The sequence below is a fragment of the Trichosurus vulpecula genome, chromosome 7, assembly GCF_011100635.1.
Source record: "Trichosurus vulpecula isolate mTriVul1 chromosome 7, mTriVul1.pri, whole genome shotgun sequence".
NCBI classification, from domain to species: Eukaryota; Metazoa; Chordata; class Mammalia; order Diprotodontia; family Phalangeridae; genus Trichosurus; species Trichosurus vulpecula.
In genome coordinates this window covers 79,165,606-79,309,784 of record NC_050579.1, presented here as the reverse complement: position 1 = coordinate 79,309,784, position 144,179 = coordinate 79,165,606, and the positions used below count along the sequence as shown (strand labels likewise).

General features: G+C 39.8%; 1 protein-coding gene across 1 annotated transcript; it reads right to left on the bottom strand.

Moving 5' to 3' along the window:
- Positions 1-33,238: 33,238 nt before the first annotated feature.
- LOC118856332 (rho GTPase-activating protein 29-like) lies at positions 33,239-105,399 on the bottom strand. Its single transcript, XM_036766592.1, has 22 exons — positions 105,213-105,399; positions 100,284-100,612; positions 78,283-78,426; positions 74,446-74,542; positions 73,788-73,860; positions 66,721-66,781; positions 66,175-66,312; positions 62,800-62,864; positions 62,223-62,333; positions 62,029-62,109; positions 61,636-61,824; positions 60,262-60,399; positions 57,904-58,094; positions 56,685-56,809; positions 49,562-49,660; positions 46,692-46,852; positions 42,262-42,450; positions 41,852-41,989; positions 39,909-40,120; positions 39,240-39,507; positions 39,001-39,109; positions 33,239-35,445 (listed from the first exon to the last, which is right to left on the bottom strand). Exons 2-22 carry the CDS (start codon positions 100,543-100,545, stop codon positions 34,595-34,597), a joined length of 3,702 nt encoding a protein of 1,233 aa, XP_036622487.1. The 5' UTR covers positions 100,546-100,612; positions 105,213-105,399; the 3' UTR covers positions 33,239-34,594.
- Positions 105,400-144,179: the final 38,780 nt, after the last annotated feature.

Sequence of the window (144,179 nt, the reverse complement as noted above, 5' to 3'; positions counted from 1 at the left end):
ACAACCTCAGGAGGGACATCAGGGGGAGTCAGAGCTTTTGAGGGACAGCGGTGCTGGGGGCCCCTGTTGAGGCTGAACGGTGCAGAGAGGGATACCTGAAGTAAAGTCCCCTGATAGAACTCGGATAACAACAGCAGGAAAACCTGAAGCATGAGACTTTATTACCTCACACCTTAGCAATCACACCTGCCTCTAATCCAAACTTAACAACCAAAAAATAAGCCACTTTAAAAAAAAAAGAGTGAGCAAAAGAGAAGGAACCTGACCATAGATAGCCAATATCAGCGTTCAAACTCAAAATGAGACAGTGAAGTTACAATAGCTACTTCTACTTTAAAGAAAATCGAAAAATGGTCACAAGCCCAAAAAGAGTTCTTGAAAGAGCTTTAAAAGAACGTTAAAAATCACAGAGATTGAGGAAAAATTAGTGGAAGAGTAATGCAAAAAAAAAAAATTATGAAAAGATAGTCAACCAATTGAAAAAAAGAGGTCCAAAAACTTACAGAAGAAATAACTTCTTAAAAATTAAAATTGGCCAAGAGGAAGCTAATGACTTCGTAAGATACCAAGAAATAATAAAACAAAATCAAAAGAATGAAAAAATAGGAGAAAATGTGAAACATCTCATTAGAAAAACAACTGACCTGAAGAACACATCAAGGTGGGATAATATGAGTTGTTGGATGTTAGGGGTCCCTGACCAGCAAGGACCCCAAACTCAGTACACAATGATGAGGTGGGAGTCAGGGAAGATGCAACTCCGATTTATTGGGAGACATTATCCAGTTTTATAGGGTTTTGCACTACATGAGCAGAAGCAGGTATTCAAGGGGTAAGGGGATGACAGCATGGGAAGATCAATATCGGGTGGGAACAATCTGGATTGTTGTAAACTATGATTCCTACAAGCGTATGGGAAAAACTAGGGCTGTAGTAAGGTAGTTTCCAAAGGAGTATGGGAACAAAGGGGGGTGCTGTCCTACAGTATCTACGGAGGCATGGGAAGGCTCAGGCATGTAGCCCCTGATATCAGAGCTGTATGAGCTATGTGAGGCATGGGGCAGGATGCCCTTGTAAAGTATCAAAGATGTTCCAGTAAGTAAAGTATCAAAGCATTGTGTTAGGCACTGGTTCAAGAGCATTAGGTAGTGGCCAGCTGGGTTCCTCCTTCTGAGCTTGTGAGTCCCTGGTGAATGGACTCTGCCTGCATGAGAAAGGATGGCTACGAGAGCGGGAGGGGGGCTGTTAGGGACGGAAGTCCTTCCTCCGGACGCCTACCATTCCAACTCCTACTAAAGCCTGTCTGGTTTTACCCAGGAAACAGGCCAAGCGCTAGGGTCCGAGCAGCCCCAGGGTTGGCACCAACTCTCTACAGTTGGACTCTCTGAAAGTTGTGGTTTTAAAAAAAAATGAAATTTAGACACTATACTTCAAGAAATTATTAAGGAAAATTGCCCGTAAGTTTTAGTACTAGAAAGCAAAATAGAAAAAGAAAAAAATCCACTGATCACTACCTGAAAGAAATCCTGATGTAAATTCACAGGAACATTATAGCGAAGTTTCAAAACTCCCAGGTCAAGGAGAAAAAATTAAATACTGTGGAACCACAGACAGGATAACACAGGATTTAGCAGTATCTACATTAAAAGATCAAAGGGCATGAAACATTATATACCTAAGAGCAAAGGAACTGGATACGCAACCAAGAATAACTTACTCAGCAAAGTTGAGTGTAATAATGCATGGGGAAAAACCTAATATTTAATGAATTAAAGGTCTTTCAGGTATTTGTGAGGAAAAGACCAGAATTGAAAATTCTACAAGAATCTGAAGAAACACAAGAAGGCAAACATAACAGACCAACTATAAGGGATTTAATAAGGTCAAAGTGTTTACTTCTTATATGGGAAAATGCTATCTGCAACTCCTAAGAATGATATCATTACTTGGGTAGTTTCAAAGAACATACATAGGTAGAAGGCTTGGGGTTGAATTAAGTATCATGGGATGATCCTAAAAAATAAAATTGGGTAGGGAGAGGTAAAATGGAGCAATTGTCTCATACAAATGAGGTTGAATGGAAGAGCTGTCACAGTGGAAAGCAGGAGAGGTTGGAGGGCTGGTAGTGGTAGAATCTTATTTTCATCAGAACTGGGTGAATAACATGTACATCTAGATATATAGATGGCTATAAAAGTCTTCATAACTTACAAAGAAATAGGAGGGGAGGGGACAGCATAAAGGGGTGAGTCTTAGAAGGGATGTAGGTTAGGGAGGCAGTGATTAGAATATAAACTAAATGTTTGAGGAGGGAATAGGGTAAAAAGAGAGGAAGAGAAGGATAAACAGTGAGAAAACATAGGATGGAAGGAAATGTACAACTAGTAATTATAACTTTGAATGTGAAAGGATTGAACTCACCCATAAAAAGGTAAAGAGAAGATAAGAGGGACATGATGGCTTTCTTCAAGTACTATAAAGGCTGTCATGTGGAAGAAGAGTTAGACTTTAGTCCAGGAGGGTGTTGGTAAATATTTAACAGCCGGTTCTCCAAAGGGGAAAAATATACACATAATACATTTTAAAGTTTAGTCTGCATTATTAACATTTTCTTCATTATTCTCTTAAATCTAGAGAAAATCAACAAAATAGAAAATAAAGGGTTTCTTATGAACATTTGACAATGGGCTTTCAAAAACTGGTAAGAGCTGGCTCCAACATACCTTTGCTTCACTCAGTCAACAAGCATTAAGTGCCTCCTACGTGGCAGGCATTGTGCTAGTCCTGGTGGCTACTAGACCAAAGAACAAAATAATCTCTACTCAAAATGAGTTTTTGGTCCCATGGAGCAGAAGGTGGGAATCATAGGTAGAAGTTGTTAAGAGACAAATTTATAAAGAAAACCTCTGACTCTTAAAGCCATCCAGAAGTTGGGTGGGCTATCTCTGGAGGTTGTAGGTTCCCTCTCTCTGGAGGTCTTCAAACAGAGGCTGAATGACTCCTTATCAGGTATGTTGCTTTTTTCTGTAAAATGGAGGGGGAAGAGATGTAGACTAGCCGACTTTTAACCTTCTTGCTGTATATCTGTGATCCTGTGTCGTTGAGGGGGCCCTTGCTTGTTCATAGGTTGGACTAGTTAACCTCTGAGATCCATTTCAACTCTCTGAAAGGATTCTGAGAATCAGAAGACCTGGATTCAAAAAAGGTCCCTGTGCTGCTAGAATTTCCTTAGCTGTGTTTCAGGTTTTTTTCTTTATTTGTAGTATTTACCAATTTCTTAACTCGCACTGAAAATTTAACAACCAGCTCTTGCAGGCCAATTTCAGCTGACTCCAGAAAACCCCTGTTGAAGACCCAGTTCTGACACTGTGTCATCCTGGAAGAATAAATCACCTCTCTGTGCCTCTGTTCCATCAACTGTAAGACAGGGATAATAATTACTCATCCACAGGTGTGACCACTCACTCATCTGCTAAAAAAGATCCACTGGCTTCCTATTGTTTCTAGAATAAAATGCAAAACTCCTCTCTCCGACAGCTAGAAGAGCTCTTCATGATGTAGCCAGCCAGCCTTTTCAGACTTATTTCACATTATCTCTGTCTTAGTCTACCTTCCAGCCCAACTCACCTGTTTATTGTTGGAAGTCAACATCCTGTCTCTCACCCCCAGGGCTTCATCCAGGCTCCCTGGAATTCACTCCCTCCTTGCCTCTTCATCATAGGGCAAAGTATTTAGCTTCCTTCAAAGCTCAGCACTGCACAGGTACCACTTCCTCAGAGGTGTGTAGGTAAAAATTTAATAACTGTGTGGGGGATGTATAAAGTACACATTTTTAAAGTTTAATTTGCATTATTAACACTTTCTTAACAAACACTTTCCGGACAATCAACAAAACAAGAAATCAAGCCCTGATTTGTAGCCCTTAAGGGATTTCCAAAGTATCGATTTAACAATCAACTCTGCAAAATTTGTTTGAGCTGGCTCTAGTCCATTGCTTCACCTCCACAGAAGGTCTTTCCCTCTCCACCTCCCCTCCACCCCCCAGTTGTCGGTGCCTTTCCAAATGATTTTTGTGCTTATTTCATATTTGCCTATGTGTGTAAGGTATTTCCTCTAGGAATGTAAGCTCTTTGGGGGCAGGGATGATTTGGTTTTGGCTCTCTATTCCCAGGACCTAGCACAGGGATCAGAACATAGTAAGTGCTTAGTAAAGGAATAAATGGGGCAGAGAGGTGGCTCTGTGAATAGAGTGCTGGGCCTGAAGACAGGAAGACTCATCTTCCTGAATTCAAGTCCACCCTCAGACTCTTACTAGCTGTATGGTCCTGGGCAAGTCATTTACCCTTGTTTGCCTCAGTTTCCTTATCAGGAAAATGAGCTGGAGAAGGAAATGGCAAACCACTTTAGTATCTTTACCAAGAAAACCCCAAAATGGGGTCATGAAGAATCAGACACAACTGAACAACAACAAAGGCATAGGTAGGTAGATTTTTGCGTTAAAAAAGATAAACCAACTTCACAAGGCTTTTGTGAGGAAGGAAGGTTCTTTGTAAGACTGAGAGTGCTGCAAAAAAAAAAAAATGGCAGTTTGGGAGAAATCAATCAATTTATCTAGCTCTTAACTAGGTGCCAGATACTGTGTGAAGTGCTGGGAATACACTGAAAAAGCAAAAAACAGTACCTGCCCACTAGAAGTTTACATTCTAAAGAGGGAGAAAAAACATGTAAAATAGAGCTTAGAAACTGAATCCAGAACAGAGGAAAGATGACCTTGGAGAGGATGGCACAGGAGCTGGAAAAAACACAAATAAGCTGAGTCTTGAAGGAACCCAGGACAATCCATGATTTCCAAATTGCTTTCAGGGATTCTTTCATAAAAACATGGCAGCCCAAGGGTTGGCCTTACTGATAATCCTCTAGTTATCACACCGCTCTTGCTCTGCTGCTGGCTCTGCCTTGGGGAATTGTTTCCAAATAAGGGATAGAGGAGACACCTTTTTATTGGAAGGTGAAATTGGAGGCCTTCTTAGGGGAAAGCCCTGACTCAGAAAACAAAACAAACCCTTCTTTGAGATGGTTATCAGGAATACAGGCTGTCAGACTTCACAGAAGAGGTCAAGCTATGGAATAGTAGACACCAAAGGCCCCAGGCTAAGGAGTTAATCCTGAAAGGCTTGGAATATTAGGGGTTTTAAGACACCAGGGTAAATCCTCCTTCCTCTCTCAGCCTTTGGGGGCCCAAGAGGCATAAAAACTGATTTTAATCTGAGATACTAGGTCAGTTTAGAGCAACTTCCTGTAGATAGGGACAGGCTCAGGCCCTGGGGCCCAAACTTATTCTCTGGTCAAAAGGTGCTCAGAGACACAGAGCCCTCTTGAATTGGAGGGGAGGAGGGGGACAAGAGAGAAGAGGAGGTCACATCACATACTCAAAGGCATATATTAATAAGCTAACACCAGCCTACCAGTTCCAAGTGCTTCCCATTTATCTGAAGGAGAAAATCACTATACTGTTTGGAAAGTTTCTTTTAATTTTTATTGATATCTGTTGCTTTTATATCATCTTATTTTCCAATGTATCCCTACTCTCTCTACAACCTAGGACTCAACCCTTCTAACAAAACAAAAAGAAAGAAAGATGGGGGAGGAGGGGAATGCAATTCAGCAAAATTAACCATTGCATCTAGTCTGACAGTATTTTGTACTGTTTCATGCCCTTAATCTCTCATCTCTGCCAGATGGCACTGGATTTGGAGTAAAGAAGACCAGGGTTTGAATATTACCCCAGATACTTACTAACTTTTTTTTTTTGTGAACCTGGAAAAGTGCTTCCATTTCCACATCTATAAAAGGAGGAGATTGGACTTTATGGTTTCTATGGTCCTTTCTGTAATTCTAGATCAATTATCCTAGGTGCAATTTTCCTTCTCTTCTTTGGGAGTAAGCCCATCATTATAATTACACAGTATTCATTTTCATTTTCTTTTTTGTCCTTTCCATTTACATTACTGTAAAGGTATACAATGGTGTGCCTGCCAGTTCTGCTTACTTTCCTTTCCATCAGTTTACATCTTCCCATGCTTTTTCTCAATTCTTCATATTCATTGTTGCTTACAGTATAGTCATATTCCCTTCTATTCTTGTGTGACAATTTGTTTAGCTATTCCCCAGTCAATGAGCATTTACTGTGTTTCCATTTCCTTACTACCAAAAAGAGCACTGCTATGGGTATTTTGGAACATACTCAATCTGGTTTTTTTACTTCTTGGGGTATATTCCTAACAGTGAGGTCAAAGGATGTGTATATTTTATTTATTTATTTATTTTTTAACAATTCAGACACTTCTTTCCAGAATGCTTGGACCAATCCAGAGCTCTGCCGTCTGTGTATTAGTGCTCCTGTCTTTCCAAAGCCCTTCTTTCATTATCTTTGCAAATTTAAAACGTGGCAGAGTTGTTTTGATTTGTGTTTCTCTTATAGTGTATTATTAGCGATGTGGATTGTTCTCTACACATGGATAAAAGTTTGCAATTCTTTTGAGAACTGTTTGCTCATAACCTTTTGATTATTTATCTAATGGGGGATGCTTCTTTGTCTTACATGTTTGTTTCAGATCCGTATATAACTTGGATTTTAGAGATACTCGATGCCAATATTTTTTTCCCAGTTGGCAGCTTCCCTTTTTATACTTGCTACATTGGAAATTATCTATTTTTTTTTTCCTGTGGTCATCTCTATCTTTTGTTTAGTTAAGAGGGGATAGAGCTACCACCTTCTTTCTTTGCTCTGATTCACCTGCTGCTGAGTGGAACTGGAAGAAGCCACATCATCACTATAAATTTGTTATCTAATCTCAACGGAAGGGAAGCTAGGTGGCACAATGCATAGAATGCAGGACCCGAAGTAAGGAACACTCATTTTCCTGAGTTCAATTCTGGCTTCAGATACCTACTTGCTATGTGCCCCTGTTTGCCTCAGTTTCCTCATCTGTAACATTTCCTTCTCCTTGGAGAAGGAAGTGGCAAACCACTCCAGTATCTTTTTTTTTTGTTTGTTTGTTTTGTTTTTTGGCAGGGCGGTTGGGGTTAAGTGACTTGCCCAGGGTCTCACAGCTAGTACATGTATCAAGTGTCTGAGGCTGGATTTGAACTCAGGTCCTCCTGACTCCAGGGCTAGTGCCCTACTCACTGCGCCACCTAGCTGCCCCCACTCCAGTATCTTTGCCAATAAAATCCCAAATAGGGTCACAAAGAGTCAGACATGACTGAAAAGAACTGAACAATAACAACAAATCTCAACCGAACCCTCAGCAGCAAAGCCGTCCTTCTACCCCTCCCTCAGTGATTCAGTATCCTACTCACCACAGATGCTATTCCAAACTTTCTCTTTTCTCTACAGGGTTTCTCTCAGCCTCCTCCCCATCTCTCTGAGGACCTCAGCTGATAACTTTACTGAGAAAATCAAGGCTATTCACCTCAAATTCTCTCTTCTCCCTTTTTCCTTATCTTACAATGCCGTATCACATCTCCCCTTCCCCTCTGCCGCCATCTTTCTTTATTTCAATATCTGGTGAAAAGATAGCACTTCTCATCTTCTTTTGTCCTTGATCCCATTACCTTCTGTCTTCTCCAGTAGACTGTCCCCACTGCTAACCTGTCCCTTTTGAAATTTTCAATCTCTCCCCATCTACTGGTTGTTTTGTGGCCTGCAGAGTCAAGTCACATCCATCCTTAATAAACCTTCACTAGATCTTCCCTCTCTTTACCAGCTATCAGTCTATATTTCTTTTCCCCTTCTCTGAAAAAGCTATCTATATTTGGTGTCTTCATTTTCTCTCCTTTCACTCACTTCTAAACCCTTTGCAATCTGGATTTCAATTTTATCATTAATTTATTTGGAACTGCTCTCTCCAAAGTTACCAATGATTTCTTTTTATTTATTTATTAATTTTTAGTTTTCAACATTCACTTCTGTAAGATTTGAGTTCCAAATTTTCTCCCCATCTCCTCTCCCCACCCCAAGACAGCATGTAATTTGATATAGGCTCTACATATACATTCATGTTGAACCTATTTTCAAATTAGTCATGTTGTAGAGAAGAATTAAAACCAATGGGAGAAACCATGAGAAAGAAGAAACAAACAAAAAAAGAGAAAAAAGAGAGAGAGCAAATAATATGTTTCAATCTGCATTCAGACTCTATAGTTCTTTTTCTGGATGTGGACAGCATCTTCCATCATGAGTCCTTTGGAGTTATCTTGGATCCTTACATTGCTATGAAGAGATAAGTCTGTCAAAGTTAGTCGCACATTGTGGCTGTTACTGTGTGCAGTGTTCTCCTGGTTCTGCTCACTTCACTTAGCATCAGTTCATTCAAGTCTTTCCAGGTTTTTCTGAAGTCTGCCTGCTCATTACTTCGTATAGCACAATAATATTCCATTACATTCATATACCGCAACTCGTTCAGCCATTCCCCAACTGATGGGCTTCCCCTCAATTTCCAATGATTTCTTAACTGCCAAATATAACAACCTTTTCTCAATCCTCATCTTCCTTAACTACTTGGCAACATTTGACTTTGTTGAATACCCCATCCTCCTGTCCTCTGTGGATTTTCAAGATGCCTCTCTTTTTTGGTTTTCACCTGTCTAACCATCCCTTAGTCTCCTTCACTCTATCTTTATCCTTTCTAGGCTTGTTAACTGTAAATGTACCCCATGAATTTGTCCTGGGCCCTCTTTTATCTCTGTGTTCTCTCACTTCGTGATCACTTTACCAGCATTCAGGGGTTCAATGATCATTCTAGCAGATGACTCCCAAATCCATATATCCAGCCCCAGTCCCTTTTCTAAGATTCAGTCTAATATCACTAACTCTTTAATGGACAGTTTGAACTAGACATCCTGTAGGCATCTCAAATTCAACAGGTCTAAAACAGACGTCACTGTTTTTTTTCCCCTCAAAATCCATCCCTCCTTTGAATTTCCCTATTACTAATTAGGAATTATACACAAAAAGTTACCAAACAGTACAGGTCCTTATTTCTAGCTATTCCATCAATAGGCCTTTATATGAAAACAATCAGAGAAATAGGAAAAGATCCTACATGTACAAATATATAGCTCTTTCTGTGGTGGCCAAAAAGTTGGAAATAAAAGGGATGTTCTTCAGTTGGTGAATGACTGAATAAATTTTGGTATATGTAGGTGATGGACTAGCATTGTATTATAAGAAGTGAAGAAGAGATGATTTCAATGAGATATAGAAAGACGTATGGAATCAGAACAGCATACTACATAGGAGTTACTAATATATTGATATACATTATATAAGTATCAAAAAATGAATAATTTTGGAGACATAACCTGATAAGGGAAGTAAACAAAAACAGGGAACATTTTATACTGTAACAACATTTTAAAGACAAAATTTTGAAAGCTCTAAGAACTCTGATCAACATAATGACCATCCATGATTCCAGAAAATCAGTGATGCACCAGTACTATCCACCTTCTGACAGAAAAGTGATAGATTTAGGCTGCAGAAGAAGACATGTATATTTTCATATAGAGTCTTTGAGGGGATTGTAACCAGAATGGCCTTTGTTTTCTTTGAGTGACTCAGCTTACCTCATTGAGCCTCACTGGGTCATACCTGGGAACAGAGAACTTCCTGTGTGACCTCTTCCGGGGCAGGAAGTCCAGAGACTCATGGCCTTCGAGCAGAGAACTTCCTGTGTGATGAGTCATGGGGCTGGCTGGGGGGAGGTGTTAACTCCAGAGCCACGCCCTGTTGGGTGTTAACCTAGCCTGCGCTAGGGGGAGGGGCCAGCTCAAGAACCAATTGCCTCTGGTCATTCAGGCGGCGCTTGATGATGTCAAAAACCCTATAAGAGGGGAGAGGACAGCTTGAAGACTCTTTCCTTTTCCGGTTGGTGTGGGAGCAGCGGCAAGCAAGTGTGACTCTGGACCAGCCCTTGCTCTCGGGCTGAGCCCAGGTGTTGGTAACTATGAATTGTATTGGGTCTGTCTGTTGATATTTGTAATTTGTTTGTATTTTGGTTTTGAGATTCGGGGTACTGGTTTGTTTCCCCCAAAATAAATGAAGTTCTGAACCTCAGGGTGCTGGTTTTTTCCCCTGAAGTGTGTCTCGATGCTTGCCTTTTTGCTCCCCTGAACTAACTGAATGCTGGCATTTTTTCCCCTGAACTAAATGAATGTTGTCTGTATGCTAACTGAATGCTGGATTAAAGTAAGTTGGTCAACCCCTTCACTGTGCTTTCCTTGTTTAAGCAGATAAAAAGAACCTGTGCTTTCCTGGTGTCCTGGCAGCCTCCTAAGTGCTGGCTGTGGGGGGATCTTATGCCCCCACAGAAGCTGCTGGCTGGGTTCTTAAAACAGGGATTTGCTTTGCTTGACTATGCTTGAATATTTGATAGAATGATTTTGTTTATCATTTCTCTTTTTTAAATGGAATGAGAAGAAAATAAATTATTGAGAGAAAATAAATTACTTCATGAAAGAAACTAATTAAAATAGAATTGAAGGGATATGCTGAAGATGTGGAATGTTGTAGGCACTTTCGAGTGAGGTCACTGTGATGTCAGTTTTAATTAATTGCATTGTTAACTGTATTGTTAGTTTTACTTGTTTATTTTGTTATAAGACACTTCTTACAGAGCAAGGTGATCTGCAAATGTTTATAATATAAAAACAAAACACATCAATAAAACTAAAAAAAAAACCCAAACCTTCCCTATTGCTATTGTGGACTCTGCCATCATCCCAGTCACCCAGATTCACAACCTTGATATCATCCTTATTATATCAACCTTATTATCATCCTTATTCTCATTCCCACTCATCTTACACATCCAACCAGTTGTCCAATCTTGTTATCTCTCTATCTCTTATTATATAGCCCTTTCAAGATTCCCAATATGATGTCTAATTGGGGATTTTAAAATTTGTTCTCTTTCTAGTTTTTTTTTTTTAGTTGCATGCCCAATTGATTGATCTGTTATTTCTCTATTTTGTTGCTATAGGCATTTAGAGATATAAAATTTCCCCTAAGTACTGCTTTGGCTGCATTCCATAAATTTTGGTATGTTATCTCATTGTTGCCTTTGTCTTTAATGAAATTATTTATTGTCTCTATGATTTGCTTTTTGACCTCATTCTTTAGGATTAGATTAGTTTCTATTTTCAATCTATGCTTCCATGGCCCTTTATTGAATGTAATTTTCATTGCATTATGATCTAAAAAGGATACATTTAATATTTCTGCTTTTCTGCATTTGGTTGGAAGGTTTTGGTGCCCTAATAAATGGTCAGTTTTTGTGTGGGTACCTTCTACCACTGAGAACAATGCATATTCCTTTCTATTCCTACTCAGTTTTTTCTAGAGGACTACCATATCTAACTTTTCTAAGATTCTATTCACTTCCTTAACTTCTTTCTTATTTACTTTTTTGTTAGATTTATCTAGTTCTGAGAGGGAAAAGTTGAGGTACTGCACTACTATAGTTTTATTGTCTGTTTCCTCCTGTAACTCATTCAATTTTTCCTTTAAGAATTTGGATGCTATTCCATTTGAAGCATATATGTTTAGTATTGATATTACTTCCTTGGCTATGGTACCTTTTAACAAGAAATAGTTTTCTTGCTTATCTCTTTTAATTAGATCTATTTTTGCTTTTGCTTTGTCTGAGGCCATGATTGCTATCCCTCCTGTTTTTACATCAGCTAAAGAATAATATATTCTGCTTCAGCCTCTTACCTTTACTCTGTGTGTATCTCTCTCTGCTTCGTGTGTTTTTTGTAAACAACATGCTATAGGATTCTGGTTGTTAATCTATTTCGCTCTCTACTTCCATTTTATGGGTGAGTTCATCCCATTTACAATTATAATTACTGTGTATTTCCCTCCATCCTATTTTTCTCTTCTCTCTCTCTCTTTCTCTCTCTCTCTCTCTCTTTCTCTCTCTCTCTGTTTGTGTGTCTCTCCTTTTACCTTGTCCGTCTTCAAAACTTTTATTTCTGATCATTGCCTCCCCCAATATGTCCTTATATTAGGAAGGCAGAATTTATGATTTCAAGGAGAATCTCATATGTGCCTGAAAGGTTCGGAACCGCAGGATACAAGGAATTCTCTAGGCAGAAGGCAGGAGAACTAAAGCATGTATTTACACTCCACAGTAACAAGCCCACAAACCAGCATCCCCATTTTGATATTTTCATCAAAAGCTTCCAGGCCCAATAAGTCCGCCTCACAAGGGTAACCGGAGGCCACAGAGAAGTGAGATAGTATAAGGCAAAATCGTATACATGCTTCCCCTCTACGGTAAGATTACCCACTGGAGTGGTCAGCACTCCAGTCAGCTCTGCTACCGGCAGCTCAGCTTCGGCTGTAGGCGTCTCTGGCTCCAACCGGAAAAGGAAGAGAGGATCTTCAAGCTGTCCTCTCCCCTCTTATAGAGTTTTTGACATCATCAAGCGCAGCCTGAACGACCAGGGCTGATTGGTTCTTGACTTGGCTCCTCCCCCTAGCGTAGACCAGGTTAACACACCTCCCCTCAGCCAGCCCCATGACTCATTACACAGGAAGCTCCCTGATCCCCAGCAAGGCTGCTGGGCCTCCTGCCCCGGAAGAGCAAGCCCCAGTGTCCAGGGAAGCTCAACGAGGTAAGCTGAGTCATTCAAAGAAAACAAAGTCCATTCTGGTTACACTCCACCCCTTACAATGTTCTAGGATGCACAATCCAATCATAATTTAAATTAAATTATATATCCTAGAACATTGTGATCCAATTATGCAGGAAACTAAAACATATCATTCACAATAAAGCAAAACATATCATTCAGTGACATTCCCAAATATTGGTTTACGATTCAAATGTGATCAACCCCTAGATCCCAGCCAGATAATCTCTTCAATCAATCATCCCAAAATAATTATTAATAATTCAAATGTCCACCCCTAGATCTTTGTATCCATTACATAGGATCAATAATGTCATAACAATAAAACAATATAGCAAGGATAACACAAAATAAGTACACAGAACACTGCCATCATTCCCCCCCTCAAACAATTGGGGCCCAAAATCTTGGGGTAAGGGGCGAAGGTCTCATTTTCCATAGCTTCTTCTTGCTGAAATTGGATGTAGAGGGGTCCCTGCCCCAAAGAGTCCCATTCCAGAGTTCAGTTCTTTAGCGAGCTGGCAGGAATTCCAAGAAGGCTACGTGCTTAGGCAGTCACCGGAAACTGCAGGGTGCTTAAACCTGCAGGAGACAGAACTAGCAACAAGGTTAACTAAAACAGAACAAAAAGAGTAGGCAAGTATGGGCTATTATCCTTCAAATAAAATCATCTCCAGTTTAGTTGAAATTTCAGTTATGCAGAGATCCAATATCAGAGCCAAAATCGGATGGGAAATGTTTCTTTTTAAATGGAACACAATGAGGAAACTAAGCCAAGAAGATCCCACCCTAGATGGAGACCAGGATTGTCCTCCTAGCCTTTCCCCAGATGTACAAGGGAAACCAGGAGGATCCCATCCTAGATAGACTAGGATTGTCCTCCCAGCCTTTCCCCAGATGTACGAGGGAAACCAGGAGGATCCCATCCTAGATAGACTAGGATTGTCCTCCCAGCCTTTCCCCAGATGTACAAGCTTTCATCCGTTAATCACACAAAGTCACCTTCCCTCTGAGTGGCTTGTGTCAATTACCAGCATCAGCCATACCTGTGGAGTCCGTGAATCGAATAGCCCTATTCACGGTAAAATATATGGTTCAGGGGTACAATTTGGTAATTATCTTCCCCTGAATAGACAACTGTTACAGTGTTGTTCTTCCCATGGGCTATGACTTCTGCAGCCTTTGGAATATCATCTGGCTTCTGTTTTACCCATACCTTAGCTCCCAACTTTATTCTATCAATGGAGCAAGCCCCTTTTGCCCCTCTAGTAGTTATTTTGGGAGGAGGGTCAGTTTTCACAAAGGGTATTTTTTCACAGGGGATGATAATCACTTGAACTATCCTATCATTCCTACCAAATTGTACAGGTTTTTCACCCAAATTCTGGAGTGTCACAACAATTTCTTTTTGATAATTCGAATCTATCACTCCAGCCAATACATGTACTCCTTGAGCTGCTAATCCTGGTTTAGGTAATATCCGTCCAAAATGATTCTTGGGGATTCTCATACATACTCCAGTAGGGGTTTTTATCTCTTTCCTATTCAACCTAAAATTCTCTATACAATGTAAATCATATCCTGCCGAACCAGGTGTTCCTGGACATGGTAGGGGGACATCTTCCCTCACAGTCCAAAATTCAATATTTTGGATCTCACGTGTTTGCTGTTCTCTAATCTGCAAATTGGGGGTCATCATTCTGGCTAGAGGTGTACTCCCCCCTAAGGGCCTATTATTCAAATTATGTAAGGCAATAGACAAATTATCCTTCCAATGTAGATATGAATTATTAGAGCTTAATTTTCTCAGCTGTTGTTTCAACAATCCATTCATTCTTTCAATCAGCCCAGATGCTTGCGGGTAACATGGAATATGATATATCCATTCTATATTATTCAACACACAATATCTTTTCACTTCTTTGCCCTTGAAATGTGACCCACTGTCACTTTGAATCTGCATTGGGGTTCCATAGTATAAACTTACAATATCTAGGGTTTTACAGGTGTTTTTCTGAGTTGCGTCCTTATGAGGACAAGCCACTAGCACACCTGAATAGGTGTCAACACACGTACATACATATTTACATCCTTTGTCCTGGGGTAGTGGGCCAATATAATTTATCTGCCAAATTTGGGCTGGAACTTTTCCCCTCGCTATTTCTCCAGTTACTATCCTAGGAAGAGTTCGTTCTTTTTCTAATTGACATATACAACACCCCTCTGTTATTTGTTTTAACAACGCATGAGAGATACTGATACCTCGATCCTGTGCCCATCGGTGGGTGGCCTGGACCCCTAAATGGCCGGCGGTCTGGTGGACCCATCTTGCTAAGGCTGAGTCATCATTTGGAGTTGGAGTAGGGACAATACATTCAGTGGCAATCTTTGCTAGTCGATCCGCGTGTGCATTTTACTCACGCTCTGGTGTGGTCAGGGTCGCGTGAGCATCAGCATGAAAAACTGACAAATCCGTAACCAAAGACATGTCCCATATATTTTCCCATAACTCTTTACCCCAAACTTGTTTGCCATGAATCTCCCAATTCTGATTCCTCCATATAGGCATCCAAGTAGCTAATCCATTAGCTACCACCCATGAATCAGTGAATATATGACACTGTCCTCCCTTCTCCATTGTGATGGCCTGATGTACTGCCATCAGTTCAGCATATTGGCTACTTCCCCCTATCCCAGAACTTTCCAGAGTTCGCCTAGTACAGGGGTTATAGGCTACTGCTTTCCAATGTCTCTTCTGTCCTAAATATTTTGCTGTCCCGTCAGTAAACCAAGCGTGTTTCTTCTGTTCTACACTTAGTCCATCATACCCATTATTCCATTTCACTAAGGATGGCACCATCTGTTGCTTAGATTCAAGGGGTTTTTCATTTCTCTCAGTGCCAGTGTTCGCCACCGATTCATGTAAAGCAGAAACTCCACTTTTGCCTGCTCTGGACCTATTCTGAATATACCACTTCCATTTGATTATGCTTGCCTCTTGTGCATGTCCAATTCTGTGAGAAGCTGGGGTACCCATTACCCAAGTCATAATTGGAATTCCAGGCCTTAATATCACTTCGTGACCCAGGGTTAGTTGCTCAGTTTCTACTAAAGCCCAATATGCAGGTAACAGCTGCTTCTCAAAAGGTGTATACTGCACTCCAGATGAGGGCAGTTTCCTTGACCAAAAGCCTAAAGGTACACTTCAGCTCTGTTGTTTTTGCCACAGACTCCAATTTGCATAGTTATCTTGTACAGTCACTTGTAACTCCACTGGCCCATTTTGCATAGGCCATAAGTCCAGAGCTAATTGTATAGCAGCCTTTGCTTCCTCAAAAGCTCTACTTTGTTCAAGGCCCCAATGGAATTCATATTTCTTTCTGGTGACTTTATACAAGGGTTTTAAAATTTGTCCCAAATGTGGGATGTGGTGTCTCCAATAACCAAATAGCCCTATGAACCTTTGGGCCTCTTTCTTATTAGTAGGGGTGGGAAAATCCTGAATTTTTTGTTGAGCTTGTGGGAGAATTTCTCACAGTCCTCTATTCCACTGTATCCCCAAGAATTTTACAGTTTGAGCTGGCCCTTGAACCTTTGCGGGGTTGATTTCCCATCCCTTGCTTTTCATATGGTCAATTAATAATGCTAAACTCTCCTCCACTTCTTTTATATTCTTTCCCTGTATCATGATGTCATCTATGTAATGTGTAAGCTGTACACCAGGTAGCTTTAATTCATCCAAATGCTCAGCTACAATCCTGTGGCAAATAGTTGGGCTATGAATATATCCTTGTGGCAGGCGTGTAAATGTATACTGTCGGCCTTGCCAAGTAAAAGCAAACTGGTTCCATTGCTTGGGGTCTATTGGGATCATAAAGAAGGCATTGGCCAAATCAATAACTGCATACCAAGTCCCTTCATGTTTTTGTATTCTCTCTATTAAAGTAACCATGTCTGGAACAGCAGCATACAAGGGAGGAGTCACTTTGTTCAGCTGTCTATAATCTACTGGCATCCTCCATGTCCCATCTGACTTTCAGACTGGCCAGACAGGGTTGTTCCATTGAGTAGTTGTAGGGACTAACGCTCCTGCCTCAACACATTCTCTTATAGTGTTGGCAATTTCATCTTGCCCACCTGGCACACGATATTGCCTCAAAGTAATTACTTCAGAAGGTTCAAGCAAAGTGATTGGATCCATCTTGATTTTCCCCACTAAGACTGCATTAATGCCTATTTTCCTCACAGCAAATTGGTATTTCCCTTCAGGTAAATTTAAGGTCATACCCTTCAAAATGTCTATTCCAATGATGTATTCAGGAATAGGCACAATAACCACACTATATTCTTTCTTGGGCAACTGTCCAATTTTCATCATCAATTTAACTTGTCTGGCTGATATTTCAGTCCCTCCTAGTCCTGTGATGGTAATAGGAGTTCCATGGCTGAATTTGTCTGGATTCTCATAGATAAGGGTGGCCTCAGCCCCAGTGTCTATTAATGCCCTAGTTACTGTACTTGACCCATTTTTCCAATATATGGTCAAGTTAATGTGAGGTCTGCAATCCAGCTTACGTATTTCCTTAATTTGGGCTGGGGCCTGGCCTGTTTCCTAGTATTCTCTAGCATGTGATTCACTTGGGTATGAAGGTTCAACGTCTGTAGCATTTGCAGGAGCAGTTCTTATTTCCCTATCTCTCCTGTTATCGAGTCCTTTATCTCGGTACATCCTGAACAATTCATTGGTTGGAATGCCATCTATCATTTCAAAACCTACCCCTGCTCTCAATAGAGCAGTGAACATTTCTTTTCTTGTCACTCCATTTTGGTGCCAAGTTTGCTGGCTATTCACCCTTCTCTCTCTTGAGGAGATCTATCCCTTCCCCAGTCTCCTAAGTCATGTAACTGTAAAATCTTATTTATCACCTCTGTAAGATGGCTCCCTACTTCCCCAAGTAACAGATTCAGAATTAGTTGTTTATAAGCAGGGGGAGCTGTCCTAATTATTAAATTCCTATGAGGGATTCCTATGGGATTATTGTAATATTTGTCTGCAGTTCCTGTCATAATAGCAGTCTTCATTACCTCCTCCTTTAGTCTCATAATACAATCTTTAAGTGAATACCAGGGTCTGTGCTCAGTGGGCCACATAGAATCATTAGTATATCTCTTATTGCATCCCGCAGCAGCTAATGCCAACAGAGTAGTCCTGCTAGCATCATCTCCTCGCTGATGATGTTCCCTAAAAGCTTGCTGAACTAGAGGATCGTGGCTGATACCTATGAATCTCATACAGTCCCTCTTATCTACTAATATTCCACCGGCCCCTTGATCACTGAGCCTTACCATCCAAGATATTAATGGTTCTCCTACTCTTTGGCTGAATCTACTCAAAATATCTGTGACCTCTTGTGGTGAGAAATCTTCCTGAAATTCCCTCGTAACTAAATTGCCACCTCGGGTTTTTGTCCTCCGCCTCTCTACGGGATGAACGCTTGTCTGAGTATTTAACCATCTCCCATTCTCTGTGCGAGGGATGTCCTGAACCCTAGTAGCATTTTCTGTCTCAGCCCCTAACATTGTCTCAATTTCCCCCCACTCGCTTCCCCTGCCACCATGGCAAGGACAAAGCAGGCAGTCAGGCTTGGTCTGGGCTGAGTTGGGATGCACTCTTGGCTTATTTGGCCTCTTGTTGCTCCTAGCCACATTAATAGAAAAGTTCTCATCTGAGTCAGTGGGTTCTTGAGCAGCAATTTGTTCTCCTGCTATCTGAGATTCCCCTTCTTGCTGTGGGGTAGGAGTGCCCCCATCTCTTTCACTTAATCTCAATCTTTCATATACTAGCCGGTAGGCTGACAACACTATCCAGCTTTGCCTAGATAGTGATGCCCCTGACTGAATCCCAACCTCTTGTAAACACCTTTCCAAATCCTTAGGATCTCCTCTCTGTAGCCTTGGTTCCCAGTTTTCACAGGGTCCGGCTTTTTTAGCCAATTCCTTTGCTAAGGAGGAATAAAATGGATCCTCCCACCCTGGGATATTCATCTCTTCCTCTGAAGTTCTTCTGATTCTGAATAGAGATCTTATACCTAGCGATCCCATCCACCTCGTCGCCAAATGTATTAGGAAGGCAGAATTTATGACTTCAAAGAGGATCATAAACATGTCTGAAAGGTTCGGAACCGCAGGATATAAGGAATTCTCTAGGCAGAAGGCAGGAGAACTAAAGCATGTATTTACACTCCACAGTAACAAGCCCACAAACGAGCGTCCCCATTTTGATATTTTCATCAAAAGCTTCTAGGCCCAATAAGTCCGCCTCACAAGGGTAACCAGGAGGCCACAGAGAGGTGAGATAGTATAAGGCAAAATTGTATACATGCTTCCCCTCTACGGTAAGAAGATTACCCACTGGCCTCCAGTCCTGGCTCAGCACTCTCCTCACTCCACGTGGGTCAGCTCTGCTACTGGCAGCTCAGCTCCGGCTGTAGGCATCTCTGGCTCCAACCAGAAAAGGAAAAGGGATCTTCAAGCTATCCTCTCCCCTCTTATAGAGTTTTTGACATCATCAAGCGCAGCCTGAATGACCAGGGCTGATTGGTTCTTGACTTGGCCCCTTCCCCCTAGCGTAGATCAGGTTAACACACCTCCCCTCAGCCAGCCCCATGACTCATTACACAGGAAGCTCCCTGATCCCCGGCAAGGCTGCTGGGCCTCCTGCCCCGGAAGAGCAAGCCCCAGTGTCCAGGGAAGCTCAACGAGGTAAGCTGAGTCATTCAAAGAAAACAAAGCCCATTCTGGTTACAGTCCTCCCTTTTATCAGCTCTCCCCCTTCTATTATTTCCCTCCCTTCATACTTCCCTATAGGATAAGATAGATTTCTATATTTAACTGAGTGTTTATATTGCTCCCTCTTCCAGCCAATTATGATGAGAATAAGTTTCAAGCATTGCCTGCCACCCCCAGCTTCCCATCCATTGTAAAAGCTCCTTCACATTTCCTTTATATGAGATAATTTACCTCCTTCTACCTCTCCCTTCCTCCTTCTCCCTGTGTATCCTTATTTCTCACCCCTTAATTTTTTTTTTGGATATTATCCCATCACAGTCAACTCACATCTGGGCCCTCCACATATACTCCTTCTAACTGTCCTAATAATGATAAAATTCTTAGGAGCTACATATACCATCTTGCAATATAGGAATGTAAACAGTTTAACTCCACTGAGTCCCTTATATTTACTCTTTTATGTTTGCCTTTTTATGCTTTTCTTGAGTCTTGTATTTGAAAATTCAATTTTCTATTCAGCTCTGGTCTTTTTATCAGAAATGCGTGAAAGTCTTCTATTTCATTAAATATCTATTTTTTTCCCCTGAAGGATTATATTTACTTTTCTTGGTTGTAATCCTAACTCCTTTGCCCTCTGGAATATCATATCCTAAGCACTCCAATCCTTTAAGGTGGAAGTTGCTAAATCTCGTGTTATCCTTACTGTTGCTCCGTTACATTTGAATTGTTCCTTTCTGGCTGCTTGCAGTATTTTCTCCTTGACCTGGGAGCTCTGGAATTTGGCTCTAATATCACTCGGAGTTTTCATTTGGGGATCTCTTTCAGGAGATGATTGGTAGATTCCTTCAATTTCTATTTTACCCTTTGATTTTAGGATATAAGGACAATTTTCCTTGACAATTTCTTGAAATCTGATGTCTTAGCTTTTGTTTTGATCATGGCTTTCAAGTAGTACAATAATTCTTTTTTCTCTCTATTTTTAAAAATTTTATTTTATTCTGAACTTAAGAAATAAAACAAGAAATTCCATTAAATAGTAGAAGAAAAAAACAATAATTGCACATGAAATTGCAAATCTATTATGCACAATTTGCTATTCCTTTTAAATATATAATAAAGTTATCATGTAACTTTTTTTTTTATTCCTCCTTCCCCCCAAACCATGCCCTAGAGATGGCTACTCTCAGACACAAATATGTATATATATGTAAAATCATTCTATTTACACTTCTATTCACCAGTTCTTTCTCCGGATGCAGATGGCATCTTCCTTCATAGGTTCTTTGAATTTAATTTGGGTATTTGCAATAGTCAAAATAAATTATAAGCTGTTCTTCAAATAATATAGCTGTTACTGTATACAACATTCTCTTGGTTCTGCCCATTTTGCTTTTCATTATTTTATGCAAGTCTTTCCATGTCTTCCTAAGATCATCCATTTCATCATTTCTTGTAGCGCAGCAGTATTTCATCGTGATCATATACCACTTGTTCAGCTATTCCCCAATTGATAGGCATCCCCTCAATTTCCACTTCTTTGCCACCACAAAGAGAGGTGCTACAAATACTTTAGAATGTATAGGTTCTTTTCCTTTTTTTCCTAGTCATCTTGGGAAATAGACCTAATAGTGGTATTGCTGAGTCAAAGGGTATAGGCAGTTTATGGGCATAATTCCTGATTGCTCTCCAAAGTGATTGATCAGTTTACAATTCTACAGTCAGTGTCCCAAATATTTCCAACATTTGTCACTTTCCTCTTCAATCATTTTAACCAATCTGATAGGTGTAAAATGATATCTCAAGGTTGTTTTAATTCTCATTTTTCTAATCAATAATGATTTAAAGTGTTTTTTCATATGACTATAAATTGTTTTAATTTCTTCATCAAAAAACTGCCTGTTGAAATCATTTGACCATTTATCATTTGGGGAATGACTCATATTCTTATAGATTTGACAAAGTTGTTTATATATTTGAAATATTAGACCTTTATCTGAGAAACTACCTATAAAATTTCCCCCAATTTTCTCCTTTCCTTCTGCTCTTGGCTTCATTTGTTTTATTTGTACCAAACATTTATAATTTAATATAATCAAAATTATCTATTTTACACCTCACACTGCTCTCAATCTCTTGTTTATTCATAAATTGTTCACTTATCCATAAGTCTGATAGGTAATATGTTCCATGTTCTTCAAATTTTCTTGAAATATCTGTCTTTAGAGGTCACATATCCATTTTAACCTTATCTTGATAAATGGTGTAAGATATTGGTCCATGCCCAATTTCTGTGAGACTGCCTTCCAGTTTTCCCAGCAATTTTTTTTACCAAATAATAATTTTTATCCCCCAAACTTAAGCCTTTACAATTGTCAGACACAAGTTTACTAAAGTCATTTGCTGCTGTAAATTATACTTCTACTCTGTTCCACTGATCTATCTTTCTATTTCTTAGCCAGTACCAGATAGCTTTGACAATGACTGTCTTATAATATAGTTTAAGATCTGGTACTGCTAAACTTCCTTTACATTTTTTTATTAATTCCTTTGATATTCTTGACCTTTTCTTCTTTGAAATGAATTTTGTTATTTTTTCTAACTCAGTAAAGTAAAATACTTTTTTTTGGTAACTTACTTGGGATGGCATTAAATATATAAATTAATTTAGGTAAAATTGACAGGTAATCCAATAATTCTTAATTTCTCTCTCCTGGATCTATTTTCTAGTTCAGTTATTTTTCCAGTGAAATATTTCACACTTTCTTCTATTTTTTCATTCTTTTGACTTTGTTTTATTGTTTCTTAATGCCTAATAGTCATTAGCTTCCATGTGACCATTCTAATTTTGAAGGAATTTTCTTCAGTGTGCTTTTTAACTTCCCTTTCCATTTGGCCAATTCTGTTTATTAAGGAGTTATTTTCATCAGTGAATTTTTGTATCTCTTTTTCCATTAACCAGTTCTACTTTTAAGGAGTTGTTTTCTTCAGTTAATTTTTGTGCATCTTTTCTCGTGTTTTGTGCTTCCTTTACCAAGCTGACTCTTTTTTTCCTACGATTTTCTTGCATCATTCTCATTTCTTTTCACAATTTTTCTTCTGCTTCTCTTATTTGATTCTTAAAATCCTTTTTGAGCTCTTCTAGGAGTTCTTTTCATGCCTGTCACCAATTCACATTTTTCTTTGAGGCTTCAGATGTAGGCATTTTGACATTGTTATCCTCTTCTGGGTTGTGTTTTGATCTTCCCTGTCACCATAGTATCAGGTTTGTAATTGTTTTTTGCTCATTTTTGCAGTCTATTTCTTGACCTCCAACTTTATGTTAAAGTTGGGCTTTTCTCCTGGGCTGGAGGGATTGCTGTCTAAAGCTTCAGTTTTTTGGTTCTGTTGTTTTCAGAGCTAGTTCTGGGGGTATGAAAATTTTCAGTTCTTCTGAGGTAATATGACCTAAGGAGAGGTGTGGTCACTGTACTCTGGTCTAAGAGCAACCACAAGCACTATTTTCTGCCCTGGAATTGTGACCAGAATGCCTGTGCCCCTTGGCTGGGAGCTCTGGTGTACTAATATTCCTTCTCAAGCTGGGCATCCAACCAGGATTCCTGTACTGGCAATGGAACAGAATTCTTCACCCAGTTCCAATTAAGCATCGTCTGTAATCCCCTTCTGATAAGTTGTCTGAGCCCCTTACTGTCTGTCATCTGAGAGCTGTGGAAGTCCCTGCTACAAATTATTTGCCCCCAAAGCTTGCTGTTGGCTTTCATCGGGCATGGGCTTCTGCTGGATGCCTTGCAAAGGGTCTGGGGGCCTCACCACTGGTTTACTCTAGGCCATGAGGCTTCAATCTGGCGTGGGCTGGACCATGTTCTCCTCTTACCTAGTCAAACAGATCCTTCCTGCTGACCTTCCAAGTTGTTTTTGGCTGGAACATTGTTTCACCCTATCCTTTTCTTGGTTTTGCCACTTCTGAGGCATTATTTTAAAGGTGTTCGGAGGGGAATTTGGGAGAGGTCCCTGATAAGTCCCCTCAAGAAATTAACCTCATGGGATAAAAATGCCATTCTTCATCTATCCTTCATCATTGCTAAGAGGGAGGGGCTAACAAATTGTTGGATTTGCTACCTTAGCCCCTATGATCTCCAACCTAAGCCCACAGCAGTCCTCAACTCAATATCTTGTCCTGGCTCAACTAACCTCTCTTGGTATCTTGGCTTATACCTGCCTCTCCTTTATTGTCCAGAATGAGAGGGATTCTTTTACACTGTGAAAAGGGGGAAATGTCAGGATCCCCATGCCAAGACCACCCTTTTCTTGTTACCATTAGGAGACATTGTTTTCCAGAGCTAAGGTCCAGCAAGCAAGCTCTGCCCTAAGCTTGGCATAACAATCCCTTGTGCTCATCCTCTGGATGAACTTGGCAGCAGGTAAATCACAGAATTGTTTTTGCACCAGCCCCAGGTGGTCCCTGAGCTCAGACAAACGCCTGCAGGAACCATGTTATAGTCATGAAACCCTGCCATGATATCAGGCTTATTTCACTGTTGCTGCTACCCCTCATTGTCACAGCTATAGTTGACTGTGTAGCCACTGCTACACAGGTTTAGCCTCCCTAAAGTGGGTCATTCTCCCAGAAGAGGCCCCGGCATGTATGTCTAGTTTCCCTCCTTCAACTGAATAAAAAAAGCTTTTTGCCAATGACCACAGTAAATTGTTTTTATTTTATTTTATTTTTCAGAGATAACTGTGGTTGTGATAACCTGTGTGACCCCTTCAGTATTTCAGGGTTAACAGCAGTTATTTATTTTGTTTGTCAGAGCTAGCAGTTGGGGCATTACTTCTGTGAGCTCTCTGGTATTTTATTTTTCAGAGTTAGCGGAGGTTGCATAACTTCTGTGACTCTGGTTATTTGTTTTCAGAGTTGACAATATATGTGTTAGAAAGTAAGCTCCTTGAGGGACTGATTTTGCTATTTCTTTGTATATTCTCTCTGTCTCTTTTGTTGAATGAATTTTGAAGCCCTCCTTTCTCTGCCCTTCTCCCACTGTTAAGTTCCTTTGGGAGCAGAGTCCATGTTTTAGCCATCTTTGGTTATTTTCTCTTGCCCTCATCCCGCTTTACATAGCATATAGTATGCACTAAAATTAAACAGGCAAGGCAAAGGAGAGGAAATGGGAAGGAAATAAAGGGGGAAGGAAAAAAGCAGAAGAGAGTGGAAGAACAGAAATAGGCACACGGTTGGTTGTAGGAGAGTTAGATTACCTATGACTCAAGCAGTATAGTTGGGGTCCCAGTTGGAGATACCAAACATCTCATTTGAACACGTTGAAAACTTTACTCCCAGAATGTTTTGCTTTTGTTCCTCTCCTTAGTACACAATTTCACAGGTTCAGTTAAAAACTTGGAAGATCTTTTTGATAGCTCCTTTTGGAGTACCACCTGTAAACTTGGACCAAGCATGATGGTGCCAGATTGCACAGCAGTAATCTCTTTGATTAGATTATGAATTATACTGGAAGTCAAGTGAATTTGTTTTATTCAAGCACTTCTTTTAGCTGAGTCTGTGACCTACTTTCATTCAGATTAGAGGGTGGGATTTGTGAAAACATTCCCAATGAGCTTTGATAAGGCATTTTAATTCATTTGGGGATTGGCAGAATAACTGGTTTTAAAACCAAGAATGCCGGTTTACAATAACCTTTTGAAGAGACTATATAACTTAGTTAAAAGTAAGATTACAAAGACATTTTATTTTATTTTTTTAAATAAATACTCATCCTAAGCACATCCTAAGCCTGAAGGAAGGAAATCCCAGATGATGAAAGTCAGTATGCCTTGGGCAATGATTTCCCCCTTCATTTTCAGGAAGCTAAAGGAGAAAAGGTCAAGGAGGTCAGAGGCTAGATGAGCCACCACTCCTGACCTAAAGAACCCAGGACTTTGCCAAAGGAGCTGAGCTCTGGCTAGACTGTTAAGCCAAGAGTTCTCTGGCTGGAGAGGTGGGAGGGCAAACATCTGAGATCTACTTTCAGATCCTTCATTTAAGGAGGGCGCCAAGGGCAGCCAACTCATCCTTTACCACTGGACTGCTCTCCTGACCTTCGTTACTGTGTCCAGAAACTTGTCTTCTGGCAAGATCACATCAACCCCCAAACTCACTTCTCCTTATTACTCTCTGCCCCAGGGATTCATTCCTCCCTCTCTCAGATTGGAGAGGTTGGAAGGGCAGACACTGGAGAGCGCCTGCCATCTCCTCCATTTAAGGAGGGTGCCCAGGGCAGTATCTCATCATTCCCCGCCCAGTTGCTGGACCTCATCTTGACACTTTGCTAGGTACCCCCTTTCTTCCCTTTTCATCTTTCAGCTTCTTTTTTGTTTGTTCCTTAAGGGCTTGGTTGTTTAGTTGTGTCTGACTCTTTGTGATCCCATTTGGGATTTTCTTGGCAAAAATACCAGAGGGATTTGCCATTTCCTTCTCCAGCTCTTTTGATAGATGAGAAACTGGAGGCAAACAGGATTAAGTTGATGCGGATCCAATCCTGTCCCTGCTTTATCCTTCTATAGCAAATTTCCATAATCAGAGCAAGTGGTTGGTAAAAGATATAAGCACCATGCAAGTGTGAGATCTCACGGTTTTGACCAGAACGTGTAGTCTTTACATACCCCAAACAACTGAATTTAAATCAGAAACATCTTCAGTTTGGTTTGGAGAGGAGATTTCTGTGCAATCAATTTCCTTAGAGGGAGGTAACCTATTTGGCCTAATCATTACTTGAGTATCCTCCCAAGTCTTTTGTTATAACTGGAGTAAAAGTCAATCTCTGGCAAATTCACTTGTGTAACTATCAAACCCAGGGGTGGAAAACTTCTACCTGCAAAAATATTACTTAAACTTTAGTGAAAGTAACAAGGTCAGATAATCCTGCAGGTCAAATGTAAATGATTTTAACAGGGCTCTTGCACTTTTACTTCTCCCTATCTATATATTTGGGACCTGCAGACTTGCTTGTCAGATTTGTGTCTTCCAGACTACATGCCATTCAGCTACAGTTGGTAGGTAGTGAACAGTGGGTGCCAGCCATTGTCCCCCCATTGTCCCCTGGATGCAGCCTGTGCTCTGTTCCCGTCAACCTTCTCTTTGGGGCCCCCTCAAGGCAGGGACAGCTCTATACTCTTTGCCAGCAGGAAGCAGTTTCAGAAGCTGAGACCTTTGACCTTACCCCAAAAGAATGAGGAGGGATGATGTGGATGTGACCCGAACCCCCAAAAGGAAAAGCCCATGTCTTTTGGGTCTAGACCCCAAAATGGAAACCCCTGGGTTTTCCCACTTGGCCCAGGTCCTGGGAGTTCCCCTGGGGCAATAGGCCCTCCCCAGTTTATTAACTGCCCTTTCCTGGTCAGCATCTGGCCCTATCCTAGCCCACCACTCCCTTAATTCCATTTAGACCCCTTCCTGGTTTCCAGGGTCTTTCCATGTTTAAAATCCATCTTGCCTCCATTAAGGTGCTCAGATTCAATCTGGCCCCATTGTCAATATAAGCGTGTATTTGTGTTACGCTCAGATTCCTTAAGAGTCTGGCCAATATGGCTTATTTTTAGAATCACACCCACCCCCTATCAGTGCTTTAATAAACCTTGTCTTTGGCTGAAAGAAGGCTTGGGTTAAATTCATTTGGGCAGGACCCATGTGTTTCTATTTTGGGGTCCCAGCTCCCCTAGACCTCAACAAAGTGGCTTGCTCAGGGTCATGCAGCTGGGAAGCATCTGAGGCTGGATTTGAACTCCGGAAGATGTCTTTCTGATTCAAAGATTGACATTCTATCCGCTACACCACCTAGCTGCCCAATAGAGAGAAGGCAGGCTGATTAAGGGACTTAGAAAAGGTTTCTTGTGGAAGATAGGATTTTAGGTGGGACTGTTGAGGTTTGGGGGGTGGGGTTCAGGGACCTCCCAAAGACCGGAGTACAGAAGGGGGTCGTCTGGAATGCATTCACGGACTTCGAGTGTGAGAGATTGGTAAAAGTTAGGGAACGTTAGGTTTCCACAGAGGAGTTAATTAAGTTCCACAGAATAATTAATGAAGTGTCAGCTTGAACAAAGAAGGGAATAAAAATTAGCTAAGGTAGATGGACCCAGCTAATGAGAGAATAGCTAGTGGCTTTCTAAAAACCACAAACTCTGGATATAGGCAAAACTGGCCTAAACTGGCCAAATAACAGTCAGGGTTGAAGAGAAAACTGGGTCAAATGGCCACCACACATGCTTAATTGGCTAATTGAATATTACCTTACATACCCACAGGGAGAAGTTTTCTGCCATTTTTGAACATGGGATATATGTTGGAGGGGGAGGACATATCAAGGAGTTACACGTGAGGGGCATATAGGAAAGATTGTAACCCAGAAGGGAGCAGACCAATCTGAGCTGAGGGTGCATCAATCTGTGTCAGTCTAACAGAAGAAAGCTGATCTCACGCCTGTATTCTCCACTCCCCCTTCGTAAGGAATGCTGGAGTCAGCTCCTGGCCAGGAATGTTTACCAATTCCTTTGGATTCCTCAGTAATAATAAATTGCCCTTGATACCTGAATTTCAGTGTCAGGCTTATTTCTAACACAAGCATTCTTCAAGTCAAGGTGGCAAAGGTTTATTGTAATGCCAATATAGCAGACTGAGATCCTTCAGGAATTTCCTTAAGGAACTGCAACTAACTTAACAGGAATGATACTAAAGCTTATATAGAAAAAGTAGTGGATTATCTAGCAGATATGCTAATTAGGTGATAACCTACAACCTTGGTCACAGGCTTCATTTACAACTGGAAAGGGGTGAGGAGTTTCTCAGGGGTGTATTTTTGGTCTGTTATTGACGGGGTTTAGACCCCCTTGAACTCCGCCCTGAATCTTCCCACTTGATCTGGCTTTTCATGCCCAAATAGCCTAGCCTAGCCTTCCATTGTCTGGTTACCTTCTGATTGCCTTCTGACTGTTTCCCACCCTTGATAGTATCAAAACATCTATACCCAAGTCTGTTAGCCTAGCCCTCCTAATCTGTTCAGTTACTTCCCACCCTGGAGTCTGACCTCACCCCAGTCACCCCAGTCTGTCCTAAACCCCTCCTCCCATCACCCTGGACTACTCCACCACCCTAGATCCCTCCCACAATCTTTCTGTATGTATGAGGTTCCATCTTGCCTCCATGAAGGCACTCAGATTCAATCTAGCTCAGCTCAGATTGATCTGGCCCGCTGGCATTAGTGTCACAAATGCTCAGGCTCCCTAAGGGTCTACCCAATATGGCGAATCTTTAATAAACTCTGTTTTTCTTTGGCTAAGAAGTCTTGAGTTGAATTCATTTGGTAGAACCCGGCATGTCGGTATTTTGGGGTCTCGAGCACCCTTCAATCCCAAGATGGTATGTATAGCTCAACCTCTGGATTGAATATGATAACTTTGGAAATCAATACATGGTAATTCTGTGATTACAAGATAGTCTTGTTTTTGCAAGAGAATTTCTTCAGCAGTCAACTTATTCTTGTGATGGGGAAAGATTTCTCACTGGGGGCCACCCATGAGTTAGTGCTAGGCATGGTGACCTTGGTCTGGCAAGAAAACTGTCAGGGATAATGTTTTGAAGCTAGGGAGAAATGTGATTTTAAAACTGGGGTCCAAGCACCCCATCAGGACTTCAGGGAAATGTATTTGAGAAAGAAGAGTGTGTCAGTCATGGGAGACAGCAAGTGAAAATGCCTGGAATCAAGATGGGAGTGTCTTCTGCAAGGAACAGCAAAGAGGCCAGCATCACTGGATTGTAGAGTACTTTGGGAGTGAGATAAAAGGCGGAGAAGGTAGGAGGGGCCCAGGCTTTGAATTCCAAACAGAGGATTTTGTATTTGATCCTAGAGGTGATCCTGGAGGTGGTTAAGCAGCCAAGTTGAAATCCAGCCTCAGATACTTTAAGAGCTATGTGACCCTGGGCCAATCACTTAACCCTGTTTGCCTCAGTTCTTCATCTGTATGATTAGCTGGAGAAGAAAATGGCAAACCACTCCAGCATCTCTGCTGAGAAAACCTCAAATGAAGTTACAAAGAGTTGGACGTGACTGAAATGACTGAACAAAAATAACAAAAACCTGGAGGTGATAGGGAGCCACTGGAATTTATTGAATGGATGAGGTGATGCGGTCAGCTCTGTGCTTTAGGAAGATCCATTTGACATCTGAGTGGAGGATGGATTGGAGTGGGAAAAACAGTTGTGGATGCTAAGATACTGCTGGTGGGGAATACTCCATCAAGTATTTTTTGGTCAATTAAGGATTCCTTCAAGTTTTCAAAATAAAGGTTAGTTTGTAAAAAACTGAATATATGTAAAAATGAGTGTTTGTTTTCAAAGAAAGTACCTCAGTTCTCTCCTGATCCTACCTGGTTTTGATATGATTACTATTATAGTAAACATATAAAAAGAGAGTTATATAACATACAATTCCATTGGAACTTCTTAACTTTTCCTAGAGAACTTTTTTTTGAGAGGGGCACCAAGACAAAGGATACATGAGCATCCTAGCTAATTGTTTGAATTTGTAATACTTATATTATCATTAAACACCCTGTGCCTCTCTCAAACTTAAGAAGGTAAGATTAAAAGGGTTCTGGTACGATCCTTATACCAGAAATCTGTTTTCTCTCCCGGTTTGCCGTGGGGAACATTGATTTAGGGAGGCTTTGAGGTCTGTGACAGCTAGGTCTTGGTTGTACTATAGAAGTACAAACAACTAGCCAGGGGAGGGGAATCTGCTCGCTGGAGGCTACATGTGGCTTTCTAGGTCCTTGGGTTTGGCCCTTTGACCGAGTCCAAGTTTTACAGAACAAATCTTTTTACTAAGGGCATTGGTCTATGAAGTTACTAGACTCTGACAAAGGGCAACAATATCACCTCGTAAAAGTGAGACTATAGCATACCATGTACACATATACATATATACATTCATACACATACAGGCACCTCTCGTGTAAAAAGAAAACAAATCCTGCAGCCTTTTTGACTAATGAGAAGGTTTCTGAAGAACTGCTGAGACAACAGTGTCTCTAGGGCAGCTGGTTAAAGTATCCAGCTCAATTCTAAATAGATTTATTTAATCGCCAAGCTTTTACTGTGTCAGCTCTCTGATTAAGCGCTGCCACATAAGTATGTGACAGACATAGACATATGCTAATAGAGATAATGAGGACACTGGCTTTTCCTTCAATTGTTTCTCAAGTCTTTTAATAACAAATTAGAAAGCACATCAGACAATACCACCAACACCACTGGCAGTAATTCCAATGAGACTCAATTTAACAATATACAAAAAACTCCTTGGGCCTTGACTAGTAGGCTCCCTGATGACAGCACTTAATTATTGTCATTTCTTGGCAGTAGGTAGATGCAATGGAGAATCAGGATCCCCTTCTGTCTGTGTTAGCACCTTAAAAGGTGGATACTTCTAGGCAAGGCAAGGCAAGGCAAATATGTTCTTAAACAGCATGTAGAAGTAGGAGCAAAAAGCCTACATTATGTTTTCTACCAAGGCTGTTGATCTTGCCATTCACAATATTTTCTTCTCAAAAGAGACAGAACTCATGGGCTGAACAATGGCAGACTACAGAATGACAACTGGATCCTAGTGCTTTATTTAGGTAGGCAATAACTGTCAGAGCAAAGTCAAAATCCATACTAAATTATAAGAATTAAAGTGAAGAGATAGATATGAGCACTCAGTTGAGACTTAGTATCTACTTGACCACAGGTGACAAGAAGAAATGGGAAACTGAGTAGTAGAGGAAGGTGATACACTGGAAGACAAGTATTCAGCAAACTCAGAATCAAGAGTATGAATCAGACTCTAAGTCATCGCTTGCATTTTTTTTGACTGTGTAGGAATAGTGTTCTTTGTTACTGATGCTTCGATATCTGTATCTTCCTAAAGACGAAAGGGAGCTTGCAGATAAATGGCAGGATAGCTCATAGGTTCTTCTTGAAGGGGCAAACAAATAAAAAGTTGGGCAAGTTTGTTTTATTGTGTGGGACTGTTTCATGAGACACTTGGTCACTAGTAAAACTGGAGGATGAGTAACACTTAACAACCTCTAATGTACATTCCAGCTCGAAATCAACGATCCTCAGTTACTGCTATGATCGTTTTGCACTACGAGGCCATTGGTGAGCATGAGCAAATGATCACCATGAAGATAACAGCAACGTCTACACTTTCATCTCTACTTCAAATGAGGAAGCAGAGACATTCTGCAAAGAATTACCTAGATTTATTCAGCCATAGATACTTTCAACATCTAGAGACCCCAATGCAAAGGCAGACGTAGGGGAGGATGGCGAATTTCTGTAGCAAACTTTTTTCTCCAAGACTGTCAATTCACCACCACATTTGGGTTCTGTCCTCAAAGTATCTCTACCCAGAAGAGTTTAGCGTCAGGAGCCGATTCTGAAGATGCCAAGAGATTGATTCTCAAGATGTCCTGCAATTTGTTATCTATTCTGCATGATGAAGCAATTTCAAATACCTGAAGATTCATTCACCTTAATTTTCTCAACAAAGTAAGAACAGTTACTTAGCTAAGACCCACCCTAGTGTAGTATTTATTAACTATACATACATTTCCCATGAGGCTTTCTGCTGGCTTTTGATCTCTTTATGAGACTTCATCGCTACTACATTTTACTAAATGCTACACGTGGTCCTAGCCTATTAGTAGTAAATCAATTCCCAGGCTAATTGCCTTCATAATGTGTTATGGTGCCAAGTTGTCCAACCTTGTGTACTCTATCGTATACAGGATAAATAGCAACATACCCTCACAGAATGCCTCTTTGTGCCTCGGGAGGCAAAAAAGTGTTCATAGAAAGCAGAGGGCTAGCTAACCCCAACCACAATACCAATAACAAACCCTTAGCAGAGACTATTCCGCTGGAGCAGTTTGCATGTGAAAACAGAATTATTAGGATGAAGATACTAAAGCAACAGCACCAAGGAAAGAAATTCGTCTCACAAAATGCAACTTCTTGTCTACAACAACTTCTGGTGGCTGCTGAACTATGGTTTTCCCAAATGCTGGCTCCCTACACTTTACCTGATTTTCATACCAGTTTCAAAAAATGTTCATTGATTTAACTAAATACATTTTTAAATTATAGAGGTAGTTCTAGGGGCAGATGTCTTTATTTTCCAGGGCCCAGATATGGTACTTTCTATTTTTCCATCTCATAGGGAACATTAGGCTCCATAGCATACAAAAACACTCAGACTTCATTTAGCATAGTTTTTAAAGGCCATGTAATAATAATAATAAAATACCTTTTAATATAAAATCAGAAGTTAGTGTAGCCTAAAAGATAAAGGGACCAATATCTTACAGCAATGATGACCTGGAGCTCAGTTCTTTTCTGACACATACTAGAGTAGCACAAACATGGGGAAGGTCATCTAGCTTCTTAGTGTAAACTACAATTAAGTTGCTGATCTATATCCTTGGTAGGAGTTTCTATCTGGAACCTCCAACTTGGATGAAATATCAGATCCAAGTTAACAAAAAGTTTTATAAACAAAATTTCCCCCATCCCTCCCCAAGGTTATACTCCAGAAAGACATGAATCCAAATATTTAACACAAAACATGTGGTGAAAACTTAATGAGACCCCAGATCTCTAAGTTAAAAGGTGACAAATCCTTGAGATAGGTTAATAAAAAGGCATGAGTCCTTTAAATATGTTAAAAAGTTAATGTTTATTGTGTTTAGCAATTGTAACATGACTGCATAAAAACATCTAATATAAGGCATATAGCAAATGCATACCCCAAATGAGGATATTCTGTTTATTTTGACCCACAGTGTGTACTCAAATTTAGACAAATGAAGAAAAACACAGCAAATATAAACAGAAGAGTCAATGACATGCAAAACTGGGAATTCTAGTACCATTCCCAATCCCAACAGGTCAACACTGGTGCTCCAACATCTGAAGAGACTAGAGAAGAACATGCCAGGGAGGAGGTATTGCACTTAGCTTCAGTTCCTGGAGACCATGCTTCTTCACCTTGGTGACCTTTCCTCGCTCTGCCAGCCTACCCTCAAAAAGATCCTCCTAAAACCATGCCTGGGAGAAGCTGTACCTCTCTATAGAGGGCCATGCTTCTCCATTGTGGTAAATTTTTGCCCTCCACCACACACATACTTTCACCCCTTCTACCTTTGCAGCTTACTAAGTGCATCTTCTTGGTACAATTAAAGTGACAACACGTAAAAATTGGCAACAAATGAAAATATAAGCATAAAAATACATATGATACAGTGATAAGCCAATTTGGCCATCAGATAATCTATTAAGGGGAAAAACATGGAATTGCACAGATTGAAAAACTGAAGCTTTTATGTAAAAAAGCACAAGAATTTAAATTGTTAGACTTTTAAAACCACATCATTTATACTAAGAAGTTTTAAGCTTTGCACAAGGAAATAACTATTTTTTTCATATGAATAAGCACTTAAAATTCACTTCAGAAACTGAAGCTTTTGCAATTGCACCTATTAGCTCAAGCATGTTATTTGGAGATACATTTAAATAGACTCTCATATTTAAAAAAAAACTTATTAAACAAAAAAATGAGTCAGCTTCATTTTAGTTCGTAACACTCTTCCAGCCTAACTTTCACAATGATGCCTATAAAAATTATTCATATATGGCACAAAAGTGGTCCCAACGAAGACATCCAACCTTTCCTTATTACCCGACCATGGACAGACTCCTACAACATTCCTATTATCCTTTCTCTCAAGCAAAAATAAAAATAAAATGCAATCTCTGGCAACCCTATACAAACTGTGCTTCTCTTTGCTCTAAGAAACAAAACTTACTAAAATAAAAAAAAATTTCATTTTAGTTCATAATAACCTTCCAGCCTAACTTTTAAAATGATGCCTATAAAAATAATTCAAATATGGCACAAAAGTGGTCCCAATGAAGATACTCAACCCTTCCTTAACACTTTACTATGGACAGATGGCCTAAAACATTCCTATTATCTCAACCAAAAATAAAAATAAAACACAAGATTTGGCAATCCTATACAAATTGTGCTTCTCTTTGCTCCAGGTGTTGAAACCGTTTTGTTCTTAGTCTCTGGCACACTACAGGTTTCACATCAGATGACTGAAGTTCCTCAGGGCTAGCTTTGGGTTGATTTACCCGCTGTGCAGGTGAATCTGAGTTCACAACAAAATTCACAGTATTTTCTTGATTGACACTAACAGGCGCTGCTGTATAAGTTTCTGGAAAACTTTCTCCATTTCCCTTTACCTTATTGTTGGGAGGTGGCATATAAAATGTTCCTGGTGGGGGCTGCAGAGTTCTCCGGGCCTTGAAAGCAGCAAGAGGATTAGAATCCAAAGAGCAGCCTTCTGTTGTTACTCTTGCCACTTTCACCGGTACCATGTCTGGCTGGCTGAGCTGCATGGCATCGGATGAAGGGGTATTGGAGTTGAGAGATAAAACACAAGTAGCACCACTCTCTGGTTCTCTGTTTTCCTGGCATGCACCGGGCATAATCACCGTAGTCCTCGTACTTATATCATATTGTCTAATCTGTTTGTCCCAAGTTTTGGGGTCATAACAACAAAGTCTAGAGGACGAGTTAGGAAAAGATTTTGGTCCAGACATTTCTTCATTGGTTGAACTCCTGCCAGATTTGTCTGAATTTAAAGTTCCCATAGTTTTGGAATTGTTCTCATTTAAAAAGTCCAGAAGAAGGAATCGATCTACTGGCAGACTCACAGGTCTAACTGACGTCTTTATCCTTGGTGATCTCAAGGTTATCGGGTTACACTTTACATGTGAACGACTGTCAGCTTTCAAACGATCTTCATTCTTGAAGAGGTAGGATTCAGTCTCATCAAAAACTGAAGACACAGCGTTTTCTGAAAGAAGCAGTAACTGGACGTTAATTTCCATTTTCACACACTCTAAATGTGAACACATTAACTTAAAGGGACATCTGTTTATGCTCACAGAGAGAAGACAGGTTCACAAAGACCTCACAAGCTTATCCCAGCACAGAAAGTATATACAAAGAATGCACTTACTACTCACTTTACAAAATTTACTGTTTCTGGAAAAAGGAACATTCGTAAGGAAAAAAATAACGCAGGCTTCCTTATTACCATCCTGCTCCAGTGAAAAACTTGATGCACAATATAATTTAGTGACACACTACAAGTCCTGACCCCAGACTGTGACCTGCTTAAATTAACCTGCTTGTCAGCTGTACTGAATTCTAATTTAGCTCCCCTGCCTTTTCTTTTGCTTGAAATAGATTGCTGTTGTTGCTGTTGTGTTTGTCCTTCGTTCTCAAAGAGGACCCTGACATCAGGGAAATGATGATAAAACTCGCAGTTGACTTGGATCTGAGTGAGGCAGGGCCGTGCAAGGTCACCAGCCTCACTTTCTCCTCCAGAGCCATCTGGGTCCAGTGGCCCGATATTCATCAGGATGACTGGAGATGGCTCAGGCTGCACCAGGAGCCTCTGGTGCTTTCAGGCTAGGGTCTTTTCAGGTTCTCACTCTGAGGTAACACCCATTCAGTGAATAGGCCTCTTTAAGAAGTTAATAAAGGGATGGTGTTTAAGGGGAGGGAAGGGGAAGGGAGGGGAGGAGAGGACTCTCCTCACCTGAGGGGCTTAAAATAGAAATGATTAGATCGATAACCAATTTCTGGCCAGAAGTAAAGATTTCCAATCACAAATATGTACTAATAGGAGAAAACAACCAGGCACAGCAACAGTGAAAATGCTCAAGGCCTCCAGTACCTAGCAACAATGTGGGGTTTTTTTTAGAAATGACAAGAGAGAACCGTGAAGACGGTGGTCCACTATATCACTTATTAATGAAGCAGCCAAATTCTTTCAGTGCCTGGCCATTTAAACCTCTAAGAGAATTTCTGCAAGTAGGGGTCATAGCATCTAGGAGATAGCAAGGAAGAGATAGGAAAGGAAGGTCAAAATCTCTATAATAGGTACTAGAATGCAAGAGATAAAGGGCAGAGACGCTGGCGACAACAACCACATTAAGAACAACCAACTCTCTCCCAAAGTAATGTTCCCCATTCACTCCTAAAAATGGAATTTAATCCACTGTGCTTAAGAAGAAGCCCTTAAGAAGTACTGCTACTACTGTCGCTAACTACTACTAGCACCAACAACCAACTACTACCACTACTGATGATAATGCTGATGAGTACTATTATTAATTACTACTACCAACTATTACCACCCCCACCCTCCACCAACCGCTGCTACTTTTGCTAGCCTGGTCTTAGAAAATTTCTCAGCTGGACATATGTTTCTCAATAAGAGGCAAACTGTAAAAGCTGGTTTAGTGCTCACCTCGCTCATCATCACCATCTTCCTACTAGCCTCGCTTCTTCCCTCCAGCTCTCTATCCCGCATCTGTCCCTTTCCTTCATGCCTCAGCCACAAATAGTAATTGTCCACTTCTCTGATCAGACCCTCTGGCTCTCCCTACATGACCATAATCTATTACTATTCCACTTTCCCTATGCTCATAAATGCCTACTGGACATTTTAAGCTGGATGATCTGGCGAACAAATCTAAAACGAAGCTCATTTCTTTTGCACTAACATCCCTAATTCTGTCCAAGACCCCACCATCCTCCCCGCATCTTGCACCTGTCATCTCCGCATTATCTGGACTCCTCTCCTTCCCATATATGGTGAGTTGCCAAATCTGGGCTTCTGCTTCAAACATCTCTTCAATCTGACTCCTTCTCGCTATCTGTAGCTACCACCTTAGTTCAGGCCCTTAACCCCTTTCACCTGGACTACTGCAATAGATTTCTCATTAATCTCCCTGCTTCTTCCCACTGCAATCTATGTCCTGAACTGTAGCCAAAGTGATTTTCCTTAATTAATGATAGATCTGACCACATGATTTCCCCACCCAATCAAGTTCAGGGTTCCCCTTGGGGGGGGGGGCGATAAATACAGACTCCAGGATTTACCTATTAAACCCCTTTAGAACCTGGTCTCAACTCAGCTTCCCGGCCTCACTGGACATGCCTCTCCCTCTCATGCTCAGCGGGCAGCTGGTAGCACAGGTTTTTGACCTGGGCAAGTCCCTTCCACCTCTGTTGTAGTTTCCTTGTCTGTAAAATGGGGATAATAAAAGCACCTACCAGGGCTGTGGTGAGGATCAAATAATTAGGAAGCATGCAGCAAAGCACCTGGCACATAGTAGGTGCTACACAGATGCCATTCTTACTCGTTATTCCTCTGCTTCAGCCAAACTAGCCTAGCTCTGGGCCTTCCCCAGGGGCTGTCCCTCACAACTAGAAGGCCTCCAAACACCTTCTCTTCTAAGATCTGGCTCAGGTGACATCTTCTACTAGAAACATTTCCTGACCCCAACCCTTAGAGCTCTTGCTCTAACTCCCAACTTCCTGGTACTTAAGTCCTTTGTCTACATCTGTATGTTATGTTGTATTTATGCTGCACCTCTCTGTACAGGTACTTGCTGTCTATCCCCATCAGAATGTAAACTCCACACAAGCGAGGATCTGTTTATTCTTTATATTTACATCTTCAGTGTCTAGCACAAAGTAAGTGCTTAATAAATACTTGCTGATTGATAAGTGACAGTTTTGTAAGACACAAACAGAACCATAACAATATAGTTATCATTTATGTAGTGCTTTCAGGTTTGCAAAGCACTTTACAAATATCTCACTTGGGCCTTACAGTGACCCTGAGAGGTAGGTGCTAGGCTTACCCCACTTTCCCAAAGAGGTAACTGAAGCACAGAGAACTGAAGTTACTTGCCCAGGAGTCACACAGTTTGTGAACTCAGGACTTCCGGACTCCAAGTCCAGCACACTATGGTGGAGGGCAGAGAAAGGCTGATCTAGCCTGCTCTGGTCATCCCCTGGCTGGCCCAGTATAGGAAGGACTCAGACAGACTCAAAGTGCTCCTTGAGTAGAGGGACCAAAGTAGCAAAGTGCCTGGAGCCTGTTCTATGAAGGATCAGTAGAACTGCCTGGAGATGCTGAGCAGAGAGAAGACAAGACCCTGATCTGCCACTCACTCTTCAAAACCTTCCTGTTCCTGCAGCCACATCTCTCCCATACAGGCAGCCTCTTCCTCTGTCACAGACAGCTAGCCCCCTCGGCTCTGTCAGTCATCATCCCTTCCCTAGATGACTTCAGCAGCCTCTCTGCTCCACCTCAGCTCTGCCCACTCCACTGTATCTTACCCAGGACAACATGATTCTCCACAGGACAGTCTGACCATGTCTGCTCCCTACTAGCTACCCCTTATTACTTCTAAGGAACAGATCTAGAATCCCTTCTCTGGCAGAAAGAGCTCTTTATAACTTTCTAACTTTGCAGTCTTCTTCTACATTACTCCCCACCATGAACACCACCATCCAGCCAGAGTGAGCTTTCCAAATAGCTACTCACCGATCACAGATGCATCAGCTCCTTCTAGTGCATTTTTATGGTCATGTGATCCTTCAAATGATGTAGCCCTTTCTGAAATTATACTCTCATTATGAGGAAGTGGGATGCCCTATTGATGGAACAGGATAAAAAAAATTAAAAAAGCAAACACACTGTACATGAAATGGGTCAGAGAGAGGACATTCATTCATGCAAACTCCACAAGGCTCAGGGAGAATTCAACATTTGGCACCACTCACTTCCTTTGAAGCAAGACATGACCCAGGCTTTTGGGGCTCGATGGTGGGGCTTTCCCTGGCAGGAGATGAGAGGGGTTGCAGGGACATGTCAAAAATCTTCTCATAATAAGCTATAAGAAGCTCCACAAATCGAGCCTGATGAGTGCAGTCCACCAGTGAGGAAAGGGAAACCTTGGCATCCGTCTGCCGAGGCCTGATCAATGTTGGTCCAAATATTATCCCCAGATTACTGGCTGGCATCTTGTTTACTTCAGCCCTTTGGACCACCCTGGAAAGGAAAACAGGGGAGGGGTGCTGTGAAGTCTGCTGGGCTTTTTTGGGGGCTTAGGAAGTTGGGAAAGATTTGCAATGATGAAGCTGGATTCAGATAACCTTCTTTATCACCTTCCCACATGTCAGCAGGATTCCACACTATCAACCACATGCCAGCACAAGGCATACATAGTAGGAATTCTGGTGAAGAAGGGGAAGTAATAGTTTTTTTCAAGTTATTAGATAAAAAAGGTGACCCTAAATCCACACCCATCAAGATTACTCCTACTCTCCAGGTTACTTTTCTGGAGGAACTGAAAGCAATTTCACTAGGAAACAAAACAAAACAAACCACCACACCCACTTCCACATTTGGCCATTAGTACTCACGAGGAAGGAAATATTTAAAGCTCTTACCTATTAAGATGGCCAATAAGGTACTTAATAGTATTATAGTTTGGTCCAGGAAGTTTTTTAAGAAGAACCTTGATTTTCTTCAGGATTTTATTTAGTTCAGCACCCACCGCTTCAGGGCTTGTCTGTTTTGAGTCTTCATTTACATTCTGGCTCTCTTTGGCAAGGCCAATAAGCTCATCATAAAGATGAAACAAAAATAAGGGTTCTGGTAACTAAAAGAAATAAAAACATTTTAAGAATGCTAGCCCAACATTACACTGTCTACTTTTTCCCTGATCATCACATCCTGTTTAGGCTAGGATTTTTTCTTTACAGAGATTAAAGCCTTAGAACCAGCTTCTGCTTTAACATAAATTCATTCAGCATTTAATGACATAAATTCATTCAGCATTTAATCAACACCTAAGTAACTGGCAAAGCACTGGGCTAGATGCTGTGGGGACAAAAAATAAGGCTCTGATCTCTCAATACTTCTCTGCTCAGGAGATTCAGGGAGGAGCAAGAGAATGACTAACATGGCTTCACAAAAGACTATAATATATGGGAGAACATGCTAAGTGCCTTCTGAAAAGGGCAAAGGGCTATGAGAGTTAGGCTGACAGTGGCAAACTGAAGCTGGAAGAATCTCAGGTGTCACCCAAGTCGTGCCTTGAAGGACGGGTAGCATCTGGATAAATCCACTGCAGCCTCACTGACTCATTTTGTTTATGACTTTATCTTACTGGTGTATGAGGAGTGGAAAAGACTGCAGAGCCTTGAGCCTTACTGTGTATAAGCTGAAGAATGAGGGTGAGAGAACAGTCTTTCCAAAGGGAATACTAATGGAATACACCAGGAGGCAAGGGATCAGGGTACACCTCCTGGCTCTGTAACTTACTAGCCCTTATTTAGCTCACTGAGAAACAAAACTCCAACTCCATAGGAGCCAGTCAAAAGAAAAAGCTCCCCTCTAAACATCATTATTTATCTCGTGCATGAAATTTTCTGCCACCCACTGACCCACAGGCATTTTGAGCACTGTGGATTCTCTGGCTCAAGAATAAGAATTACAGTGAAATTCCGGTTCTCTGATGCACCAAGTATTGCAGAGGATGTAGTACTTCTTCCTCTTTCAAATACTCAGTATAGCTCCCTCACTGAATAGCTAGCCACTCCTAGGGAACTGCCGGGGCTATTCATAGAGATCAAAGGATGTGGGAGAGGGAATGAGGCAATAAGCATTTACAGAGTACCTACTATGCATCAGGCACTTCACTAACCTTTTTGATAAATATGAGCTCACTTGAGCCTCACAACAACTCTGGGCAGGAGGTGCCATCATTATCATTCCCATCTTACAGCTGAGGAAACTGAGGCAGGAAGCGATTAAGTGGTATGCCCATGGTCATATGACTGAGTGTCTGAGGCCAGATTCAAATTAGACCTTCCTGACAGCAGCCCCAGGCCCTCTAACCACTGCACTCCTAGCTGTATCAAAGCATCAGGAAACTTATGAATTATTTAGTCCAAGCCCCTCAGTTTGCCAAGGAGCAATCTGAAGCTGATAAAGAGAAAATTATTTGGCCACCATGGTTCCAGCCAGAGAAAGAAGGAGAGGCAGAATCTGATTCCAGGTCCTCTCCTTACAATTCAACGACCATGCGATTCCAGGGTGGGGGGACTTTTAAGTTTGCAAGGGAATCGGGAATTGTTTATTCCTAGTTGCTGGAAGTTGTCATAATTCCCTGTTTAACTCATTTAACTGGAGTTGATGAGCTGAGCTGGTGACTTTTAAGTGCTGAAAGGTACTTTGTATAGTACAGACAATATACTGTACCAGCAAAGAGTGATTCCAGGGCTAAATAGTTATTGTAAGGATGATTAAAGAATGGTTTCCCTCATGACAAAGACAGTCAGAGATTCTTGCTTCAATTTAAACCAAATTTCAAGTGGAGAGTATTTACCTTACGAAGATATAACTTAAGCACGTTGCTGATATCATGTTCACAGAGTTCTGACAACTCTACTAAATCTTTTCCATTTTCAAAGGACTGGCAGAGTTTTTCAACTCGTAATTTAACGCCATTCATCCGATAGATGCCCTTAAAAGAGAGGGAAAGAGTAAGCAAAAAAAAATTTCCTTTGGTTCAAGAACTTCGATATGATGATTTCACCAGGAAATCAATATTTCAAATTGAAATTTCAGAAAATATTAAGTGATTTCAACCTATATAAGATAATATTTCTTAGAAAACTGAATACTGGTTACATAATATTTGAAAGACAGTTTTCTCTTAACAAAATCTTTTCAATGCTTCTTAAAACAAAAGCTGTAATCGTTTAAAATTTTAAGTAACCAAAGTTAAAAATATACCTTCACGTGCAACGCTCTCTTTTCAATTTCTGATATACATTTTTTAATGATGAAGGGGATGCCATCAGGGGCATTTTTAGCAGCCAGAGCAAATTCTCCACCAAACAGATGTAATTTGCCATGAAGTCTCTGGTGCCCACATTGGATGGTTAACGTTTCCAAACAAGCTTTATGGCACACAAGGGAGCACTACAAGAAAAGAGATTTTGTAGAGGGATTGACTGGAGTCATATAAAATATTAACAAATGCAGAAACAAAAGCTAAGTGGTCTACACACAGCGAATTACCTGTGAGGTCTTTGTTCAATGACCAAAAGGCAGACATGGTGCAGGTACTTAATCATATAAATTTGACATTCTTACTGTAGGTATCAGAAATGGACTAAGGAGGAAACCAAGCCGGCCAGCCCCTTCTCACAAAGAGCTTCTTCCAAACACTTACTGAGAGGTAAGTAACATACTCAGGGTCACAGAGACACCATCAGTAACGCACAGGTTGGGGGTGAAGATGGAGGTGAGGGAGTGTCCCAAGGCAAGATGAAGCCATCTGGGAAGAATTCATCTTTTCTTGGATTTTTAAACAGTGTCACAGGCAATGTAAGAACCCAAGTGATGACTGGCAGGGCTCCAGGTCATAGCTCTCGATGCCATGCCATAAGACAAAAGGCAGCTGCTGCTAAATGGAAAGATAGCTGCAAAAGGCTCCCTGAAGGAAGCCAGAAATGGCAGGTTTTGGGGAGAGGAGAGCACAGAGGAATAGGCCAGCTCTATCTTCCAGCCCAGCCAGCCTAGAAGACCAGGCCAAGCCACCAAATCCCTGCACCCCTCAATCTTGTCTAGCAGTAACACACTTCCAAACCTGTGAGAGTGTACGTCATCTGCCACCCAACATGACTCCCATAGCTAGCCAGTTCCCACCACGTTATTCTTCCTATCCCTGGTATTAGATATTCGAGATGCCCAGCCTCCTCTGACCTACCCTGTCCATGTCCCAATCTCCTTCTGCTTCCTTCCTGCAGGCTTTCTGTTCCATAGAGAATAAACTTCCTTTCATTTTCATCCCTCTTCTCACACTCCTTCCATCCACTGGCTCTGATATCTAGCTCCCTCCAGGAGATACTGGCCACCCTCTCCAGCACTGGCTGTTACCTTCCTGACCCATTGGTCCTTGAGAGGGCCCTGGAATACTCCATGTTCCCCACTGATGCTTTTAGACTTTCAAATCACAATGGCTAGTTGGTACTTCTTCTCAAGGAGTTCAGTGCCTGACTCGTCTGCTCCCCCATTCCTGCCTTTGAGCTGACGCACTTCAATGTCCATTTGGATGCTCTCTCAAACTTCCTAACCTCTCAATGCCTAAATTCCCTGAAAAGCTACTCACTGACTCCATTCTAGCGACACCTAATAAGGATGGTTACACACCAGATCTTACCATTACCCATCAGGGTGCTAATTCCTTATCCCAAAATTCAGACATTCCTCGATCTGACCAAAGCCTCCTATCATTCCATCTCTCCCTGGGCCTTATCACTCCTAAGCTTATTCATACTCATGAAGAGCTCCAAATCCCTCTACTTCTGAGTATTTTCTTATACAATTAATTACTCGTCACAATAAATTCCACACTACATCATCATCTGTTCTTGAATCTCTCACCACTTTGGTCCCACTGCTGCTGCTCCACTGCTAAATACCAATCCTAGATTCCTCTGGCCATCCATCTCTACCAATACTCCCAAGGTATTGACAAACTGAAGGGAGACACGCTGATCAAGTACACTCTAAATTCATATTACCCAACTTCAACTTGGGCTTTACTTCAGGCAAGGCAAATTCTTTTAACCTGCCTAACTGGTTCCTTATCTCACTTCCCAAAGAAGCTATTCCAAACATTCTCTTCAACTCTCCTACACACCACTTTGTTCTCTCAGCTTAAAGACCTTGCCTCTTGCTTTACTGAGAAAACTAAGGTTACAGGCCACTAACGTCCCTTTCTCTTCATCTCAAAGCTCTTTTACACCATCTCCCAGTCTCTGCTGAGGAGGCTTTTCTCCTTGACAATGCTGAACCCTCTACGTGTGCCCTTGATCCCGTTCATCCTGTACACTTGGCCCTGCTATCCCTTCAAGTTATCATTCAATCCCTTCTTGGCCAAACTCCCTGAAAAAATGTTACCTACCATTCATTGCTTTCTTTTCCTCATCCTCTCATTTATGGAATCCTTTGCAATCTAGCTTCTGAACTCATCACTTGACTGAAAATTCTCTCCAGAGTTAGCATGGATGTCAACTGCCAAGTCTGGGGGTCTTTTCTCAATTCTAATCTGATTGTCTTGACCTCTCTGCTACATTTGACACTATTAACCTTCTTCTCATTCCTGGGTAGTCTCTGCTCTCTGTGACATTATTCTCTCCTGGTTCTCCCACCACCTATCTGACCATTCCTTCTCAATTTCCTTTGATGGATCACTGCTCACATTACATCCCATAACTGTGAGTGCCCACAATTGGGACAGCTCTCAAGGCTACATTCGGGATCCTCTTCTCTTCCTCGTATACTTTCTTGGTAACCTTATTGTCTCCCATGGGTTTAACTATCTATGAAGATGACTTCCAAATCTATGTATCCAGTCTGAATATCTCCCCTGAACTTTAATCTCACACCACCAAATACTGGTTGGCTGTTTTAAACTGGATGTGTGGGAGACACAATCTCAAATTGGATGGCCTGTAAAAACGTTAAACATGTCTGAAACTGGAATGATTCTCCTTCTCCGGATCCTCCCCATTTTCCTAACTTTCCTATTAACTTCCTAGTCCTCCAGGCTCACAACTTAGGCATTCGCCTCACATCTTCAGCCTGTATATCCAATTAGTCATCACGTCTTGTCATTTCTACCTCCATAACATCTGTCCTATGTGTCTCCTTTTCTGTGCTGACACTTTGGCCACCTTGGTGCAGATCCTCATCACCTAATGCTTGGACTAGTACAACAGCCTTCTGGTTGGCTCTCCTGACTCATCTCTCCCATCCTCCACTCAGCTACCAAAATGACCTTAAAGCCCACGTCTGACGTGTCATCTCCCTATTACCTCCAGCATTAAATAGAACATCCTTGGTCCTTTTTAAAGGACTTCATAACCTGCTCCCCTCTTATCTTTCCAGTCTTCTTTCCCCTTACTCCCTTCACCTACTCTGCCATGCTGTGACTCTGGCCTCGTTCATGTTCCTCACACAGGACATTCCATCGACCAACTCTCTCCCTCCTAGTCTCTGCCTCCTGGTCCTCTGGCTTCCTTCAAATCTCAGCTAAAGATGCACCTTCTGCAGAGAAGTTTTTCCCAGTCCTCCTCAAGCTCAGCATCTTCCCTTTGAGACAATCCTCCTTTGTCCTTGTATCGTTTGCATGTTGACTCCCCCTACCCCCACCATGAGACTGCAAGATCCTTGAGCTTTTTTTTTCTTTCTTTGTATCTCTAACATTTAAAGGCTTGCTGACTGAATGACTAAACAGGTAACCTAATGAGAAGAATGTTGGAAACCTGAGTTTGCTTCCTCTTCACCCTACTGAGGTCCCCTGACTTCTGTGGCACAGTGGATAGAGGGCCAGGCCTGAGTTCAAATCTAGCCTCAGACACTTACTAGCTGTGTGACCTGGGCAACTCACTTAACTCTGTTTGCCTCAGTTTCCTCATTTGTAAAATTCAGCTAGAAAAAGCTATGACAAACTATTCCAGTATCTTTGCCAAAACCCAAATGGGGTCATGAAGAGTCAGACATAACTGAGACGAACGAACAACAACAAACACGAATGTAAGGAAGTGAGCAGTTTGGAATGATCTGGGAAACAATGCGTTACTGTCAAAGATTCCAAACATCTCCCTAAAACAAAGGCTCATTTTCCTAACAGCAGTTTTTCCAATAATACCACAGAGTTATCAACATAAAGAATAACAACCCACTCTCTGAGAGATCATGCAAAAGGCAACGGAGAGATGCACAGCTGGCCATCAAGGGGTGCGCATGTCATTTCAATGAACTATGTGCATTTAGTGAGTAAAGGACCTCATCAAGGACAGGTATTACCCGAAAAGGAGGTGAGTCAGCAGGAGAGGAGAGAAGAGACAGAAAGCCCCGGGAGGGAGGGATACACATGAGAAGAGAGACAATAATCACACAGAATGAGAAGAGGGAAAAGATTATAATCCAAACCAGTGGAGAGAGAACGCACATCAATGAGATCATGGACTCAGCCCACTGAAATATCAAAGTGTTTTTTATATTACTCAGTAATTTTTCAGTCTACATATTTAGCCTTTCAGTTATTAATGGAGTACTGAATGTGAAGAACAGTGAGCAGTTATTTTAGCATACCTTTAAAAACATTTAAAAAACAATGAGAATTTGTATTGTTTTCTGATATTTCTTACCTCCATACACTCTGCCCCCGGGAATATAACTAAGGTGTCACACTCCTTACATTTGGATGGAGTCCTTAGTTTCCTAAACCTATGGCTCAGAGCAGCTTTTGACTTGATGACATTTCTAAATGGTCCAGGGGAGCTCATTTCAGCCAGATGTTCACTTGAGGCTTGAAAGAAAAATTAAATGAGTCGTCAGTATTTCTAGGGAGATATTATTTATTTTGCTTTAAAATATGCTCATTGGCCAAAATTTATCTTTAAAAAGTGATGGTAACATTACAACATGCCATTAACTTAGACTGGCAATACAAGACCATAAAGCAAGCATCAAAATTAGGCTCTTTCCTTACAAGAACATTTGCAAAGGTATTTCTAATTTTTTATAATGTGAGGCCAGTTTCATATGCTATTTTTCAAAAGAATTCATTGAACTACAATTATGTTGATCTTAAAGCAATATTTATTAAAATACTAGTCAGAAAGCGTTATGATAGATTTTTTTTTGAGGGGGGAGGCAGGGCAATTGGGGTTAAGTGACTTGCCCAAGGTCACACAGCTAGTGGGTATGTCTAGTGTCTGAGCCTGGATTTGAACTAGGTCCTCCTGACTCCAGGGCCGGTGCTCTACTCACTGCACCACTGTTTCAACAATCCGGCTAGCAGCTTCTGCGGGGTATAAGATCCACCCACAGCCAGCACCCAGAAAGCTGCCAACAGCACAGGTTCTTTTGATCTGCTTAACTAAGGAAAGCAAGGTGAAGGGGTTGACAAGCTTACTTTAATTCAGCATACAAATATCATTCAGTTAGTTCAGAGGAAAAATCCAGCACCCTGAACTTCAGAACAAAATACAAACAAATCACAAACATCAACATCAGACCTTGTCTGATTCAAATCCCAATTCACAGTTGCCAGAGTTCAACACAGTCTCAGCATCCGGGTTTATAAGCTGGAGGGCTCCGTAGCTACAGCTGCCCAGAGTCTCCTTATCAACACCATCTCAAGAGCCCTGCACAAATGGCTCTGTCCTCCCTTTTTACAGGGCTTCAGACATCATCAAACATAGTCTGAATGACCAGGACTTAGGCTACTACGATCGCTCTTTGAGTTAGCCCCTCCCCTAGGGACCCTGGGAGGTTCACATCCACATGGGTTAGGTTAACACCTAATAGGGCTCTGGAGTTAGCACCTCCCCTTAGCCAGCCCCACCTTGGGCCCCACCCCAGTCACCAATCCACACACACATAAGTTCCACACCTAATAGGGGTTTGGGCCTGGGGCTTAGCACCTAGTAATTACTCAAAGGAGACAAAGGCCAACTATTCAAGGGCACTTGGTTGAACTAAGTGCTAAAGAGCCCATTTTGCTTACCAACACAACCACCTAGCTCCCCCATATGATAGATCTTAAGGAACTTTATGATGATCTTAATCTCTTGGCAATTTTCAATACTTCTGACAAAGTAGCACTATCAGAAGCATGTTTATAACATCATCGGATGGATTTGCACCAAGAAGAAAATTTTTTCTTATCACCTCACCAAGCTAAGTATTTTAAGGTAAGATCAACTAAAAGACTATAAAGAGTTTTATCAGGAACTTAGTCCTACTGATTCACCTTATGCTCTTCAGATCAATATATGCATCAATTTCCTCATTTGCACATTGAGTCCTACTCTTATTAACATAGGCCTTCCAAGAAGACACCAATCACCACTTCTCAGTTTAATTATAAGACGGTAGCACATCTTTTCCTTCACTGTTTCACAGTTCAAGGCATGTATTTGTTCTTATTTTTAGAAAAGGCAAGCTGAGCTCCTTCAAGCAAAGATCATGGTGTCGTCATAATCATCATTATCATACTTAAGATCTAACATAGGCCCAATTAGGCAAGCTTATTAACTTATTTTTGGGGCAGGATTTCCTAATGATACGAAATATAGGAATCTGGACATAGAAATTATTTTGCAGTTAAGAGTACCTAAGATCAAATCTTACCTCTGTTAATACTGTGTCATCCTGTGTAAGACTATTTCCCCCTCTTAGTTTCCTTAGCGTTCAATTAGATACTGTCTAAGATTCTTTCTATCTCTAACTCCTAATTCTCTAGAAATATCTAAAATCTTCTTCTTAAACTGATGTCAAAGCAAGTTTGGACCTCAGGCTTATAATATAACATTTTTAATCAAATCAAATGAACAGATATAAAATAGACTTGTTCATCAAGTCCTTCAATGTTCTTTAATTTTCATATCTGTACTAGTTTCTCTACCAAGAATCAGACTTCACTGATGCAGAGCTCTGAATTGCTGCCACTAAATAGGACTGCTTCAACTGTTAAGTGCTATGCATTCGTAGTTTGATGAAAACAGAATTTCTGGTCTATCGTTATGTCTCTATCCCATACATCATGCAACAATTATTTCTGAAAAGGGTTTATTTGGCTAACATATTTGTCAAATCACATCTGAGGTCTAATTACTGCATTATTTTAAAATCATCATACCTGGTGAAGGGCAGCATGTGAGGGGCAATGAAAAGCCCCTTCGGGACCTGGGATAAGTAAGCCTAGCTCTACCACTTACCAGTTGTATGACCTTGGGCAAGTCGGTTTCACTGAGCCTTATGTTTCCTCACCTCTAAAATACGGACAACGTTCTATGTACTATCTACCCCTAACAGGGATGCTCTGAGAAAAACCTTCTGTAAAGTGTAAAATACCTTTGCAAATGTAAGCTACTGAAATTATTACTATTTGGCATAAATGGCCAAAGAAATACCATTTTCATATTAAGATTTCAAGTCTTTGTGGTCTAATGTGGTTTTAAATTCATCTGACTAACTAAAACTGGGTCAAATAAAGTACAATGTACAATACCAATCTCAGGAGAAGAAGGTGGTTCTCTGTCATTCAGCTCATCAGCAGACGACATAGTCCCCATTGATGGTGTCCGAGGAAGGTGGCGTTCAAATGTCCCTAAGTGAAGACAGACCCAGTAAAACTTCTTTGTTTTTGTATGCAATTGTAGAGATTTGAACAGTAAGGACTTCATTTTTACAAAGGACAATTTTTGTTGAGTTTTAGAGATGTGTGTGGATATATGTGTGTGTGTGACCTAATGACCAGAGTGCTGTACTGGGAACTAGGAAGAATTGGGTTGAGTTTTGCCAGCAGTCATGGGCAAAGTAACCTCTCTGAGTCTATTTCCTAATCTGTAAATTGGGACACCACCATCTACCTCCAAGAGCTTTTGTGAAGACCAAATGATATTATATGTACAAGGCATTTTGCAGACTTCAAAATGGGCTATTTAAATACCAGTAATATTTTTTTTTGTGAGTGCATGTCAGAGAGAAAGAGAGAGAGAGAGAGAGAGAGAGAGAGAGAGAGAGAGAGAGAGAGAGAGAGAAGAAGAAGAAGAAGAAGAAGAAGAAGAAGAAGAAAATAGACTAATTGAGTTTAGCATGGAGGAGAGAAGATAGGGCAAGAGAGAGGGTGAAGAGAGAGATGAGAAACAGTGACTATTTTCAAATAATTGAGGAACAGTGTCACATACGTGTGTGTGTGTGTGCACGCGCGCGTGTGTGTGTTCCACTAAAGTAGGCCTACTCTGGGACATCATCATGTTAAGGTTCTTGTGGGCCAAGCCAGTGTTTCAAATCAGGAAGGCCTGGGGATAGATTTATGTCAGCTGCCCAGAGACCAGAGGCTGAATCACTAGGTTAGTTGCAGAGTGATGATTTTTTTAGCCAAAGAACCTCTAGAAACACCATCACTAAGTTAGAAAAGTTATAATTTACATCTACATCAGTGGAGAGAGTAGTACACTGATCAAACAACACATTCTCAAAGTATACATAAACACACATGAGCACGACACACACACAAAACCTCACAGGACACAATATTCTACTAGCTTCAACGTAAAAGATTTGCTTCCACACCCAGATAAAAGTCCATCAATTGGAAAGTGGCTAAAATAAACTATGGCATATGAATGTAATGGATTATCACTATATCAGAAGAATAGACTACTATGAAAACCCCAGAGAAACTCAGCAAGCTCTGTATAAACTGAAGTAGGGCAAAGTCAGCAGAACAAAGAGAATATGTCACACACTCACACACACGGCAATGAAAAGGGAAACTACTAAAAGACAGAAATTCTTGACAGTGTATTATTCCAAAGGAAAGATGATGAGACACAGCTCCCTATTTCAAGGTGAGGGGTACGCACTGCAGGTGCATTGTTCAATAAGCCTGTTTGCCTTTAACTGTCCTTCTTTGTTATGAGGAAGTCAGGAAGACCTGAGTTCCAATACTGCCTCATTACCAGCTGGGACCTTAAATCATCTATAAAATGTGGGTAACAATCGCATCCACCCACATCCCACAGTTCGTTGTGAGGATCGACTGAGATAAAAGGTATAAAGTACTTCTGCAAAACCTAAAGTATTACATAAATGATAGTTATAATTAAATGAGGTTTAAAAAAACATTTCAATTACAAAATTGATTCTGAAAAGGAGTTAGGAGTGGGTGGAATATGGAAGAAACTTGCAGAATAAGGAAGAATCTGTAACTAGATAATTAAATACTTAGTCACTAGCTTCACCACAACCCTTCCACCATCCCCTTAATGAGATCTGGTCTCCTTCCTTGACAAAACTGGAGACTTGGATCTGGCCCCAAGAAGTCTGGCTTGACTAAAGCATCAACAATTTGGTCGAGAATGGAGCCAAATTCCTGGGACTAAGCTGGAATCAACTTGGTTTCCCTAAGGTCTACTGACAGCAAAGGTGCAGTTAATACTCCCCTGGTATCTCTAAGGTATTCTAGGCCTAGACTAACCTCTCTGAAAGGAGAAAATAATTACTCATACTGTTACCTATTTTTTATGCTTCATTAATATTTTTTGATAAACAAGATCCATTTTATTTTTTCCACATTTCAATTATTTATTTTAGTTTTCAGTATTCACTTCCACAAGATTCTGAGTTCCAAATTTTCTCCCCTCCTCTCACCCTATGAGTGCACCCTGTGCATTCTGCCTACCCATCCCCCCAATCTGCCCTCCCTTCTATCACCAACCCCTCCCCCTCTCTTATCCCCTTGAAGCATTAAATTCCCCTACATCATTGAATGTCAATTCATACTGTTGTCTAATCTTTTTCAATGCACAATTTTGAGACTCATAAAAATTGGTACTATGGACATAAAAGATTTTTCACACCATCAATTAAAAGGCTTTAAACACCTAAATAATCCTTCTCTAGTGTGGCAATTTCATTTTTAAAAATATCTTTTAGTTTATTATTTTTAACATTCTTTTCTTTTTCAAACCTGAAATTCAAATTCTCTCCTTCCCATTCCAGTCCCTATCCACTGAAGAGGTAAGCAATATATTAATTATACATGTGAAATCATACAAAAATATTTCTATATTAAATATATACATTTTAAAAGAAGAAAAATAAAGTGAGTAAATGGTAATTCAATGTACACTCAGTTCATCAGTGGTCTCTGTGGAGGTAGACAGCATTTTTTTCATCTTGAATCCTCTGGAATTGTCTTGGATCACCGTATTGATCAGAGCAGCTAAGAATTTCACAGTTGATAATAATTACAACATTGCTGTTACTGTGCCCAGTGATCTCTGGGTTCTTCTCACTGTACTTTGCATCAGTTCACAGAGGTCTTTCCATGATTTTCTGAATCATGGAATTTTCTGAAATCAACCCCCTTGTCATTTCCCTCAGTACAAAAGTACTCATCACAATCATATACCACAACTTGTCCAGCCATTCCCCAAGAGCCTCCCCTAGATTTTCAATTCTTTGCCACCAAAAAATGAATTGATATAAATATTTTTGTACATATAGGTCCATTTCCTTTTTCTTTGATCTTTTCAAGGCATAGAACTAGCAGTGGTATTTCTGGGTCAAAGGGTACAGTTTTATAGCCCTTTGGGCCTAGCTCCAACTTATTCTCCAAAATTGTTGGACCAATTCAGTATTCTACCAACAGTTCATTAGCATATATATTTTTCCCTCATCCCCTACAGCATCTGTCATTTCTGACAGGTATGATGCGGTACCTCATAGATGTTTTAATTTGCCTTTCTCTAATCAATAGTGATTTAGAGCATTTTTTCATATGACTATAGATACCTTTGATTTCTTCTGAAAACTGCCTCCATATCCTTTGGTGTTAATCAATTGGGGCATGGCTCTTTTTAAAAATAAATTTGACTCAGTTCTACACTGTCTATATTTGATAAATGAGGCCTTTATCAGTACTATGATACCTTTTAGCATAATGTTGTTTCCCTGACTATCCCTTTTAATTGGGTCTATTTTTACTTTTGCTTTGTCTGAGATTATAATCGCTACCCCCACCTTTTTCTTTTTTTGCAAATTTCAGCTAAAGTATATCATATTGTACTTCAGCAGCTTAACTCTGCATGTGCCTTTCTGTTTTGAGTACGTCCTTATAAACAACATATCATTGGATTCTAGTTTCTAATCCATTCTGCTATCTGCTTCCCTTTTTAGGCAAATTAATTTTAATGCTGTTATCATTTGATTATTAATGTTCATTGTAATAGTCTTTTCTCTGTTCAAAAGGCTATCTCATACTAGTTTACAGAAAAAACCCAGTTGGCCCATTCTAGCTGAGGAATCTCATCACATTGCTGCCTCTTCCAACAAGATCTGGCATAGGCTTTCTGTTTGCTCTGTAAACAGGAACCAAACTGAGCTAGTTAACCTCACCAAGAGCTATTCTAGTGTCCTTATTCCCTCCAGCAGTTTGGGAACAACCTGGCCTTAAAAGAGAAGCCCTAGCCACAGAGATGGTTTTCCTTGCCCAAGATAGCTAGAGGCAGCTCAAATCTCATAACTGGGCCTTGCTCTCAGCTTTTACTCCTTCCCCCACCAACCCAACAGGAGGAGTTGAGAACTGTTAGGTTTACCTCCTCGTTAAATGTTGTATTGGCAATCAAAATGGGCTCTTAGCACTTGGTTCTAACAGATGCCCTTGAAGAGTTCGGTCTTTATTTCCTTGATTAAATTAGGAGTCCTTGATGACCTCCTTGCCTCAGTAAAAGGCCTAGTTTATATGGGTTTGAGTGACATGTTTGTGACACCAGAGGCTTTTAGACCACGTGGGTTTAAGTTGCCTCTTTGTGACGATTTTAGGTCACGTGGGTGAGTCCCATGTGTGACTCACCCTTGACCCTGAAAAGGATATAAAACCAGGGGTTGGCTTTCTCTTTTTTGGAGCTCTGACCCACAGCCGTGATGGTGCACGTGGCTCTGGGCCAGCCCTTGTTATGAGCTCCCAGGCTGAACTCCGATGTTGGTAACTATGAATTGTATTTGGCCTGTCTGTCGATGTTTGTAATTTGTTTGTATTTGCTCTGAAGTTCAGGGGGCTAGCTTTTTCCCCTGAACTAAGTGAATGGTATTTGTATGCTGAATTAAAGTATGCTTGTTAACCCCTTAACGTTGCTTTCCTTAGTAAAGCAGATCAAAAGAACCTGGGCTTTGGAGGCATTCTGTGAGCAGGTTGTTGTTGATTTTACACCACCCCCAGCAGCTACTAGCCAGATTGTTGAAACAAATGTACACCACTGGGGGTTGCTTTCTGCTTTTTGGGGGAGGTCCATCAGAAGGAAAACACCAGATTTAAGGTGGCTCAGAAACTCCTTTTTGGTTTTTGGTCACTTGAGAGACCTCTGGGTCAGTTTATTATTTTCTAGCCTAGTTAATAAATTGATTTTTCATACCCAGATCCTTGTCTCTCAAAATTTTATTTTTAAGTTTTATGGCTGAGCTCATCATATTCATAATTTTGCTTATTGTGTATTTCCTTCCATCCCATTTTATTTCTTTTTTCTCTCTTTTTATCTTGTCCCTCCTCAAAAGTCTCTTTGGCTTCTAACCACTGCCCTCCTTATACTGTCCTCATTTTTATCATCCCCTCCCTTCTCTTATTCATAAATTTGATAGATAATATGTTCCATGCTTCAGTAGCCCAATAATTCTTAAATTATCTCTCCATCTATTTGCAGGTCAGTTATTTTTCTAGTTTATTTCACATTTTCTTCTATTTTTCACTCTTTTGATTTTGTTTTATTGTTTCTTGATGTCTCATAGAGTCATTTGCTTCCACTTGCCCAATACTAATCTTTAAGGAATTATTTTCTTCCATGAGATTTTGAGCCTCTTTTACCATTAGGCCAATTTTAGTTTAAGGTGTTCTCTTCAGTGGATTTTTGTGCCTCTTTTACCAAGCTGTTAATTCTCTTTTCATAGTTTTTTGCATCACTCTCATTTTTCCTCTACCACTCTTATTTCTTTAACTCTTCCAGAAGTTCTTGGTAGAGTAGGGTCCAATGAGCATTCTTCAAAGTTTTGTTTGTAGCTCTTTTTACATAGTTGTTTTCTTCCGAGTTTATGTCTTGCTCTTCCCTGTCATCTTAGTAGGGTTTTATGGCCAAATTCGTTTTTGGTTCTTAGCTCATTTTTTTCAAGCCCATTTCTTGACTTGGGCTCTGCTCACCTGTGGGTGGGGAGGCACCATCCAGAGCTTCAGGCTTTTTTGTGCTGCTGTTTTCAGAGCTAGTTCTGGGGATGTGCAAGTTTTGTGTGCTTCTAAGGAGGTGTGATCTTGGGAGAAGTATGACCACTACACTCTCTTTTTTTTTGAGGGGGGAAGGCAGGGTAATTGGGGTTGACTTGCCCAAGGTCACACAGCTAGTGTGTCCAGTGTCTGAGGCTGGATTTGAACTCAGGTCCTCCTGACTCCAGGGCCGGTGCTCTACTCACTGTGCCACCTAGCTGCCCCTGATCACTACTCTCTTGCTGTGAACTCTGTTCTTTCCCCAGGAAGGGCTCCAGTCCCCTGCAAGACTTGAAACTGATTCCCCCCTTGCTCCTCTCCACTCTGGAACTTTGACCCAGAACTGTAAATGGGCAACAGAATCACAAATTAGCACCAGCTGCACCCAATGCCAGTAAATCTTGTAATTCCCTTGTAATCTCTTTCTGACCAGTTGTCTGACCCCTTTACTTTCTCTGGGCTGAGATCTCCTGAAGCACTGCTATAGCCAGACACTATTACTGCCACCATTCCGCTGCTTCATAATTTGATTTGAGGCATTATTTTAAAGTTGTTTGGAGGGAAATGCTGAGACGGATCAGCTGGGCTGCCTCTACTCCACTATCTTGGTAGAACCCCTTCTCAACATGACCATTTTAAATGGAGCACTAGGTTTGGTGGGTGTTAAACTTACATTCCAACCCCTATGTCCTGGTCCCTATGCCATCAGAATGGAATATAGGCAAGGAAATACACACTTAATGGGGGCTTTTGGATTGTCACATTGAATACATCATGGAAATGTGAAAAGCACTAAGGTCCCTTACTAAAAGGGGCTGAAGCAGCTTTGCCAGAAACATGTGGAAGCTCTTAATTCCTAGAAATTATTCATGTGTATCTTATGAAGCTCAATTATAAAAGTTCTGCACAGATAACTTAAGCTTTGCTTCCAATACTTTCTGACCAGAAGAGGATGACAGTACCATTCCTCCAGAGCTCAGAGTGCTAAAAAGGAAAGGGAAGGCCCCAATGATACTAAGAGGCAAACACAAAAACCAACCTAAAAAGACAGGGATGACTCAGAATGGAAGGAAGGTTAGGGAAAGGTGGAAGAACACCAGTGCGGATCAGATGTCACCTGAGTCTCATGGGTACATATTTCTATCTGGGAGTACCTTAGAAAAATCCTACATATACGAATTGTGACATCAAAGAAAAAAGTTAGAAAGGACATCTTAGGAACAGTTCAGGCAAAGGAATAAGAGAACTGGACAAAAATTATGGTTTGGGATCAAAACACCAACAATAATCAATAAAATTAATTGTTAAATCTTTTAAATTTTATCACTGTTTGTAACTCTCCAACAGTACCAGAGTTTTAAAAGAATTTATATACCTGGACTGCCAGAAGGAGAATCCATGGACCTTGATTCACTGCTTCCTCCAGCACTCTCTGTATCACTGTACATTCCACCACCTTGGTTATTAACAAGTGACCATGATCTGTAAGTGGGTGGCCCTCTGGAAAAAAAAAATACAACAAACACAACCTGTCAGTGGAGGGAAAAATCTATTATTTATTTTATATTCAATATTCCAAAAGCACATTAATTTCATAATGCAGTATGTATATGGTTGAATTTTTAAAAATAACTTTAAACAAAAACTCACTTTATGAGTATAATATAGCTTAAGTGCTACAGAAATTCAAAAATATTCCAACACCAACACAATCTGATACCACTACATCTTTTAATTTTTCTCATATGACTTCTTTCCCTCTACATTGTCTATGCTCCAGTCAATCTAAACCACTCTCTGTCCTCTTCCCTTTGTCCCCTAAGCAGTCCTCTGACCTCTCCTGGAATGTCCTTCCTCCTCCTCTTCCCTTACTGAACAGTACTACCTCCATCCTTAAGAGTTCACTTTCAATCCTACTTTCTTGATGAAAATTCCCTAATCTCTTCTTAGACCTGACATACAGGTTGCTTTGCAATTCTCTAACGCACTTTCTATGTAACAGTGTGCACTAGAGTCCTATGTCTCACTATCTTATTCATCCCATGAGCATGTCTCATATCTCAACTGTGAAGATCCCAAAGTATCTATGTAGCATAGTGCTCTGCATAAAGCAGAAAGTGCTCAGTATTTACTGAATTAAAAGAATTACTGAAAGTATTTACTGAATTAAGAGAAGACCACATAAAAATTTTAAAGAAAATACAATTATGATGGGTTAAACATATAAGGACTAATTTAATAGTTTACAAGTACAATGAGCTACACTATATCCAAATTTTTCTACTAACTTTCCAGAAGCTCAAATGTGATTAGGTCTAAGGGTCTTAGTTTCTGCTTCTTGGAAATGTTTTTGAATTTTAAAAAATCATCTCAAAATTAATGGCAGTCTTTATTTTTACCTGAACTGAAGACAAATAAATCCCCTTCAGCACCCAATCTATTACTTTGAACACATGTATTACTTCAATAAGGAGAGGCAAAAATGACCATATTATGAAGCTCTTGTCAAAGGGAATAAATCTACTCAAACTTGACTTCAATCTGGCATAAAATGAGCCCCCTTTAATAAATTTCGGTAACAAGTTAATTCTTACCCATCAATTTTTAAATTGTCAAAAGAAATAGATTTATGGTGAACATCTTCCTTAGGTGAAGTTTTTGCCTTTACAAAGTCTGCAAAGTTTCTCCCGGGATTATATGACTTGGCATTCTCACAGAGAGACTGGTAGTTAACTGGAAGAGACAGAAGCTGCTCATGTTGCATCTGGAAGAGGTTTATTATGACCTATTTGTAAAGTAAAGATAAAGCATAAGAATAATCAGAAACCTTTAACAAAAAGATCTTTAAATGTATTTAATTAAAAGTAACATCACACAATATTATTTACAACACCTAAACTCTCACCTCTGAAGACTCACTAAAGTGTGTTAGGATTTATTCATATAGATATCTCTGACATACAGACTTGATGACCCCCTGCAAAATTTACTTTAAAAGGGGGGGGGGAAGAGGAGAGGCTTTTTCCTACTTTAAAAGGAGCCTGTCAGAAGAAAGCCTATTCTCCCCAAATGACTCAATGTGACATGGAGGAATGTCCTCCAGCATTCTACTCATTCAGTTTGACACTTTCTGCCTAAAGTCTAGAGTTAATGACATAAATTCCCTGCTTCAACAATTTTATAAGATTGGAAATTTCATATACTACTCCTAGCAAGATGGCTAGCACAGTACACCTCAGCTAACTACTGCTGTCCTTTCTGATTTGCATTTTAGTTTTTAAAAGATGGAAGTAGCAGGGGAAGGAATTTTACCAAAGGAGAAGGCCAGAGAGAGAGAGAGAGAGAGAGAGATGTAAAATGACTTTAAAGTATGTGTGTGTGTGTATGTGCTGAAGGGGAGTTGAAAGGGGGAATGGGAAGGAGGACAGGGCAAGGATATGTTAATGAAGGTTTTGAGCACTCAACAAGATGATTTGTATTTATTCCTGGAGGTAACAGGGAGCCCACTGGAGTTTACTGAGTATGGGGACGATATGGTCAGTTCAGTGATTCAGGACAGTAGTTAGAATGCAATGAAAACAACTTGAATTAGAATCTTTAAAAAAACTACAATTCTTAAAGTTAAGTTACCTAGTCAGATAAACACTACTCTATTCCACCTCAGTGTTCAAATATTTGGCCACAGTAGGTCAGAAAGGTGGTCAATGAGCAGGGAGCATGGTAATTCCACTAAAACCTTAGATGCCAACTCTGCCTAAACCGGGCCTTTTATGCCTCAGATGACAAGAGAAGGCAAGCAATGATGATGCCAAGAAGGGCCTTCTCAGCTCCCTTCACAAGGAAAGCAATAGTCAAGATAAAACAGATACTGCTCCTACCACTGATGACCATTTTGTATATTCTTGTCATATTTACTTTCCCAAAATGCTTTTCTCTCCTCTTTCCAAATCCTAGTCATCCTCTAAGGTCCAAGTCAGAGCACCACCAAGTCTATATTCGCCCTTCAAAATTATTTTCCCTTGTTCACAAGCAATCTTTCTCATCTCTAGCCTCCTATGTCAATAATATGTACCATACCACTGAGTATTTTATTTCATGCTGTGGTTTATTACTTGCTAATCATTTTATGTTTATTGGTCCTGGATTACTAAATAGATTATAAGCTTCCTGAAGACAAGGATGTAGCCTCCTAGTTTTCTATGCACCAAAACAAGCTTATGTCTTTTTTTTAATATGTCAAACTATTTTAAGGCAACCAAATAAACAAAGTAAACTGTGATAATCAGATTAAAAAAAGAAATAACAGTACTAAATTCCCCTAAAATGTAACTCTCAATCAGAGGTAAATAAATAAAATTAAATGGGGAATGGTTGGCTGGAAACAATGGAGAAAAATGAAAACAATCAAGGTCATTTTTCTGTTCCCAAATTATCTTCTGCTCCATTGTGTAAATAGAAAGTTTAACAAGTATTCAAGAACAGCAACTAATAGGCTTGTAGTGTTGATAAAGGGCTGGTTAGGTAGCCAGATTAATTATATATCCCAATCTAAGACAGACTGAATTCTAAGAAACACAAGCAACCAGCATTTCTACCCGAACCAGAGAAATAATAACCTTCAGTGGAAAAACTTCACAATATAGCTGAGACATAAGTGATGACAGTAACTTACATATACATAGTGCATTTTATATTTTATAAAAGGAAGAGGAAACTCAACATTCATCACTAACTATATAAAGATGGCAAGTATATCTCACAATTCTACACATAATCGATAGGTTCAAAAACTAAACATAATGGGCACCATAAATCAAATTTTCCTGTTAGTCTTCAAAAGATTCCTTTAGTTACACAAAAATCTGACATCTTTCCCCCAAGTCCCCTCCCTCTCCACACGGGTTCCAGAAAAGATGTAGCAGTCAAGTGTTTTGTTCCCTTAAATTACTTACAGCTTTAAGAGTTAGATCACACTGCAAAACAAGATTATGAAGTTGTGTTAAAATTTCACTTTTAGTACGGTCTAAATCATTTCGCCTTTCTTCCATATCTATCATAACAACTCTGTAGTGTTCATCTGCTTCTTCAACCTGCAGAGAATCAGAACATTAAAGAGTATGACAGTTAATAATGAGCAAAAGCATCTGAAATGCCTTAGTATGTCCTCAATAGTTCTAACTGTGGAATATTCATTTAAAAAATGCAGCGTGACTGTTCTTGATCTCAACTGTCATCATCTTAAGAGCTGAACAGCTTAAATAAATGGCTCAACAGGTAAACTACATGAACTGTCCATATTTTGTCTCACATACACACTCTACCCTCTGTAGCTATTCTGCCTCTGGCAAAATGAAACGAAATGAAATGAAGAAGAAAGTGTAAGTTTTTGCTACATTGCTACTGCTGATCCAACTTCCAATGATCAGAAGGAAGCCTCACTTTTTTTTCTTCAGAATTTTCTTGGATCATTGTACTGCTGAGAATAGATGAATCATTCATAGTTCATCAGCATATAATATTGCTATTACGGTATACAATGTTCTTCTGGTTCTGCTCATTTCACTTTGCTTCAGTTCAGGTAACTCTTTCCAGTTTTTTCTGAGAGCATCCTGCTTATCATTTCTTACAGCACAATAGTATTCCATCACAATAATACGCAACAACTTGTTCAGCCATTCCGCAATTGATGGACATCTCCTCATGTTCCAATTCTTTGCCACTACTAAAAGAGCTGCTATAAATATTTTTGTACATACAGGGCGGTTTTACTTTTTGTTTTTCATCTCTGCGGGATACAGACCCAGTAGTGGTATTGCTTGGCCAAAGGGTATGCATGATTTTATAGCCCTCTGAACATAGTTCCAAATTGCTCCACAGAATGGCTGAATCAGTATATAACTTCAACAGCGCATTAGTGTCTCATTTTTACCACATCTCTTCCAACATTTCTCATTTTCCTTTTCTGTCACATTATTCTGATAGGTGTGGGGTGGTAGCTCAGAATTATTTTAATTTGCATCTCTCTAATCAATAGTAATTTAGAGCATTGTTTCACATGACTATAGATAGCTTTGATTACTCAGTCTGAAAACTGCCTGTTCATATCTTTTGACCATTTATCAGATGAGAAGTGGCTCTTATTTCTATAAATAGGATTTGGTTCTATATATATTTGAGAAATGAGGTCTTCGTCAGAGAAATTTGTGTAAAATTTTTTCCCATAGTTACACTTACTATGTATTTTCCTCCATCCTACTTCCCCATTGTTTATCCTATTCTCTCTCTTTCACCCTGTCCATTCTCAAAAGTGTTTTGGGAAAACTCACTTTTTGCAAAGCCTCTTCTTCCAGCCTTCGCTTTTTCTCTAGCTGCTTACTGGCCTCTCTCCCAAGCCCTCCACTTGAGCTCAGACACTCCTCTTCAGCATGCTCTGTGGAAGACTTTGCTTTCTCATATTCATTCCGTTGTTGTCTACACAAGAGTCTTGCCTTTTTGAGGGATGCCTCTGTCTCTTGCTATGTGGGAGAAAAAAGTCAATGAAACCCTGCATTAGACATGCTTTCTGCACATTAGGTACCTTGGCTGTGAGAGAGCAGTGAGAAGTGTTGCATAAGGAGAGATGCTTAAACACTTGGCAGGTGTTCACAGAGGTGAGGCAGGACAGGAACAGTAGCAGGAAAGAGGGACTAGTTGTTGTCTTATTCCATGGTGATACGAACCATTTTCTTCTGTTCTCGTTGCCAAAGCTCTTTAATTGCTTTCCGCTGTTTGTCCAATTCATTTTTTCTCCCAAGGAGAGGCTATCAAAAATAAAAATTGCTAGGTTTTGGTTTTTTTTTTAAGTTAATGTGTCCAAGTAAGTAATTTCTGAATTTAAGAGCAATAGGAATTACAAATGCATTTAAGTTTTTACCTGAACAAATTTGTTGGTCTGAAGAGCTGCTGCTGTTTGTTGTGAAAGCTGACTGTTCTCAATGTCATTAGCAAAAGCATTTAAGAATAAAGCCTGGAATGGCATAAATTCCTAAGATTTAAAATAGGAAAGTCAGTTCCAAAGTAGAAATGTGGCTGGTCCCTGCCTCTACCTGGGTGATCACAAAGAAGGAGCTCTGTGAGCCTGTGAAGTGCCATGAGGACCACTGGGCCCATGCCCCTAGCCAGCAATAAATGCGATTCCATGTTGTAAAGACAGTTTATCTAAGCTTCATTCAGAGTATACTCTTTGATGACTGAAATCAGGGTTAATAATGATTATGACAATGATCCTTAAAAAATCAATTATAAAACTAAGGATCAAAATTTGTTTTGGCAGAGAAAAGAGTATTTCATTTTAAAACAAATGTACACCAAAACGCTACTGTCTTTGACCAATAAAGTTATCCTTAATTGGATATTATGCTTCACAATAAAATATTTCATTCAATCAAGGAGAGGCAATTAACAAAACTCTTAAGCTACCAACTCGTTCCCAAACTTCAAAAGACAATTACCTGGAGTCCAATAATGCTTTTAGTTGTCTCTGCCATCTTTGCAATGTTTCTAGCACATTCCAATTCTGGAAGGGAAAAGTTCTAATTAATTGTCATCTTTAAAACAAAAAGCACAGACACTGCTATTTCTTTAAAAAAAATTTACATGAGTCACATGACCAACAAAATGAAAAACTGGACATTTTCTTTCATCTTCGTGGCCTCTAAAAGTTTTCCAAAATAGAAATTATGCACAAGAGATAAAGCTATTTCAGCCATTTCCACAGTCTAGGCTACCAAGGATCCAAACAAGGTAACAATTCAATGAACAGCAAAGGAGGCTAATCTCCAGCTCGCTCAGCACTCCTTCCCTCCACTATCCACCCAGCTCTGAAAGTAGGGCCACAGTAGCCAGTCCACGGGCTAGCAACAGAACTCAACTATACTCACATTCCCACCGATGCCACAGAAAACTACTCAGGCAGAAGAGCAGCTGTACAGTGACAGATCACCATCAGAGAACTGAGGAACTGGGGTAGGATACATGTATGTGCCTGTGAGGCAGGCAACTAAGCCTGAGTAAAAAGGCCAGCATACAGATGGGACCAGTTCTGTTCCTCCTGAAGTTACCTGAGGCAGAGACTGAAGCCAATAAACCATGGATTGTCTAGCATGGAAAGAGACTAAGAAAGCTCTGAGGTCCACACTCCAAAGGGGAAGAGAGTTAGGTGGTGACTTCAATTAACAATCTTGAGCATGGGAAGACATTAATAATAAAAGGGAATATGAATTCCAAATCACCTAAAATAGTAAGACAACGGAAGATGAATCAACACTTCCTGAGGCCTATGGATTCTCAAGAGAACATAAAACCATAGAAGAATGTTCTTGGATGTTTTTTAAAAAAAGAATTCAAAAAAGAATTAAGAATTATAGAAGTAGAATGTATGGCCTACACTACAGAAATAATTGGCAGGCTAGAAAAACTTAAATATACAATGGCAAATATTACCAAAGAAAGAAAAGCAACAATAACTAAGTGTAAATGCAAATACACAGAAGTGATGGACAACTGAGAAGAAGAGAAGCAAAAAGAATAACATTAAAAGAAAATCTGGTATCTTAATTAAAGAGAAATATTGACTTCAAAGACACTGGGATGCAGAAACACAATTTAAGGATTCTAGATCTCCCAGGAGAATACAAGCCAAAAAAACAGAACATTATAATGCAAGAAATAACATAAGTGCTCAGAAATTCTCAACACAGAAAACAAAGTACCAATTGAACTAATCCACAGATCACCTCTAGAAAAAAAATCATTGTGCTATAAACTCCAAAAAACACATAGTAACTAAATTTAACAACTCTACTGATAAAAAAAGAAATTCTGCAAATGACCAAGAGAAAGACCTTCAAATATAAGAGAAAGGAAATTTGAATAACACAAGACTATTATGCATCTACCAGAAATCACAGGAGTGAATGGAATAGTGTTCTGAAGAACAAAGAAGCTCAAGATGTAACAAAAGATGACCTGCCCTGCAAACCTGAGCCTGACGTAAATGAAAAAAGATGCATGCTCAGTGAAAGAGATTTAAAACATTCCTAGAAATTAAATTAGACCTGTAGAAATTATTTGCTTTTCAAACACCTCAAACAGATATACAAAAAAGGTAAACAAATAAAGCAATCAAAGACAACAAAAATAAGACAATAACAAAGAGACAATTAAGAAATTCCTTTCTAAATGTACACAGGAGACAAAGGTGAGAAAGCAGGTGTGAAACAGAAGCAATGGTTGAGAAATAGCCCTAAAACTTCATAGGCATTATAATAAAACTCACAGCACCCTACCTAGAGGTAAATCAACGGCTGGGTTTTCTTTTTTTTTGGGTGGGGGAACTAAATTAAAGAATGGAATGGTGCACAAAATGGGGGAGGAAGGGAAGAAGAAACGGGAATAACAGGAAAATAACTCCTTCGGTGTCTCAGGAAAATGAGAGCGTACAGGAGAATGGATGAGGAAACAAAGACCTGAAAAAGGGGCAAAGGGGGAAATTTTATTTCAGTAGTGGAAGAGGTTATAAGTAATGTATGCTCCATGACAGAACAGAGATTCTATAAAGGAGAATAAGGTACACAGGTGTAACCGGCAGAGATTTAGCACTTACAGAGATCACTCATTCTGCCTTAGAGGAAGGGGAATCAGAGCTCTTGACAAAAATGGACGTGGGAGGGCACGGACCCAGGGAAGACAGTTCAAGGCAAATGGGGTGAAAATGACCATGGAAAAGGGGCAAAGGTTAATGAAGAACTGCTAAATCAGGAACACAGGAAAATTCCTAGATAGGACAATATTCTTATCATCCACTGAAGCTGCTATTTTTTAAAACAAGTCATGTCAATAAAAGAGGGCCAGGAAACAATAATGTAGAAATGTAGAAACAATAATGTAGAAATTGTTTAGAATAAGGAATCCAAAACAGGGATCTTAAAATCTTTAATTCCATGAGGAAGACAGAGACTAACAAAGGAATAAGTATAAGATCCATGAATCAAAGAATAAATGTAGAATAGAAGATAGGAAGGGATGATAAATAATGAAGAGAACAAGGGATAGAATTCCTTTTTCAGAAAAACGTACAAAAAATGAAATTTGTAAAATGAACAAATTGAAAGGTGAGAGAAAATGAGAGATTTTACTTGAGTACCTGAGAGGGGAAAAAATAGAGGAATAACTAGATAAAAGAAAATGGAACTAGTAAGTTAGGCAAAACTCCAATACTAGGAAAAAGAATAACAAATGATGTAGAGGGAGAGAGGCTTAAGGATGATGTAAAGAAAGCCAGTAGGAATAATGTTGTCTTAAAATTGATTCAGGCTAAAATAAGCAAGAGACATAACACTGTGTTTACAGATAAAGAGAGGGAAAAGTGCAAATTTGGAAACAAAAAAGTTATCTGAAACAAATGGAGGAAAACATAATTTTCCTAAATTCTCATAACTTCAAATCTAAATGGATTAAACAACATAATAAAATGAAAAAGAGTAACAGAATGGATAAGAAACCATCACAATCCGTTTCTTAGAAGAAATAAGTTTAAAAAACAAAGACACACAGTATAAAAATGAAGGCCAGAAAAAACTTTACTGTGTTTCACGGGAATCTAACAAAAGCAGGAGTTGCAATCATGCTACCAAAGCAAATCAATCTATAAAGTATATATACTAAGACCATTTCTCTATTTCAACAACAGAAAATACCATTTTTTTACTCACCTCAATAAAACTACTAATATAGAAATCACATTAGTGATGATTCTGTCAGACAAATCATAAATGGTTTAATTCTACAACAACAAAGGTGATTAAATCACCCAAAGGGTCACTTACCCAGGCTAATTTTTTTCTCAATCCACGTAACTAGATCTTTGGCATATTTTGACCACATCTTGGCATATGACAAAGCCAATTCAACTCCATTATCATTTTTGAAAAGCATGCTATCCAGTTCTTTGGGCCACAGAGGTCCTGAAAAAGAAAATACTAAATGAAGAACATATTTAAGTCCTACCAGGAAAGCTGACACCAGGTCTCTAAGCAAGAAGAGCAGCTCAGATGATCTCTACTGAAAGCTAACGCTAACACATCCGACAGGCCTTTAGGACGACTCAAACGTTACAGTTTGGTTGGGTTTGAATTTTATTTCTGTCTTTCTATATTTGTTTTTTTCTTCCTTCTCAAAGAATATCCTTCAAGTCACAAAAGCTACATCAGCCCAGACCAAACCCAGCTTTGGCGTTTCCATTTCCAAATGTAATATGCAAGCTCTACAGCTAGAGACACTTCAGTGTTAGTAAGCAGACATAATTTTGAGCAAGCACGCTAACTGAAAAGGATAAAAGCCAAAAGCATAACATAACAAATACTAATAAGTACCTTGAAGATTATCTTTTTCATGCAGCAATCCCAGCGATTCCAAAGAAATGTTTTCTGAGGACTGGAATGTAAAAACAAACAAACAAAACTATAAATTAGAGTAGAAAAATAAAAGCTACACACAAGAGTTCGGTCCACTCATTTAAAAGACTTTTTTCTGCCTCATTTGCCCTTTTGACACATTTCATTAAAAATCTAATTCTATCTAATAAGTTCAAGGATTTGAAGCTAATGATTCTGAAAGGAATGTTTAAATAATAGGATCTCTTTAGGCGATTCTAGAATACTTACAATAGCAATCTTCTGGAGCTAAGAATAAACAATTTTGTTGTTTAATAAGACTTTCACATTTATCAATCCTGAAACATTAGAGTCAACAAAAAAGTTTATTAAACCACTATTACATGCAAGGCTGGGCTAAGTGATGGAGAGACAAAAGAGAAAAAACACAACAATCTGTGTTCTCAAAGAGCCATGTGAATAATAAAATCATAATTACTAAATAAACTTAAGCTCTTAGTTGTTGTCCTTATTTAGTGGTGTCAGTCGTGTTCAAACCTTTGTGATCACATTTGGGGTTTCCTTGGCATTTTCTTCTCCAGCCCATATTACAGATGAAGAAACTGAGGCAAAAATGGTTAAGTGATTTGCCCAGGCTCCCACTGATACTAAGTCTCTGAGGCCAGTTTTGTATTCAGAAAGAGAAATCTTCCTGACATCAGGCTACACGCTTATCTACAGCAACACATACCTGTCCCAAGCTCTTCGTACAAACCCTAAAACTAATAAGTTAGGAAACAGGAAACAATGTATAGATATTGAGAAACAGCAACCACTCCCCTCCATTTTTATTTTTGTCTTTATAGGCATATAAGAAGCATTTCCCTAAAAACTTAAAAATAACTTCAGCCAGGAATATGTAACATTATCTCCTTTTATATTTTTCCCCAAACTGAAACTTATTTGATAAATTAGCACATAGATAAACATTTTGGGATTTTCCTGTAATCTCTCTTAACCATCTAATGGCTTTCCTGACACAAATTCTGTCAGTATATATTGAAAAGCAACACTTTGAAAACAGAATTGTAAAAAGGAAAAAATATTTTTTGGAAAAATAACCACTAGGTGAAAAACTGTAGATAAATGTTGCTGGGGGGCTGGGGTACTTTCAGGGAAAGGGTGTTCAAAATATTTACTCTGCCCAAATCTAAGGCTATTTCGTTTTTATTTTCTAAATCTCTGTGAGCTTTGGATACTCCTAAGAGAATAAACTGATTTAATTTCTTGTTTTCTAGAGTTAACAGCAAAAATTCCAAGGGAAAATATTATAGGATTAATAAACTGTGAATTACTTGAAAATCTTAAGACTAATTAACCTTTCTGCTTCTACTACCGATCAATCTTTTCAGAAATGGCTACATAACCTTGTATGACAATTGTTTTGTGTAACAAATGAACCAAAGTTTCATTCACATTTTGTACAATTTCAAGAAAGATTTAAAGAAATTCATTGTAGGCAGAATAAATATTGACAGAAGGAAAAAAGGTATTGAGTTCCTTTTCTCCACCAAACAGTGCAAGTGGATAAGAACATAACAAGTTATTAAAATGGTAGGTAGTGGCCAAAGAATAACCAAACAATCAACAAGCATTTATTAAGCCCCCACTTTGTGCCAGACGCTGCTAGGCACCGGAGACACAAAAAATTAAAATACTTCTTACTCACAAGTAGCTTCCATTCAAAAGGTGGGAGGGGACATTTCAATCAAAACAGTGTATGTTAAGTATATGCAGAAGATAAAGAGCCACATAAATATATGTATGTACGTATATAGTTATACAATACAGAGTAGTTAAATTGAAGGTAGTCTGAGAGAGGAAACTAGCTGCTTGGGTGATGAGGAAAGCTTCGGGTAGAAAGTAGCACTAATTAGAAGAACAGAGGGATTGATTCTCTGAGGGATTCTCTTGATTCATGCAGGGGTGGAAAACATGTGGGGGATGGGAGAAAACAGAGAAAAAGCCGTTTGGCTGGGTCACAGAGCTGGGGAGGGTATGTAATATCCAACAAGGCTGAAGAGAGATGAAGGGGCTTTAAATACTAAACAAAGGAGTTGATATTTGACCCTAGAGGCAACTGGGAGCTACTAGAGTTGACTGAGCAGGGGAGTTACACTTGAAGAAAATTACTTTGGTAACAGTGTGTAGAATGGACTTTAGTGGGAAGATAATTGAGGCTGGAAGACCAATCAGGTTGTTTCAGTAGCTAGGCAAGAGGTGCTAAGGGCCTGAACTAAGGTGCAGGCTGTGAGTAAAAAGGTAGCACTTGATGGAAAAATGTTGTGAAGGTAGATTTAAAAGATCTGGTAATGGACTGAATGTGGGGGGGCCTTTAACAGAAATAGTAAAGTCTGGAAGAAGAAAAGGCTGGGGAAAGACAATTCCATTCTGGTAACATTAAGTATGAGATGTCTAGGGGACATCCAGTCTGAAACACTCAATTGGCAAATGGTGTGTGAGACTGAAGCGCAGAGGAAAGCCTGGCACTGGTATAGATGTGGGAATCATGCTCATGGATACAAGGGAGCTGATAAAGTTATTGGGGTAGGAGGGGAGGTGGGAAGTGAGGTTGAGAGGGTAAGGGCATGAGAACAACTGGAAGAGTGAGGAGGAGAAATGAGAGAGAAGAGGACCTTGGGCGGAGCCTTGGGAGAACACTCATAGTAACACTGTGTGATATGGATGACTGAAGGAGACTGAGAGGGAGTCACCAGACAGAGAGGAGAAAAACCAAAGAGAACAGGGTAGTAAAAACCCAGAAAGAAGAGAGAGAGAGAAAGAGTGGTCAGAAGTGCCACATGAAGCAGACAGGTGAAGAAGGAGGAGGACTGAGAAAAAAAGATCATTTGATTTGGCAAATGAAAAATCTGGAGAGAAGTTTCAATTGAGGGATGAGGTCAGAGGCCAGATTCCAAAAGGCCGAGGAGTGAATCCCAAAAGAGGAAGAGAAGCAGCGAATGTTTCCAACTTAAAAGATTTAACTTTTCTATGGGAACCATTGAGGACGTGCAAAACCAACTGGACCGTTTAATTTCACGCTAATTCTCAATCAATCATATTCCTTAATTAGTTGAATAACACCATTACACCAGTAACATTTTCTCAAAATTCAATACACATGGAAAATAATTCTCCATTCAATCAAGACTAAATATTATTTGTACAACTAAGGCAATGAGGTTTTCTATGATATATTCTAGACCTCAAAGCAATGACCTTTTCAGTTTTGTTCCTTTATTCTTGACTCATCCCCATCATTAACAAAAAAAGCTCAAAGTCACAAATCTTGATTTGTGGATGAATGAATGATTTTGCTTTTTGGTAAAATTTTTACTCATTTTAAACAAACACAAAATGAGAAAAGAAAAAGATGACTATTTCTACGTACATAGCAGATCATAAGAGAGGATTCAATAGAAAACAAGAAATTTCCATTTCAAGAAAAACTATATAATAAATTTTAGACATTGTTTTCAAAGCTACCCAGCTTTTCTTTGCTTCTTTCTAGGTTTTCTTTTGTTCTCTGCTGTGCACTTGAACTTTTTTCTCCCTTCCTCCCCCCACAAAGAAGGCTATAATTAAAGGCAGATATATATATATAGATATATATATATATATAGATATATATATACACACACACACATATATACATATATATGTATGTGTACATATATATATACACATACACACACAAATGTACATATATATTTGTGCATATATGAGTGACATTTTCCTAAAAGGACATTTTAACTCGTTTTGGTTATGCTGATTCTTCAGCATAAACATAAGCCATGGTTATTTCTAATTGAGAGTGAAGGCGTCACTTCAAATTGGTCTAGCTGCCTAAAACACATCCTGACCTCCCCAACCTAAGCAAACAACAGGCCATTCTCACACATAATTCAAGGTGGAGACAATATTAATTTAGTGCTAACTTAAATGCTGAGTTGATACCCTCCACATTTCACAGAACCACAAAACTACTGCAGGGTTCAAGGAGACCTAAGATCGGGAAACCTTAAAGTATTATTTATATAAAAGTGGTCAATGAGCTAGCATTCCTCCTATTTATAGTTAGGTGTGTGAATTGGCACATATTTTCTACAGTTGGAAGGATAGATTTTCCTTCTTTTCTCAAAAAGAAATCAGAAGCACAAAGTTGAAAGGCATAACTAGGAGATAACATCTCCCCTAAACTAAGCTTCAACAAGGCCCAAGGCTATGGCCTGACTTAAGAACAAGGAAAGAAAAAGCACCCATGAATATATCCTTAATTTAAAACCAGCACCTGAAAAGTTAAATTTCTACTTTTGGACACAGAAAGCTCTGTTAATCACAATAGTTTTTCTAGTATTAGAATTTACAAATGTTTTAGGATCTGGACTTGTGATTTCATCTATGTAAAGAAGTCCAGGTGAAGAAACTCCTCTATCAATGCAGATCTTAACGACAGTTCTGCAACTCAGTCCTAAGAGAATGAGTTTGCTAGGGGGTACAGAGAGAGATTCATTAATCTGCTGAAGGTCACAAAGCCAGTCTTTATGTCAGAGGAAGCACCTGAACCCAAATCTTCCAGCCACTGAAGTCAGCTCTCTATCCACTGCACCACAATGTCTCTTATCAAATACTTATGTAGAGGTTCTGAAGCAAGTTAAGGCGCAGATGATATTTTTAGTTGGTTTTTTAAAAGATCTTTTAGAGCATAGATATTTCCTGTTACTTATCTTATCCTTCTGCTATCTGCATTATTATTATGTTGCTAAGGAGATCTAATAAGAAGAGAATTTAACTCAATCAAGAGAATTTGATTTCCACTAACTGTCACCTGTAAATCTAAATTCCCTGGCTATTATTTCCCTAGTAAAAGATGGGGATAGCATGTAGCCCTGTCATCAAATGGCAGGAAAAAATATAAAGTGGACAACAAGCAACTCTGAAAACAAAAGGAGGTCACAGGAAAAGGGAAAAGTCAAAGGAAAGCACAGGTGGTCCTACTACTGCTCTAATCCCATGCATACCACATTTCTACTTTATAGTCCTTTCCATATGAAGTTGACTATGCTTTATTCTCAACTGAGGCACCAAATATGAAGACTGCAGCATGCATATAATCTCTCAAATATTAGGAAAGAAAAGTAAAAAAAAAAGAAACAGTAAAGTTGCATCATTTTTTCATATAAAAAGGAAAATGATGAAAAAAGAAACTCTTCACTCTCTCAAAAACTGAGTGGAAGCGTAAGAAGAATGCTTCAAATAGAAGAGGAAAGTTACATAAAGCATCAACTGAGCCCTGCCAACTAATAGGGCATCTCTAAGCAGTAGGTCCTGTGGAGATGATTTATTACAATGAGCACACTGCTAAAGAATGTCAGAACACCAACCTATTATTTTATCATCACTCAAACTCCGTTCACCACTGTGACTCAGTGATCTCTATCCTGCAATACAAGATCACTGGAAAATTAACTCTTCACATTCAATAGCTGAGACCAGGGGTTGGCAAGGCCTGAGAGCCACCCTCACACCTTTTTCTGTATGGCCTGTGGGCTAAGAATGGTTTTTACATTTTCAAATACAGCATTATTTTAAAACATAAAGACCATTCTTAACTTGGCAGCTGTACAAAAACAGGTCCCATGGACCATAAACTATGATAAATGCACACATTTCTAGAACACAGCCCCCAAACTTGTAACAACTGCGGCTTGGAATTGGTAAAGCCAAGTCACAAATTGGTGAAAGTTAATCCTCATTTCCTTTTGTATCATTGCTATATTCAAATTTAGGGCAGCTAGGTGGTGCAGGATGGAGGACAGGGCTTGGAGTCAGGAAGACCTGAGTTCAAAAGCTTCAAACATTTGCTAGCATGTGACCCTGGTCAAGTCACTTAACCTTGTTTGCCTCAGTTTCCTCTTCTGTAAAGTGAGCAGAAGGAAACTGCAAACCACTGAAGTATCTTTGCCAAGAAAACCCCAAATGGGATCATGAAGCATCAGACATAACTGAAACAACTGAACAACAATATTCAAATATGATCTGAAATACAGAGATTTCTGTAGTCTTCTCATTATAAACTGTACTACTTAAATTTTGTATATAGTTACATAGTGATGAAATGAAAATCTTTTTTTACGAAAACAGCTATAAAAATGCTCTTAGCTGTTACGTTTAAATTAAATTCACATTACATTTCAGAATGTATTTCAGATCTCAAGTTTCTAGTTTTGAAACATACTTATTAGTTTCCTTTTAAAATTCTACACAGGAAATCTCTCGTAAGTGTTTCAGCTGGGAGCCAATAATCTACAGCCATTTTTTTTTTTTACAAATTGGGAAATAGGATCCCCTCCCTCCTATCCCAAGCAATGGTCAAAGTGGAGTTTTGGGGAGAATCCCATTGATGGCAGCTGAAGAGCTCTTAAGAACAGTTTGATAATGGCAGAGACAATCTGTATGACATTTGAACAGGCTGAGACATTCTTAGCTTTATGCCTTTTGAATTGAACTGAAGAGGTCAAACAGCTACTACATCTTAGGCGGAGTGTCAGACACTGAGGAAACACAGATGGAAAATATTCAAGAGGAATCTGAATTCTATATCTTAAAATCTCAAAGCCTCTAGGATCTTCTATAATGCCAAAAATTACTTTTGATAGCAAGGTGATTGAGTTTGGTATGAACATATGTGAGAATTACTATTTTAAAAAGTATGGAAAGACTGTTTGAAGCTGTTTATAATTCAATAATATGTATGAGAGCCTATAAAAGTATTCATTATATGTCCTCATTCTAATTAAAATTATAATTACTGAAACTGATCATAAAGCATAGTCATTGAACCTAATCCTATGTATACTTGCTTTAACCATTTTAGTGACTTCAGTAAATAAGGACCATAAAAGAGTTGAATTATGATGAGATGGGCCAGATGAAGAGGTCAAGAAATTATTATACAGAAATGTTTGCTAAACTTAAATCTCTGTCCACAGTTAAACTCAGCTTACTTGACTTTTCTGAGACACATGAAGTTCCAATGATGAACCACAGTCTACATCTCCCATAAGGAAGTCTGAAACACTGTCACGAGAAGAAAAAGACAAAAGTTATGACAGAAGTTCGTTCATGTAACAAATCACTCAAAAGTGTTTATTTTTTTAAAAATTAATAAAATATTATTAATGATTCCCTACCCCTATCCCCTCCAAGAGAGTGCAAGCAGCACAACATGGTGGAAACAACACTGGACCTGGAGTCAGAGGGCCTGGCTTCATACCTGAGGTCTGCTGCTTACTATCTTTGTGGATTTGGGTTAAGTTATTTTGTCTCTTTGAGACTCAGGTCCCTCAGCTGTAAAACAGGTGGATTAAATTAAATGACCTCCAAAGTACCTTCCAAGTTCTAAATCCCATAAAATGGTCCAGTACCATATAAAGCCCTGGAGTATATATACCAAAACTTGGGAGGAAAGCATTTGTCTCTAATGAACTTTACCTTCCTAGAAGTTCTAAGCCTGACAACAAAGTAGTACAGGATATAGATGCACAAAATCTGTAATGTTATTTAATCCCTAATTTAGTCATACAGTTTTTTGAGCACTGAAACAAACAATACTCCCACTCTGCCCTGGGCCTAAATTCTCCTAAACGACAAGGTTTTACTTACACGTTACCAAAGGTGAATGCCAATGTTTCAATAGAAGAAAATATTTCACTGAAAAGATGTCTCTTATTTTCTTCATTAATGTTGTTGAAGTCCACAGCTATGAAGGATACATTAAATAAGTGGAAAATTCTTATGAGTCTTGTATACAGAAGTAGCTTATTTAATTTTTAGCTCATCACTGAATGACTTCACAAAATGTCATGAGATGAAGATATAAGAACTTTGCCTGCACGATATGAGACTATCACTTCTTCAGAACATCAGGCCACACAGAAGTGGCGAAGTACTGCAAATTTGTGGGACACATTAAGCCATCAACAGATAAATCTCACGGATAATTCTGCCATGTGACAACAATCCAATCCTGGAAACACAGAGCAGAGGTCACAGTAGAATTCTGCAACCAACACAGGAACTGTTTTGTGCTATTTCTTCTTATTCACTGCTCTCTTTCAAGTCATGCTCTTCAAACAGCCAGACTATGATGTGGAATGTGACATGCCATGGGAAAAAGGGTTTTGTATCTGGCTCTTATTAAAGTTATTATCATAGGCATGCTGAATTTTTACACATGTGTATACATGGATATAGCTATGCACACATATGCATGTAGACATTAGCGTTTTTTTCCCAAATGACTAACTCAATTATTTCTCTGTTAAAGAAATTTATATGCACATATCTGTGCACACACACTAAACATATATTCATATATGTGTGTGTGTGTATACATACATCAGTTTAGTCTTAAAAAATTTTCTGTCATCTCAGCATCACAACAATGATATAACATAAGGTCACATATGCAATAAACCCAATAACGCATGCTAAACATATCTATCTATCTATAATCCTCAGTTATTCAAAGTTAAATGATTTCTTCCAGGCCTGTGTCTTTAGATTGATGTTAATGCATATATTTACCCTTGTTAAGAATATATCTCAATGCATATTATGAAGTTTGGTTAATCAAATACCTTCCTCCAGACACTTCTTTTTAAACTCAGGGGAACAAAAACAAACAGAATTTTAAAACTGAATTTGAGACTACAATCCATTTAGTATTACATATATAAGTATGTATGTGTATGTTTGCATGTGTGTATATGTATCTATATATGTGAAACCTACCATTACTATCACTTATAAGCAAATGCAGCAGGGGCAGCCATATTTTTAACAGCACATTCCCCCTTTTACCCACCATTTAGTTTTGCCCTATATAATTAAATTATGCAATTAAACTTTTAAACATGGTTAAGCATCAGCTACAAAAATCCACAAGTGTTATGAACACACTTACTTACTATTAATATATACATATGCATCTAAGTATGGAACTCCTAAGCATAAATTCAGAAATGTCAAAGTCTGTCAATACATTTCTCTAACATTTTATTTAATCTTCTTAGTTTACCAGCTATTAAGAGGATTAAATCAGAGACAAGGTAACCAAATCTGACAACATACAACATACCGCTCAAGTATAACTCACCATAACATATATTGTATATCCACTAGCCAAACACCTTTGGAAATGCTACAAATTGTGAAATCCTGCACTAACGAGAAGGGACTTGTGGCTAAAAACATAAAGCCTCCCCCCAAAGATGTTATGCTCTGAAACTGCTTTCTAATTCCAAAGTGACTTGTTACTTTGTGTGAGGCCACTAAATATTTTAAAAGGCTGCAGAAATCGTTCCCTTTCAGATACACCCAGTGAGTCAAAAGAGCAGCACGATGACCCCAAGAAGGAAGACAACCATAGGGTGAAATAAATGTAAACAGCTGTTATACCCAAAGATACAAAGGATCTATCTACAAAGTGGCCTGGAAGAAATGGCTTTCTTCACGACTGCTTCTGGAATGTGGGCATCAATCCTAAACGTGCACTCTCTTTCCCCAGGACATCCTGACAACATACAATAGCCGCTAACAACAATGAACCATCGTTGCTATTTCTAAGCATGGAAATTTTGCTATCTACAGACAGAAATTACCCCATCAAAATGAAGTTTAATGGCATTTGTAAATAACTTATTGAAAACAATTATATAGTTACTAGGTAAAATTTTAACATTTACACCATAGCTGTTACATTCACCTATTGTAAACCAGCTTTGGTCTTCCCATGTTCCAGACCAAGCTATCAAATAACTAAACAAATACATATCTAAATGTTCATAAGATAAAAAAGCAAATTCATTAATTTCTTCTACTTCTATTCATAAGGATAGTACTTAAAATTATCTTCTGCCTTTTATTATGGTAACCAACACTTACCTTCTAAATATTACCTTGCATTGATTTTCCAGACATCTACCTACACCTATACATTCTCTCCTTCAGGGCTTAATAATCTCCTTAAGGGAAGAGATGATTTCTCTTTTGTCTTTTACCCCTAGTGTCTAGGAAACGTCCAGATCCAGTTAATACTTTTATTTATTGAGATCTGAATTGAAGGGATAGGGTCTCATTCAAGCAAATGCATGCTTTGCAATCAAACAAGCATTTAATAAAACAGAAAAAATAAAACAGAATTCCAAATAGTGAAAGTATACTCATTTTTCTTCTTAACCATAGATATTAGCTTCACATATGTGCATGAGAGCTCCTAAAAATAACTGTCCATATTTTTGATAAACCAGGAAGCCACTAACAATGTTAGTCAATAAGAGGTTAAACTGCTCATTACATATATTCTATTTATAGGCAAATCCTATAATACAAAGTAGGACAGCACAAAGCTGACATTACCAGTGCCCTAATAATACTCTTTCAAACCACATAAGGTAATCTCAATAAATGTTGAAAGTTGCTTTAGCATTAAACAAGAATTTAAGATTCTACTCCCCCCCCCCATCTTATCTGTCTTAAGTACCCAGAATCAATTCCCTAGCTGATGTATACTACTATATACAGTGGCTTCCTGCTTCATTAACAACATCTGTAACGCATAATGTATAATTAAAAATTCTAAAGGGTTTAATTCATTGTCATTAAAAGAACATCTTTTCCAATAAAAAATATTGTATAGCCAAACAAATTCACATGCAATTTTAAAATGCTTAATGCATCTCTGCCTCAAGTTTTTCACCACTCCAATCCATCCTAAATTCTGTTGACAAAGTAATTTTTCTTAAGTGTAATGGTTCAGATTCCCCAGGGGCTTCCTTTTGCCTCTAGGATCAAATATCAGTTCTCCCTTCACTCTAAGGTGCACACATGATGTCTCCCTGCTGGCTCTGTACCTCCTCACTAGACATCCCCCATGTCTGGAATAAGCTCTTTACTTCTGCCTCTTTCTTTCTTTTTTTTTTTCTGCCTCTTTTTTTTTTCCCTGCTTCTTTCTTTAAGAGGCTGTTCAAGCCCCATCTTCTGAAGGAAGCTTTTTCTGATTCCACCCAACTGCCAGTGCCCTCCCTTCAAATTATTTTGTGTACATTTCGATTTATTCACTTTCTACTTAGGCTGCATATGTTCTTGGGGTATATATCTCCTGTAGTCACCTCCTTCCAAGATGGGATTGTTTTATTTTATTTGTATCTCCACTGGTATACAGTAGGGGCTTAAGAAATGTGCTCTGATTGTAAGCTGATTTTTATTTTTTGTTTCCATGCAAAGAAGCTTAAATTATACGAGCAAAGTCCTCCGTTTTACTTCATTTCAGGCAGATACTTTTAGTATTTAAGAATAAACATTAGGGATATTAGACATTTAGTATCACTGGCAGTTTTCTTATAAGGTATATGATCTTCTGAGAATATTATTACTTTTATTATAAAACAAAAAAAAGAGCACATTTTCAGATTTCCCAGACCATAATGAGTCTCTTACCTTTCACTTTTGCAAAAACTACTCCTGCGGCACTAAGAATATCAGCTGAGTTGAGGATTTGGTGTTTTTTTATTATAGCCTTTAGAATTCTCAGCAGCTCTCCAAGACGTTCATGAACGACATCATGCAGACAAGCTTGACTTTCTGAAAAAGAAATATATCTGCTATAATAATAAGAAAAAAAAACTGAATAAAAACATGGTACTTTTTTCTGAAGTTTAAATTACATACATTAAATGAACAAAGCTATTTGCATGCACTTTAAAGATGAAACTTTGGTCTCTTGAAAAATCATTTCCATTTTAATTTACTGCTGCAATGAAATATAATCTATCCTCTACTGAAATACAGATCCAATGCCTCAATGTGGCAGGAAGGTATACTACATAGATTGTCCAAAAGTCTTAGTGCAGTTTTAATAGGGTTATGGTATCCAGCACAAAGGAGCATAAGCTCTAGCTGATATCCTAGGAGGTGGAAAGCTTCAAAAAGCAGGGGCCAAGAGAAAAGTCCACAGACTTAATGAAGGGACCTTATGGACAACTAGTCCTTTTAATTTATATAAAAATTCCTAAATCACAGTAAGTGGTCATTTATCCTTTTGTCTTTTTTGAAAGCCCTCTGGTTAGAGGAAATCCATTACTTCTAGAGAGCCCCTTTCCACTCAGAGAAAAGCTCATTGTTAGAAAGTTTTTCATTATTTAAACAAAACAAAAACTCAATTTTGCTCTTTTAACTGTCATTCCCTGTTCTTAGTTCTGCTCTATCTGGTCATGACAGTCCCTCAAACATGTGGAAGCAGTTAGTGTACACTTTTCCTAGCCTATATTTTTCCTGGTCTCATATCCCATATCCTTTGGCTGATCATTCTAACCTAGTCCAGCTGAATACTGCTTTTATAATCTAGCACATTACCCATCCCTCCCTGGTCTGTATCATCTGCAGATCTGATCAGTATGTCACGTTCATAGTCATCCAAACATTTGCACAGTGCCTGGGGCACCTTAGGCGCTTAATAAATGTTAATTGTTGATTAATGGGCAGAAGTATTAAATGCTACAGGGTGAGAGAAAAAAACCCCAAAACTTGAGTTGAGAGTGGGCTCATGTACCTTCTGTGACCCCTGCTTATCTCTGTCATTTTGAGTCAACAACTTTGGCTATTTTGCGGCTATGTTCTTTCCATTTACACGGCTGTAGTCACTGTATACACTGTTTTCTTGGCTCTTCCTTTCCATCAGTTCATGCCTTTCCTTGCTTCTTTAGATTTGTCGTATTTGTCCTTTCTTACAGCACAGTAATATTCCACTTCATTCATATACCACACTATTTAGTCATTCCCCAGGTTTTGACTCCAGTTCTTTAACGTGTTGTTTTGGATACTGTGGCTATAACATAGCCAAACATACAAATGTATACATATGTATAGAATATTGACATTTTAGTCACTTTATTTGCACAATTCCAAAATGGCTGTACTAATTCATGGTTCTACCAGCAATGCACTAGACTAGTATACCTTATCAGTTTGCCTTGACGTTATTTCATACGTTTTGGATACCTTCAGTTCAACCAGCTGTGAATCCACTAACTTTACCTAGCTTGAAAGTTTTAATCCTCTCCAAAAGGATAGCATTAGGACTCTACTAAAATCAATATACGAGAGATAACCTAACTCTGACCTAACAGTGTAGTAACCTTACTACACAAAAAGCCATTTTGACAGGACACATTCTTAATGCCTACAGGCTGGCCCACCACTTCAATTTCTAAATGATCAGAAACCACTTGTTCAATGATGTAATTTTAGAATTTTGCATGAGATTCGTGTTAAATTTGTTCAATGAATAATTTCTGAAGTCCATCTTCTTTCTTCCCCTTTGCTAATTAGGACATTTCCTTAGTTCTGGTCTTCTAGCACCTCTCCCAATGGCCATGATTCTTTAAAGATTAGTAACAGTGGCATGACAGATACATATGCATGTTTTAAAATGCCTTGTCAAATAATTTGCCTGAGCTTGGAGTCCTGAGTCCATATATAATGATAATCTCAAAGTAAAAAAAAAAAAAAACAATTGGAGAATTTACTGTACATAAGGAACTGTTGTAGGCCCTGGAGGTGAATTACAAATAAACTGATCCCTGACCTCACGGGAGTTATAACTAAGGAGGAATAAGACACATATACATACACACAATACAATCGAAAGATGAGCAGAAAAGTTCACAAGAGACACAGCACTTGGAGCTAAATTCTCACTTATCCTGGTCTTCAAATCCCTCTTAAACATGGAAAAAAGTAGGAGGATTGGTCACCTCGGCTGATATTCTTCACTTCACTCTTTCTTATACCTCATATCCAATTAGTTGTCAAGTCCTATAGTTTCTACTGTCATAACATCTCTCCTCTATGCTCTTTTCTCTGTTCTGATACCTTCTCCATCCAGGTGCAGGATCACCTGATGCTTGGACTATTGCAGCAGCCTTCTGGTTGGTCTCCTTGCCTCAAGTCTCTCATCCCTCCAATCTATCTTATACTCAGCTAACACGCAGTCACCCCTCTACTCAATTATGTCCAGTGGCTCCCTATCATACCCCCAGCACCTTTTAAAGGGCTTCATAACCTGGCTTCTTTCTACCTTCTCAGTCTTATTACATCCTACTTTCTAATCCAACGATACAGGCCTCTTTACAGTTCCTCACACTTGACAATCCACCCCCCAACACTAAGCATGTTCACTAGCTGTCCCCTAGGCCAGAACTCTCTCTTTTCATGATACAGGAGTCCCAAACATTCCTGATGAAAAGACCAGAGACATGGAGAAACTCTGAGGTTCAACTCATATGAACTTGGCCCAGGAACATCAAGCTTCCCCCGATATAGGCTCATCATCCAGGAGACTGCTTCAGCTCTGGTGTTCAACACCTCCTCGGCATCCTCACTTACCTTTTCCCTCTCACCTGGAAGGCTGGAGGTCAGAGCAGTCAACTCCTCCCAAGCTTCCTTTTACAGAATACTCAGACTTTTCCAGTTAACTTCATTTACTATCAGCTTCTCTGCTTAGCTTCAACTCCAGGAACATCACTGTCCCTAGGTCAAGTACCCTCTGGTGGCCCCTCTCCCCCTTTTCTGCTTCCTTTTGTGTATGGTCTTCTCCCACTGAATTTTGAGCTCTTTGGGGACGGGGATTTTTTCTTATTTATATACCTAATGCTTGGCATACAGCAAACACTTAATAAATGTTTGCTGACTACAGACTAATTTTAAATATAGGGGTTAAAAAAACATTAAAAAGCAAACACAATCAACCAGTCATGAGGGATTAAACAAGGATAAATTCCTTACATTGAAATACAGGAAATGATAAATGTGTCTTCTCTAAACCCTATCATTGCTAGGGGTCACAGAGGGAGTCTAATTAGACAGAAGGCCTAGGAGTAGTTCTGTAGTGTCTTAGTGATCTTTAAAAAAGAATGGTAAGAGAGGAGAAGAGAGGGGGACGAGGGGACAGGAAAAGGAAGACTAAGGAAAATTATATTCTGTAAACAGGGTACAAGTAGAAGTCTATACAAACAAGAAGGCAGGGGTGAGGGAAGTGACTGACATTCGAACCCCACTCTCATCTGAAATGGTAAAAGAAAGGAAGGCCACACACACAAACACAGAGTTGGGCAGGGAAATGCACTTCACTTAACTAGGAAATAGGAGGGAGAAGGGAGAAAAGGGAATCAGAAACAGGTTTGATTAAGGGAGGGATTATTCCTAAGTGAAACAAACTCTAAGGATATACAAAAATAGAGCTCTTTAGAGTTGGGCAGGGAAATGCATTTCACTTAACTAGGAAATAGGAGGGAGAAGGGAGAAAAGGGAATCAGAAACAGGTTTGATTAAGGGAGGGATTATTCCTAAGTGAAACAAACTCTAAGGATATACAAAAATAGAGCTCTTTTTGAGTTTGCAAAGAATAGAAATCTTAAGGGATGCCCATCAACTGGGGACTGGCTAAACAAATTATGGTATATAAATGTGATGGAAAACCGCTGTGCTACAAATGATAAAAGGGGATAGTTTCAGAGAAACCTGGGAAAACTTTTATGTACTGAAAGAGGGTGAAGTGAATGAAGAAAATAATGTGTACAACTACAACAGTATCACAAACAACTTTGAAAAACTTTGGAGTTCTGATTAGTGTCATGGTAACTAGAAATCTTGAGGACTGATGCTGAAACACTCATGAGCTGAAAACTCAAGAATACAGAACCAATCTCTCTCTTTACACAACCTCCCGCCCCCTCCCTCCCACGCATACATTTATTTTGGACCCGGACGTGGTGTTAAGCACTTTACAAATAGAAAAAACAGGGTTTTGCTGACTGAAAAATATAAAATTTAATTAAAAAAAATAATTTCAATGGTGCATAGGAAGTTATATGAAGTGATGTCCCAGTGCTCACAGTTCTTGGTATGCAGTAAGGTCTTAATAAAAGCTAGCTGACTTACTGACTGAAGTAAGCAGAATGAGGAAGCAGTATGAATGAAAAGAACAATGACTTAAGATAAGCTGAATGTAGAGAAATGTACCTCCCTCTCTTCACTGCAGAGGTGGGGGGAGGGGCTGTCTATGCATATAGAAGAATGTACATTCATGTGCTGATTCATTCTGCTGAACAAACTTTTCCCTCTTTCTTACAAAGAACGGCTCTTTGCATACTATGGGGAGAAGAGGAAGAAAACATTCACAAAGGAACGTAATAAAGATAAAAGGCATCAATAAAAATAAAATATATACATATATATATTTTAAAATGCTACCCTAGAAGAAGGGTAGAGCTTTTGCTTTTTATTACCTGTAAGAAATTAAACACCTAGAAAAGGATTCCATGGAAGTTCCACACATGCTAAGACATCAGCAAGAGCTATGACTAAATAATGGAGACGTCATCAGTGTGGTTTTTTACAAAAATGCAAAAGGAGGCTTCGGAACGGATGGCTGCTCAAGTCCCTTCCAAACCTAAATTCTGTGAAACAATTCAGGACCTTGTGGATAAATAAACTGTAACAGAAAAGGCAAAAATTCTCTTAGTTTTTAAATCTGTAGCAAACATTTGCAGCGAGCAAATTAATGATTTGATCAAGGTAATTCATTTGTTGCTTTTGCAATTACTTTTAGATTAAAATTCACAGATTAACTCTCACATGAAAAAGCCTACCACGGCGCTGCTTTTCATCCATTTCAATACATTGTATGCCACACATTCCTTCTACTTTTGTGTTAGCCTTCAGATTATATACTCAACTAATCTAGATGTGCTCTGCTGTGTATTTTAAATCTTTGGAATACATTCATCTTTTAACATACTTTTGAAATGTATTCACAGATATTTTAGAGCTTCTAAATTCTACTAAACAACCTCTAAGAAACAAAACACAAGATTTTTTTGACTTGGTATTTTATAAGGCAATTGTGAATCAAGCTTTGGTTTCTTTCTGTAATTTTGTTTATAACTAAGACACTGGCGGTCAAATAGTAAGATGCTTAACAATAATGACGACCAGTATGGAACATGGAGTCACTCCCACTATGTAAAGGTTCACAAGCAAAAAGGACAAAGATGCGGGCCTTATATAAAAATACAAGTTATCTTTTTCATTACGGCATCGCTGTTAACTTTATTAATGTTAACAATCAGCATCATCAAGCAATTCCAAATATTGTTTCAGTGGAATTAAAACAGAAACGTTTAAACCATGTACTATGGATATCTTAATTTTTTTAGCATCAACTTAAAACTAATATTGACCTAAACAGCCTTTAAAGAAGAACACGTTTAAGTTCTGCGTCACACTGTACAACAAATAACTTGTAAAACTGTGATTTCACTAACATTGGCTGAGATTACCTGCTCTTCTTTCTAGGAATCCTTACCCTAAATTGGAATTGTTTCTCTCCTCTGTACTACTATCCTACCCCTCCAAATCACAGCTGAGGACCCTTCAGCAGCACCGCACACTTCATTGAGAAAATACAGGCCATGCATCTTCCAGCACCCTCTTTTCTAAGTCCACATATCACAAAACTCAATAATACCCTCCCCTATTCTCTCAGTGCCAGAGCTGGAAGAGGCTTCAGAGGTCACTTACTTCAGTCCCCTCTGCAGCAACGATTCAACTAGCAGCCACTGCGGCTGTATAAAACCAACCACGACCAGCACAGAGAAGGCCGCTAACACAGGTTCTTTTGATCTGCTTTACTAAGGAAGGCAACGTTAAGGGGTTAACAATCTTACTTTAATCCAACATACAAGTACAACTCACTTAGTTCAGGAGGAAAAGCCAGCATCCTGAACTTCAGAGCAAATACAAATTACAAACATACACAATGTAAACAGAACAAATCACAATTCATAATCACCAGGAAAACATCAACATCTGGATTCACAAGCCAGGGACTCTTAAAATGGCTGCCCAGAGTCCCACGCCACTCATCCAGGGACTGAGAGCCCCAAAAGTCAAAGGCCAACCTTGGATTTTATAGACTTGAGTCAGGGTCAGATGGATTCACACCTACTTAGCAAAAGGGTGTGGGCCAGGGGTTTAATACCTAGTTAGCAAAAGGGTGTGACCCTGGGGCTTTTCACCAAGTAAGGCTTAATCAAAGGCATTTGATTACTTTAGCATTTCTAAAAGAGAAAACAGTTAAAAAAAAAAAGTCCCACCTTAATTACCAATACACTCTCATGTTATAGATGAAGAAACTAAGGCCCAGAGAGATTAAGAAACTTGTCCCAGGACACAGGGCATGATTCCAGTGTAAGTCCTCTGACTCCAAACTCTGCATCCCATGCCACCATGCATCTTCTCCTTTACCCTCCCCCTTCCCACCCCTGACCAGTACACAGAAGATTGCTCCCACAATCAGACCCTCTCACTAATTTTCAGTCTCACTCTAACTACTGGATCCTTCCTTGGGGCCTACATACACATGAACATCTCTGACACAATAAACAAACCCTCAGACCCTCCCATCACCTCATGCTGTCATCCTCTACTGCTCTTCCTTTTCACCATCAAAGTCTTAGAAAAAGTTCTCTACACTCAATACCTCCATTTCCTTTCCTCTCTCCTCCCATTCACTTCTCAATCTCATCACTCAAATGAAACTGTTCTCTCTCTAAGGTTACCAACTCTTTTTTTTTAATTGTAATATACCTTTATAACGTACATAGATATAAACGTTGAATAAGAAAAAAATGAACAGCTTATCTACCAAGTTCAGGGCTAAAAAGGGGATTGCTTTCCACCTAGAATAACTAGTGGGCCATATTCACTGACCTTGGAACTGATCCACACAGCTAATGGTACCGGTAAGCTATTATATGACCCTTCTTGAGCCAAACAAGCTGGACACTCACAAAGACTACTTCATTAGTAGTCTTTCTTTTTTTTTCTCTGATTTTTCCTCTAGAACAGGCCTGCAGGCTGCTTACAAGGTGCCAAAGGATTTCCTCTACATTTTCCGGGGTGCCAGACATGTTTTGGCATGCCACAAGTGACTATGGGCTGCCTTTCCACCACTATAAATAACATTCTGCTCTTTGTTCTGCTTAAATGCAATATAATGATTAATCCAAAAGCAGTTTACTGTTACCTGAAGTGATGGGAAAATTTCCCACATAAGGGGAATACATCATGTTTGTGTATTTTCTTCTTTATCTTTCTTTTCCAGCAAGTAAAGGCTTCTACTCAATTTGTTGAGCAGCTTCCATTCATTCTACAGTAAGCAAATCTCAAGGATGGGGATGTCACGACGAAAAGATTAGAGAATTCCAATCATCTTTTATCTGCCAAATCTAATGGCCTTTTATCACTCCTTCTCCTTCTTAACTTCTCTGCAACATGGTACAATGTTGACCACCATTTCCTCCTAAAACACTTTCTCTTCTTGGATTTTGGTGACACAGCCTCTTTGTTCCTCTTCTGCTCAGTCCCCTTTGCTGGATCATCATCTATGTTATGCATAATAACTGTGAGTATTCCCGAAGGATCTTTCTCGGAGCCTCTTCTCATTCTCTTACTCTCTTAGCAATGCCATCAGCTCAGACGGGTTTAATTATGTTTATGCTGTTCACTCCCAGTTCTATCTATCCTCCTCTAATCCTACATCACACTTCCATCTGTTCCCCAAAAGACACTCCTCTTCACAACACCTCTATTTCTGTCAAAAGAACCACCATCAATCTAACTAGTCAGCTCCACAATCTTGTACCATTCCCACCTCCTCACTTTCATTCACCCCCAACAAAGCCAATAAGCTGCTAAATCTTGTTTTTTCTACCCAAAGACCCTCAAATTTGGCCTCTATTCCTACTCCCGTGGCCACCTCCTTACATGGAGTCCTCATCATGTCTAGCCTGGATCATTACCATAGCCCCCCAACTGGTCTTTCTGTCTTAATCAAATCTCTTTCTTCTATCCTAGAACATATCTATAAAGTGACTGGTGATTTCCCTCAAGTGTATAACAACCACCCCCACAAGGCCTAGGCGTGCCACTACCATGCTCGATGAACTCCAATAACTCCCTGTTGCCTCTATGACTAAATGAACTCTTTTGTTTGGTACTTAATGCTTTTTGCAAGCTGCCATATCCAACGTCACAGCTGAGAATTTTGTGGCATGGCATACTTTACTCAGGAAATTGAGGCCATTCAAAATACTTTTACAGTCTTATTACATACTATTCTCCTTCAAGCATATGGTTCAACTAAAATAGTTTTCTGTTACTCCTATAGGGCACTGCCATCTTCTTCCAGCTAGCCTCTGAACAATATGCCCTGCATGTCTGAAATGTTCCAGCACCTCTTCTCTGCCTCTTACAAGCTTTAATTTCAAAAAATCATAGATTTAAAACTAGAAGGAACCACAGAGTCCAACACTCTCGTTTTATTTATGTTATTTTTTATTTATTTCATTCAGACCTACCAAGTAGCAGAATCATGATATGAAGTCAGGTCCTCCGACTCCAAATCCAAGGCTTTTACCCATTACACCATACACCATCCACAGCAATTAAAGACTTAGGGTACTCTACACATAAGCGTTATGAAATCTTTGTTGAGTTGATTTCGGGATAGTTCTGTATCAAAAAAGATACAATTCTCTCACAGGGAAGGACATATATCTGGTGGTCTTATGTTTACGAACGTGTACATAAACAGGGCCCATGCATATCAATAGCCAGCATTATCCTACCTCTTCTGGAAGCCTTGATTCACCATTCCTTAGCCAGTTTTAATTCCCTCCTAAGCCCTCCCCACTACCAGCACCAATAGAATCCAATTATGCTCTTTGAGGACGAGGACAACTAGTTTTTGTCTCTGTATACAGTGTACTAAGCACAGTGCCTGGCATACATTAGCTGCTTCATAAATGAAGTACTACTTCTAAGCTTTGGTGATATTCATTAATAGAAAATTTATGAGTTTATAGATTTGAAAATAGATCTAAAAATGTAATTTTTTCCCAAATATTTTAAAAATTTATTAGAAAACATGAACAAAAAAAAGTGTTTGTCAAAAGGGACAATAATCCTAACCTACTAATAATAAACTGTAGAAATTTATAAATTTACAAGCTATTCAGAACTGAGTGATTATCTACATAAAATATATTAGCACAAGCCACTTTTCATAAAAAACTTTTACAATATATAATTATCAGAGTATGAGTCACTCAGAAAACACTGATGGGTAAAACACCTCTTAACAGTCACAACTCACACATATTCTTGATTCAATTAAATATTTATTAAGCTCCTACTGAATTAAGAGACTACAAAAATTATCCTCAGAGTCTATGTCATAGAACTGCTTTACAAATGATATCACTAGGATGCGATTCTTTGGTAATCAATCTCCTTTGGATGATGTCCACAGAAAAAAAAAATCATTTAACCTCTCGGAGGCTATTTCTTCATCTGTAAAATGGGGATAACATCTGTATTACAAACCTCAAGGGATTATTTTCAGTGTCAAATAAGGAAGTATATACACACATATATTTTTATATTATGTGTATGATAGGTTAGAATCCTCAAATCAGACTCGACAGATCTCACTAGAATAAATTAAAAACATTCACTGAAGCATTAAAATCAAATTGGGTTTCAATTTCATTTCTACAAACAAATCTTGATAATACAAAAATCTACAGAATACAATATTCAAAGATTGATTTTTATCAAAAAGTCCTTCACCATCTGAATTATAAATCAATTTGCCACCAATCAAGAAAAACGAAAATGTTTGTTTGTTTTTTTTTTTGTTTGTTTTTTTTTTCTTTACAATTCCTTGTTATTTGCGTAACTAATTTCCTTGTAAGATGGAAACTCTCTATTTGATGTCATTCATTTTTTTTGTTTCATTCAGCTTATCAATTGAAAACAGATTAGTCAGTTCCACTTTCTGGTTCTCAGAAGTTAACACACAGTGTTTAGATTGAAACACTTCATGGAAATGTTTAAATAAATAAGCCATGGTATTTTCCTTGACTTTTGAAAATGACAATACTTCAAAATGACAATTATACTGACTCAATTCAGCAGAGACACTTTAAAATGGAAAGATCCTGGTAATTTTCAGAATGCACAAAAATGCTAACAAACTTTGCAAACGTGGCAGCATGAAGTGAGAAAGAACTTTGAAACTAGTGAAGCTATAGGGAGCAATCTTGCTAAATTAATTACATAGGGGTAAAAGAATTCAAGTAGACTAAGCATGAACAAACCTGGTTCCAAATCAGACTCCACGCTAAATGAGGGCACTGATCTAGGGTCTAGACCAGGCTTCACACCCACTGAGCTGCACACCCTGGATCAAGTCACTTCACTCCTATAGGCACCACCACAATAACTATTACCACATGCTAGACATTGTGCTATGAAAGCTTTACCATTATTATCTGATCTGATTCTCACAACGACTATGGCAGATGGGTGCTATTATTATCATCGCTATTTTATGGATAAGGAAACTAAGGCAGGCAGAGGTGAAGTGACTCACACAGGCCCCGCACTGCACACCTACCTCCTCCCACTTAAAAGGATAATACTACTCGGATATTCTTTAGGAGGCCCTAAAACATGTTTAACATTCTCTCTTGCACTAACGTCTTCTGATTCCTCAGCTTTTACCTATTATCCAGAACTTACTTTATCCAGTGAGCTGAACTGTGGCTCAGCTGAATAAATAGGGGATTTAGGTTTTAAACCTCTAAGTCCAGGGGCAGCTAGGTGGCAGAGTGGGCAGAGCACCAGCCCTGGAGTCAGGAGGACTTGAGTTCAAATGTGACCTCCAGACACTTGACACACTTACTAGCTGTGTGACCTTGGGCAAGTCACTTAACCCCAATTGCCCTGCCTTCCCTCAAAGAAAAAAACCTCTAAGTCTACAAAGCATCCCTTTGTATCCCAGCCCATTTTAGATTCAGCTCTGAAGAAAAAAATTTCCCAAGTTAGTCCATCTGCTGAGCTATTGGAAAGGTACGTTCAAAATTGTTTTCTTACTATTTTACGTGCTATGGGTGCTCAATCACTCTTTAAGAACACAGGAAAAGGCTAAAGAGTGAATACGACCCATCAAAAGTTTTGTTACCATTAGATATGGCTAAACTGTGAATCACTTCAGTCAGTTCTGGAAAGTCATTTGGAACTGTGACCCTTCTAAGTCGCCAACCTTCTGGATACGTAGAAATGAGAGATCAAAGAAAGAGGAAAAGACTCACATATGCAAAATTATTTATAACAGCTTTTTGTTCTAACAAAGAACTGGCAGCCGGAAGCAAAGGAGATGCTCACCGCTGGGAGGGATGGCTGAACAAATGATGGCAAACTGAATGAAAGGAGTATCATAGTTAGAGAAGAGACGACCAAAGCGATGGCTGCATAGGAACCTGGGAAGACTTGTACGAACTGAGACAGGGGGAAGTGAGCAGAATCAGGCAAACATTTATATAGTCAAAGTACCATAAAGAAACACTACTGAAAGATGATCAACCACGGCCCCGGAGGACTGATGGTGACAGAGAGGTAATGGACTCCAAGTGCTAAATGAAATGTTCATTTTATTTTGGACATGGAAACTGTATGAATTTTTTGTTGTTTTTTTTTCTTTTGGAGGGGGCAAGGCAGGGCAGTTGGGGTTAAGTGACTTGCCCAAGGTCACACAGCTAGTGAGTATGTCAAGTGTCTGAGGCCAAATTCGAACTCGGGTTCCTCCTGACTCCAGGACTGGTGCTCTGTTCACTGCGCCACCCAGCTGCCCCAACTGTATGAATTTGTTTGGCTTGATTACATTTATTTTTATGAGTATTTTTTTTTATTTCACAACAGGGGGGAGTAAGGAAGAGAATGAAGTTAGTAACAGTGTCACTCGAAAAGAGTAATTGGAAGCATTTATTTTAAAGCACCAGAGAACTGATAAGGAAACACAAACAGGACAGCTTTGAAAGCAACAGCTTGGGTGAATTTACTATATATGTTAAAAAAAAACCAACTGTACCTAATAAATTTGAAGTTTCATATATGATACTCATTTTCTCTTCTTAAAAAAAATGAATTTGTGGAATTAGACCTATTTCCTGCACAAACAGATGTTTCAAAACACCATAACTAACTGATGCTAAATTCCAATAAAGATGCTACAGAATTCAAGCAGATTTTTCCATTTGTAAAAGGATTCAGCATGATTTAATGATATCAAATAGTTAATTCCATGTTCCATGCCTGCTTCATGATTTGCTATAAAGTCAATATACAATTCTTCACTACAAATGTTCTGCCTTTTCCCTAAGACACAAATGAAAATGGGACTTGTTTATACATGACAAGAATTATGATTTTACAAAGAAAAAGAATGTTCTTTTAGATGCTATTTTATTTAGAAGCTATTTTATTCCAAAGTCTTCAGTGTTATTAAACTATTTAAGTTTAAGCTCATCTTAAGTCAACAAAACCGAAGTCTCATTTAGAAGGCATTAGACAACTGGATAAAAAAAGAGAAGGTAAAGCAAAACTGTGGTCAAAAATCATTTTAAAATTCATTATTCATTCTTGTCAGTTACTGAAAGGTTGCAACAATAGATATAGATTAATTGCTAGTTTTCCTTAAAGTTATCTTCATGAAGTCAGTGGATAACTCTAAACATCAAAAGCAAAATTTTATGTACAAAAAGATTGCTCAATTCCAGTGTAGAAGTGTGATTAACTTTGTAATGGTACCTTCCTTTTTAGACCACTGTGAAGCAACATATGCTGTTCTACTCACCTTTAAAAACTTTAAACTATTCCTTTAAGAATTAGCTCCTTCAAAACTCCCTCAAGAGTTATAAGCAAATCCTTCTGGAATGGGTTTTGTTCCTACACGAGCTTAAAGCCAGAAATAAGTTGTGCTCCCCCTCTCCTTGAGAATATCAAATAAGCTCTACCTACTACAAGTACAGAGAAAGCAGTTTCTAACTTATGAATGGGTTCTGTTCCAAAAGGTGATGTGCACGAATCATTCACTTGAAACTGAGAATGCATTTTCCCATTAAAACACTATTATAAATAGTGGGTGTGTCCTCACAATAGCACCCAAAAACCCAAATAAAGCTGAAACAGTACTAATAATTTCCCTGGGGAAACCCTGCTAGGACTGCTTACCTCTGAGCCTCTGCTCAGACCTCAGCCGACAGCCCTTGGGCCTTCGATGAGGTGAGAGAGAAGAGCAAGTACATAGAGGGGTCTGGATGGAAGCTCCAGCAGCTGCCACAGCAACATAGTAGGAAGGGGCCTGCCTGAGGGGATTCCAATACACAGAGCAATGGCAGAGGAGGGAAGGAGGTTAAGCAGGAAAGAACAGGTTAGTTCTGACCCACAATGGTATCCATGGTAAATGAAAGCTCCTGAGACAGGAAAGCAGTAGTTACTGGCATCCCTGGACTATTGGTAGGTAAAGTATTCCAGGTTTAAGATTGCCAGCATCTATATTTCCATTATATGCATCCCTTTCTCCATGTGAAAGAGCTACATTTTCTCCAAATCATAACTGCCCTGAATTTATAAAGTTCCAGCAATGGTTATTAAATATATCCTATGTGTAGAATACCCTGTGAGGGGGCCTTTAGTCACTGTGGATGATGCAGGCAGGATACAATGACAAGAACCCTGGATCTGTAGTCTAAGGACCCGAGTTCACATCTTGGTTGTGTTCCTTGCTATGGATGTTTGACATTAGCCAAGTCACTCAACTTCTTGGGGCCTCAGTTTCCTCATCCTAAGTATAGAACAATATCACCCTACTTATAGAGAACACAAATATACAAACTTATGACATAAAAAACTATAATGAAGTGTTAAAGATAGGCATTAGAAATACATAAAGCCTAACACGAAAACTAGGGAAGGGAGAGAAGTCATTAATGACTAGGGAGGAATTAGGCAAGTCTTCAGGCTTGGATGGTGGGTTTGAAAGGAGAAGGAAGAATTCAAGGGAGTCCATTCCAACACAGGAAACAATATGAGCAAAAACAGAGTTGGGAAAGAGCAGGGTTTGTTCTGGGGACAGAGGTTTCTAGAGCATACAGAAGAAGTAACATGAAATAAAGCTGGTAAAGTTGGGGGGCACCTGTGGGCCTTGAATACCAGGCTATCCACTAAAGAATTTCTAGAAGGAATAATTTTTTTCCTTTTGCTTCACAATTGCCATGATCAAAGATTTCAGGAGTTCTGAGACAATCTTCTGTTCATAGGACTCTCTACAGACTAGTCCTCAACAAAGACAAGTAATATACATTGGCAGTCAACCCCACTTGGTTTGGTTTCCTAATTGTTTAAGTGCTGATCACATAATTAAGGGGGGAGAAGTAGATGAAGAGAAGGCAAGAAGGAATAGCTCCCATTCACAACGCATTCTGATATTTACAAAAGCACTTTACTCACTCAGCAGGGAAATAGGCCTGGCAACAACGTGAAGGCTAAAGTGGAGGAGTGGCTGATCCTGAAAAGAACAGTCAGAGCATTACTGTAATAGTTGGGAGTATAAAAAGGAGAGAAAAAGGAGGGTCTTTAGGCTGATGGTACTGAGAGGAGGAAAAGGATTTAGCAGGGAGGCAACAGCTGAACAGATCAGAGAGATAAGAAAAAATGAGGTAAAAAATAAATTAAGGTTTGAATAAGATTCCATCATCTGAAATAATGAAGTCAGTTTACTGAATGAAAAAAAGGTCAGAAGAATGAACAGATTTGGAGAGAAGATAACAGGGAATGTGTTTGAGAGTCCAATTTTGTCTGATGACATCCCACTTCAAATTCGACGTTTGCTGAAACCAATATTCCTATTATATGTAATTCATTTCCTAAAGCAACGGTTTCCATATTGGTGCTTACGCAATATAAATTCCTTAACGAAGGCATATTGAAAAATCTGAGCTTTATTATTAGGAAATAAGTTCAAATACATTTTGAAACAAGAGTTATCAATATCTAAAGCATTATCAACTATATAGAACTTATTTAGGAAACCAGGTACCACCTAAAATTTTTTTATTAATTAAAATTAACTAGACTGACCCACTGAAATATGTGATAATATACACCTAAGGTTGTCGCTAACCACAAACTTGAACTAGTAGTTATACTGAAAGTATATTCATATACTGTGATGTAATTAAACTTTAAGCACATAGACATAATTGAGTGCTTCAGCATTTTAATATGAGATGTAAAAGTTACCCTTGTAATTATTCATAATGCACCTTAATGATGCTGGATAGAGATCTAAAACTGCAGACTCCACACCTGCTACAAGTATAAAAACTACATTAACAACCTTCTACTGAAAATAATTAATTTAACTTTCCAAGTAAGGAACGGAGAGTCTACAATCTCCCACATCAATCTGTCTACCTTTAGTTAGAAATTTTAAAAATTAGAATCAACTAAAGCACCTTCTGCTAGAGTATCGTGTGGAACATATCCTTAAAAGAAATCAGCACAAAAGACTATGTAAGTCTTTAGAAAGCAGTTCACCAACACTTTTTTTTACCCTAAGAATCCTATTCTGTATGTCAAGGTTCTACAAATGCTGTTGATAAAAACCGCCACCATAAAAATATACATTTTTAAAAGTCCTAGCAAAAAAATAGAATAATTTCCTAAGCTGTATCAAAAATTCAGTATTTCTTCTATTTGGCAAACAAATCTTTACTTCGACAGCAACAATTTTCCCTGCTGAATGTGAAATAATCTTTAAAATATCTAATTTCAAAATCTGAACAAAAATATGAATTACATATTCAGAGAATATAAGTTATACATAGTCCACGCCCCTTGTTTCACAGTTGAGAAAACTGAGGCCCCACGTAGCAGTTGTGTGTGCTGCCCAAGGCCACATGGTTTACACTCCACATCATGCTTTATTACGTGACTGAAATTTAATCTGCTCACACCCAAGAAGGCAGTTCAATCCACATATGTGTTATGTGCATATATACGTATGTAAAGGAAAGACTAACTAAACTGCAAATTCATATTTCCAAAGTTCAATTTTCCTGAATTTGCTTCCATGCTAGCTGCTCTCCCTCCAACTTTTTCCTTTAACGTTTCCTTTAATGTTTAAAGAACAATTGCTAAGTCTGGTGGCCTGGGTTCCTCTCAGGCCTCCCAAGGAAAGCAATGTTATTTTTCCAAAGGGCAAAAGATGATTTCCATCAAATGTGGAGTCAGTTTATGGAGAAATACAATCTACAAGCAATGTTTTAAACAGAGTAAAAGAGTCTCTGTTATCTCTGAAAGCCTGGCTCATTACAAAGCAAATCTGAATGCAAATCAAGTCTACTAAGCTAGATAGAGACCCTTACCAACATGATTCAACATTAATGTCAACTAAGTAAAATTCTGAAGATGACTAATAAAGACAAATACATTAAAGCATATATACAAGAGACTATTTTGATTACACCATAAACTGACAACTATCTGCTCATCTCTAAATGATTAAAATATTTCAAACAAAATGGAAAAGTAACTAATACTGAAAATGAGGGCATCTTTTCTGTAAAGGGTGGAGAAAAAGAGAAAATATAAGGAAATGGATACTCCACTGCTCTCTACTCCCTGACAGGAGAGGAAAACTTTAAAGTGCCCTTTCAGGATTACTTTTTGAGCCAATTCAGAGATAGCCACTTCACTATCAGACCTACGCTGAAACCACAGATTACTACATAATTTCACCAAACTCAAAAGGTATATATGCTAGGTTGATGGGGCTAGAAATAAAATTTACATATTACTTTTAACTGTCAAAGTACCTCAGTCATCATCTCATTTGATGCTCACAGTTATATATATAAATAGTAAAGTAGGGAAGGGTTGAGAAGGACATTATAAATTGAAAACTATCATCAAGGCTAAAACTGAATTCACACCTCAAAAAATTTTTCTCATCATTCAGAATATGTCCCAAATGTCATGGCCCTGAAACTAATTCATAGGTTTTTACCAAGAGAATTATTCTTTAAAGGTACACATTTCATATTTTTGTTGGAGAGGCATTAAAACACAAAACAAAAACAACTCAACATTTAATAGTCAAAAGTAACAGGAATAGTTAACGGTTTTTATGTTAATAAACTCCAGCTAAGTTTTTGTTGATAAGTGGTTACCAAGTTTTCATTTCTTCTCAATTTCCCTGTCAAAAATTTCAGGCTACTTACCAGGGAGTCCTACTTCTTGGAGATTCAATCAAGTACTTAAGATTTAGAAAAAAGGCCTCCTAGTATATTGTACATTACCTTTAGGGGGGGTTTTAATTAAATTTCAATGACTCAACATGTTTCTATACTCTAATACTTTTATCTCTGGGATGGTCTCCTCTTGCTAGCTTCTATTTATTACATTTTTATCTCCACCTCCATTAGAGCCCAGCTATACTCTCCCATCCTATTTTTCTGGATTGTCAAAGAATTAAAACCAAAAAATTTTAGTAATTAGAAGCATACCAAATATTTTTAAATTACTAGTATTTTCTATTGTAAAATGAATGATTAAAGATAACAGATGCAGGCAAGAAACAAAGGATAGAATATGTCCTAAATGCAAAATTAACCAACTTACATATACACGCTCACATATGATGAATATTACCTAAAATGTATTACCTTATCTTTTCAACATGACTAATGTGGAAATATGTTTGATATGATTACACATGGATAGCCTATATCAGATTATTTGCCTTCTTTGGGAGGAGAGAAGGAAGGGAGGGGGAAAAATTTAGAACTCAAAATCCTATAAAAGTGAATGCTGAAAACTAAAAATAAATTATTTAATCAATTAAAAAAATAAATAAAATGTAATACCTTAATAAAAATGAGTTTTACTTCATATGGAAGTTAATAAAATACTAAAAACCCCAACAAGCCGAATTCAGCTAAGAATAATTCTTGTGCTCTGACTCCTACAGAAAGGGACAGCAATCTCACAAAGCGTCCTACTGATATAGGATAAAGCCCTGAGCTTGGAAGTCACAAGAGTGTCCCTAGAAGCACCCTCTGCACATCAAGTCTCTTGGTTTTCAAACAAGAGACAAAAAAGAAGCCTTTTTAAGGTTCCTTTTAAACTCTTTGGCAATCTCAGAAGTTAATCTATGACATTTCCTGAATTAAATGATGAACAATGCTGCCATCAGGTCAATCACAATATTACTTCTAAGTTAAGCTATTAAAACTGGGACAGTTAACATCTAATCTTTTACTCCATTTCTAACAGCATCCGCACAAGATAAACTTCTCAGCAGATGGTTTATTCCAAAGAATAAATGGTGGCACCAACAACTCACATCCATAAAGAACTTCTTCATATTTCACCACCTCAAGTGGTTTGGTTTTTATCACTTTTTGGTAAACATTCTAAAAGTCTGGTAGAGTAGAAGCAGCATTAGATTTGGAGTCAGAGGACCAGGGTTCAAATTCCAATTCCATTTCTGCTGTTTACAATGGGATTCTGGACAAGTCATTCAGACTCTCTGGGCCTCAGTTTACTTATAAAATGAGAGTTGGTTAACACGCCCTTTTAAAGATCCCTTTCCAGCTTTAAATCTATGGTCCTCTGAGATCTTCACTCTACTCCCATACCATCCAAAGTGGAGAAATAAACTACTTAAAAGCCAAGCCCTCTGCTTTTGTTTTTAGTTATCAAGTTTATGTTATTTAGTTTTCATCATCATTAAACGAGGAGCAAAAGAAGAATTAAAAACAAGACAACAACCATAAGCTAATCATACGATTGAGATTCAGATCATTTCAGAAACGATCCCTCATTTCAGGAGAATTTACTACCTACACATAAAATGAGACAACAGACCTAAGGCCCTCTTCCTCCATCCCTCTCCCTCCCTCTTTCCAGCACTCTCAGAGATCCTGCTCCCCTCATAAAGCACAGCATCCATGGCACGCTGGTTCTGGAGGGGGGGAACACTTCTTGTGTCTTCAAGCCTTTCCCTTTGCCCCCATCACTCAGCAAGGCTTCTCCATCTAAGGTTCATCTTCCCTAGATTTATCACCCAATCAGGAATCTAAGAGTAATTTATCAGCTAGAGATCCAGCTTTAACTGTCACATCTGACCACCTTTCCTCCTCCATCTTCACCCCTTGCTGACTATGGCCTCTAAGGCTGTTGACCACCCTTTATTCCTCCTGATTTTAGTGACACTGCTATGCCCTGGCTACCCTCTTATCTCTCTGAGTGCACCTTCACATTCACCAACAATGATTCAATGCCCACCTGATGACCCTTAAGTGTGGCTGTAACCCCATGGCTCTATTGAGGGCCATCTATTCTTCTCTCTTTACAACCTCTCACTTGTTAACTTCATTAGTTCTTAAGGGTTCGATTATCATCTGCGTAGATAACTGGGCAGCTAGGTGGTATACCTGTTAGAGCCTCAGGCCTGGAGTCAGGAAGGCCTGAGTTCAAAACAAGTCTAAACCACTTCCTATCCATGCGACCCTGAACAAGTCACTTAACCCTATCTGCCTTAGTTTCCTCATTTTTAAAATCAGTAGGAGAAGGAAATGACATGCTAGTATCTTGGCCAAGAAATCCCCAAATAGGGTCAGTCATGAAGAGTCACAAATGACTAAAACAAGTAACAGCAACAACAAATGTAGGTAACTCTCAAATCGATATATCCTGTCCTAGTATCTCCTAAGTTCTAGTCACCCATCTCCAACTGCCCACTGAACATTCTGAACCAGATGTTCCATCAACATCTCAAATTCAAAAGGCACAAAATAGAATTCAAAGAAACACAGGATCACAGATTTAAAGCTGAAAAGAAGCTTAGAAGGAAATTATTTTAACCTCATTTTGCAGATTAAGAAACAGCCCTATGGAAGGAAGGTAAGTGGCATGCTCAGGGTCACGTAGCTAAGAAAAACATGAGGTTGGATCTGAACTCAAGTCCTCCATCCTATCCACTATATCACAAAAGCCATCTCTCTTTCTGCTGAGGCTACGTCATTCTTAGAGTCAGAAGGTGGTCCCAAACTGGGCACTGTCCTTGACTCCTTACTCTTCTCATCCCACATATCCAATCATTTGCCAGATCTTGTCCATTCTCATCCCACAATCTCTCATAGCCGTCATCTTCTCTCTCCTCTTATGCCCACCTCCCTAATTCAGGTCCTCAACATCTCTTACCTGGTCTGTTCTAACGACCTTCTAAATGGCCTCCTTCCTCATGTCTTTTTTACTCCAATCCATCCTCCACACAGCTGCTAAGATGATTTTCTTAAAGCACATGTCACTCCCCTATTCTATTCTTTGACTTTAATGATTCCCCATTGCCTCTAGATTGAGATAGAAATGCTATTTGTCTTTGAAAGCCCTTTGTGCAATTGGACTCCTGCCTTCCCATTACTACACCCTATAGTCCAGTCAAATTGGCCTTTGTGCGGTTCCTCACATAAAACATTCCATCCCTGTGCCTTTCAACTGGCTCTCCCCATGCCTAGAATGTGCACCCTTCTCACCTCCGGCATTTAAAACGTTTCTTTCAATGTTCAGCTAAACAACACGCTCTGTTTGAAACTTTTTCTGATTCCCCAGCTGGCATTGCCATTTCTTCAAAATTATGTTATCTATATTTGTAAACTTTTTATGTTATGTGTCTTTGCTAATAAAAGAGTAATAAGCTCTTTGAGAGCTGGAATGGTTTTATTTTTATCTTTGTATTTCTACTACATAGCAGTGCCTCGCACATTCTAGGGAATCTGATAAATGCCTGCTGATTGCTTATATTTTCCCTGCAAAATCCTTAAGAGGAAAATATTAATTTTCCCCCAAGACAAATTTCCTGGGATAAATCTTAAGAGTCATTTCTATCCTGTATAAAAGATTGAAACTTATGACTGTTCTTTGATATAATATAATGGATGACTTAAGAGCTTAAGTGAAATAAGCCTAATTGGGGAAGAAGAAAGTAATTTAAATCTGATGATCTTGAAGAATTTTTAACACTATGGGAAAGTGAATTTAGGCTAAAATGTTAATAATGTGCTTCTGAATTATAAAAATATTATTCTACTAAAGACCAATGAATGGAGTTGAAGTTAACTTAAAAAGATTAAACTACAAAGCCCTCAAAATTTGTCTATCCCAAACTGGCATATCTGAAGGCTGAATACGGTTCTCTTCCAGCTTGCTTAGATTTACCAGCTACCAGCCATGTGTTGTCCAATTGGGAAAGCAATTACACTGTGCTTGAATGAGGAAGGAAAACACCCAAAAGTCACTTCACATAAATATCAAATGTGTTGAAAAAAATAATAGTAATAAACCAGACAGTCAATAATTGAAGCGGAATTCTGTTACTAATAGTGCTGGATACACATAAACATAAGTAGTTACATAGATTTGGTTTTCTATTCCTGGGATGCTTCTAAGACAAAATAGCTGGTACATACCTTCTGAGAGGATAGCTTCTTTCAAACAGAGCAACAACTCTGCAAACCTTCTGACATCACTGACCAACTGCTTCACATACTCCGGATCAATAATGGGACTGTTGCAACAATTTGGGCTGGAATTTATGCTGCTCAAAGAGTTGCTCTTAGTGCAGTGCCCCATTCTCCAGTGTCCAGAATTAGGAAGAGAGAAAAGATTACACAAAGAGAACCGGCCAAATGATAAACCACGCTTGCTGCTTCCACAGTTCTGCCGCAACATCCCAATTGTTGCAGTGCCTCAGAAATCCTTTCAGTTAATGTCCATCTGATAACAGAAAATGGAAATCCTTAAAGAGAAGAGAAGACAATGATTAGGTACAAATACATGGAAACAATTTCACTTTATTTCTGAGAATAAGGCATGGTTGCCCTTTAGGGCATCACCTCATGCCTCAATGATAACCTTTAAAGTAACCCTATTTTTTCTATAACATCTATCTGCGTGTAACCAATTGCTCCTTGACATTTTTATGATTAGCCTATACAACTTCTTGGGGTAGACAGAAAGTTCTGTAAGTTTATCCATGGTAAAATGTTTCTCTTTTATCTTAAAATTTACCCCCAATTTACCCCTTTTCAAGCTCAGGAATGCCTTTAAATCTAGTATTTCCTAAAATGGTGACTGCATCTATGTTCACCCAATATTGCTCAAATAATGAACATATCACATTCCTCCTTTTAGATTTCATCTTTCCAAAATGAAGAGTCCTTATTTTTTATCTATATTCAAATAGGAAAACAATGCAGTTTTGTTCCGATTAATTTGTTTACATTTTATGGGAGCATTAATTTTGTAATTTACAAATCAATACTGTTTTCTCCATCAAAATCATTTTAAATTCCAAGAGACAGAAATGTCCCTAAACAGAACAAAGATGAAAAGGCAACCAGAGTTGGACCAAGTAAATAGAGAAGAGATTCATGCTAGAGGTAACACAAGTTTGAGGGTGCTGAGGGACTGATACACACACACACACACACACACACACACACACACACACACACATATATATAGTGTCTGAAAAAGAAGACACCAAAAACATGAAAAAAAACTCAAACCTTATTAATATCCAAAAAAAGGCAACTAAGAGTACATTAATAATGGATCTCTATGCAAACTCTCCTTTGTGTACAAAGTCACCCATTCCAGTCATCTCTACCAGAATCAAGGCCACCGTAGCACTGGCCATCATCCTCATTCTCCTCCCACAGAGTCTTGGATTCTAGAGCTGCCATGCTTGACTCCACACCAGCTCACTCACTTGCTGGCCATTTCCAAACTAGGAATACTCCAACCCCACTCTCAGCTTTCAGGCTGTCCTTTATGGGTTGGTCTCCCCCCATAAAAATGTAAACTCCTTGGGTGCAGGATTGTCTGCCTTGTCTGTATTTTTATCTCCAGCATTTAGCACAGCTCCAAGGAAGAGTTTTAAAAAGTTTTACCCTTGAATTCTCATCAAACTCATTTGAGTTCCTTGAAAGAAAACCCTAAAGTCTCCCGGACAATAAACATGGCACAAGGAATAAAGGAATAAAGGCATGCTCACGAAAGCTATTTCCCTCTCTGATGAAGATAACAACCTCTTTCCTTCACCCTATGTACTTCCATCAGTTGCCAAATCTTGTTCCTATGACATCTCTATGGCCCAACCTCCCCTTCTCATCTCACCACTCTAGCTCAAGTTCCCATCACCTCTCACCTCCCCTTTGGTCTTCCTGCCTCAAGTCTCCCCTCACTCTACTCCCTCTTCCAAACAGACACCAAAACGATTTTCCTAAAGCTCAGCTCAAACCACGTCACTCTTCTACTCCAAGCCAAGCTGGCCTCTTGACTGTTGCTCAAATAGCCCTCCATTTCTGGTGCTTTTGCCCTGGCTACTTCCCCTGCCTGAAACATTCTCCCTCCTTATCTCCACCTCTTGGAACCCCTTGCTTTCTTTCAAAGCTCTGCTGAAGTGCCACCGTCTACATGAGGTCTCTCCTGATGCTCTCAATGGTAGTGCTCTTCCTCCCTAATCTACCCTGGATTCACTTTGTCCATATCCTGTAAAGACTCATGCATGTATAGGTTGTCACTGCCATTTAGAATAGGACCTCCTTGAGGACAAAGACCATTTCTCTTCTTTCTCTCCCCTGGGCTTAGGACGATGCCTGGCACATGGCAGGACTCACGGCCCAGGGTCACACACCAAGTTACTAGTATCAGATATGGTATTCAATCCAGCTTTCTCCTAGCATCTGGCCTTAACAGCAAACTAAGAGAAAGACTGAAAAACTTGGGACTTGATGTACTTTCCTGTATGAATATTCACCAGTGCAGTTTCTTAACTGAAAATTGAGTTTCCACAGGAAATTACAATTATAAAAATATTTCCACATTAAACTGGTACATGTTTTTATGCTAACTCTCCTATCGCTTCACTTCAAAGCCAAAGTATTTGTAGATTATGAAGAAAAAATACAGAGATGATGACCACCACTTTCAGAGACCTACCAAAGAGCTCCCAGGTGAAGTCTGAGCTGTGCAAACAGACAACAGAGAAAAAAAATGTGTGTAATTCTCCCCAAATTTTCATGGAACCCATTTCACCCCCCACCCCCACAGCTAACCAAAATATTACTAACTTCTCAATCAAACATCTGTTATTTCTCTATTTACATATTACCTCCGTCTTTAGCAGGCATGCTCCTAGAGGGCTGAGATTCTTGTTGCCTTTCTTGGCAGCCCCAGTTTAGCCAAGGACCCAGCACAGAGTTGTGCTTCCTGAACGTTTGATTGAATACAGCTATCAAAAATGTATTACAGATGCAAAAATGCCCTGTTTCAAAATTGGGATTGTAGGATTTTGAACTGGAAGAAATTTTGGCACAGCCTACTCACTCTCACAGACGCAAAAACTAAGGGGGAGGGGAGCCTAGCGGAGACGGACTTAAGGAAGTTCAAACAGACACTAAGTAGCCAAGAGAAAGCCGGGGCTTGAACCTACACCCTGGGAGTCTGAGTCCAGACCTCTTAACGCTATTCTAGGAGAATACCGTGTGGTTCGATGGAGAGGACAAAGGCTCTAGTCTAGGGCCAAAGGTCCAAATCCCAATTCTGATACTAAGAGTATGATAAGAATTTCAGTAAATCGCTTAAACTGTTCAGTGCCCCACCTCCACCTCCACTCCCCAGTACAACGGAATAGACAATCTCAAGCCCCTTTCAGCTCTGATTTTATGGACGGCTTTTCCTACAGCTTTCTATGACTCGGGTCACCAGTATTTCTCCCTCAAAAAAGAAAAATAGGTACGGAAATACTTCCTTTTCAAGAAATGAGCTAACGCTGTAAAATGGCCCGATCTTGTATCACCATCTGTGCACTTCCATCTCACCACGTCTTTCTCAGGGAAAAAAAAAAAGTCTGTTATTTCAGAAATCTGCTCTTTCAGCACATTTTTCCGACGAGGTGGGCTCGTGCTGCGTGCGATGCGCCTGGCAAAGTTTGGAGGCTCGCGGCTAGCAGCCGTTCTTTCCCCCATCTTCCCCCCAAATATGAAACGGTTCGCAGTGCACAGCCCCAGAACGTTTAGGTACGGGGCAGGGGGCAGGCCGAGGTGACAGGTCAGTCCGCAACCAAATCCGCTCTCGGACAAAGATTCTGCAAAGCAGGGCTGGCCTCTCCCGTGCCCGGGCACCTTTCTCTGCCCGGTGGGCAGTGGGAGCCGCGCAGGCTTTTCCCTAGAGGAAGCCCTCGGCCCCCTCCCTTCCCCGCCCCGCTAAGAATCTCTCCAATTCTTAACAGAGGAAGGGTGGGCGGGTGGGAGAACAGAGGTCCCCGCTCCACACCAAGGTGCCCCAGAGATCGTCCCCCAGACCGGGATGGAAATGCATTTTGGAGAGCAGCAAGGGGGGCTTCAGAAGCAGAAACGGCAGGGAGAGGGGAGGAGAAAAGGTGAAGTACGGAGGGGGGAGGGGGGAAAGAGAGAAGTAAAGGGGCAAGGGAGGAAGTCAAGATGAAATTAAGGAAGGGCTTGAGGAAAGGAAGGGAGGAAAAAGAAGGGGAGAAGGTAGGAAGGAATGGGGAAAAGGGAGGAGAGTAATAGAGGAAGGAGAGAAGGAAGAAACAGAGAAAGTAAGGGAGAAATAAGGGGGGAAGGAGGGAGGAAGGAATGGAAAAAAGAAAAGGGAGAAGAAAAAGAAAAAAGGGAAGGAGAAGCGGGGGGGAAGGGAGGGAGATGCTGCCGACACCGCCCCCACCCCCAGCCTGGACAGGTAACAGGGTGACGAGGGGTGAGGGCGGCTAGGTCACTTCCAAACCCAGGAAACTGGCGAGCAAATATAAACAGGGGCGCACGAGGCTCCGCAGGATTTGCCCAATGGACTTTTACCAGAGCACCCCCAGCCCCCTTCCCCGCCCCCACGTCCCGCAGCGAACGCGGGGCCCCGACTTCTCGTTCCCGGACCAGAGAGGCCGGGAGAAGCGGCGAGCAGGAGACACTCCCGGCCGAGGAGCCCGGGGACGCCCGAGGTGGGGAGGGTCGCCCAGCCTCGAATCCAGGAGGTTGAAGCTGGGGAGAGGAGACGGAGAGCGGCTGTGCCCCGAGCGGTGGCCGACGTCCCCTCCAAGGCCAGCCGGTCCCGCACCTGCTGCCCCATCCCGTCGCGGGAAGCTCCGCACGGACCGAGCCGAGGAGGGCGACCCCAGGACGAGCTCCCTGAGGGCTCGGCGGAGGCCCGCACAGCTCACCCGAGGGCCTCGACCCTCGCTCAGCCCCGGACCCCGAGCCCGAGAGGAGGGGGCTGAAGAGGAGGGAGCTGGGGGAGGGGGCTGGGTGGGGCCCGCTCCCTACGCGCCTTCTCCTCCCCCACCGCGGCCGTAGGGAAGGGGGCTCGGCGACACTCACCGGCGGAGCATCATCGCGCCGCGGCGGGCACGCGGGGCGAACATCGAGGTCTCGGGGGTCGTGGCTGAGTCCCGTAGCCCGCCGCCCGCGGAGGAGAACCCGCCCTCCCCGGTCCAGCTGGAGCAGAGCCGCAGGGGCCGCAGCCGCAGCCACAACTCACTCCGCGCTGCCCCAGCTCCCCGCCCCCTGCCCCGGAGTCGCGGCCGCCCCGCCCCCACCGAGCCCCGGAGGGGCGGGGCCTAGGCTCCCCAGTGGAACAGGTGGAGGGAGGGGCTGCTGGGGCGTCCCGGACCTCCAGCTGCTCCCGCGTTTCCTTTGCGCCACGGGGAGCCCGGGCCGGAGGCTTTGAGCTGGCTTAGGAGTGGCCGGAATGTGGCCCGCTGCGACGTGCTCCGTGCGGTCCCGGGCCGACCGGGGAGCGGGCTAGCAGAGCATGCGGTTTGTAACAGACACGTTAACCAATTAGCCCGCAATCCCGAGGCAGCCCGGACTCCTAATTGGCCAGCTGCCCAGTACTTCGCGTGGAAAGTAAGTTTCCGAGCACGTGTTGATTGGTCAGAACGTTGCGAGAACCACTTAGGTCCTTGGAAAGACCCGCTTTCCCCTCATCGTGCCTTTGCACTTTGAGTTTCTCATGCCTGGAATGCACCCCCTCCCTTACCTGTCTCATATCGCGCCTCTCTTCATTTAAAAGACAGTGCAGGCGTATCTTCCGCAGGAAGCCTTTGCTGCCTTCAGCCCTCACCCCCAACTCTCAGCTCTTGCACTTAACTACTTTCTATATAGAAATAGCTCAACCAGGGGTTCTTAACCTCAAGTCCATGAAATTGTCGTCAGATGTTTTGATAACTGTTCAATAAATGGAGCCAGTAGGTGGTGCCTTGGATAGAGTGCCAGACTCTCAGCTTTCTGAGTGCACAGTTACTGGCCCAGTGACCCTGGCCGAGCCACTTCACCCTGTTTGCCTCAGTTTCCTCATCTGTAAAAGGAACTGGAGAAGAAAATGGCAAAGCGCTCCAGTGTCTTTGCTAAGAAAACCAAGAAAATTAGGGGGGCTAGAAAACCACTAAACAGCAACAGTTTGAACAAATTGGTTTTCTTTTGTAAGTCTGTGTATGTCGCATATAAATACATTATTCTGAGAAGTAGTCTGTTGGGTTCACCAGATTGCCAGTGGGGTCCATGACACAAAAAAGCTTAAGAACGCTTGATAGAGATATAAATACACGGCCGATGGTAGATAAAATATGTATTAACTTTATATTTGTGCTGTGTGTCGTTTTTATATGCGCTGGTTTCCCTTGTTACAATGTAAGTTCATCATAAGCAGAGATTGCTTCATTCTTTGTACTTGGGTGCCTAGCACAGAGTAGGAGTAAAGATTTTGATTGATTATAGATTGATTGAATAAATACATGTTGATCAACTGATAAGTTCCTCTAGGGTAGGAAAGATCATAACAACAGATATACAGAGCTGCCAGAGACCTCAACCTCTTCATTTTAAAAATAAAGAAAAGGAGGCCCAGGGAGGCTAGATGATTTGCCCAAGGTCAAACGAAGATCATAGGATCATGCATTTAGAGTTCAAAGAGACCAAGGAGGCCATCTAGTCCAACCCCTTCCTCTTACAGATAAGAAACTAAGACCAAGAAAAACCAAGTGACTCGACAGTCATACCCTATTTGTTTGTATGTGGTCTCCCCCATTAGACTGACTTCCAAAGGAGAAGGGACTGTGTTTTTTGCACCCAACCTTAGCACAGTGCCTCGGACACAGTTAATGCTTAATAATTTCTTATTGACTGACTGGATGACTGTGGGAGAGTCCTGTAGATTTAGAAGACTGCTATGTTACGTGCTTGAATCCAAGGTCCCCACACGACAGAGCCCTGGGTGCATCCTGTCAAGCAGCTTACTAACAGCCCAGTTACAAGGAATGCTGCAGCAGAAGATGTAGGTTGACTTTCCAAAGGCCAAGGTGCCCCTGGGCCACTGACAGGTATCACAACTGGAAATTGTGTCCTTCCCGTCAGTGTGTTTGCTCTAAGAGCCTCTATCTTACCTCTGAGCTGGTGACAGTTTTGCCTAACTTGCCCTAGAACCAAGGGCCTCTTTCTTGAGAAGGGAAATCCCTGAAAAAGAAGGAAAATAAATAAAAATAAAAGAGAGGTCAAAGGCGGATCTCTGCACTACATCACCCCTGACCTCATCCCTGGTGCATTTAGAGAAAACTGATGGAAAGAATGTCAGGGCACAATAATAATCATAAAAAAACCCTCCAGCTTCCAGGGCGGACAAACTGACCGAGCAGGTTATTAATCTTGATTCCAAAATGGATGCAGTTGAGAAACAAGGAATCAATTCAGACCAAATGCCGGAACTGAATATGAAAAACATTGCACATACCCAGGAGCTCTGCGTTGTGCTGACCAGAGAACGTGAGGAAATAAAAATAAAACACAAGCAAAATATCCCGAAATAATTACTGGGATAGGATACTGCTATATTTATACTAGGAGGCATTTTAAAGTAGTGGATAGATTGTTGAACCTGGAGTTGCAAAGACCTGGATTCAAATGCTGTCTCTAGTGAAGAGTAAGACGTACATTTTCAGACTTGGCCAGTGCAGGGGGTTATTTGGCTGGGCTGCCAGGGAAAGCTGTTTTATTTTTCTTAAAATTTGTGAGCAGAAGGAGAAATGAGGCTGAATGAAGTAGTGCACACAAAAATGACATCAGTGAAGCATTTTTTTGAAAGTGCACAGAACCAAAGGAAGTTCAGAATGAAACACAGATAAATGGAAGTGTTTTGGAACTAACATGTTGAATGTCATATACTTTAGAAAGAAACAGTGAATCATAGAGATTCATGGTTTCACGTACAGTACTCTGTCCTTGGTAAAGGGAAATGTTCATATTCGCTAGTGTTTTCCATGTTAAAAATTAAAATTATTCTAAAATTATCTTTTAAAAAAAATCTCACCTCTGAGCAAAATCGCTTAACCTTACTTGGACTCAGTTTCCTTATGTGTTAAAAGGGGATTATAAGACCCACGGTCTTGCCTTTGAAAAGCTGTTTGCAAACTTTAAGATTTTATATAAATGTCCATTACTTCAACTACTAATAAAACTGGGCTTACTTCAAGATACCCATTTCCAAATCCAAAGGTGTTGGGGTTGTTTTTGCTTTCTTTTTTTTTTGTTAAGTTTACCTGAAACAGAGTTGCCAGTCTACTAGCGTAAACCACAGTTCATTAGGATATGACACCACCTCGGAGCAGGGAAGGCCATTCTGATAACATGCTGTTGAAAGATTTATGCAAAAAATAACATGAGACTATAAAGAAAGATTATCTCAGTTCAGCCACTTTGGTACTGATGCGTATGTCAGGAGAGAGAATCAAAGAGTTTAAGTAATGGAGTCTTCCCCTGTACTCTGTGAAACTTGAATATTAAAATAAACCTGGCAGTATTTATCCAAAGAAAAGCACTAGAGCTATAATGCTGCTTAAAAAAAAATCTATGAACCACAAACTCAGCTACTGAAGACTGGAAAAGGAAAGCTTATCATCCGCTGCTTCATGATCAAAATCAGACTGTATGACGAAGTGGCTCTCTCATTCATTGGTGTTTCCTATGTCCAACTACCTATTAACACGCCAAGTTTAATTGCTTCATCAAAACGTTAATCTTGACATGTAATGGGACAAAAAAATACTAGTAAAAAACTTTATTTAAAGGAAGCTGGAATCCTTATGGAGTCTCTTAGCTCCCTCCTTAAGGTGGTGTCAGTGATTTTCTTTCATCTCTTCCACATAAAATACTGAATAAGCAAGAAAGCAAATGAGGGTTATCATGGAATTTTTAGAGCTGGATGGGAATTCAGCCACCTCCCTTCATTAAGAAACTGCAGACTCAGGCACAGGTGGCACAGTACATAGAGTGTTGGACTTGGAGTCAGAGAGACCTGAGTTCAAATTCTCACTCAGACCTTTAGCTCTGTGACCCCAGGAGCAAGTCACCTAACATCTCTGTGCCAGCATTTTTTCTTCTGTAACATGGGGATAATAATAGCAACTACCTCCCAGGGTCTTTGGGAGGATCAAATGGGATTACATAGGTAAGAAGCTTGACAAACCTTAAAGTGCAAATAAATGCCAGCTATTATTATTAAAGGTTCAGTGATTTGCCCAAGGTCACACAACTAGTCAGTAGCACAACTGGGACTCAGATTCCAAATTCTCTTTCTGTGACATCACCCTCATGGCACAGGTTTTTATGTTAATCCTTAAAGATTTTCTTTCTCTGAAAAGTTATTGTTGGATGAGTAGATGATCAGATGATCAGATCCTTAACTAATACTTTGAAATGTCTGTTTAGGGCAGTAAATTTCTCCCACTTACTTTATTTGTAGGCCTGTGATTTATTAAGTAAAGTTAACAAAGTTGACTCAAGAAAATGGTCAGCATGGGGTAGGACTGTCAGGAGTCTGGTTTCCTCATAGAGTCCTAACTGTCCTGAAGCATTCTGTAGCCTCCAGGTAGACAGCGTGCTGCGTCTCTCTTAGGTCTTTCCTGGGAAGGTTGACAGAGCTGTAGGAAGGATATGAAGCCTAATGACAACATTGTTAATCTCTTTCTTCATCCACTGCCTAGAACAAATATTACTGAACCTTTTGAGAACAGTGCTATTCCTAGGGACTCGAATGAGTGTTTTTCTACCTGACTCTATTTATATAATGATGGCTGCCTATGTTACAGAACCTGGAAAGACTTCACTGACTCTCTGTGAGGGCAGACATGTAACTGTTTGCCAAAGCTGAAGAAAAGAAATCTATTTATATACCTGGTACAATAAATGCTCCCTAATCCCATTATCAGCCACTCTAGAAAGGAATAGAAAGAACTAATCTTTAGGACCTTAAATGTCTGAATGTTAAATGGGTGTAATTAAATGAGAATTCTCACCCCTCCTCCCCTTCCCCCAAGGAGTTTGGATATGAAAGGGACAAGAGATATACCATATTTCCCCATGTATAAGACCCTCCCATGTATAAGATGCACCTTAATTTTGGGGCCCAAAATTTGAGAAAAATGTATTACATAAAGTTACTGAGCTCAAGTTTTATTCATCTGCTCATAGCTTTCAGGCATCTTTTGGGCAAGTCTGGTGTGTGTACGCATGCTTAGTCCATTCCATTTCATGAACTTGAAGCACCAATTGTCCTCCTTTGAAATAGTAACTTCTTTTTCATCAGCAATTCTTCTTGCCTCATGCTGAACCATCTTTGTGGACACAGGAATTCCAACTGCCCTTTGCTCTTCAATCCATATCTTCAATTCCCTCTCTAAATCAGGCCATCTTGCAGACTTGCCTCTCATGGCCTTCTTCTGCCATGGCGTTTTCAGTAGGGTTTCTTCTTCCCGTAGCCAGTCTTGGATTGTTTTCTCAGTTGGAGGAGGACCAAACTTAAATTCAGCAGCATGATTTCCATTCACTTTTGCAAACTGGATCACTTTTTAACTTGAATTCAGCACTGTACGGAAAATCTTTTCTGAGCCATTTCTGGGCAGAACGTGGCAAAACGTAACCTAATGTACTGGAAACAAATGTGAAACAATAAGTGCGAAGAAAACAAGTGTGAAAAAGCCGGAAATGGAAGTTAAAAAAAAAGACCCCAAACTTTTCGAAAAAGGGTGCATCTTATTCATGGGGAAATATGGTAGTAAAGTAGTTTGAAGGAGATTGTCAAGTGTTTTTTTTTTTTAAAGATGTGTGATAGCTGGGCACATTTGTAAGCAATCCGTTAAAGAACATGCCCACTCTCACCAAATGCCCACTAGCAGCTAGCCTGGAGAATGGTGGCGTCAACGGATTAAAGCCAGAAAAGCAGGGACAGGACTGAGAATGGTCAGGTACCACAATGGAATATAAATGTGTCTTAGTAAATCTGTAGATACTATTCCCTTAAGACACTGACACGGGGGCTATCCCCCCATCCCAAAATCCCACCTTGGCCAAATGCCCCAGAATAGATACATAGATAAAATATTACAACTACAACAACTACAAACTACAAACAAAGAATGTGTCAGGCAGAAGAAGGAGCTCCAGAGACAGGAAATAATCCAGTAGATCGTGAGATGAGGCATGGCTAAGGTCTTTTCCAAATTGGTAGTCACAGGAAGGGAGTCATCAATGAAGAGAAAGGGGATCCAGGAGAAACCCCTCATTGTTTCCAAAGGGACTGACAGCTTATCCCCTCACAGAGTAGGATGATGGTATCACTCCCACCCCTCTATTTCCAAAACTCTTAGGGAGCATAGCGTTTAGAGCTAGAAAGGACAAATAAGGTGAGATTCAGAGATGTAAGTGACTTGTGGAAGGTCACACAGGCAGTAAACCCAAAGCCAGTATTCAAACCCAGGTTATCCTGTCAAAGAGAGGTAGGGCTTAATTCTTCTACTTACTCTTAACTGGGAAGAGAAGAATGGTGAAGAAAAATTAGTCATTTGAAGCCCTTGAAGGAAGAAAAGGGTCCCGGAAGAGTGATAGTAGTTTTATTAATATTATTCTGAGCTTGAAAATACAGATTTGACTGGCCTGGAAAGTTGAGGACTTCCACATGGAAAGTTTTGTCTCACTGTTCAGTAGATGGAACCTAAATTAAGAAAGGAGAAAAAAGAGAACAGTAGCAGTATGTTGAGAGAGCACTATGATGTTGAGGCTCATTATCCAGTTCTCTGGCTTCAGAGAACTTTACTGATATTAATGGTTTACTTCCAGGAGGGAAGACCTCCAGAGACATGATAACTGTCATCAAGGGCTTGAAGAAATGAACTGTGGAAGAGCCACTCAGCTTCCCAGAATTACAGCATTTAAGAGTTGGAAGGAAGCTCAGCAGCCATCTAATCCAACACATACAGGAAAGGAATCTGCCCCATAAACAAGCTGTCATCCAGCCTCTCCTTGAAGACCTCCAATGAGATGGACCTCACCACCTCTGGAGGCAGCCCATTCTGCTTTTGGACAGCTCCAATGGTTAGGACATTTGACCTCATAGCAAGCCTAATCACATTGGCCTCTTTGTCACTTCCACTGCTCCTGGTTCTGCCCTCTAGGGCCAAACAGAAAAAGACAAATCCTCCCTCCATATGTCAAGCCTCCAGATATTTGAAGACAGCTCCCATGTCTCCCCCGAATCTTTTCTTCTTCAGGATGAAAATGTCCAATCCCAGCAACTGATCTTCCTATGACATGGCCTCAAGGCCCTTCACCATCCTGGTGTCTATCCGCTCTTGTTCTGCTTGGCCTTAGCAGACAGAACTAGGAGCAATGGGACAGATGCTGAAAAGATGAAAAATTATGGTTAATGTCAGGAAAAACTAACTAACAATTAGTTCCATCCAAAAATGGAATAGGCTAGGTTAGATAACCCCTTATCAGGTATAGTAAGTGTTTAATAAATGCTTCTAAAATGAATAAATCCATAGAAGGGATTCTCGTTCAGGTACAGGATGGACTAGATGGCCTCTGAGGTCCCTGTTAATTCAGATTCTTTGGTCATGATTCTGGCAGAGGCTGAAGGCTTGAAATTCTTGAAGTAATTGGGGTCCATGACAAATTAAGTTCAGAATGTGTTCAAATATAATTTAATTTAATCTGGGAACAAGGTACTTTGCTAAAGCAAAATACTGACATCACCATTTATCACTCAAGTTAGAATGAACATGAAATACTTATTATGGAAGTTATTGAAAGCATCTGCCAAGTGTATGTAATGTAACATAGACAAGAACAGCAAAAGAGGCATAAAGAATACATCATCCCCCCAGTTTCACTGGACCTTGAAGACAAAATGTATTGTAATATAAGCTATTTATTAGAGCGACAGTATGTTGTAATGGCTGACCTAAGTGTCAGGAAGAGGTGGCATCAAGCCTCACTTCTAACATTTATTATAAGCATTGTTAAATCACTTAACCTACAGATAAGTCTCTAAGATTGTAAAATGCAGAAAGTTGAAATCCACATTGGCGGAGGAGGTTTTCCATACTGAAAGATCTCTAAATGGATAAACTTAGAGGACAAGACCAAAAAATATATATATTAGCTACCAATTAGGGTAGTTAGAATAAATGAAGACAAGTTGCATATGTAGCCCAAAATGAAAACAGAAACAAATGAAGAGACATTCTAAAGCTACCAGAATACTTGGAAAAAATAACAGGGTTATTTATATCTAGAGCCAGAAGAGACCCTAGGCCATATTGTCAAACTCACTTATTTTACAGACAAGGGAACTAAAGGCCGGAGATGTAAAGGGATTTGCCCAGTTACACAGGTAAGCACGTAACAGAGCTGGAACTTGAACCCAGATTCCCAGAGTCCAGGGGTAGTATTCCTTCCACTTAATCATTACAGTCAACAAACATTTATTAAGTAAAATTTACTGCATGCCAGGCACTGTGCTAAGTGCTAGGAATACAAAGAAAAAAGTTAAAAAACAGTGGCTGCCCCCAAGGACCTTACATGCTAAAGATGCCACTTTACTACCAACTTTTTCCCAAGGACTCTATCTTAGGTCTTCTCTCATGGTAAAAATGTTAGTTTGCTCTATCGTTTGGTTTAATACTGACACTGGGTGCATAAAGTGTAACCTAGGAGATCCAGTGAAGTATACATTGGAAAGAATGATGTATGAAGATCCAGGAAACCCAAGTTTGAATCCTGAGTGGTTCTGGTAGATATCACCAAAAAAACTGAGGCCAGGGCACTGTTTAGTGGTAAACCCAGAGTTTGTGTCTGGGCTCTGCTGTTGACTGCTGGTGTGAGCAAGACCCTTCACCTCTCTGGACCTCAGCTCCTCCTTTTTAAAATAAAGGAAATGGACTAGATGAGCTTTGGGTCGTTGAAAAGTCCCTTTTAATTTTAAGTCTATAACACTATGATCCTTCCAGCTAAGTTTTAAGATCCTCTGTAGGGGAAAGTGGAGTAAGGAACCAGGGTCTAGTGAAATTGGGAGAAAAGAGTGTTTGATTTAGAAGAGTATATGGTATACAGTAAGACCACTTCTAATGACAGTGGCTAAGGAAAGGGCCCCTTTGTAAAATTTTCCTTAGGAAAAGTTTATTTCCTTTTAAAATTTGTATATTTTTTTTTGCATTGCTTTAATTTCCAAAACCATCCTCTTCTAGAGAGCCATTCCTTGGTAACACAGAATTCTAAACAACATGAACTTCTCCGTCTCCTTGGTAACATGGAATTGTAAACAACCCATGGACCCACGCTGAGAGTATACACTAAAATGCTACACTCATCGATCAGTGAATCGATCAGTGCTCAATGAGCATGTATTAAACTTAGCCTACTTATATGCCGTGGCACCGAGAATATAAGGCCAAAAATAAGTGAATGAATGAAAAGAGTCTTAGCTGGCAAGGAGCATTCTATTGGGGGTTAGACCTACCCTTGAGAAAAATCACTTTAGTAGCTACATAGAGGATGGATTGGGGCAAAGGGAGACCAATTAGGAGGGGTTGTCATTAACCAAGGGAGAGGTGATGAGGGGTGAACCGTGTGGTGATCCATAGGAGGATACCATTTGGTCAGTGGGGAAAAAAAAGTGAAGGATATGTAGCTTGCTAAAAATATTAAATAATTGTATGTGGTGAAGTGCAGGGGAACAGAGAGGAGGAAATCCTAATTTTTTCCTTAGTTATCAGCCTGGTGAAATAACCTTGTGGCAAGAGCCCTCTGCAACAAATCACTGATGTCCACTTCCTTAGAGGAGAAGAAATCGTACTCCAAGAGTGAGATGACAACAATTTCTAGTTTAAATCAACACCAAAAGTAGGGCGTTGATTTCTCCCTTGACTTTTAAGACAAGAGTCAATAGCAACTTCCACTGTGGATGTAGCTAGGCAGTGACATCATAGCCACTGTGATGTCAAATAGCTGGGGAGATGAAGATCAGAAGGGAAGAGGTTTCTATGGCCAGAGTATCATTTAAGTGGGAGGAAGCTGGTACGATTTAGGTGTCTTGCTCACAGTGGAAGGGACATTTTTATTTCAATCTACAATGAAAAGGTTTGGCGTAGATTGGGGTGGGGAATCTTCAGCCTCCAGGCCACCTCTGGCCTAGAGATTTTGAGAATTCTGCTGTTGAAATTGAAATCAGTAGCAGTAGTTGGGCAAGCACTACAGAACTCAGCACCATAACTTTTAAAACTAAGACATAATAGAAAGCAACCTCTCATAGTAGACTAATGGTGTTTCACTCTGGGCAGGTCACTTCATTTGTCCATGGCACAGGCCAAGCAGATTAAATGAAACCTTAGAAAACTTCATTTTATACAACATGATTAGAGAATGATCTTTTTCTAGTTAATCAAATATTTTAATGAATAAGGAATGTCTTTATCTCACATGGTTGACTCAGGCCTCAGCTGTTACATCTTCCCACAGCAGGGTTCTCAGGCACTGAGAGATTTGAGGCATTACTATTCTGTTATCAGCCCTCAATGGGAGTGTTCTCCTCCAGTTTTACAGACCCAGTAACTAACACCCCATTTCCATTTAACTGCTTAACATCAAATAGTTTTTCAAAGGAGTATTTACCATAAATATATAGCCAGCACAAGGTACAAAAATTTCCTTTAACATCTGGAGCCATAACTCCTCCTCCCATGATCTTGGTCTGGAATGGAGGGTACAGGCTCACAACTCATTTCCTGCATAGCACTAGTCCCACCAAATTCAAGTCCAAAGCTGGTATTGCTGCAAGGTTCTGTTATTCTGGAGTACCAAAGGTGATTCCAGGTAGCTCAGCTCCTCCAAATTTTAGTTCTGGGCTGGCTATTCTAGGACTTCCAGGTCCTGGATTCCTAGACTCCCAGAACCCTGTGACTTGCACTCTGGGCGCAGTTCAGAGATCCTGATCCCTGCATGTAGAATAGGAAAGAATGAAGGAAAACACCAAAGACCCACACCCATTTCTCTGATGCCATATGGACTGGGGCGGGGTAAAGGAGAGGTAGAAGGAGGCCCTAAGACCTTCCATCTTTTACTGAATGGTCTCTCAGGCTATGAGGACAGAAGTTACCTGGATCCCTTAGACTCACAGCAGGAACCTGAGTCAGGCTTTATTTTGAAACAGCCAATGGAAAAAAGTTCTTGCCAATCAGAATGTCCACAGATGCAACTCTGGCATCTTCCACATGTGTGGATAAGTGGTCTGGGACCAGCCTTTCAGTCCTATTTACCCACTTAACAGCAAATAATTTTTACTAAAGAATAATTGCCTCGAAGATAATGCCACCTAAGTGGTCTGGGGATGGATGCACCAAATCCCTCCTCCCCTCCCCCCATTACACATATATCCTATGAAGAGTTTTTGATAAAACCGTTTCTTAGTTGAGAAATTTTTTTACAAATGTATCATGCATAGGAACAGCAGCAGAAGGATCTGAGCAGCCTTTTCTTCCTTTTCCCCACTGAGCCACCCAAACCTACCCAGCCCCAACCCCAACCCCATTTAATTTCCCAAGTATAAACTTCCTAGAAGTAACTGACTTACATTCACTGACTTGAAGCAGTGGTTCCTTCTTCTGTAGACATAAAAAGGTATTTTCTCTTGCATAAATGTAGGAATTAACAAGTCCTTGATCCTTGGAAATATGAAATGCTATTAATATTATACTTTGGTTATATCTTGAGGGTAAATGGGTTGGCCTGAGAACCTAATCATCACTTAAACATTGGTCCCGTGGGAAAATGTCAAAGAATCAACTTATAAAATACACTTTTAGAATACATTCATTTCCTATTGGGAGCTCTGTATTTCATCAGTTTTGAAGGCATTAGAACACCATATATTTACAGGAAAAACTAGCTGAATATAATGTTTGGTGACTCAGAAAGGTAATTCAAAGATCTCAGCCTCGATGTGATAAATATGATGTAATACAAGGATCGTACCTTATGTATCATTCGCTCACTCATTCAATAAGTATTTATAAATGCCTACTATGTGTACAATGTGAGAACAGTATGTTGTAGTGAGTAGGTAGAAGGCCAGCCTGGAGTTGAAAGACCAGCATTCAGTCTTGTCTCTGACAAGTATGAGTTGAAAACAATTGACTTCCCAGTGCCTCAGGTGACTTTAAATTACCGTAAATTACAAAAGAGTTGCCAGTTTCCATTGGTTGGTAAAGAGAGTTTCCACATGAGGAATTCCTCTCACAGGTGAAATATAAACCCCCCAAACCCATTCTACAAATATTCAACGTACTGTACTAGGCATTGGGGAGATGATAAAGATGACCTATAAACAGTTCAAATTCAACACATATAGAAAAGAACTCATTTTCTCCTCCAAACCAACCTCTCAGCTGTCACCACCTTCCTTCTAGCCACCCAGGTTCATGGCCTTGGAATCATCCTGACTGCTCATTCTCACTCCACCCTACGTATCTAATCATTTTGCCAATCTATTCAATCTCCATATCTCTTGTGTCAGCTCTCCCCACCCCCCAATTCACTCACCCAGATATCACCCTAATTCAAGTGGTCATGACCTCTCACCTGGACCACCTTAGTCAGTAGACTCCTATTTGGTCTCCATCCGTCCAGACTCTCCCCTCCCTAAATATCCTCCAAATAGCTATCAAAACTCAGTGGCTTCCAACAGTCTCTAAGATGAAATACATACCCCTTTGTTTGGCATTTAAAGCCCTTTACAACCTGGCTTCAGCCTACCTTTCAAGGCCTGGCACACATCCAACCAAAGCGATTTACCTGCTGTTCCCCAAACATCACCCTCCATCTCCTATTTCTTTGTCTTTATACTTGTTGGGCCACCCATTTCTGAAAATGCTCCCTACCTCCCACGTACTCATGCACATTTACTTTGTAAGTCTGCTATATCTACTTATTTTCATTCACCTTGTTCCTCCCACCCACCCTCCTGCCAAGAATGTAAGCTCCTTATGGAAGTTTTTTTTTCCTGACCTCAAGCCTAAATTTACCTCTTTATGTTCCACTCATTATTCCTTTTTCCCTTTTCTGAGGCCAAACAGAAAAGACCTTTCAAGTAAGTGCTTCAATATAGTTATCTTTGTTCCTGTGAAGCATCTTTCCAGTCTAAACACACCCAGTTGTTCCAGAAGAAGGACCTTCACCATCCTGGATGCCCTTCACTGAATGCTTTCCAGTTCATCAATGTCCTTCTAAAACGTAGTACTCAGAACTGAACACAGTACTCCAGATGGGTTTGACCAGGAGCGAACAGAGAGGGATGAATAGTTCCTTATGACATTCCTGAAATTGCCCCCTCTCAAAGCAATCCAAGACTGCATTAGGTTTGGTTGTAAAGGGACCCCATATCATGGTGCTGACACACTTTGAATGTATAATCCATTAAAGCCTCCCAGAACTTTCAGCAAAACTCATGTATTCCATATTATATTTGTAAAGTTGATTTCTTGAACCCAAGTGTAAGACTTTACATTTTCCCCTCTTCAGTGTTTCCTTATTCAATTCAGTATAGTGTTCCACCTTTTAAGATCTTTGGGGACCTTGACTCATATCTAGTGTGTTGGGTAGCTTCCTGAATTCTGGTTCAAAGCCCTTTCAAGACATTCAGAAGCCTCCCTTGGGGGAAGGGCACTGGCACCAGTCTAGCTAAATCTAATTCCTTTGTTTTATTTCATCTATATGGCTCCATCTTACAAAGAATATAAAACTGATTATGACCTCTCCAGCTGGGAGGTAGTCAAGATATCTGGGTAGCAGATCATGGTGTGTGTGTACCCTGTGGCTTGGTAGATAGAAAGCATGACTGGAAACCAGAAAGACCTCTGTTCAAATCCTGACTCAGACACTTGCAATCTGAACTTGGACAAGTAAGTTAGTAAGTTACTTATTCAGGCCATTCCATAAGGCTTAAAATGATAAGTGGTTTCTAATCTTCAGGGAATTCCTATCTTAACAAAATGGCTAATCCTTAATATGTTGACATGTTCACATAGATATATATGTGTGTATGTATACATATATGCATGTATAATATCGTATATATGTACATGAGCAGGTCTGACCATGTCATCTCTCTACTCACTAAACTCTAGGGGCTCCCAATCACCTCCAGGACCAAATATAAAATCCCCCCATAATCAGCCCCTTCCCATGCTTTCCAGTCTTCTTAAAGTACTTCCCCCTCTTCCCATATACTCTTTGATTCAATGACACTGGCCTCCTGGCTGTTTCTCAAATAAGATATTCCATTTCTCAGCTCTGGGAATTTTCTCTGGTTATCCCCCATACCTAGAATGTTCTCCCTCTTTATCTCTACCTCCTGGCTTCCTTCAAGTTCCAGCTAAAATCCCACCTTCTACAGAAAGTTTTCCCGACTCCTCTTAATTCTAGTGACTTCTCTCTGTTTAATTATTTCCTATTTATCTTATAGATAGCTTGCTTTGTATAGCAGTTGTTTTCATGTTGTCTCCCCGTTAGATCATGAGCTCCATCTTGGCAGGGACTATCTTTTGCCTTTCTTTGTATCTCTGGCACCTAGCACACTGCCTGGAACTTAGTAGGCACTTAATAAATGTTAATTGACTGACTAACTGGCATAGTAGATAAAGAGCTGACCTCAGAGTAGGATGATCTGGGTTCAAGCTCTGCCTCTGACACAGGTTGACTGTGTGACCCGGGGCAAGTCCCTTAGCCTCTCAGTGTCCTAGGCAATTTTCTGTAAGTTGTACAGAAAGCGGCTATCTGTATTAGTAAAGTAAATGATTCTCCAAAAGTTCCCTATACCAATAAAATCATGTCTGGTCCAAAAATAAAATTTTACCCATAAGATATTTTTTCTATTTGTAGGCAATGTTGAGATTTCATCACAAGTCCACTGCTTTGCCCCATTTCCACTCTCCCCCTCCCCGCTTAGGATGAGAAGTTTGTCAGTCATAGAAAGACTGGTCCCAGATAAAAATGTAATAGGCCTAGCCCTCAAACACAGTTAAAATAAGGAGGGGCTGGAGCATAATCTATTATGCTTAAGCTGAAGTAAAAAAAAAAAAAGAAGAGAGGTAACAGTTACTGTCTCAGACAAATTAACAACAAAAATAGACCTAATTAAAAGAGAGAAACAGGGAAACTACATTTTGCTAAAAGGTACGTGTACATATATAATGATAAAAGTTTCATTTCTAAAATACATAGGGAACTGAGTCAAATTTATAAGACTAAGAGCCATTCGTCAACTGATAAATGGTCAAGAGCTATGAATAGGCAGTTCTTAGAAGAAGAAATCCATACTGTAAACTGTTATACGAAAAAATGCTCTAAATCGCTAATAGAGTAATGCAAATGAAAACAACTCTTGAAGTATGACTTTATAGCCATCAGAATGGCAAAACTGACCAAAAAGGAAAATAACATATACTAGATAGACTGTGGGAAAACAGGCAAATTAATGTACTTTTTGTAGAGCTTTTGAACTGGTTCAGCCATTTGCATACCATTTGGCCCAGTGATACCACTACTTGATTTATACCCCAAATAGATCAAAGAAGGAAAAAGCTGCTGTATATTTTTATATCTATATATTTGCACATATAAACATATATGTAATGTATGTATACATACATGTGCGTATATACATATGTATACATATGTTACTTCTTTTTGTAGCAGCAAACTACAAGGGGTGGAAACCAAAGAGGTACCCTTCAATTGGGAAATGCCTGAACAAGTTATGGCATATGAATGTGATGAAATGTTATTGTGTTATAAGAAACAATGAAGATGATGGTTTCAGAGAAACCAGGGAGGAACTGTATGAACTGATGCAAAGTGAAGTGAGCAGAACCAGGAGAACAATTTATACAATAATAACAATATTGTAAAGGCAAACAATTTTGAAAGATTTAGGAATTCTGACCAAAAACATTGGTCAGCCACAGTTCCAGAAGACCTCATGATGAAATATGCTGTCTGCCTCTAGATAGAGAGGTGATGAACTCAGAGTGCAGATTGAAGCTGATTGATTGGGGCAAAATGATTAATCGAGGCAGAGGGAACCAAGGCACAGTTCAAGTGCACAACCCAAAGTGTTTATTGAGTGAGTACTCTCTGCACTGCTCTGAAGATTGGGCTTGAGGAAATGGTTTTTACAACAAAGGGAGGCTGGAGAATAGGAGGAGTGTGGAGTGCCCAGAACCAGAATGTTTGTGCAAGCAAATCAAGGTGATTAGTAAACACATTATTCATTCCATTTCCACAAAGCATATTTTTATTTAGGATATGGCTAAAGTGAATTTGTTTTCCTTGACTATACATATTTAAAATGAGTTTTATTTTTCTAACCTTCTCAATGGGCATGGGAAGGAGAGGTGAGAGGGAGAGAATTTGCAGTTGAATATAAAGTAAAATTGAATTTTAGAAAAGTGATTCACTTCAATAAGCATTGATTTAACACCCCCTCGGTGGAAGACCCTGGATTAGATGATGGGGATACAAAAACAAAATAATATCCTCAAAGAGCTCACATTTTATTAAGATGAATTGTTTTCCATTAATTTAATACATTTGTTATAAACTTTTGTGCTGCGGGCTGATTTTCAGGATCCAGAAACTGTGCAGTATGGAAGTCAGCAAATTTTTTTGAGTCCTAATTCTCCTTTACCATTGATTTGCCATTTTTTTTAAGGAATTTTCCTCTACTTTTGTGTCTAAATCCCCCTCCATGTGATTGATCACTCTGAGCAGCTTGGAGGATCTGAGACTGTTTACATAGTAAGCTGTAATTATACTTAAGGCAATTGGTTAACAGCTGGCAAGCGAGCAGGACTTACAAAATCATGACTTGGGAAACCACTGAAGATGTATATGTGAAGCATGTGTGAATTTAAAAAAAATGAAAACAGGAATGTATTCATTCATTCCACAAACAGTAAACCACAAGGCACTTAGGTACTTACAAAGATAAATAAGATAGTCCCCTGTTGTCAAGAAGTATTCTTACAGAGGAGATAAATAAGCAGAGGGGACAATATGTTACAAAGAAATTGAAAATAAGATTTACTTTGGATAATCATTAATTGGTTGTGCTGAATGACATAGCTTTGACTGTCCTCAGATTGTCCCCAGTTGAGTGCTGCTCAGTGAAAAGACCACAGACTTGTATTTGGGTCCAGTTCTTTGAATAAAGGTCAAAATAATAAAGCCATCATTAGGATTTGTGTGGTTACCTTTTAAATGCCTGCATAAGAACTTTTTGGGATGTGTCCATTGAATGGTTGTAGGAGATGAAGAAAATAAATCGGATACTTGTTATCTTTCGTAGAATCTCTGAATTAGAATTTGAGTCCATCTCCCACCTGAATCATGAGTTCGTCTCCACAACATACTTGACAAGTGATGACATAATGTGTACTGAAAATCTCCAGGAACTCACTATCTTTCTAAAGAGGTAATTTCATTTTCCTTTTTTTTGCCAGCTTTGCCAATATGCCAATATGATGGGTATGCTTTAATTTTCATTTCTCTAATTATTAGCGATTTGGGACATTTTTTTCATATGGCTACCTATAGCTTGGATTGTTTCCTTGAGAATTGCCTGTTACTGTTCCTTAACCATTTGTTAACTGGGAAACACAGGGAACTCTTAAATATTTGCAGACAGAGAAGACTTGAATGGAAGTCAAAGACCCTATAATATTAAGAGAACCTATTCATAATACACACATACACACAACTATACATGTCTATGTATGTTTGTATGTATATATACATATATACACGTATGTATATAATATGTGTTGTCAGACCCATACTAGGCTGTAAGCTCCATGGAGTTAGGAATATCTTTCCCAATGTTTTGCACATATGTAGTAGCAATTAGGATTTGAAGATCTTTCCCACCCATTCATAGGTCATATGACCTGCTTATGTCACAGGAAGCCTAAGTTACATGGTAGGAGGAGCTTCCTGACAGGAAAAGGAAGTTATTATGTCACCAGAAGTGCTGAGAGAGAGAAAGAGAGAGAGAGACAGAGAGAGAGAGAGAGAGGGAGGGGGAGAGAGAGAGACAGAGAGAGAGAGGGAGAGAGAGAGAGAGAGAGAAAGAGAGAGGGAGAGAGAGAGAGGGAGAGAGAGAGAGAGGGAGAGGGAGAGGGAGACGGAGAGAGGGAGAGAGGGAGAGGGAGAGGGAGACGGAGAGGGAGACGGAGAGAGGGAGAGAGAGCAGTTATGGCTGCTAATGGCTGCCCTCGTGATGGTTAGAACTGAACAGGCTGACTTAGCTGTACTGTGAGTTTGTGTTTGGGGAAGACCCCAGCTGGGAGGTCGGACAGGTTTTGGGATGGCGAGGCTCCAGGTTGTAATATTGTGTGTGGAATGTTTTACTGCTGTGATAGACTGGATAAATGGCTTGTGGGATATAGTTCTGAATAAATGGTTTACATCTTCTACCTTTGCAATACAGAACTACATAAGCAATTTGACAGTTATCATCTACATTGTTATTATTGCCTTACTGTTATAATATAGGAGGTGCTTAATAAATGTGTGACTTTAACTAGGAAAAAAAAATACTTGCAGATGTCTTCTTATGATTTCCCTAAGTCTTCTCTTCCTTAAATTAAGTGCCTCTACTCCTTGTAAGTGATCTTATGTGGTATAGTTTTGAATCTCCTCTCCATGCTGCTCACTCTCGTCTAGACCTAACCCAGCCCATCGGCATCCTAAAATGTGACTCTTGAAACTGAAAAAGATACTCCAGATGTGATCTTACCACAATAGATAGTAAGACTATTACTTCCATTCTTCTGGACATAATATGGCTCTAAACACAATCTAAAATCACATGTGGTTTTTTTGGCTGACATATCATTCATATTGACTTTGCTTACACAAAGTTGCCAGTTGTTTTTTTTTTTCCATATAAATGGTTTTCTCACCAAGTCTCTCCCATCTTGTACTTGTCCAGTTGATTTTTGAACCCAGACAAAGGTTTCTAAATTTGTTCCTGTTAAATGTCATCTTATCTGTTAAATTTTCATTGCTAGATTTGACCCATTATTCCAGATGTTTGAGATATTTTTGGATTTTAATTCCCATGAGTTTCAAATATTTTAATTTTCTGTCTCCATTATATGTCATCCAGATTTTTGAAGGGTCTGCCGTCTTTTCTCAGTTCTCATCCTTCTTGGTGTTTCTGCAGTACTTGGCGCTGCTGATCACCCCCTCCTCCCTGGTCTCAGCTGGCCTCATTGTTTCATGGCTCTATTTCTACTAGTCTGACTGTCCCTTTTTAAGCTTCTTCATTTGTTCATCAGCCTCTTGGCTTTCCTGGTTTCCTTTTAGACTCTAAGCCTACCTTCTGAGGGAAGCCTTTGTTGGTTCCTCTGCTAGTAGGGGAACCTTCCTTCTGAGGTTACCTTCTGTTTATACTATATATATCTTCTAGATACATAGTTACTTCCATTAGAAGGTGAGCTCCTTGAGGGCAGGGAACATGTTTTCACTTCTCTTTTTATCTCTAACACTTAGCACTATACCTATTCATAGTAAGAACTTAATAATGCTTGTTGACCAACTAACTAACAGACTGACTCCTACCGCCCCCTAAGCTTGGCTGTTTTTAGCCCTATTCCCTTCCCTATCCTAGGAGCCCTTCTCTTCCACAGTTTCAATTGTCTTATGTATATAAATGACTCTCAGATCTATTATGCATCCTCAGTCTCTCCCCTGAGCCGTAGGGACTTCTTATCCTGTCTTCTACATCCTGATAACTGTCATGTCAAACTCCTTATGTCCAAGACTACTAGGTCACCTTCCTGACTACACCTGCCTGTCCTCCCAGCTTTGCTGTTTGTATTGATGTTTCCACCATTCTCCCAGGCCCCCACACTTGAAATATTGAAGTCCTACTTGACTCTTCCGTTTCTCCGACCTCTCAGACATAATCATTTGCCCAGTCCCGTTGATTCCAAGTGTCCAGTATTGACTTCTGCTCCATCACCTTGGTTCAGGCTTTCATTATCTCTTGCATGTGATAGCTTCCTAATGGGTCTTCCTATCCTTAGTTTTTATTCTTTCCAGGCCGTCCTTCACAAAGCTGCCAAAATAATCTTCCTAGCAAACAGGCCTTCCTGTGGCTCTCAGTTGCCACAGGATAAAACAGAGACTTCAGCCTGGCACTTAAGGCCTTCCACTATTTGGTTCTAAACTCCCTTTCTAGCTCTCTTTCACTCACTGCCCTTCGTACACTCTATATTCCAGTCCAACTGGACCGTTGATCAAGTTCAGCCTGCCATCCCAGAGTTTGGTGCATTTGTGCAGGCTAGTCCTTACATCTGAAGTGAACTCCTTCCTCGTGTCTCTCTGAGTAGATCCTTTTCTTCCTTCAAGGAAGGCATGTAAGAGAATAGAGGACCCTCCCACCCAGCCCTTTCCTGCCCCAGATGGGAGAGAGCAGTAAGCTGTTTTTCTAAGAGAAACTTCAGCATGATTAGACTGGAAGATGTTGGGTTCCCCTTCAGTGCAAATCTTCAAGAGGCTAAATGATCACTTCCTGGGTGCATCACATAGGTATGGGCTGGAAAGGTAGGGAGAAGCAATATATGTAATGTTGGCCCCAGGACTGGGAAGACCTGAATTCAAATCCTGACTCTGATGGTATGAACTCTGATGGAAGTCACTTAACCTCCCTCAGCCTCAATTTTCTAATCTATTAAATGAGGGAGGGGATCGGATTAGATGACCTCTAAGGTCCCTTCCAGCTCTTAATCTATGATCCCATGACTATAGATGGTCGTTGAGGTCCTTTCCAGTTCTGGAAATGGGGTTGTCCTATGAATGCAGAGGCTGTCATTTTTCATCTTTGTATTGTTAGAATCTGAGTGCCGTGTGCATAATACATGCGCCAAATTAAGAGTTTGTTCAGCTGAATCTACATTTTCATCCAATTTATTCTCAAATGGATCTGTAATCTCACTGATTTGTAAGTTCCCTGGTCCAACATTGTGGATTGAAACCCACTGAGGCCTACCTATCCTCTATAATTCTTGTCCAGGTCCTCCACCACAGGGAAGTCTGCCCATCATGCCCTGACATCTCGTTGTTGTTGTTGTTCAGTTGTGTCTGACTCTTTGTGACCTCAGTTGGGGTTTCCTTGGCAAAGACACTGGAGTGGTTTACCATTTCCTTCTCCATCTCATCTTACAGAAGAGAAAAATGAGGCAAACAGGGTTAAATGACTTGCCCAGGATCACTGTCTGAGGCCAGATTTGAATTCACGTCTTCCTGACTCCAGGCCTGGCACTTCATTCACTGTACCACCTAGCTGCCCCCCTGACATCTTGAGGGTGTACCAGTGGAGCACTCTGGCTGTCCACCTGTCATCTGTCTTACTCATGACATCTGCATAACCATCTTTTCTTCCTATCACACATTTCCTTGACATCTTTTACTTTATTTGAAGTTCCTTAATGACTATATGTTGCAGCTTACTAAAGTCCATCATGTACTTCTCCATTGCCCTCAGGGTAATATGCCTTTTAATTCTTTGAAGATTGTTGTATTACATATCTCAGTGCCAACAAGCAACAGTGGTAGAATATAGTTTATTTAAAAGATAGGCTTTTGTTTTATTGGGGAGCTTGGAGTAATTAAAAGAGATTTACAGTTTCCTAAGGGCAATTGAACCTGTTCAGATGGCTCAGTCTTTTCAATCTGCTCTGCCCCCTTTTTTAAACTATGGGCCCAACTCGTCCATTTGTATTGCCTATCCCAGACAGAAACACCGATGGACAAACTCAATAGGTTGTCCAAACAAATGTATGTTGAAATCTGGGCAATAGAAATTCTTCATCCACTTGGTCTTTCCTGTGGGTATGGTCAGGCTAAACCCTTCGGGAAGTGGTTACAGATCTCTCCCAGAGTTCTAAGGCTTGATGGTTCCAGCCCAATGCCATCCACATGTGTCATGAGTGTCCTGAGTACTCACCATCCACAGCGAATCCTCTTATCTATCCTTTGCCTTTTAAATAAAGTATATTTCTCCACAGCCACAGTCCAGTCATCATTGTTATCCAACCAAGTCTCAGAGATACTTAAGAGGTCAGATTTCCCTTTTTGCATTCAAATCTCTAATTGCATTAGGATCTTCTCCTGTCACCTAAACTTTGGACATCTGTTTATAGACATTTAAACCCATATTTAGTGCTAGCTTTTTTCTTAAATTTTGTCTCCTGTGAACTGGGTGTCCCAGCTGCTATTCTTCTTTCATTGTAGCTTCTCTATGGCATCTAGTTAGGAGGAAAAACATACGTAATCTTCTCCCTCTCCCATCCTTTTTAGCCCTTATTCCAGTCCAGCTGTTTTTCTCATCTTTGGTCTCTGTAGTGACATATTTATTGCTTCTTTAAGCACCTTCTGGATTGTGATGTTAGAATTCACTCTGGTGGCTCCCCTGTTCCTGATGGTGAAAAAAGTTTGTTATAGTAATATTTGCAGACCTCTTCTATTTTTCTTCTGTTCATTTGTTGTTCAGTTTTCATCCTCAGATGCTCTTGCGATGACTTTGATTATTTTGATCTCATGCCAAGTTTTCTTTAAACTGGTTTTTCCCTCCTGTGTCTCTCTGCTTTATGAAATGATACTGCTCATAATAGTCCTTCTGTAAGATTTTGTGAACATAGTCTATCCAATTTATTGCTTTAAAAATATTGAACAGAATATGGCCAAGGACTGAGCCGTAGATAACACTCTGCTAGAGGCTTTCCTTCATCCTGATTCTCTATCTTTGCTGATTCAAAAAAGTGACAGAATAATGGTGAGACTAATTGGTTATAGCTAAGTGTCTGACAGAGTGTCTATGAGAGATAACTTCTACAAGAAAGAAACACTTATCCCCTCAGGCCCTGTGGTTCTGGGTAATTTTTACATATGGACCAAGGGAAAACATTCTTCCCCCAAATACCTGACTCTCTGTTCCCCTCCTCCACCTCCAATTCTAATTCCATTAGGGCCAGTTAGGAAAGTTTCTGCCACTTACTTGCACGTAGTCAACCAGATTCTTCCAGATAAATAACAAAGTCACACAATAAATCTTGTAATGTTCAGAAGGGCCAGTGACATCCCTATATGGATGGATGGGTTCTGAAAGGTGTGTTAGCTGCTGAGACCATCCTCAAAAACTCATGGAATGTATGTGGAATGTGAAAGCTGGAAGGCACCTTAACAGAGCAACCATCTTATTTTACAGACCAGGAAACTTAAGCCGAAGAGGGTAAGTGGTAGCCCATCCTCTGAACAGCTAGTTAGTATATGTTTTAGTACAAGCAATTAGTGCCAGACCCTGCAACTGAATCCAGATCTTCTGAATCCTAGTTCAGGGCTTTCCCCACTTATCCCATGTGGCCAATGGATGTTTCAGGGTCACCTCTGTGGAAGAAACATTTCTCAAGACATTTTAAAAAATCAATTAGAAATTAATTTAATGAAGGTTAAAATTAAAGGTGTCTTAATGACTTACTGAATTTATTAAATGATACCCTTAAGAGAGCCTCAGGGAACACTCAAATTAAAAGTATTTTGAACCCTATAAACAGCCACTTTTTAATTACCATATGAGGTGGTTTTTCCACCAGTCCCTACAGTCAGTAAACTGTAGTTGGGTTAGAGCTGTCAAGTCCAGATGAGGAGGCTGAGACATCAGCCTTGGACTATATTCGTGTGAGGGAGCACAGAACAGAGCTGCTGATGTTCATGGTGCCTCCTTGGATTTTCTTGAGAACCTGAGGCTGTACTTCTGTGCAGAGAAACAGAAATGGCTGTGAATGTCAAGTTCATTTTACATTTGCAATGAAAGAGTAGGTGCTTAAAAAGTAATCCCCCTTTCCCAAGCCTGCTTCTGTCCAGCCTGGCTAATTTCAAGCTCTATTTTGATGATGGACTGAGGTCTCCCCTTGTAGTGGTCTTGAACGAGTCTGTAAAATATGAGTTCAGGTCCTGCCTCAGACACCTAACTGTCTGACCCTGAGCAAGCCACCTCACCTCTCAAAGCCTCAGTGTCCTCATTTGTAAATTGGGGGTGGCTCCAGCATCTGCTTCACAGAGTCGTTGTGAGGATCGAATGAGATAACATATGTATGGCACTTTGTAAACCATAAACCTTAAATGCTAGCTATCATAATCACCATCATCAGTCTATGTTAAAGTTTGCAAAAAAAGAAGGTGGGGTAATGGATAGAGTGAGGAAGATTTGGGTTCAGAGAGCATCTTCCCCCCTTCTTGGGCTATTCTCATCCCCTCAATTTCTTTGTTTCTTTACCTCATCTTATTGCAGTAGCTCGCTGTACGTGCACAAATGATCCCATTCCATCTTGTCTTCTCCAGCAGATTAACCCTTTATCATCCCCATTGTTGTTGTTGTTCAGTCATGTCCTACTCTTCATGACTCCATTTGGGGTTTTCTTGACAAAGATAATGGAGTGGCTTGCCATTTCCTTCTCCAGCTCATATTACGCACAAGGAAACTGAGGCAAACAGGGTTAAGTGACTCGCCCTGGGTCACACAACTAGTAACTATCCGAGGAATTCCTATTCTCTCACTAATCTTCAGTCTCTCGCTGTCTATTGGCTTCTCCTCTGCTGCCTAAAAACACACTCTACTCCCTTTCTTCTCATTGCTTCTGAACTTTTCTACAGTTTGGCTTCCACCCTTATCATTCAAATGAAACTGTTGCCTCTAAAGTTACCACTAATCTCCTAATGGCCTTTTCTCAGTCCTTATCCTTCCTGACCTATCTGAAGCCTCTGACACTGTTGATCGCCCTCTTCTTGACATTCTCTTTTCTCTAGGGTTTCATCACACCACTCTCTCCTGGTTCTTCTCCTCTCTCCATCACTGCTCCTTCTTACCCTCCTTTGCTGGACTGGGTCTTCCTCCAGGCCTTGACCATTAACTGTGGGCGTCCCCCAAGGCTCTGTTACGGGCTCTCTTCTCTCCCCTCTAAGCACTATTTTGCTTGATGAGCTCATCAGTTCTATGATCATCTATGCAGATCACATGATCTACATAGTTCTATGATCAGTTCTGATCGGTTCTATGATCATCTCTGTGCAGGTGACTCTTGGATCTACTTGTCTAGCCCTAACCTCTCTCCTGGCTTCTAGTCCCACATCTGCAATTGCTTATTGGACATCTCAAATTGATGACTCGTAGACATCTCAAACTCAACATATCTCAATCTGAATTCATTATTTTCTCTCCACTCCAAATCCTCCCTTCTTCCTCTTCCTGACTTTCTGGTTACCAGAAAAGGGTGTCACTTTGAAGGTACCGCCATATACCTAGTCACCCAACTTCACAAGCTAAGTGTCATCCTCATACTCTTCTCACTTTCCATATCCAATCTCTTGCCAGATTGTGTCAATTCTACCTCCACAGTTCTCCTATACAACCTCTTCTCTCCTCTGACGCTTCCATCACTCAGTTCAGGTCCTCATTACCTCACTTGAGCTATTGTACTAGACTTCTGGTTGGTCTCCCTGCCTCAAATCCCTCACCACTCTAGTCCAACCTTTATTCAGATATCAAAGTGATCTTCCTCCAGCACAGGTTACATACACCCTCCTCATTCAATGAACTCTGGTGACTCTGGAATTCAAATACTATCCAAAATTAAATAAAAGATCATCCATTTAGCTTTTAAAGACCTTCATAAACTGGTCCCTTCCTACCACAAATTCTAGAATTCAGTGACATTGGAATCTTTGCTGTACCTTGAACAATACATTCCATCGTCTGACTCCTAGCATTTTCACTGGCTGTCTCCCCATGCCTAGAATTCTCTTCCTCCTCACGTCTGTATCCTGACTTCATTAAAATCCTACCTTCTACAAGAAACCTTCCCCAGTCTCCCTTAATGCTGGGGCCTTCCCTCTATTGATTATCTCCAATTTGTCATGTATATATCTTGTTTGTACATAGTTGTTGGCATATTGTCTCCCCCATTAGATTGTGAGCTCTTTGAGGGCAGACACTGTTACCCTTCTAGTCCTTAGCACAGTGCCTGGCACATAATAGATGCTTAATGAAAGATACTTGACAACAATTTCTCCCAGTAGGGTTGCCATGAGGGCCAAATGAGATCATGTATATAAAGTATTTTTTAAACTTTAAAGTAATCTTTAGGGTACTGAGGGTACTGAGATAAAATCAGAACAACCCCTGCCATTTTGTGAGGAGTAATCTGGGGAGGGGTACAAAGAGGAAGGAGGATATCATGAACCATGAGAGCTAAAAGGAACATCAAAGACTTTCTAGTACAGTTCCTAACCTGGGGGCCCAAGGGTCCGTGGAGAGATTTCAGGAAGTCTTTGAGCCCTCGATGGAAAGAAAAATAATATTTTTATTTTCACTAATCTTTGGTGTCCTTTGTAATCCTATGATTGATTTAATTAATTTAAAACCATTATTATGAGAAGGAAATATGCATTTATTAAGCACCTATCATGCGCCAAGCGCTCTGCTGTACGCTTTCAAATAGGATCTCATTTGGTCTTCACGACCATCCGGGCAGGTAGGTGCTATTATTATTATTCCCACTTTACGGTCGTGGAAACCGAGGCAGACAGAGGCTCTAACTGAACCTGGGTCACAGGGCTGGATTTAAACTCAGGTTTCCCCGACTCCAGGACCAGCACTCCATCCCCTGTGCCACCAGCTGCCTCTAAAGGGTCCATAGGTTTTCCTAAGCTGCCGGAGGGGTCCACGAAACAAAAAAAGTTAAGAACCTGTGTTCTAGTTCAGCATCTTCATTTTACGGATGATAAAACTGAGCCCCAGAGAGGGACAGGGATTTGTCCAAGGTCACGTGGCTAGTAGGTGATAGAATCAAAGCTAAAATTCAGGGTTAAGGGGGGTGCAGCTAGGTGATACAGTGAGCAGAGCACCCTGGCCCTGGAATCAGGAGGAGCTGAGTTCAAATGTGGCCTCAGACACTTGAGCTGTGTGACCTTGGGCAAGTCACTTAATCCCAATCGCCTTCCCTTCTCCTCTCCACAAAAAAAAAAAAAATTTAAAAAAATTCAAGGTTAGGGCTCCTAATGCATTGTTTTTTTCTGTTACGCCATGCCATTCCCCAGAGGCAGCGAGGTGGTGCTGTGGATAGCGCTGAGCCTGGTGTCAGAAAAGCCTGAGTTCAAATTCAGTCTCAGACACTTCCCAGCTGGGTGATCATGGGCTTAACCGCTTTCAGTCTCAGTTTTGCCATCTGTAAAACGGGGACAATAATAGTACCTACCTCTCAGGGTTGTAGTGAATATGAAATGAGATGATATTTGTAAAGCATTTAGCACAGTGCCTGGCACATAGTAGGTGCTTAGTAAGTGCTTGCTTCCTTCTTCACTGTATGTCTATATTATAAGAAAAAGTAATAAAATTTTTTAAAGTTCAAGGAACTGTAAGCACATATAAATGCATATATATATATATGTATATATCTCCCTTAATAATGCATCCGTACGTATATATACATATATTCAGAAAATAGAAAATCTACATGCATGTCTATATGCGTTTGTGTCTATTCAGACTAGCTTCCCAAAGACTAATCTCCAGAGTGTTTTTCTTTAAACTTAACACTGTGGTGTTTGTCTACTCTGACAGGACGATAATGAATGATAAAGCTCCTTTATTATTATCACGCTGGGTCAGCCCAAGGCCAGTACACTTAAAGGCCTTCCTTTCCCTGGACACGTCGTCATGACGCTTAAAGCCAGCCCTGGGATCAGCACCATCAGTGTTGATGACTTACAGGACCCTAGGAGCACATCACAGAAATTGAGGGAAATATCAAGCCATGAGTCACCGAGACGGCAGGAAATGCACTGAAAGAATTTGGAGAATTACGCTAACACATAATAGTGTTATCAGAGGAACTGCAGGATTTAAATGACGTGCAAAAGATCTGGTCACCGAAAATGAGCTCCCCGGCAGGTACTGCTGATGACTAGACAAGAGAAAGAGGTTTCTGGATAAAATCAGCCGGGGACCAGTTACTGTTCTCTACACCATCTGTCTAAAGTAATGTGGAATAAACTCTAGTCTGGGGTGAGGATATCTGGGAACGAGTGTTTAGGCAGATCTGACGCTGGAGAAGCATTCCTTCATTGTTAAGGGTGTGATGGACCGTGGAAGTCTCCGGGATGCATAACCAGTCAGTAGATTACTGCTACCAGTGAATTGGAGCCAGCTGGACCTGCTTCCCAAGACCTGGTAGTTAAATTTTCAACGTGACCATTGATACCTTGGAAATCAGTAAACACTACAAAACTGGGCTTGAGCTATTGTTTTGTTGGTTATCTAGACTTAAGAAAGTGATAGAGAAAATGTTAATAATGTTGAAAGTGTGTTATGTATACTTTTTTTTTTTGTTGGAGAACTAGCTATTAAACATGTACCAGCAGAGCCTTAGCTGCCTGAGTATTCCCTGCTCATTGATGGTTTGCTCTGTTCAGGTCCAAGATCCATCTGGCCTGTAAAAAGACCCAATCCCCTTGAATTGTGCCCTAATCACAGCTGGAGAGAAAGGAAGACTTGAACCTAACAGTTATCTAAGCAGCTAGCCTGAAAAGAAAGAAAAGGGAGCTGAGAGGCCCATCATTGCTACAGACAGATATGATTTCCATTTCTTTACAGCCTGGGAGTCTTGTGGTAGTCAAGTTAACTGCAGATAGCAGATGCTATATGTAGATGTGTATCTACATGTATCTATATCTATATAAAATCCATGTATAGATCTTAGATTTATAGCTAATAGGGCTCTTTTCATCTGATCTAGGCCAATCCCCTTCATCTAACAACTGAGGAAACTGAGGCCCAAAGGTCTCATGTCACACACGTAGGAAATAGGAAGGCTGATACTCAAACTCAGGTCCTTTGCCTTCCAGTCCAGCTCCCTTTGCACTCAGAGGCGTGGAGTCCAAATAGCCCAGTAAGAAAAGAAAACTTTCATGCTGCAGAGGAGGACTTGGGGCAGCTGATTAGCTCTCTTTCCTTCTGTGGTAGATGAACCTCAGGCTATAATTAAGATGAAACATTAAATTTAAACAACAATAAAGGTCTGAATATCCTAAGTAGTGAGTCCTGAACAAATATTTTTCCCTCTCCAAGTATATAGCAGTGGCATTCCCTTTCCCCTACCCGGCCATGGATTTTACCTCCCATACTTAATTTCCCCAAGCCCTAGCCAAAGTAGTCAAACTTTTTGAATGTAAAATTAAGTCAGGCTTAGCATTCATCTACTTTATCAGAGACACAGAACAGAGGTCAGCAACCTTCTTTAAAAAAAATGTTTCAGAAGAAAAAGTACAGATGTTTGCTCCTGGACACGGGATGTGAAATCTGAGATATGGTTGTTTGGGGTGTTTCCCCCTTATTGCTGACCATATTTTAGGGGGATTACAAACATGCCAACTTCATTGTGTTTGTCTGAAGGAGAGTTTCATCCTCATTCGAGCAGCAGCCCAGGGATCCCATCAGGAGACCTGGGTATCATTTCTTTCTATCTTCAAAGCATTTCCCAGTCAGTCCAGGGTCTCTGGACAAGATTACATCGCTGAGTGATAAAAGAAGACTGAGGACAGAGTTACAAGGTTGAATAGTTCAAAGAATCTCTCAGGCTAAGGTGCAGACCACGTGACTTCCTGGAACTCCTATTCCTCACTTCAAAGGAAGGTTCTTGAGTCAAGACCTTAAAATGGGATGATCCGCAGCATATTTTAAAGTCTTGTTACTGAAAGGCCTTGACAGTAAAATTAATTTGTTTTAAAAACTCAAACATTGGATCACTTACTTGGCTATGAAATATTTATGAGAACAAATCTACAATCACATAAGGTAAATATCCAACTCTCCCCCAAAATAGAAAATGGTTTAATTACCCAATGGTTTAATTACCCTAAAGTGTAATTTTTGATATAAGGATGGGATGCCCTAAAATGCAGGATGCACAAGTTCGGAGTATCCACACCAAACGTTCACATGGATTATTTGTACCCAGCCTGTGGTACAGCATTCTGAGTTTGTATTGGTCTGATCAGCCAGTCGGACACATTGAAACTGTAGCACAGTGAAGTCATTTTGGTCCTCTTTGAGAAGGACAACAACCAACCACCTGCCCCCTTCAGATTACTTTCCTACACTCTGTATATAGCTTGTGCTTCTGTTATCTCCTCTGTTAAGATGTCCATTCCTCAAGGGCAGGAACTGTGGAGATCTTTGGTTTTGTTTTTAACTGTTCTTCCTACTCTGGTTAGCACAGTGCATGACATCTAAATAAATTCTTGTTGAATGAACCCAACCCTTCCTGATTCTAAGTCCAACCCTCTGCCCACCTGCTGCCTCTGCATGTACCATGCACACCTTTGTTATCATACGGCGTTTGTTCCAATTAGTCCTGTAATTGGACTCGGGTTCATATCCCATCTCTGCTCTGCATTTTCTGAGTAACCTTAGGCCAATCACTTTACGACTCTGCAGGCCTCAGTTTCCTTCCCTGTAAAAATGAAGAGATTAGACAAGATGACCTCTGAGGTCTCTTTTAGCTCCAGGTCTGTGATCCTTCTTCAAACTGATTGGGAGTTTGCCTGTCATGCTGAAAGACACAGAGAGAAAATCAGACCCTTGTTAGAGACTGTAGGTCAGGCAGATCAAGGGGCACCAGCAAAGTCAGATGGGAGACATGTTGCTTCATTTAAAAACAACATAGGACTCCTCTGAACTTGGCAGACATTAAACCTTTCATCCATGTAGAGTTTTCCTAAATTTTGTTTTAGGGCATTAATGCTGCCCTTCCCCTTCAATGTAGATTTTATTATTTTTTTTGCTGTTATTGTTGTTTAAATTTTTGTTCAGTTTGTATGTCAAAGGATCTAATTTTTCCTTCTGGTTCCCATTAAGGTCTGCACTTAAATTGGTTTTACAGCTTGGAAATGGGATAGGTTGATGAGAGCAGAATGGAAGGTGAGAAAATAAGGAATAATTAAAAACAGATCTCCCAAGGCTTGGCACAGCACTCTGCACACAGTAGGTGCTTTCTACCTGTTTGGCGAACTGAATCCAATAATAAACTCTTCTCTGAAAACTCGTCTTATGCATCCTTTTAAAAAAACAATATTGATTTTGAAAGTTGAAGATTTGGGGCATTCTTGAATGTTATCTAAAGACAAAGACTTGGGAACATGAAAACTTCAGAGTTTTCTGAGGTGAAATCATAGATTTAGATCTGGAAGATACCTTAGGGGCCATCTAGTTTAACCCCCTCATTTTACAGATAAGGAAATGAGTTTAAATGAGTTGCCCAAAGTCACATGGGTTGTCAGTGGCAGAGGCAGGATTCAAGTCATGGTCATCTGACGCCAGATCCATTGGTCATTCTGATGCATCACAGTGACAACTCACAGAGGCACAGGAGCTGCGATTATAGTTCCAGGAGAGACCTAAAAAACATCTGAACCTCGTGTTTTTCAGATGAGGAAACTGAGGCCCACAAAGAATGTGTGCTTCTCATTTATATGGCCATTGATTATGTATCCAAATTTAGACATGCTTAAACATTATTTCATGCATCTTTCCTTACTAATTCATGTGCTCTCTTTTTTCTCACACACAGCTGGTCATTCCTTCCCTGATTTTGCTTCTTCACATATTTCCTTGGCATGATAGATTCACTTATGTCTTACTCTCAAATTCACTTTGAATTCTGAACTTAATCTCCTAAGTGATGGCCACACCTTCCAACTTGAAGTCAATTCAATCCAACAAGCATTTCTAAAGTGCCTCTTTTGCATAAGGCATCATATTAGGTGTTAGGATGAGGCATACAGATGGAAAAAAAAATTCAAACAGCCCCTTTCCTTAAGGAGCTTATATTCTCCTAGGGGGTGTGACATATATACAGATAGGTTAATGCCAGGTTGATTGTGATGGGGTAAAGGTGAAATCCAAAGCATTTATGAAAGTTGAGAAGGGAAAACATGCTTTTAGCTGGGGGAGTAAGTGGATAGGTGAGGAATGACCTGGGAAGACTTGGTAGAAAGGTAACTCCTGAGCTGGACCTCGAAGGAAGGAGATTCTGAAAAGCAGAAATGAAGAAAGTGCGTTGTGGGCATGGAGGTAACATCAGATGTCAGGTGGAGATTCAGAAATGATTAATAGTCCAATCCAGCTGAAATGAAGAATATATGTACGGGGAAAAAATGTGAAATAAACCTAGAAAGGTCAGTTGGAGCCAAATCATAGCGGGCTAAAGAGTTTATATTTCATCCTAAAGTAAATCACTTAAGATGCTTTTTGAGCAAACGAGCAAAATCGGCAGGCTTGTGCCTTGGGTTAGGAGATAGGTCGCAGGTTCTCCACCCCAGGTATAGGGACTGGGCCTATTATCTCATTAGTATAAGGAACTTAACATGCCTAAATCTGTCGAGGGCATTATGAGCCTCTCAGTCACCTAGGCTCACAGCCTCGGTGGCACCTCAATTCAAAAGTCACATTCACCCCATATATACAATCCAATGTCAGATCTAAGTTTCCATCTCCTCACCACCCCCCCAACCCTTCCCCTGGCTGCAAACCCTGGAAAAGAGAACCAAAAGAAAGTGGAATTAGTTCTCTTCCCAACTAGAAGCCACCGACTCATTCTTAGTTGCCAATCATCTTTGGTGTAGCCCTTTTCACTGGACACAGCTCCTTTTGTCATCCTAGCAAAGCAAATGTTGTTCAACAAGGAGCGAGAGCCTGTATTCAGTTGCATGGGAGGTGCCCCAGTTGAGTAAATCAAGGATTCCCTTGCTCACACCTGATATATATTTACAAAGTAATTTGAGAGGGGAGCAGTAATAATTTGGGGGATTGGGAAAGGCCTCTTATAATAAATAGGTAGCACTTGAGCTAAACCTTAAAGGCAAATAGGGAGTTCCAGAGGTAAAGATGAGGCAGCTGGGTGGGAAAGGGGGTAGGGCACTGTGGTTGGAATCAGGAAGACCTGAGTTCAAATCTGGCTTCAAACATTTACTAGCTATTTGACCTTGGGCAGGTCACTTAACCCCTATTTGCCGCATCTGTAAAATGAGCTGGAGCAGGAAATGGCAAACTACTCTAGTTTTCTTTGCTAAGAAAACCCCATGAACAATGTGTCAAGTGTCTGAGACCAGATTTGAACTCAGGTCCTCCTGACTCTAGGGCTGGTGCTCTACTCCCTGTGCCACCTAGCTGCCTCCTAATGGCAATTCCTGACTCTCACCACATGACCAGTCTGTTTTCTTTATGTATTATAATTTCCTTGGATGATAGCCTTTTCTTCTTCGTGATAATTTATTTGCTATGCACAGCAGTTTGCTCACATGAACCTTGTGCTTTGTCATTACCCTTCGAGTGAAACTCAATTTTAATTCTGAGGAGCCTATAGTATTCCGTGACCTATAGCTATGTAACAATTCTGTTAGACTATTGGTGTTAAGGGAACCCTCCCACACTATGGTGACAGGGAGGATCAAGGCATAAACTTAGAAGACAATAATGTCAAAAATGGTTACATATGAAGCCTCAAAGAAAAATAAATTTTGGCTCATGCCCCACCCAAAAAACTCAAAAAGGCATCAAGATACAATGAAGCAAAATGGAAAAAGTGGAATCGTTTTTTTTTTTAGTTTAAATCATTATTTAATATTTTTAGTTTTCAGCATTTTCACAAGTTTGAATTACAAATTTTCTTCCCATTTCTACCCTCCCCACCACTCCAAGATGGCATATATTCTGGTTGCCCCACTCCCCAGTCAGCCCTCCCTTCTGTCACCCCACTCCCCCCCATCCCCTTTTCCCTTACTTTCTTGTAGGGCAAGATAGATGTTTATGCCCCATTGCCTGTATATCTTATTTCCTAGTTGCATGCAAAAACTATTTTTTTTTGAACATCTTCTTTTAAAACTTTGAGTTCCAAATTCTCTCCCCTCTTCCCTCCTGACCCACCCTCCCTAAGAAGGCAAGCAATTCAACATAGGTCACATGCGTATCATTATGCAAAACCTTTCCACAATACTCATGTTATGAAAGACTAACTATATTTTGCTCCTTCCTATCCTATCCCCCTTTATCCAATTTTCTCGCTTGACCCTGTCCCTTTTCAAAAGTGTTTACTTTTGATTACCTCTTCCCCCTATCTGCCCTCCCTTCTGTCGTCCCCCGTTTTTGATCTCCTTCCTCCTTTCCTGTGGGGAAAGATACCCAATTGAGTGTGTGTGTTATTCTCTCCTCAGGTCAAATCTGATGAGAGCAAGATTCACTGGTTCCCCCTCACCTTCCCCCTCTTCCCTCCCAACAGAACTGCTTTTTCTTGCCACTTTTATGTGAGATAATTTACCCCATTCTATCTCTCCCTTTCTCCCTCTCTCAATATATTCCTCTCTCATTCCTTAATTTGATTTTACTTTTTTAGATATCATCCCTTCATATTCAACTCACACTGTGCCCTCTGTCTATGTGTGTATATATATATATATATATATACACACACACACACACACACACACACACATATATTCCCTTCAGCTACCCTAATACTGAGGTCCCATGAATTATACACATCATCATTCCATGTAGGAATGTAAACAAAACAGTTCAACTTTAGTAAGTCCCTTGTGATTTCTCTTTCTTAATTACCTTTTCATGCTTCTCTTAATTTTTGTGTTTGAAAGTCAGATTTTCTATTCAGCTCTGGTCTTTTCACTGAGAAATCTTGAAAGTCCTCTATTTTATTGAAAATTCATATTTTGCCTTGGAGCATGATACTTAGTTTTGCTGGGTAGGTGATTCTTGGTTTTAATCCTAGCTCCATTGACCTCCGGAATATCATATTCCAAGCCCTTCAATCCCTTAATGTAGAAGCTGCTAGATCTTGTGTTATCCTGATTGTGTTTCCACAACACTCAAATTGTTTCTTTCTTGAAGTATTTTCTCCTTGATCTGGGAGCTCTGGAACTTGATGACAATATTCCTAGGAGTTTTCTTTTTGGGATCTTTTTCAGGAGGTGATCGGTGGATTCTTTCAATTTCTATTTTACCCTCTGGCTCTAGAATATCTGGGCAGTTCTCCTTGATAATTTCTTGAAAGATGATATCTAGGCTCTTTTTTTTGATCCTGGATTTCAGGTAGTCCAGTAATTTTTAAATTATTTCTCCTGGATCTATTTTCCAGGTCAGTGGTTTTTCCAATGTGCTATTTCACATTGTCTTCCATTGTTTCATTCCTTTGGTTCTGTTTTATAATATCTTGATTTCTCAAGTCACTAGCGTCCACTTGCTCCAATCTAATTTTTAAGGTAGTATTTTCTTCAGTGGTCTTTTGGACCTCCTTTTCCATTTGGCTAATTCTGCCTTTCAAGGCATTCTTCTCCTCATTGGCTTTTTGGAGCTCTTTTGCCATTTGAGTTAGTCTACTTTTTAAGGTGTTGTTTTCTTCAGTATTTTTTTGGGTCTCCTTTAGCAAGTCGTTGGCTTGTTTTTCATGGTTTTCTCGCATCACTCTCATTTCTCTTCCCAATTTTTCCTCTACTTCTCTTACTTGCTTTTCCAAATCCTGAAAAAGTGAAATTTCTTATTGGAAAACAACTGACCTAGAAAATAGATCCAAGAGAGATAATATAAAAATTATTGTACTACCTGAAAACCATGATTAAAAAAAAAAAGCTTGGACATCATCTTTCAAGAGATTATCAAGGAAAACTGCCTTGATATACTAGAAGGAATTCACTGATCACCACCTGAAAGAGATCCCAAAATGAAAATTCCCAAGAACATCATAGCCAAATTCCAGAGCTCACAGATCAAGGAGAAAGTACTGCAAACAGCCAAAGAGAAACAATTCAAATATCATGGAGCTACAGTCAGGATTACATAGCAGTTGGCAGCTTCCACATTAAAGAACCAGAGAGCTTGGCATATGATGTACTGGAAGTTAAAGGAGTTGGAATTACAATCAAGAATCACTTACCCAGCAAAACTGAATATAATCTATCAGGGGGAAGTATCGATATTTAATGAATTAGAAGACTTTCAAAGATCCCTAATTAAAAGACTAGAGGTGAATAAAAAATTTGACCTCCAAATACAAGACTCAAGGGAAACATAAAAAGGTAAAAAAGAAATAGGAAAGAGAAAACATAAGAGATTCAATAAGGTTAAACTGTTTATATTCCTATATGGTAAGAAAATATTTGTAACTATTAACAACTTTATTGCCATAAGGGCAATTAGAAGAGGTATACATAGAAAGTGGGTGTGGATATAAGTTGACTTTGATGGGATGATACCCCCCAAAAAAGCCAAAATAAAGGAGTGAGAAAGAAGATTACACTGGAAGAGGGGGGGGCGTGGAGAATTGAATGGGGTAAATTATCCCACATAAAAGAGTCATGAAAGAGCTATTATAATAAAGGGGAGGATGGGGGAGGGGTGTGGCAAGCAAAGCTCAAACCTTACTCTCATCAAAATTAGCTCAAAGAAGGAATATTCAAAGGAATTCCTTTGAATACAGAAATATATCTTACCCTTTAAGGAAGTAAAAAAGGACAGGGATAATAGAAGGAGTAGAGGAAACCTGATAAAAAAAGAAGACAGAGTAGGGGAGGTGGCGATCAGAAGTAAAGCACTTGAGAGGGGGGGAGAGAGAGAGAGAGAGAGAAAGAAAGAGAGAGAGAAATAAGGGTAGATAGCATAGAGGGAAATACATAGTTAGTCATCAATAACTATAAACGTGAATGGGACGAACTCACCCATAAAACAGAAGCAGATAGCAGAAAGGATTAAAAACCAGAATCCTATTATATGTTCTTTAAAAGAAACACATCTGAAACAGAGAGATAAACACAGGGTAGAGGTAAGGGGCTGGAGCAGAATCTGTAATGCCTCAGCTGAAGCAAAGAAAGCATCACAATCTCAGACAAAGCAAAAGCAAAAATAGATCTAATTAAAAGAGATAAGGAAGGAAACTATATCTTGCTGAAAGTTACTATAGACAATGAAGTAATGTCAATACGAAATATATATGCATCTAATTGTATAGCATCCAAATTTTTGAAGAAGTTGAAGGAGTTACAGGAGGAGATAGACAACAAAACTATACTAGTGGGGGACCTCAACTTTCCCCTCTCAGAACTAGATAAATCTAACCAAAAAATAAAGTATAAATAAGTTAAGGAGGTGAATAAAATTCTGGAAAAGTTAGATATGCTAGATCTCTGGAAGTAATATGCCTTTTTCTCAGGAGTATATGGCACCTACACAAAAATTGATCATGTATTAGGACATAAAAACTTCACAACCAAATGCAGAAAAGCAGAAATAGTAAATGCATCCTTTTCAGCTCATAACACAATAAAAATTACATTCGATAATGGACAATGGAAAGGTAGATCTAAAATTAATTGGAAATTAAATAATCTAATTCTAAAAAAAAGTGGGTCGAAGAACAAATCATAGAAATAATTGATAATTTCATTAAAGGAAATGACAACAATGAGACAACATACCAAAATTTATGAGATGCAGCCAAAGTGGTACTTAGGGGAAAATTTATAACTCTAAGTGCTTACATCAATAAAATAGAGAAAGAGCAGATCAATGAATTAAGCATGCAACTAAAAAAACAACAAATTTAAAAATCCCCAATTAACACCAAATTCGAAATCCTGAAAATCAAAGGAGATATTAATAAAATTGAAAGTAAAATTATTGAACTAATAAATGAAACTAGAAGCTGGTTTTATGAAAAAGCCAATAAAATAGATAAACTATTGGTTAATTTGATTTAAATAAAGGAAAAAGGAAAACCAAATTACTAGTATCAAAAATGAAAGAGGTGAATTTACCGCCAATGAAGAAGAAATTAAAACAATTGTTAGGAACTATTTTGCCCAATTATATGCCAATAAATTTGATAATCCAAATGAAATGGATGAATATCTACAAAAATATGTTACCCAGATTAACAGAAGAAATAACATGCTTAAATAACCCAATCTTAGAAAATGAAATTGAGCAACCCATCAATGAGCTTCCTAATAAAAAATCCCCAGAGCCAGATGGATTCACAAGCAAATTTTACCATTTAAAGAACAATTAATCCCAATACTTTATAAACTACTTGGAAAAACTAGGCAATGAAAGAGTCCTATCGAATTCCTTTTATGACACAAATATGGTGCTGATACCTAAACGAGAAAGAGCCAAAACAGAAAGAAAATTATAGACCAATTTCCCTAATGAATATTGATGCAAAAATAAAAAAAAATACAAGCAGATTACAGCAATATATCACAAGGATCATACACTATGCCCAGGTGGGATTTATATCAAGAATGCAGAGCTTGTTCAATATTAGGAAAACTAACAGCATAATGGACCATATCATAACAAAACCAACAGAAATTATATGATTATCTCAATAGAAGCAGAAAAAGCCTTTGACAAAATACAATACCCATTCCTACTAAGAATACTAGAGAGCATAGGAGTAAATGGGGCTTAAAATGACAAGTAATATTTATCTAAATATCTAAATAAGTAATATTTATCTAAAACCATCAGCAAGCATCTGTAATAGGGATAAGCTAGAAGCCTTTCCAGTACACTCAGGGGTGAAACACAGATGCCCATTATCACCACTATAATTCAACATAGTACTAGAAATGTTAGCCAAAGCAATAAGAGAAAAAAAAAGAAATTGAAGGAATTAGAATAGGCAATGAGTAAAAAAATCCATCACTCTTTGCAGATGATATGTTATACTTAGAGAATCCTAGAGAATCAACTGAAAAACTACTTGAAATTATTAACAACTTTAGCAAAGTTGCAGGATACAAAATAAATCCACATAATCATCAGCATAATTTTAT

What these genes read in the sequence shown, in the direction of transcription:
- LOC118856332 (XM_036766592.1), bottom strand. Translation starts at nt 100,545, where the DNA reads ATGTTGCGGCAGAACTGTGGAAGCAGCAAGCGTGGTTTATCATTTGGC. An exon ending in TGAAAAAGATAATCTTCAAG is followed by an intron (nt 66,313 to 66,720) that starts GTACTTATTAGT and finishes TTTCTTTTTCAG; the next exon opens with GACCTCTGTGGCCCAAAGAA. An exon ending in CGGGGGCAGAGTGTATGGAG is followed by an intron (nt 42,451 to 46,691) that starts GTAAGAAATATC and finishes CTTTTCTTGTAG; the next exon opens with TGCTCCCTTGTGTGCCATAA.